This window comes from Rhipicephalus microplus, chromosome 3 (assembly GCF_043290135.1).
Source record: "Rhipicephalus microplus isolate Deutch F79 chromosome 3, USDA_Rmic, whole genome shotgun sequence".
NCBI lineage: Eukaryota > Metazoa > Arthropoda > Arachnida > Ixodida > Ixodidae > Rhipicephalus > Rhipicephalus microplus.
This window is the reverse complement of record NC_134702.1, coordinates 85,556,501-85,700,679: the sequence shown is the minus strand read 5'-3', so window position 1 is coordinate 85,700,679 and position 144,179 is coordinate 85,556,501. Positions and strand designations below refer to the sequence as shown.

General features: G+C 46.0%; 5 protein-coding genes across 6 annotated transcripts; 1 reads left to right on the top strand and 4 right to left on the bottom strand.

Annotated features, from left to right (window-relative positions):
- Nucleotides 1-28,999: 28,999 nt before the first annotated feature.
- Nucleotides 29,000-44,743, bottom strand: LOC119172736 (RUS family member 1). Of its 2 annotated transcripts, none has more exons than XM_075889931.1 (8): nt 44,480-44,743; nt 41,377-41,409; nt 41,087-41,201; nt 38,616-38,661; nt 38,287-38,319; nt 37,368-37,473; nt 36,483-36,655; nt 29,000-30,366 (listed from the first exon to the last, which is right to left on the bottom strand). In XM_075889931.1, exons 1-8 carry the CDS (start codon nt 44,615-44,617, stop codon nt 29,661-29,663), a joined length of 1,350 nt encoding a protein of 449 aa, XP_075746046.1. In that variant the 5' UTR covers nt 44,618-44,743; the 3' UTR covers nt 29,000-29,660. The 2 variants fall into 2 exon arrangements, with proteins under 2 accessions (XP_075746046.1, XP_037279783.2); XM_037423886.2 differs by having other exon boundaries at nt 41,332-41,409; nt 44,480-44,742.
- A 2,869-nt stretch (nt 44,744-47,612) lies between these two features.
- CCT6 (chaperonin containing TCP1 subunit 6) lies at nt 47,613-79,412 on the bottom strand. Its single transcript, XM_075889930.1, has 10 exons — nt 79,192-79,412; nt 75,974-76,037; nt 75,135-75,269; nt 74,095-74,486; nt 67,306-67,465; nt 66,803-66,885; nt 60,903-61,147; nt 50,176-50,412; nt 48,320-48,392; nt 47,613-47,775 (listed from the first exon to the last, which is right to left on the bottom strand). Exons 1-10 carry the CDS (start codon nt 79,326-79,328, stop codon nt 47,706-47,708), a joined length of 1,596 nt encoding a protein of 531 aa, XP_075746045.1. The 5' UTR covers nt 79,329-79,412; the 3' UTR covers nt 47,613-47,705.
- Nucleotides 52,404-54,662, bottom strand: LOC142803809 (uncharacterized). Its single transcript, XM_075889929.1, has one exon. It carries the CDS (start codon nt 54,534-54,536, stop codon nt 52,542-52,544), a length of 1,995 nt encoding a protein of 664 aa, XP_075746044.1. The 5' UTR covers nt 54,537-54,662; the 3' UTR covers nt 52,404-52,541.
- Nucleotides 79,413-79,585: 173 nt separating the features above from the next.
- Nucleotides 79,586-88,264, top strand: LOC119172766 (voltage-gated hydrogen channel 1). Its single transcript, XM_037423915.2, has 5 exons — nt 79,586-79,749; nt 79,977-80,148; nt 80,279-80,386; nt 84,237-84,468; nt 87,645-88,264. Exons 1-5 carry the CDS (start codon nt 79,736-79,738, stop codon nt 87,884-87,886), a joined length of 768 nt encoding a protein of 255 aa, XP_037279812.2. The 5' UTR covers nt 79,586-79,735; the 3' UTR covers nt 87,887-88,264.
- A 5,435-nt stretch (nt 88,265-93,699) lies between these two features.
- On the bottom strand, nt 93,700-128,119 carry LOC119172756 (ribosomal protein S6 kinase-like 1). Its single transcript, XM_037423905.2, has 15 exons — nt 127,872-128,119; nt 127,683-127,718; nt 127,484-127,601; nt 126,587-126,702; nt 118,179-118,282; nt 114,091-114,331; nt 107,555-107,738; nt 106,468-106,698; nt 105,226-105,530; nt 104,547-104,820; nt 99,335-100,054; nt 98,410-98,499; nt 95,540-95,622; nt 94,425-94,520; nt 93,700-94,053 (listed from the first exon to the last, which is right to left on the bottom strand). Exons 1-15 carry the CDS (start codon nt 127,971-127,973, stop codon nt 93,937-93,939), a joined length of 2,817 nt encoding a protein of 938 aa, XP_037279802.2. The 5' UTR covers nt 127,974-128,119; the 3' UTR covers nt 93,700-93,936.
- Between the last annotated feature and the right edge of the window lie 16,060 nt (nt 128,120-144,179).

Below are 144,179 nucleotides of genomic sequence, written 5' to 3'. Positions count from 1 at the left end.
TTGCGGCTTCGTTTATTGCCTGTGTTTCGGTTTTGTTCTGAAAGAAAGATTCAACCCTTTCGAACTTCATGACCCGATTTAAAAAGGTAAGTCTAAAAGAATAAGATGGTGAAGGGCAACCGCTGAACGTTTGCTAATATTTGTTTCGTAAGAAAACAGCTCTAAGCCACACGAACACACATAGAGCCAAAAGCAGGCCAGAAGTACGAATATTAGACAAATGTGTCTACTACCCATCATTTTCATGCTCGCTGAGCGCCATGCGTTGCAGCTCCCATCGACAGTAGCGCCAGAGTTCCCTCTAGTGTATATTAGGAAAACCTATGGTGGCGAAGTTAGGGAGCCTACATGAACGGCCGTTTTTAGGGTGGAGACATCTTAATAAGTGCCTTCAAGAAACTCAGCCAAAACCAGCGGGCAACGGGGCACGCTGTTGCCAGCTTCCACCAAATTCAGCATAGTTTACTGTGCGCTGCCATTTTGGAGCCAGCCGCCGCTCCCCCCAGCTACGCGAAGTACGGCGCAACAAAAAGGCCCTTGTAACAACACACAACACCTGGGCTTTTGACAACGGCGGTTCTCAGGGTCGTGTAAGCGACCCAGTTCTCAAAGTGAGCGCACGAAGAAATTCGCAGCCCACACACAAACACTTGCGACATAATACTGAGGTTACGCTGACACGAACGCAAGCGTGGCAACAGCTCAGACTAGCGAGCGCGTCTCCGTACGAACGCGCGGACGCGTCCCGTTTGTGGGCTTCCTACTCGCAATGCGTGGACGCAGCAACGACAACTTCGGTTATCTACTCATTCGCGAACACCGCGAAACACATATACGTGTGCCGCAGGAAAAAACAGTGAACGAAATACGCAGTACTCACAGAGCAAATACGAGACGCACTGGTGGGCTCCCAGCCGTCTCGCTTCACTTGAGCCAGCCATAGTTGTCGTCGGCCAGGGCTCGCTGGGAAGCGGAACATTCGCACCCCCTTTCTGTTGTAGTTAGTGCAGAGCGGTACGCAGCATACAGGCATTCTAAGGCTTCACCGGCAGCGTTTAACACGCTACCGCAACGTTCGACGCCGTATTATTGAGAACTAAACGCAACCGGGCATAGACGCAGTGCGGGCACCAAGATGGGGTGACAGCGCGGCGTTGCTGTCTGGCAACATTGTGTTTTGGCAGGCGGCGGTGCGTTGGCGGCATGTAGTGGGTCAAAGGCTGACATCACCCTAAAAACGGCCGTTCATGTAGGCTCCCTAGGCGAAGTGCGCTTATTGCGCCATCTTTCTGGTAATGCCAAAAACACGGCAGCGGTAAGTGGTAGATATGAAAAGCTTGCCGTTTGAGCGTGGAGGTACACTCTCCGGGGTGGCTCAGTGGTTAACGCCTCACTTTCACGACACAGAAATCCCACGGTCGATTCCACGCGCTGGAGTAGGATTTCCTGGATTTTTTTTCCTTTCTTGCATTTTCGCATATAGGTATACATAGATAGGTAAACGTATATGGTGCGTGACATCGACGCCAACGTCGACGATGGCGGCAAAATTCAGCCGAGAGTGTCCATATAATTGCTGTCGCAATAAAATAGCGCAAAGTATGACTGATGGCAGCTGCCCAAAAGTCCCGACATGGGTGTGGTACGAGTTAACCCAGGGTCGAGATTTCGAGACACAACAAAGCTTTCCCACCATATTATGCTGGGTACACTGCCAGAGGCCGAAATCTACGTGAAGCTAACAGTAAGACTGTCAAGGGTAGTGTGTCCATTTAGGTTCTTAATAGAATGCGTGTAAGTTTCCTGATACATTAGTTGAAAGTTTTCTTATGAAGTTTTTCATTCATTTTCATGAGCAACAGAACGCGATGGTGATATTCTCACGCCCTCTAACACACACACACACACACACATACACAGACTATCGCCTTCCTAATAGCTAGCGCGCCTTTGCACTCGGGCTGCTGTCCTTAATGCAAACACCTCAAATTTTCTCTCACGTACAACGCTGTTTTCTTTGTTCTGAACCGAAGATGCTGACGCTGACACCGCCTACACCAGAATTTCAACAAAACGAGATCTTTAGTGCTCTCGCGTCAAAATGAAACCGCTTTCCGCAGGCCAACGTTAGCTGGTCGCGGTGCATTTGTATCACAAAAACACTCTTAGCAAATAAGCTGCATATAAAATGAACAAATCGATTTCGTATCAGCAAAGTCACAATATATTCATCTATTGACATCCATGTACATCTGCATATTTAGCGTAATAAACCAGCGAGGCTCCTCAGCAATAACCTTCTACACCCGAATTGAGCCGCTCAGAAGTGAGTGCCTTGGATGGATGGATGGATTGATGTGGCTGTACCCTTTAGATCGGGCGGCGGCTAACGCCATCTAGCCGTAACAATTAGTGAACCACCAACTAGATTTATCTTTTTTTTCCTCCTTTAGATAATGAAGTATAGGACAGATACTTTCCAGTGAATGGTTTAATTTTCACTCGTGCCTTGGCTTAAGCCACCAATCAGATAACCTCCTTCTAGTTAATTCTACCCGCTTAAAGTCTATTTTGCCCTCTCTGTCTCTAAACTCCAGTGCTTTGAAAAACTGCGCCATCATCCTGCACTATAGGGGGAAGTTTTTTAAAGAACATTATCAAGTGTTCGGCAGTTTACTCCTCCTCTCCGTATGCACTGCATACCGTGTCTACACCTTTGTATTTGGCCCGATATGTCTTGGTTCGCAATACTCCTGTCCTGGCCTCAAACAGTAGAGAACTACCCCGAGTATTATCATATATCCTTTCCTTGGCTATTTCCTGCTTAAAAGTTCGATAGATCTCTAGTGCTGACTTCTTAATCATGCCAATTCTCCACACGTCAGTCTCCATTTCCTTCACCTTCTTTTTAACTGATAGTTCTTTTTGGTTTGGCCCCCTGCTGTTTTCAAAGTATTTACCCGTCAATTTTCTGGTTCGCTTCCTCCATTTTGTATCGACATTCTTCATGTACAAGTAGCTGAAAAGCTTCCTAGCCCAACGCCCCTCCCCCATTTCTCTCAATCGCTTCTCAAATTTTATCTTGCTGCTAGCTTCCCTGCCCTTAAATGATGTCCATCCCATATCACCTTGTAGTCCTTGATTTTGTGTAATCCCGTGAGCTCCTAAAGCAAGCCTACCTGTTCCGCGTTGCTTAATTTCTAATCTACTGCATTGCCGAACGTCAGACCCGGAAGCATGACCCCTTTCCATATTCCTCTCACAACATCATACATGGATGAATGGATGAATGGATGGATGGATGGATGGATGGATGGATGGATGGATGGATGGATGGATGGATGGATGGATGGATGGATGGATGGATGGATGGATGGATGGATGGATGGATGGATGGACGGACGGACGGACGAATGGATGGACGGACGGACGGACGGATGGATGGATGGATGGATGGATGGATGGATGGATGGATGGATGGATGGATGGATGGATGGATGGATGGATGGATGGATGGATATGGCTGTACCCTTTAGATCGGGCAGTGGCTAGCGCCACCAAGCCGTAATACGTAATGAACCAAAAACTAGAGTTATTTTTTTCCTTAAATAGTGAGGTTGAGGATTCGTACTTTGCAGCGAAGGGTTCAATTTTCACTCATGCCTTGACTTTAGCCACCAATCAGATAACCTCCTTCTAGTTAATTCTACCCGCTTAAAGTCTATTTTGCCCTCACTGTCCCTAAACCCCAGTGCTTTGAAAAACTCTGCGCCATCAATCTGAACTACAGGGTGAAGCCCTTTACAGAACATTATCAAGTGTTCGGCCGTTTCTTCTTCCTCTCCACACGGACTGCATACAGTGTCTACCCTTTCGTATTTGGCCCGATATGTATTTGTTCGCAATACTCCCGTCCTGGCCTCAAACAGTAGAGAACTACCCGAGTATTATCATATATCCTTTCCTTGGCTATTTCCTGCTTAAAAGTTCGATAGATCTCTAGTGCGGACTTCTTAATCATGCCAATTCGCCACATATCGGTCTCAGCTTCCTTCACCTTCTTCTTAATCGATAACTTCACCTTCTTCTTAACCATTACACAGGACAGGTGGTGCCATCTAGTGGGCCACAGTTGAAACAAAAAACGTCTGCGATCTCGAAGCCAATGGTGGGAAATTGATCAATGGCTGATGTTGCTGCTGTGGCTCCCGCTGCTTTCGATCTGCTGCTACTAGCGCAGTAAAGCCGGGCAACGTTGTGCACAGAAACAGTAACGTGAATCGGCCCGGGCGGTCCGCTTCTTGAGGCGGGTAACTTGAAGTGCGCCAACTCGATGCGGACCACTAAAACGAGATTTTATTTCAAAATAGGCCCTTCGTTGGCACAAAAGTAACACTACGAGGTTTCTGGACCGCTATTTCAACAGTCAACGTCGACTTAATAGTTGCCTTTAGTGTCCCTTTAAGGAGGATGACATTTAACTTCGCATTCTGTCATGTTTCTTGTCAGTTTTTGTTGATTTGTTTACAAAAGCTTTTCACTCGCATCTGTCATGTACGCGCGTTCGCCTGTCTCGACATGCTTCAAGGAGCACTTCACAAGGCTCAAATGGTCGTTATCAAACCTGCCACGGCGCATGAACCTTATCACCGTTTTTGTTCGCGCTTCAAAACACAGAGGTCCTTGAACGACTTCGAGCCAGCTCAAAAAGTAGCACGGCGTGCACGGTAGCTCGCAACAGTCCGACGCGGATATCCAAGCAGGTCAGGTTGGAGAAACGCACGGTGCTGAATGCCCTTAATCTTTCATTCGCTACATATCCACACAAATGAAAAGCACAGGAGTACCTCGAAAACGCAAAATTTGCTGTCTTCTTTCCAGACTTCAACGCAATAGTTTTAAAGAGCTTGTTTAGTAGAAAGCATGGTGTCGGCGTCGGTGTCAGTGTCAGTGGTTGTGAGCAAAAAAATTAGGGTTGTCCGTGAGTTAATAGTCGAGATACTATATGCAAATTCAATTATAACAATGTTTGGGTCAAGTGGAAACAGACATGGAAGTTTTTCGCAACAAGTAGGTTTATGATGTTAGCCCCGAAAACAAATACTGCCGTCGCTGCGATCACCCCGGTGTGACGTCACGACAAGGAAACTCCTCCGCCACCGCTTGTCTCCTTTTTCTACGCCCGACGAGTAACCCCACTTTAGCGATACGCTGGTGATTACTCCTCAATTGCGCGACGCGAATCTCTCAAAATACAAAGTGAAAGGTTTCATAACCAGTGAAAGTTATCAGGGCTCCAAATTTCCATAATTTAGCTTAGGATAGGTCACAAGCAGGAATGTTCTCTTCACATGGAAGCACAGCCGATAGCAACGATTCCAACAAAAACGCTAGAAATTCAAAATGAACTCTTTCGATGGCGCAGTGAGCGACATAACCCAAGTAATAATTAAACAAGCTTCGCCTCGATAAGGTGACGACTGGTCACTAACGTCATGTCCACGTACAGGTCATAAACTGCAATCAAAATTAATGGATGAGGTGGTTATCTAAACTGGCAGTTACGAGTGGGACAACACCGTTGCTATGGTTCTGCACGCAGATGGAATCTCACAGCAATGGAAATTTCCGCACGTAACCTCAATTAACCCTGTCAAATGAAGCTCCAAAATTACTGCCAGAGAAACATGAAGCTGAACAACGTGTTGAGTGAGCAAGTACACAAGAAAAACAGACACAACAATGGCGGTAGTACTCAAGCGCGAGAACGTCTGAGCTATTTTGAGAGACTCGATAATACACGTGAGCGCGGGGCTTAGCACACCAGCGAAAGCACCATCCGTAGATACGTGAATTTCTTCGATACAAATAAGCCTATAGGAGGGGAGACCATCATATCTAGTATAGGATTCACCCATGAGCAGCTCAACCTATAATAATGTATATATTGTGTCTTGCGTCTCAAAATCGAATGATTAGTTTGCTGCATTCAAGCAGAAGCGTGTTTTTCTTTTCACACCCGTCGGAATGCGGCTGTCGTGGCCAGGAATGGAATCCACCATCGGGGTTTGAAGCACGACACAGGCCTTTTCAACTTTTTCACATTGCCTACGACCGACCGTGCCACTGTGCAGAAGCCAAAGTAAACAATTATTGTTTTACTAGGAATATAACCGATTCTGTTTTCGTCACTCATCAGGAACTTGAGACGAGCAGAAAGCGAAGAGAAACACCAGAACAGCACGCGAAGTAAGCGCATCATTATGTAGGCGCACCGCGGCGGGCCTAAAAGAGTCCTTACCGTGACGTCACCCAGGCCTCCCACTAGGGGGCACCACTCCAACTTTTCGGGGATATACCAGTGGTTAAAACTGTTCCGGGAAAAAATATTGATACGAATGTCATAGAGTTCAAGGAACCTCATGCATTGTATGGCACAAGCGTAGAATCTCCCGAGGCGTCAAAGCACGTAAATTGCGCAACAATTAAGTGGTTGATTTTAAAGGCCCACCGTGGTGGGCCTTTAATAAGGCCCACCACGTAAGCATACTGCGTAAGCATACTTAATCATCATTATAAGCAACGACATGAACGAAGTGTGCAGCTGCGCAGGTGTGCATGCTGCCTTACCGACATGTGGTGGGTAATTCGCCTATTCGCAAAAGGAAAAATTATTCGCAAGTTTCGTCGCCTATTCGCACTTTCCGGATCAGCTGGCGCTACCGCGTGGTATTTTTCGGGAGGCGGAAGACGGTGATGGTAGGTTGCTACGGGCCATCGTATTCGTGCTGCACCATGACAAAAAAAACGGACGAGCGAAGAGGAATCGCATGTGTAGCGTTCCTGTCTCCTAACTCACCCCTGTGTCACTGCGTCTGTCACTTGACTACTTTGAACAATCATTTCGCAGCTAATCTGGCGCGGGAAACCATACATCTAGTCATAAACGCACGTGTGGCGCTTTGTTTGCACCCGCGCTACCGCTGTTGGCTCTAAACTCTCGCATATCGTACAGAGTTTGCAAAACGGGTGTCACACCTGTCCCGTTTATTAGGGAGGCGATCGCCGGGCTAATTCCAAGAGCCGAAGTATCGGCCCCCCGAACCGCACCACGAAAGCGTGGACAATATAGAAGTGGTCCTTTTTGGTGCGCCAGCGGACGCCGGCTGTGGCCCAAAGAACAAGTCAGAGCCGAGAGTTGATAAACAAACAAGTTATATTCTCAGTAATGGCAGATCGAAAACAATACATAAAAATGCACACTCCACAATAGTTGCATACAATATGTCACCAATCAAACCAATCAATCAACGTACTACACAATACAATCAGCCACACTTGAAACAACGGACACGGAAAACAATACGCACTACAATGCAGTCGCATGCATTGAACAACCAAGACACTTAAGGACTAAAGAGATAGAAAACCTATTCAGTCCAAAGTCCTTGGAACAAAAGTCTGAATGATACTCTTCCGAGAATCACTCACTCAAAGTCCAGCGTTGTTGTCGTTCCGTAGCTCTCGAAGTTTCTCTTCCAGGAAACCTCGCGTCCTCAATTGGCCACTCTTCAAACTTCAACTTCTTCGCCGGAAATCCGTCGGCTTCACACACGCAGCTGTTGCCCGCGTCTTCGCTCGATAGCGGTAAACCCACGCTCTTGCCTGTAGCTCGAGCCGTCCCTACGGACCAAAAACTTCGCCGACTACACGGCGGAATCTCTACGCACTCTGGCGCTCACTTCCGTCTCCTCCTGTACTGTCACTACGGGCAGAACCTTCGCCGACTACACGGCGGAATTCCTACGCGCTCCGGCGCTAACTTTCCGTCTTCTCCTGATTTCTCGTCTCGGCCGCTCGATTAAATACTTTCCGCGCCACCTTCCAGAACGTTCTCCTCATTTCGTCGGCGCGATGCGCAGCGAAGGCTGGGGAGAGGCACGAGACGGTTCGACTGCCCTCCCCTGATGATGATTCAACTCGGTCTGGCCCCGCCCCGTTCGTTCTAGAAAAATCGCGGTCTTGCTCGGCCGCCGCTGTGGGGTGAGGAGGTTCATCGCTTCGCCGCTTCCGAGAGGAGAGGCGTCGCTAGCCCGGGGAGCCCCGGACGTTTGCTTTTCTTTTTTTTTTTCTTTTGACCTTGCGGCGTTTCTCTCGCCCGTTGTCGCAAGAATTTGGCGGCGCGCTCATTTTTAGCGCTCGTTCTGTGACACTGCCCCCCACTTTAAGAATATTATCTCATAATATTCAAAACCCCACAGACGAGCGCGAACAGTCACCACACACTCTCACAGACTGTAACACCATCAGTCGCTCATGACACTTCACATTCACAATAGATCACTTAATACAATTGTACATTGTAATTCAATTACACAACACATGAAATATAACCACAAGCACATGAGTACAACACTGCACCACACATTCCCAATAATACAAATGTACAAAGTTCTCTCATTACAACAATGGTCCAATACTATACATCACATCACAGCACAACACTTCGACACTTGTGACACAGGATAACCAGAACATTAACACAACATATGTCACTCAGCACTGCCAAACACATTCTGATTTGACTTCAGCACTTATCCTGAGTACTTCGAGCAGCGCTTGCGCCCCTTTTTGCGGTGCTCGCTCGATCTCTTCTTGTGTTTCCACGTTCTTTTTCGGCGAGCCCTTTCCAACGACGATATCTGAGGCGTCGTCTCAGCCATCGTTGTCTCTTCCGACACCGTTAACGCGTCATTACATTCGACGGGTCCTGTCTGTTTATTTACCCGCTTGAGCATGCCTCTACATTTTGCCCGGCTGGCCAACACCGTCTCCTTTACACTGTCAGTCGGTTGAGGTCGTGCCGACGTAAGTCCGGTTGCTCGGCCCGTGAACTTATTCGACACGATCGTCTTCTCCTTCGCTGTCTCTTGCGCCGCAGCTTCACCTTGGGTTCTAGTGAGATCCGTCACGGGATGCTCCTCCACTGTATCTCGCGGCCGCTGTGTTGGCGAGGGCTCTATCTTCGGGTCTTCTCCCAAACATTCTGGATCACTTGGCCCTCGCGCCCCGTCGATGTTTCCGATGACAAGGTCATACAGGGGGGTCGTCATGCATAAAGCAGTAACCTTCCCGCTGAAGTACGGGGTTTCAACCTCAATTTCTGCTTCGGGAAGCATCCGAACCGTACGGTCAATTAGGCAAACCGGTTTTGTTCTGCCTGTCAACTGACTTTCCCGTACCAAATTTCTCCTCACGATAACAGTGGAGCTGCCGGTATCTCTTAACACCGTAATCTTTTTGTCCGCAACTTTTCCAGGCAGCGTTGGCATTCCTTTCGTAACACCGGTTGGCTGTTTTGACATTACAGCACCAACAATAGGAATTTTCTCCCCATTTTTCAATTCTACGAATCCGTCGGTGACGGCATTATTATCGGATTTCGGTGCTGCTTGCACACAGGATACCTGGTGAGTTTGACTCGCTCCGTTTCGACATGCATCTGCTTTGTGCCCAGTCTGACCACACTTAAAACATTTTACTGCCGTAGGGCTCGTAAAGATCGTTCGACAGTTTTTCGCGCGATGACCCACTCGGTTGCACAGAAAACATCGCGGAATGTTCTCTGGTGCACGCTTCTTTTCTTCGGGAGCCAATTTCTTCGAATCATCGGGACACTCCTTCTTTACTTTGGCCAAATTAGTGCCACCTTGCGCTTCCAAGAATTGATCAGCCAATTCAAGCATTCCTTCAAGTGAGTCAGCCTTCCTCTCTTTTAAGTACAGTGACAGGCTTGGGTGGCAACTAGTAAGAAATTGTTCTCTAATTAGCAGCTCTCTAAGCTCATCGTACTCCTGCGCTGTCCCTGAAAGTTCAATCCATCTGTCGAAATAATGGCAAAGTCGGGCGGCATACTGCGTAGCTGTCTCACCGTCAGCTGGCTTTCCTGTCCTAAATCTGTCCCGGAATCCTTCCACGGTAAATCTAAATCGCTTCAGCAAAGCAGCTTTCACCTTTGCGTAGTTGGCTGCATCGGTCGGCGTCAGCCTTCCGTACACACTGAGCGCTTCACCACTCAAGCAAGTACTCAAAGCAGTTGCCCATTGCTGTTCTGGCCAATTCTGGCTCCTCGCAATCGTCTCAAATCTGTGGAGGTACGCGTCTAGGTCGTCCTTCCTTTCATCAAACGCTACGAGCAGCTTGCTTGGGTTCAAGCGGAAGCCGTGATCTTCCCGTTCGCTGCTTTCAACTCTAGCTTGGACGGGAGTTTCACTTCGCTGTTGCAAACGGAGCCGCTCGAGTTCCATCTCGTGCTGCCGCTGCCGCTCCCTTTCAGCCATCTCCGCTTCTCTTTCTTCTTTCGCCCTTTCAGCTGCCAACCTCTCTCTCTCCAGCTCCAACTTCAATTGCTGCTCTCTTTCTTCTTTCAGCTGTCGCTCCCTTGCCTCTCTTTCTTCTCTCGCCCTTTCAGCTGCCAGCTTTTCTCTCTCCAACTCAGCTTCTTTTTCCGCTTTGGTTCTTTCGACCGCCAACCTCTCTTTTTCCAGCTCGGCTGCTTTTTCTTCTTTTTCCCTCTGGGTGACCCACTTCCGTAGTTCGGCGCCAGAAAGACCCATCTTTTCACCAAGAGCAACTAACTTTTCGAGATCCATGGTGTCTCGCGAATAAAACCTTGCCGCGTGCAAAAAGTATCTGCCTAGATCAGTCTATCGGAGCACTCCCCTGCACTCGTTAACGAGAACACTGAACAACACACAAAATCGTTCCGATAGCAGTATCACCAACTCGAGGCTCTTTCCTACTACTTTGGACACACTGTGCACCAAAAGGTCCTGTATCGCGGACGCCAGATTAATTGTCACACCTGTCCCGTTTATTAGGGAGGCGATCGCCGGGCTAATTCCAAGAGCCGAAGTATCGGCCCCCCGAACCGCACCACGAAAGCGTGGACAATATAGAAGTGGTCCTTTTTGGTGCGCCAGCGGACGCCGGCTGTGGCCCAAAGAACAAGTCAGAGCCGAGAGTTGATAAACAAACAAGTTATATTCTCAGTAATGGCAGATCGAAAACAATACATAAAAATGCACACTCCACAATAGTTGCATACAATATGTCACCAATCAAACCAATCAATCAACGTACTACACAATACAATCAGCCACACTTGAAACAACGGACACGGAAAACAATACGCACTACAATGCAGTCGCATGCATTGAACAACCAAGACACTTAAGGACTAAAGAGATAGAAAACCTATTCAGTCCAAAGTCCTTGGAACAAAAGTCTGAATGATACTCTTCCGAGAATCACTCACTCAAAGTCCAGCGTTGTTGTCGTTCCGTAGCTCTCGAAGTTTCTCTTCCAGGAAACCTCGCGTCCTCAATTGGCCACTCTTCAAACTTCAACTTCTTCGCCGGAAATCCGTCGGCTTCACACACGCAGCTGTTGCCCGCGTCTTCGCTCGATAGCGGTAAACCCACGCTCTTGCCTGTAGCTCGAGCCGTCCCTACGGACCAAAAACTTCGCCGACTACACGGCGGAATCTCTACGCACTCTGGCGCTCACTTCCGTCTCCTCCTGTTCTGTCACTACGGGCAGAACCTTCGCCGACTACACGGCGGAATTCCTACGCGCTCCGGCGCTAACTTTCCGTCTTCTCCTGATTTCTCGTCTCGGCCGCTCGATTAAATACTTTCCGCGCCACCTTCCAGAACGTTCTCCTCATTTCGTCGGCGCGATGCGCAGCGAAGGCTGGGGAGAGGCACGAGACGGTTCGACTGCCCTCCCCTGATGATGATTCAACTCGGTCTGGCCCCGCCCCGTTCGTTCTAGAAAAATCGCAGTCTTGCTCAACCGCCGCTGTGGGGTGAGGAGGTTCATCGCTTCGCCGCTTCCGAGAGGAGAGGCGTCGCGCGCCCGGGGAGCCCCGGACGTTTGCTTTTCTTTTTTTTTTTTTCTTTTGACCTTGCGGCGTTTCTCTCGCCCGTTGTCGCAAGAATTTGGCGGCGCGCTCATTTTTAGCGCTCGTTCTGTGACAACGGGACCAGCGATGAACGCTGCCTCTTCTTCGACAATACATCTCTGTTTAGTGCTTTTGTTTGCTTCTCTGTTTAGTGTTTGCTGTTTAGTGCATGCAAAATCCCGAAAACCGCCCGATTCTCGAGACGCGCACGCTTTGGGGTAGCCTCCGTCACCTCTCCACCCGCCATACTGAAACGCTCTCCGCGCCACCTACAGGTGTTTGAAAGTGCGAATATGGGGCGCACATGGTGGTTAAATATGGCGCCCACAGAGAGTATTGGTACAGATGAACGCGAATAAGCGTGTCAGTTGTTACTCCACTCTGTCTGAAAAGCACACCATTTTTTGCAAATGGAGACAGTGCAACGATTGCAGAGACCTTTGTGCGCCCGGTAACTACAACATAAACGTTCTTGTTAAAGCCCAATACCAGCCAAGACGTACATGCACATGCTATGAGCGCCGCTGCCCCACTGGTACTCCGATACTCTTTTAAAAAGTTGCGCTGGCGGCCGTTGGGAGGCGTGACAATCTACGGAACTTGCGAATAGCGTAGTGAACATTTTTTCACCTCACTTCAATACCTAAAATACGGCTTCTGATAGAACGCTACAGCTACTGCTATGCGGGTCTAAAACATTGCAGGTCTGTTCATCCTGTAATGTCACAGCTGTAGCAGTTCTTGTAACAAAAGCTAATATGTGCGCTCTCTAATGACGGCGTGTTCACGAAATGCCTTACCTCACATCTAAGCTTACATCAGCATTGAGGTCTCATCGGCTCAGGGTCAGGCACGTGGTGTGCGGGAAAAGGCTGCACGGGCTCCCTTAATCACTCTTGAGGCTTTCCCAGACAGGACAAGTTCATGTCTGCGGGGATGCAATTAAGTTAAATGCCGGCTGTATACATAGTACGCGGGGAAGCCAATAACTCACTTCTGACATCGCATGGCGGTACTTACACCACCGCATTCTCTATCGATGGCAGCGTTTGGCTATTACCCTTCGGTGGCCGTATGACCGAAGGAGGCGTGAGCTTTACTTACGAGACATTCCACAGCCGCTGTGCGTAGCCACACTGTATCGTGTGTGGTCGTCGGGCCATCCTGACAGTTCGAGCGTAACGGGAAGAATCTTCACAGGTGATTGGGCCATGCTTTATATATATGCAGGTGTGGAACGGGCGAGGGTAACCTAAAGATAACCAGACTGATTGCCACGTGTAGCAAATCCGTAGCGTTATCATACGATACATCCTCTTTCGTGTGAATAAACAAAATAGAACAATTGAATTTTTCTAACAAGGAGTTACAGGTTGAAACAGTGTACAGAAGAAACATCGTTCATTGCACTCCACTAGGAAGCTGATCACAACACTTGCACAAGGTTTCTGTCGTAGGCCAACCACTGCGGTTGCCCCCGCAGTCTTGTCGAACTTCTGGAAGTTGCGATGCTTGCCGCATTGGGTGCTTGGAGGGTTGCGGGCCCACTACTGCCATTTGCAGTTTGTTCGCCGAAGTCCTCACTGCTGCTAGAACACGCGCGCCTACGAGAGCTGTCGAAAGTATAGGGCTGGAGGTTGCAGCGGAGAACCCTTCCTTCCTCTGTGACGACATCGTATGACCTGGGAAGATCGCATCGCTCGAGGGCTCGTGCTTTCGTCGACCGGGACCCTCCTTTAACTAGAACGGTGTCGCCTGCTCCCAGCGGCGCTAGGGTCCTCCTGCAGGCGTTGCTCTGGCGATGCTTTCAGACTAGAACTTCTGGAACGGAACGAACATTCGGTAGCGTCGTTCGCAGTCGCCTTCCTTGTAGCACCTCGGCAAGTGAAGGCGTACCCTCCATTGGTGTTGTGTAAGCGAGTAATCCAAGCCAAAAGTCTTGTTTGGCATCAGTAGTTTTATTTAGTATTCTCTTAACGACCTGTACTCCTTTTTCCGCGAGGCCATTTGACTGTGGGTACCTCGGGCTCTAAGTGACGTGTTTGAAATCGTACAGCTGAGAAAATGCAGTGGAGTCATGGCTTGTGCAGTGCGGCCCATCATCGCTACAAAGCTCAACTGGTATGCCAAATCTGGCGAAGATGGCACTTGCTGCTTCTATGACCGCTCTCGAAGACGTTTCTTTGAGTACCTCCACATCAGGAAAGTTGGAGAGCACGTCATAAAAGCATAAGTATGTTCTACCGCCATATTCGAAAAGGTCCGTCCCTACACGGTACCAAGGCTGGGGGGTAACTGTGCATTTTAAGGGTCTCTGCCGGCCGTTTATATGCGTGTTTTCTGCATTATGCACATTTATCGCAGATTGATTTGATATCTAGATTTATTCCAGGTCAAAATACAAGCTGTCTTGCCCTTGATTTACACTTGTTGAAATACTAAGTGACCTTGGTGAATGCGATCTAGCATTTCACGTCGCATAGAATCCAGTATTATCACCTATAGCCTTTCAATACTACGCTTTTAACTTGAGATAGTTCTGCTTGAAAAGACTTTGGTCCTTGACATTGAAAAGACATTGGTCCTTGATATCCTCTTCAGACTCTAAGTTTTTCAGAACGTCTAAGCTCTTCGTTCTTCTCCGTTTCTGCTGCCCACCACTTCCATGCTTGGTCGCTCACTAATGAAGACATCCCCCTTACCGCGTGGACTTTTACATTGTCTGCCTTTCTGTAAACTTATCTCTCTCTACATTGTAGCTGTCACCCGATTACTTGCTTGTGGCTCTCAGGAGCGTGTCGACAAGGACGAGCTGCTTCCCTGGAATGAATTCCAAGGTCATAACGCAGCAAACGGAGGAAAAAATGCTATAGCCTTGGCGGCGTATCGCCTATTGGTTTCCGAGCAGTGGTAATCAAGGGTCTCTGCAATGACATTGTGGCCGTATATAAAGTGATGAAATCTTTCGCAGCCATACAACAATGCTAACGTTTCTTTTTCAATTTATGAATACCGTTGCTCAGTTTTTCCGAGTGTTCGTGACGCGTACGCGACCGGATTCCACGTGTTATTGTAGCAAAGCTGATCCAACCCCAACCCGTGACATGTCGCACGACACTGGATCAAAGATCGATAGCAAAGGTTCTTTGCTCAAACAGTCACATAGCTGCTTCCGTTTCCGATTGTGTTTATCTGTCTATTCTAAAATTTGTTCCTTTTATTTATCAGGCCCCTCAGTAGTGTGGTTCTTTCAGCGAGTGACGGCACGTATTTGCTGAAGTAGCGACGCCTAGCATTCGTTGCACCCCATGCTTGTCAACCAGTGTTGGAATTTGTAGCATGCAATTTATCAAGGATGGGCTTGGTTGATGCCCTTTTTGTCAATCACGTTCCCAAGAAATTCTATCCTTTCGATCGCAAACGTGCACTTTTTTGGGTTGAATGTTACGCTGGCGCGATAAGCTGCTCGTAGCACCGACTTAAGACGCTCATATTCTTCTGTGGATGCACACAATAGATAAGGACGTCATCCACGTACACTCCGACTCCGGGAAGTTTTTCAAAAATTTCATTCAGGGTCCTCTGGAAGACCTCTGAAGCGGATGCTATACCAAGGGGTAAGCGCAAACAACGGTAGCAGCCGAATGGGGTGGCGAAGGTGCAAATTCGAGAGGTTTCGTCATCTAAAAGAATCTGGCGAAATCCCGAGTCCAGTTGTGAGAAAACTGTCACGCCGGTGACGTCTGCTTCTATATCTCCTCTGCGAGGCATTATGAGATAATCTCTTTTTAAACATTCGTTTATGTTTTGTGGATCAATGCACACTCGTATTTTCCCGTCCTTTTTTGGAACAATAACGACAGGACTTACCTAGTCTGTAAGCTCGGTCACCTTCGTTATAATTCCGGCTCGTTGCATGCGGTTCAATTCCATCTTGAGGGGTTCTTATAGGGCCACTGGAACACGCCGTGCGGCTTGGACGACGGGCATGGCGCCATCATGTAACACCACCTTGTACACTAGTTGCACGCACCCGGTTCCAGTGAACATATGGCAAAATTCGTCATCTGAAGATGAATTCATGGCTGCTTTGCGATACGCTGCAAACACGCGGCACAAGTCTCATGAGTTGGCATGCTTGAAGTCCGAGGATCGCCTGACGCCCCTTCTCGACGATGAAAAAATTCAGTACTGAGGTCGAGTCATTCAGTGCGACTTCAGTACGTATGACCCCGAGGTGTTGAATCGCCCTTCCTCCACACGAACGCAACACCCCACTACTTCCATTAAGCGACGGTTGAGGGCGCATCTTGAGGTAGCAGCTCAAAGACAGCAAATTCGCTTGCACTCCAGTGTCTACTTTTAGGTTCACTTGTAGGTTCTTGATTTGAGCTTACACCGTCCAGTCGCGGGCACTTTTGCCTAAATTTGACACGTCCAGAACGTCAAAGTCGTCTTTGGAGCCTCGGAGCTCGTGAACTTCCGTAGATGTTTTGCAGCATATGGCGCAATGGTTACGCTTGGGACACTTCCGGCACTTTATCCCGAACGTTGGACAGCTTCGTGGTGAATGCTTGCGCCGACATCTCAGACACTCAGAAAAGGCGGATCCTGGCGAAAAAAGTTTTGACAATCGAAGGCCGACTACCGGATTTACTTCTTTTAGTATGCGTGCCCAGACTTCTTGGTATGCCACTGCTGCTTCTGAGGCTTTACAGGCCAGTTCGGCCTTTTGTAGGGTCAAATGATTGTCCCTTAACAGCTTGTCTCGAAGGTGGCTCTCAGTAGTCCTGTAAACAATCTGGTCTCCGCTCATCGACTTCTTAAGACTGCCAAAGTTGCACAATGCTACCTGCGTCTTAACACCCCGGCCTCATAAAGTGTTCGAAGGGTTCTCCCGGGTTCTGGATACTTGAGCAAAACACAGCGTTCGTGAATTTCGTTACTTTGTCCGGCAAAATATGCATCGAACTTTTGCACGACTGTTTTGTAATCGCTGCTATCCTTCTCTTGCTAGTATTCGAACATGTTAAAGATGTCAATGGCTTCCTCACCTGCGATACTTATAGGAGGGCAGTCTTTGTTGCTTCCTTTCGGCGTTTGCCACTAGTCTCCGACGCTGTCAAGAACAACTCGAAGCCCTGCCAGTTCTTGCTGATTTCCCCATTAGTACGTAGTGGGGGTGGTGGCTTCACAAACTTCATGTTGGAGGCGCTAGCTTCGGTCAACTTCTGACACTGTGTATCGTGTGTGGTAATTGGGCCATCCTGACAGTTGGAGCGTAACGGGAAGAATCCTCGTACTTTTATTGAGCCATGCTTTATACACATGCAGGTGTGGAAAGGGCGAGGGTAACCTAAAGATAACTAGACTGAACACTACGTGTAGCACATCTACAGCGTTATCATACGATACATGTACAGTGCATCCACTGAATCGCACGCGATCGTGTTTCAGCTATATATATATATAGAGAAAAAAATAAATAAAAGGAAGAGACAGGGAGGTTAACCTAGATGAACTGGTTTGCTACCCTGTACGGGTGTGGGGAAAAGGGTCGGAAAGAGGATAGATATAGAGAGATATAAAATAAATTAGAAAAAAACACAGTCCAAAATTCTTTCTTCCGAAAGGGGCTGGTTGTCCAGTTCATCTAGTGCATTGCAGAGTGACTGTCTGCGAGCAGTATTGTGGGTATTCACACAGAATGTGCCAAGTTGTTTCATGACTGCCACAATGGTCGCATGCAGCAGTGTCAGCCATTCCTATGCGGAACGCGTACGCATTGGTAAATGCGACGCCCAACCATAATCTGCACAGCATAGTAGCGTCTCGTCAGCGTAATTCCGGAGGAATTCGAAGACTGAGAGTTGGGTCTAAAGTACCTAACCGTGCATGGATGAAATGTGACTCGTTCCATTGTGACGTGGTGCACTTGCGAGCAAGCATGCGGAGTTCCCGTGCAGCGTCAGTTCTGGAAAGTGAAATTGATATTTCATCGCTTTCAGTATGGGCAGAACGGGCAGCTTGCATGATCGGTCCGTTCATTGCCAATTATTCCACAATGACTTGGAAGCCATTGAAAGGCTATTTCATGTCCTTTCTCAATGAAGTGGTGAGTCTTTTCTGCAATCTCAAATACCAGCTGTTCGTACGGGCTGTGGCGTAAAAGTGATAGGAGGGATTGCAGTGCCGCCTTTGAGTCACTGAAACTTGTCCATTTTTGTGACTGTTGATCGCTGATGAATTGCAATGCGGCACAAAGAGCTGTGAGCTCTGCTCCCGTTGATGTCGTAAGGTGGGAGATCTTGAATTTTCTTGTCGTGTCTTTTATTGGTATAACAAATGATGCCGTTGAACTCTTCTGTGAAACAGAGCTGTCGGTGTATACGTGTATACAGCCTTGATACGTCTCGTATAACAAGAGCAGAGCAAGCTGCCTAAGAGCAGGTGACGGCATATCTGCTTTTTTCTGGATGCCAGGTATAGTTAGCCTGATGTTAGCCTGAGTCAGGCACCACAAGGAAGAGTCGAAGGCCTGGCGGCGGGTGTGAAGCATGTTGGCAAAGAATCGCGATATGTCGTTACCGTTTGGCAAAATGACGAACGTGGTCTGTCTGCAGGTAAAGAGGCTAGGTGGTGGCAGGGTGTTCGAGCAATATGCCTTATGTGTGTCCTGAGTTCCTAAACGTCGATATGTGTCGTGATGAGGTGGTCACCAGCGATAGCTATAGTAGCCATTGTCGACGCACTACGAGGCAAGCCGAGGCAAATCCGGAGTGCCTGGGACTGAACACTCGGTAGCGTTCGAAGGCTTGTTTTGCTTGCATTGGTCAATGCCGGTAAACTGTACCACAGGAAACTGAGAAAAAGTACTCTGTACAGCTGTAGCATTGCACTGGGAGACACTCCCCAAGTCTTCCCTGCAAAGAACTTCAGTATATTACAGATGTCCATTAACCGTTTCTTCATGTACGAAACGTGATCGCTCCATGATAGATTCCTGTCAATTATGACGGCCAAAAACTTGTGCGATCGAACGTACGGTACAGTTTGACCATTGATGCTTGTAAAGTACTTATTCATAGGCTTTCGTGTAAAAGCTACGAGGGCACATTTCTCGGGAGAAATTTCCAAGCCTCGATTTCGGAGGTAGCGTAATGTTTCAGTGGCAGCTTTTTGATTTCTCCCTCGTAACTGCAGGCGTGTTACAGCCGATGCCCAAACGCAGATATCATCTGCGTACATTGATAGCCTGACAGTGCTTGGCAGATGCTCAGTGAGAGCCATTAACGTAAGTTTGAACAGCACAGGGCTGAGTAAGCCACCCTGAGGGACGCCACGGTGGCTGTAATGTGCAGAGGTTGGACGGTCTTCGGTGCTCACAAAGAAGGATCGCATTGACAAATAACTACGTATCCAGCGATACATCCGACCACCTACTTCTATATCTTCGAGGGCGGTGAGAACAGCTTCATGCGTAACGTTGTCATACGCCCCTTTGACGTCTAGGAACAAAGATGCGCAGAGACGCTTACGGCTTTTCTCGTGTTGGACATAAGTGACCAGGTCGACTACGCTGTCAATCGATACTCGACCACGCCGAAATCCTGCCATGGCATCTGGGTAGATGTTGTTACACTCCAAGAACCACTCCAGGCATCCCAGGATCATCCTCTCCATAACTTTGCCTACACAACTGGCCAATGCGATCGGACGATAAGATGAGAGCTCCAACGGTGACTTGCCTGGCTTCAGAAGTGGAACTAGGCGACTTGTCTTCCAGCTTGTCGGGAGAGTTCCATCTTGCCAGGATTTGTTGTACAACTCCAAAAGGAGGATTCTCACGCGTTCACCCAGATGACACAAGGCCCTATAAGAAATTCTATCGGGCCCTGATGCCGACGTGCGTCCACGTAAAGCTAGTGCTGCTCTGAGCTCCACGATGAAAAAAGACATATCCATGCGGGAATCCAGTGTTTGTGGACAGTTAGTCGAGGGCAATAGGCTATTGGGCACTGCGAGTGGCCCAGATACTCTGGCACAGAAGTCTTCTGCCACGTCAACGCCGCGTCTCTGTTCATAAAGCGCGAGAGCCCTGAATGGTGACCACTGAGTGGGTTTAGTGCGGAGACCTCGTACCGTCTTCCACAATTGGGATAAAGGTTTTCGTGGGTCAAGTGACTCACAAAGAGCAGTCCAACGTTGTGACTCGAGTTTATTTATCTGGCGCTGAATCTTCTTTTATAAACGTCGAGCAATACGTAAGTCTTCTATTGCCTCCGTGCGTCGGTATCTTCGTTCAGCACGCCGTCGGATTGCTTGAAGTCGTTCTAGCTCGATGTCAAATTCCGTTACTTTGGGAGAGCAGGTGAGGATACACGTAGTATCGTGCGTTGTGCTTTTAATTATCTCCTCTATGTCGAGGGATATGTTTGCTTCACATTGCACTTCCATGCGAGACTGGAATTTCAACCAGTCCACTCTCTGAACACTATCGCGTATCTTAGCATGGGACAATCCTTCGATTTTGACGTAAGTGGGAATGTGGTCACTTCCATGCGTTTCTATGTCTGGAAACCACTCAGCATGCTTGACGAGGCCTCGTGAGACAAAGGCCAAGTCAAGGCAGCTGCTATACCTTGAACCACGTAGGAACGTAGGACTGCCATCATTTAGCAAGAAAAGTTGGTTGTCGGAGGCGAAGGACACCAGCTTTCTCCCTTTAACATTGGTCTTCGAACTTCCACAGATTGTATGATGGGCGTTAAAATCGCCAATTATAATGCATGGGTGAGAAGTTGCTGACAGGATACCTTGTAGTCTTGTATGGTCGAAACGGCTTGACGGAGAGAGGTAGGCACCCACGACCGTGATGGTAAGTCTCCTTTTCACTGTTATACTTATATATTGATTGTCGTCGTGGGGTGACACCGGATGATGAATGTAAGTGAGGTCGCGGTGAATAAACATCAGAACTTTGCTATTGTCCGCAGTTGTAGACGACATGAATGACTCATAACCAGAAAGTCTGACTTCTTTCTGCAAATTTGGCTCGCAGATGACAATGATGGGGAACTTATTGATGTACACGAACCGACGGAAATCGGCGATGCGTGACCTCAGTTCCCTGGCATTCCGTTGAATAATCGCTGCCTTTCGACCTCTTCTCTGAAAAACAGTGGCTGGTGAGCCATTATTTACTCAAGCGCTGCGAGTACTGGACTCAAAGCACCCAGTAATTGCAATGCACTCCTTGCTGACGGTGTGTGCATGTTGCTTTACAACAAGCGGATGGCGTTAATAAAGGGTCGCAAAAGAGCTATCACTTGCTGATCTGTGTTCCGCAAGTCCTCCATTGCAGCAGCTTGCTCTGAAGAAGACGCGTAAGTGGAGGCCACTCTTCTGTAGAGACTGGTCTGCCCCTTTGCTCTTTTCCAACGTCTGTGTTTGCCGTGCTGTAAACTGCAGCTGGCGATCTTTCCTGGTGTGTCGACTTATCGCCTGAAGTTGGCGCTGTTCGATGTGAAGACCTTCGACGGCGGCGGCGTCCTCGCCGGATTTTCTCGGCAGCTTCTTTGTGGGTTGAGCTGTCTCGTACCATTTGCTTCAGAATAAAAAATTCTTTATTTATGTGCGGACATTCTTTCGAAGAAGCCTTATGAGCACCCTGACAGTTAGGACACTTCAGTGTGGTAGCGCTACAGTTGTTTTCCGCGTGTGGTTCGGCGCACTGGGGGCACGCTGCGGAGCTCCTGCAAACACCCTTTACATGGCCGATCTTCTGACAATTGAAGCATAGCACGGGTTTAGGAATAAACGGTCGAGCTTGTTGACGAAAGTGGCCAACCTTCACGTATGCAGGAAGGCAGTCACCTTTGAACGTTACTCTCACACAGCGTGTGTTACCAAGCCGTCCAACGCTGACAATGACGTTGTCTTGACTTGCTGGTTTTATAAGTATTGTAAGCTCTGCGTTTGGGATTTCCGTGTTAATGTCGTAAATGACCCTTGATGTGGTCGCACCATCGGCTGGCATGATGGACCTAACTGCAATGTTTCCCAGTTGTGTTACTTGTAGCAGCGTGCTCAGCACACTCGGGTGCAGCACATCGACAGCCAGGTTGTTTCTTCTTGTATTAAGCCGTATGTCTTTAATCTCGTTCGGCACAGTGTTCTCAAAATAGAGCGAAAGCGCTTGCCTGTTCAGAACACGCAGACTTTCGGTAGCGTTCTTTGGCACGAACAGGATGGAATGGGGCCATCGCTGGGGCGCCGTTTTTCACGGTGGCTGTACTTGACACCGGCGATGGATTGATGATCCGTCGCTTGGCCTTGCGGTGCAGGACAGGTTGAAAGCCGTCGTCTGAGGACTCGTCGCAAGATGCGGAGTACAGCTCAGTGTCATCGCTCTCACTGGATGTATTTCCTCGCTTCCTCGTGGTAGTGGCCGCGGTCGAACCGGAGTCGGGCGTCACCTCGTGAGGTTGTACATCCATTACCGCAACGTACGGGGCAATACACCCCACAACTGCAGCGAAAAGTCCAGAAAAGCCCTGAGACGAGCGAGATGTGTTCTACAAAGAATCACTTCGTTTTCCTTCTCCCTATGCTCGGCCATTCAGGTATATATAAGTGCATGTATCGCTGTTGGACACTTTCAGCGAAAGTACGCCCTATCCAGTCAAGTCACCACGCTGGTTCGCTGCATGTGCGCACGTACACATGGCGGTAAACAAAGGTTCGCTGACATGTGCAAGAGGTTTTGTCACTTGTACACTGAACCGCTTTGTTCGCAACCGTTGAAGGTGACAAACGGGAGATGAGATTGATATGTGAGGTTTAACATCCCAAAACCACCATATGATTATGAGAGACGCCGTAGTGGAGGGCTCCGGAAATTTTGACCACCTGGAGTTCTTCAACGTGCACTCATATCTGAGCACACGGGCCTACAACATTTCCCCCTCCAGCAGAAATGCTGCTGCCGCAGCCGGGATTCAATACCGCGCACCTGCGGGTCAGTAGCTGAGTACCTTAGCCACTAGACCACCGCGATGGGGCAACAGGAGATGTGGCAAGGCGTGCTTTATTCAAACGTCATCTTTATTCACTAAGGAAGGCTGAACGTGCTGATGAGAATAACCACCTTGTGACGCCATTTGCAACGCGGCTGTTGAGGATCATCACAACACTCGTGTAAGAAACGTGTATCGTTCGCACGATATGGGTTAGGTTCATTTCGGTTTCGCGCAAGTTCCAAAAATACCAGTTCGGCTTTCAGGTCGGGTTGTATTTGACACCTTCTTTAATTACGTTGAATTTCACAGTTAATTTTTTTAATGTCACTGGTGAAAATATGACCACAGTGCTCAGAAAACACCTGAACGGCATTTGTGCTTCAGCTTCTTAAGTAGAACGCCTATAGGATTTGGAGCACAGTTCCCGTCACCTTTTCAATCACTAGCCTAGGTTCGCCTCTCGGTTGACAGCTAAACCGTACCACTAGGGAACGAAGGTCTGCGCGCTTAAAATTGACCATTTCAAACTATCCAAGATGCCTACGGCAAATAGAGCTACGAAATCACGTTTTCATCATCTTTCGCGGACAACATAACTGCATATTGTTCGTCGTAAGGATCACTCTCGGTAACCCACATTTGCTAACCCACCCCTTATGTAATACCCCCAAACCGGGGGTCTTTACTCTTTCGTTATTACGCCTATTTAAATCGATCACTGGTGATCGGCGTTTTTGGTTCGTCGATGTTTGCATGTTTCAGTTGTTTCTCATACATTCAACACTTTCTAGTCGGTAGTCCAGCCACTCAACTTATATAATCAGTATAAATTTGCCTATTCTGGCAACATAGTGATTTTCGACAGACCGTTGCGCGAACCAATGTGTGTCTGTTGTTCAGAAAATGCTTTTCGCTGGTGAACTTGACAGAAATGCGCGTACCTTGTGTTTATACTACAGTAGCATCAGAGTTCTGTTATCAAAAGAGCCTTTGCAAGTCAAATATTATTTCAAGGTGTCAGCTTCGCAGGGTATTGTGTTGAACAGTAATAATTACCAAAATTTATGCCAGCTAATCAATAGTTAGAGCTGTTGCTAGGATTCTCGGAAATTTCCTTCTACAAAAAATATTTATTTTCAATGGTCTGCCGCATGTAGCACGTGTGAAGTGACCTTCTCTGACAGTTTCCAGAAGCTTTGCTTTCGCTTGTATCGTCATATGAGACGCAGGGCCACATCTAGTGTCACTAGTCGCTCTTATGACGTCGTCGTCATGCGACCTGCACCGCAAAAAACAAGCGCCGCTCAAAACTGTCTTGCAGCCGCACGTGCATTGAATGAGGACGAGCTTAGAGTCCGAGAGAGGATGACAAGACCTCAGCTTCAAGTTTTATGGCGACGATGTCTGGCGTCAGCCTAAGACATCCGCAGCCGTTTACGCGTTTGTTTTGTCAACGCCTCCTAGTGAGCCTAGAACGTCGCTCTTTTCAATCGGGAGCTTCCTGCCAGCACGCGATCTCGGAGGCCGTGCCTCCTGCCGCGTGAGGCGACCGTCCGCCACGTGCGAACGCTCGCCTCTGTACCACTCAGTCACGTGACATTACCGTACCACCAACGGTAGGGCAGCACGTTCGCGGCTCACGTTGTAGGCGTAGCACAGCCTCAAGCTGTCTCGTCCACCGGAAGTGCGTAGCTGCCAACCTTTGTTCACAGTCTTATAGCTACTTTGGTTACGTGTGAGGGCCTCACGTCGCTGGGGCGTCGTGTACTGGCGCCGGCTGCAGAGCTTCTCGTCACGACAGATCACCAGAGGACGTCTTGGCCATGACTATGGAGCAGTGCAAAGTATTTTCATTCGGACCATGCGCGATACTGCCTTCTTTTTTTAAATACGATGAGCAAAAATGCAAAGAAATATGCTTGGATGCATATACTGGAACGCCAACCTATGCGGAGTGAGGTGGCTCATGCTAAAAGGTGACACTAGATGAAACAGCGAAGCTCATTCGACATCTGATTTATAGAGGAATTATTCACATCACGAATATCCATGTATAGATGGTTTCGGTGTTTGTAAAGAAACTGGCTCGCACCGAACGGCTTACGCCAGAAGACTTCCGGTTCACCGCTTCTGGTAATGTTTCTTTCAATAGTCCCGGCGGCGTTTTCGTGGTGTGTTTGAGTTAGCTGCTCTATTATTTCTTGCACATTCAGATGAATTTAGATTGGAAGGTGTTCTTAAATTACAAGAACAACCGGGCCCTTCGTTACCGTTCAGGGAAACTTCATGATATTATAATGCACAGATGATTACATTTCATTCGTGTCTGCCACAAAGAGTGGTGGCAAGAACTCGCAGCTCCAGTCACACATCGATAATCGCGGATCATTCGCGGTCCATGTATGTGAAACGAAACCGCTATTAGCGGCGGTTGCGAACAAAGCGACTGGAGCGAGTGGAACGATTTTTTTCGCTGCAATCGTGGCATGTTAAACCACATTTAGGATGTGTTTAAAGCAACGTCTATAGCGGCTACACCAAGGGGCACGACGTAGCGTACGGGAGGTACAGGCGCGGCCACTGCTACAGGTAACACGGCTCGCATGGCCGACAGGCGCCGCGCGAAACACGTGTCGAGGCGTTCCAATCAGCGCGGCCCACAGCTGCGTGTTATCTCTAACAGTGGCTGACAGAAAATGCGCAAATTAAGTGCAGAAGAAGTTTCTCAGCCCACCTAATTAGGCCAGTTGGTTCTGCATGTCGACGATGTAGAGATGCTTTTTTGTAGACTCTGACAGAGAATCGACACCGTACACCTGTCTTTTACCTGTGAGCATCTTGAAAGCGCACCCAAATCGTCGATATGCAGGATAATAGTTGCTCGATCCACAGTGAAGTTGTACAATTTAGCTTTCCGACAGTAACTGAATACCTGCTTCATGTCGAACTACGAACACATATGTGTTTTCGTCAAAGCACACAACCTCGGGATCATGCTCATGATAAAACGCTTATTTCTGCGCCTGTGTCACACCCGGTACTTTTTATGAAGATCAGCGGCGATCGCAATCACACTCGCGATTCGTGTGACTGAGAAATAATAAAATCTACTGATTATGTAATGACGTCAACTGCGGCTATATTACACAAACTATTTAGGCTTACTCTAGAGTAAAGTATTCATGAATCAAACTTTCTACAGTCCATGTTCCCACCGAAAGATAAATGAGTTGAATGTGGCGATGCCCATTACCGGCAGAAAGACAGGCGATGAGTCATTTGCTCGCACAGATGAGAGACCACTGGCTGGCGTTGCTTCGAAAAAAAAATAGAATGCAACGACAACAATACCAGGACACCACGACGTACACTGCGCGGCGATTCATGCTGAGCGCGGCTACTTAGTGTCCTACGTTGTTTTGAACAGTGTACATCAATGAGTCCCTCAAACACCATTGCAATGGATTTTTAGGGTTAGCTTTTAGATTGTCTACCCACTCCAGGCTTCAGTACACACATATCTGCCAGAGGTGGAAGACGAGAGCGACCGATGTGTTCCCAGTAACTGGGGGGCCTTCGACTAGTCTGACGTCTGAGTATCACCTCTGTACCTTTAGTCGGGCGGAGTTTTACATTGTATTTAACGAAGCGGGCAGAAAAAAAAACTGCGCGCTCTTAGTGGGAATCTGGTTTTCTCGCGTGATCGCTGCAATGAAGGCGCTCTTTCAATCGTCATCGGTCGAAAAACAGGACGTTTTCACTAGCATCAAAAATTAGTTCAGGCTTGCAGACTGCCTCCTGGCTTGACACAGCTGTGCTCGAGTTGCGAGCGCTCCATCGGAATGATGTTATCCGCATAGAATATCAGAACACAAGCAGCCGCGGTCAGAAACGAAGGCTAAAATCACGCAAAAACAAGCTAAACCGGAAGTTTCCTGGGGTGTTTTTCAGTGAACGCGCAATGTTGCCAGAGGCCGGCAGGCCCTGGCGAACACGTATACAGGCTCTACTTAAAAAAAAAAGAAAACAGAAATTTGCTGAGGAAAGTGTACAAGTTCACTTCTGTCTCATGAAAAACCAACCAATGCTTTACCACATGGCACGAGCGAGGAGCAGGAGCTCGATTTCGATTTTTTGTTTATGTGAATCGAAACATTTTGCACAACATTTATTATTCCTATACTGTTACCGGTTCATTTATCCCCAAATGTATATTCTGAATTTTCTTTGTTTTGAGTATTTTTGCATATATAGAGTTTTTTATTGCACTGTTTACCAGCTCGCCCTCAAAAATTACACTGTCTTCACATTGTTATTCATTCCAAAGTAGTTTTGTTGCTCTACAACATATATATTATTTGGAAAGAGCATTTTATTGTGCAAAATTTGGTATTCTGTAATGCGTGATGAAGTACTTTTCAAAATTTCAAAGACTATTTTCCCGAGACATGTGAAAAGTAACGATATTCGTGCGCCAACGAAAAAGTTAATAAAGAGGTGGTGCCATCAAATTTCGAAGCTACAGAAGCCTGTTGTCGCTTTCCTTTGCACGCAAGGACACTGTACACTAATGGTCGGACACAGCTAAAGTTTAGAATAATTTCAGTTCACTTCCAAAGTGTACCTAAATGCTGCTTCTCCCAACCGAAACCTATCGCAAGCGTGTCCAGCGCTGACGTAGCTCTACAGGAAGGGCAACAAGAGTTGTAGTGACGTCACACCTTATCTGTAGTGAGCGTAAGCGTGTGAAGGTTTTACCTTTAGAGGGGAAGAAGGTCGCAGCGCCCCCTTCCTTGCATACGTGTCAATGTATGCAGCTGAATCAGTCCCCCCCCCCCCCCTGAGTGGCAGTGCCCCCTCATATCAATGAGTACGGCCCTCTTCTCTCAGGTGACTACTACGGGAGTGGTGCAAGGCTGGAGTTCACAGAAGCGCTTGTTATCAACCTTTCCTCCGGCTTTTCTAGGCTTAACTAAGTTATGCCAGGCTTGGACATTAAATTAGTCATGGGTTTGTTAGTTTTGCCTGAGTAAAGCTCAAATCATTTAGAACTAACTAGCATTGGCTTTACTGGTTAGGGCTGTCTTAATTCAAATTGGCTAACTAATATGGCATAATTACTCTTGACTTAATTGGAACAGTCTAATCAGTCATAGATTAACTTTGCCTACTCAGCTCCCTCACCACACGAGGAATGCAAGGGCGAGGGGAACGATAAGCTGAGAATAGTCAGTTGAGAAAAGGGATTGATGCCGTCCGGTTGTCTCCACCACGTGGCGAACGAGCTGAGTAGGCGAAGGGAGAATCGGTTAGAACTGCCACTCAGCACCCATCCCGTCGTCTCTTCCTTGTTCGTCCTCATACTCTTGCGCTGTTTTCAAGATGAATACTTTGAAGCTTGGCTTAAACAGCTTGGCTAATCTATGCCTCATGTCGCAGCAATACGAGGTGACTTTATAGGTGCAGTTTTTGTTTGCATTCCGTGGCCTAACCTGTGCATTAAACAACCACACTATTGGGGTACCTTTTCTTCTCTTCCTTTGTACATGTTCTTTCGCCCAGCTGTTTTACTGAATCACACGCCTGACAAATCGGCACATGTGGTGTGGGAGCGAATCGAAGTAGCAGATGAAAGGGATTAAGATAGCATGTGCCTGTCCTTAACAATAGATTTTTTTTTTTCGCACTACCCAGAGCAGCGGAAAGAAAATGCAGATGTCTTTGTGAAAGCACCAAAGTACATCTCCCATCACAAATGTCGCAAGATGTATACAATGCATTCTTGAAACGTATTTCTGCAAGCTCTGCACCTTTTCAGGAGTTATACTTTAAAAAGTTACGCAGAGTGGAATATGTTGAAGAAAGTGCATTCAATTGCAAATTGGAGAGATATTAACCATACAGCAGCAAAAGAATTTAGCCTTACTGCACGGGAAACCATGAACGGCAAACAGTATTCAGAAATTGTGCGTGAAACAATGTCTAGCTGGTGCCAAGAAAAGGGTAATCAAAATGCCACACCTTTTCAGACATTTTATTCTTGCCATTAAAACTTCCCAATTGTCCAAGTATGACACTTAGACAACTAAATTGAATGACAACTTTTGCAACAGTACCCAAAAATACTTACTTTAAATGTATTCCCAGTGCGCTAGTATCACACTAAAACTAGCCAAGGACTTATAGTGGTTACACATCTATAGCACAATGAATGTGGCCTGTCTGACTTGGACTAGGAAACGTGTGGCAAGTCATTAATCAGAAGAATGTGCTAAGCACAAGCTTCTGACAAGTACCCAAGATGATGATTGATGCCACACGAATGAGAGATGCCAAGGAAAAAAAGCTTGATAACCCAATATTTATCAAACCCAAGGTGAAAGAATCTTTTATGCTGCACCCTCTTCCCCCCAGTCACTTAATATAACAATTTCTCAGGGATCACAGATGTCTAGTGTCATTTCTGATGCATTTAACAAAATAGACAAATATTGCAATGTTCACATAAAATGGTCCTTAACATTAAGAAAAATGGTCACAGTATAAAAAGATTGTAGTTTTATCGCCACACATGGCATGTTGTCAATCACAGGAAAAGGAGAAAGCAAAGCCCACCTTTCCACCACCGGTACTCCACAAAAAAAAACAAAAACATTGGTGTGACATGCAGTCCCTCACAACTGCTTGGTATGTACAGTCTCTCCCGGTGAAACTGCCTCACCCTCACACCATGTCACCCTCCACTCTGTTGCCCCAAACAGAGCTCGGCTAGTCTCCCACTCCGAAGCTTCAAGAGCTTTCCAGAGCAGTGGAAAGCACTTGTTCACCATTGCCCTCGAAGACTGAAACAGCCTGTGGTCATCACCGGAAAGGTCTTCTGCAGCATTCTCCACATCTGCAATGTCTGACGCCCATGGATGTTCCATGTTGACCCTCAATTTCAGCAGGATAGCCTCGAGCAAAAAGGCGTGGAACATGGCCTCCATGTGATCTTTCACGGTGCTCTCACTTGACAGCACGACGTTGATGTTGTAGTGCCGGGACGAGTCTCGTACGACAGCAAGCAAGTACGTGGGCTCTGTTTTCCGATCACCGGCAGCAGATTCAAGTCTGCGCTCGAGTTCTCTGTTGGTCGATGCGATCGAGGACAGAGGCACACCAAAGTTGATGTTCACAAATGGTTTTCCACACTGAATCCACACCGACTCACGGGCGTTAACCCAGACAATGGGAGCAATGTCTCCAGCTGTTTCCAAGAAGTGTCTGACCACGATGGCATAACGAGATCGGTTGAAGGTCTCCATCACGACGCACGACACAGCACGGTAGTTTGCAAAGATGTGCAGAAGTGTGAAAGAAATGAAGATGCTGTAGAGTAACCTAGAAGACAAAGTGAAGCAGGAAAAGGTGTCAAACTGTTTTTACAAACGTTACAACCTGTGTGAAATTTCTTGGACTGCCTAAGAACCATAAATACATGTCAGCTATTCTGACAGCTTGAGAGAGAAAAAAGAATGCATACACAGAACGCTGTATAATCAGATGAGAAGGATAACAGGCAATGTAACAGTTCCTTAAAGGGGCCCTGAAACACTTTTTCAAGTAACCATGGAATGAATTCACTGGAAGAGTTTATTTCCTCACGAATTCAACACAGCAAAAATTTTAAGAATCCGTCCAGTGTGAGTGGAGTTACAAAGGTTTGTCGCATGCTGCAATTGCATTTTCTCTTCTCTCGTCCCAACTTTCGAAAGCGCTGAAAGCTAAGCAGAGAGGAATGGCAGGGCCACAGAAAAACATCACGCATACTTCGTGACCATGAGCACTTTTTTCTTTCTTTTTTTTTCTTCCAATGCGGGCTTTTTCAGTGTGAGCGCACGCACATGCGTGGACAAGTAGCGGCCTCTTGCGGCGATCTTTATAAGGAGCGAGTGCGGGATGTTCAAATCAGCCAATGGCTGATAGAAGGCTAATTGACGTGTCATTTTTGGGCATATTGCGTGATTTGTCGAGAGAAGAGAAAGCAAACTTTAGCTGACTTTGATCATTTATTGTGAATTCTAGGCCGCGTGCTGTGCTATAATATTTAGCTCGTGTGTTGTCGGGAGCCTCTACTACCGATCGGCAGCGATTTCTGACCATGCTCAAAAAGTGTTGCAGCGCCCCTTTAATGTGACTAAGAAATGCGCCACTCATTTAAAATAAGAAATAAGCCTTTCATTTGAAAATGACAGAGAGATATGTTGACAGCTTGTGCCGCTAAAGTAGCCAGCACAACGCTTGATTGAGGCATTTTAGGGACACTAAAGGCAACTATTAAGTCGGCGTCGATAGTTGAAGTAGCAGTCCAGAAACCTCGTAGCGTTACTTTTGTGCAAAAGAAAGGCCTACTTTGAAATAAAATCATGTTTTAGTGGTTCGCATAGGGTTGCGCACTTCAAATTTCCTGCCTCAAGAAGAGGACCGACCGGATCGACTCACGTCATTGTTTCCATGCACAACGTTGCCTGGCTTTACTGCGCTAGCAGCAGCAGGCCGAAAGCAGCGGGAGCCACAACAGCAACAACGGCCATTGATCAATTTCCCACCATTGACTACGAGATTGCAGACACTTTTATTCAACTGCACCCCACTAGATAGCACCACCTGTCCAGTGTAACTGCGCGAAAATTATTTTTGAACCACTCGGGCCATTCCCCATAGTAACGTCCGGCGGTTCTATTTTTCATAAATCAAACAGAAACGAACAGGCACAATTTTATTGCGTCTATTGATGCGCGAAAGGTTCCTTATTTAGTGCAGCTAAATGGATTATTAGTAATAAATTGTAGGCAGTGCGTCTGATGTCATCGGGATCATTTTGAGAACGTTCTACTGCGGCGCTTGTATTCTTGTGCATTTACCTTAATTTATTGGTAAGTGGGGCACTGTTATTGATAATATTGTTGTTTTAGATGTTGTCATACATTGAGCTTTCACTCTGACGTAAATTGTTATTTGACCTTAGTGTCTCTTTAAGCCTCATTTAGAACACTGTGCACTTCTGTCCTAGAGAGCAGAAATTAATCTGTTAGTTTTTGCACATTATTTTGTCGATATCAGCTGGAGCCACTTTAGTTTATGGCGGTGTTGCCAGGCCACACATCTATTCCCAAGTTCATTGACAGTTCAGGTTGTTTCATTTTCAATGTCCTCGAGTCATAAACTCAGCATTACTTGAGCTGTTTTCTTTGCTTTGTTTTATACCCAGAAAAGATCAAGCTCATTGTTAGCACTGGCAGAAGACAACATCCATGCATTTACTGTACCTTAGCAAAGCAGGGACATGCATTCCAACTAGTTGGTTCCCGACAAGAATTAGGCATATTCATGTTGTACAGCTACCATAAAATTCTGAACAATTGTCGTCTTAACTTTCACTGTTAATTTTAAATTTCAACGTTGTTTCCGGAAAAACGGACTATGTGGATGACGGGCTATACACAAACAGCACGCCACTGAACCAAGAGGCATTAACCAATTAGCACCCTGCACACTTTTTATAGCGAAAGCTATATACCCTCCTCAGTCTCAAGAATGCACCAATGAAAAAAGATATTGCAAAACTGTATTATTTGAGTCCCTGCCTTTAATAACAAGTGCAGAAAGATTAAGAATTCGGAAATTGAACTGGTGTCTCAAAATGTGATGGTGCCCATTTGCGTACTTCTGATCTCTTTTGAAGTCCCTCAGATTTAGTGCACACAAAAATATCAGAACGAAATGACTCTCAATGTGATCTATGAGATGTCCACAGTTAAAATAATGCACTATAGACAATCTTGTTCACGCTATAAATAAAAAAAACTTCCACTTATCACAAGGACGCAGGTAAGCGCTCGCGCAATACGGATCCGAACGCTCGTGCAATATTACCGTAATTACTCGAATCTAATGCGCACCTTTTTTTCGGTTAAGCGAGTTCATAAATCACATGCGTGTTAGAATCGAGTACAAAAAAAATGAATACGGTCATTCTATTGCCATCGGCATTTCCAAAATGGCCGCCCCCTACGTGCGTCCGCATGGCACGTCGGCCATTTCTGCCTATGTGTTTCCCATGTGCAGCACTTCGTACGTGTGCTGAGGAGTTCGTCATCTTGTAGTGCATTAGCATCGACAGCATGGAAGGGCCGACTCCAAAAACTTGACGAGTGCACCACGATGCCGCTTTTAAAAGAAAAGTCATCGCGTGTGCTGAAACGGACGGAAATCGGGCCGCATCGCGGTCGTTCGGAGTTCCCGGAACGTGCGTGCGGAACTGGCGGAAACAAAAGCACAATATTGTCGACAGCAAAGATTCACGCGAAGGCTTCAGTGGACCACAGCAGGGTCGGTTTCCGCAAATTGAAGAGCTGCTCGGCGAGTATGTGATTGAGCAGTGAGTGGCACAGCGGCCTGTGACGACAGAACTGCTCCAAGTGCGGGCTATGCAGTTAGCCTTAGAAAAAGGGCTAATGTGGAGCCAGTTTAAAGCGAGCATGTGCTGGCTAACTAACTTTATGAAGAGGAAAGGCGTTTCCCTCCGAAGGCGAACGGGCATATGCCAAAAAGTTGCCGGAGGAGTACAAGAAAAAGCTTCACAGTTTTCAGAGGTTCGTCCTAAACTTGCGGCACAACAAGGGCTACCTGCTTGGGCAAATCGGGAATGCCGATCAGACGCATCTTTACTTCGACATGCCTGGCACCACAACCGTCGAGAAGAAGGGGGCGAAGCAAGTTCGCGTGCTGACATCGGGCCACGGTAAAACTAGAGTGACGGCAATGCTCCATTGCACACTAGATAGGCACAAGCTTCTCCCACACCTCATATTTAAACGGAAGACGCTTCCGAAAGGAGTTGTTTTCCCGAGTGGTGTGATCGTGCGGGCCAACGAGACAAATGGGTGCGTGTTGCAATCGATGTCTTACTTTTTTTTTTTCGTCGTGGAAACCAGGTGCGCAATACAATCGAGGGCGCGGTAGAATCGAGTAAATACGGTAAAGTCAGTTTCGTTCACTCATTTTGAGGATATGACAAGACACACGGCGCCAATTCTAAGAGCTTAGTGAAAGCAACTCATCCTTATTGTGCCAAAACAAATTTGAACATGCGGATATCGAACTGTGATGATCTGTAGCCTTTAGAACAACGGTACCCAATTGGATACTCAGGGAGTGAGGAGGATTTGACTAGGAGAAACGAAAATTCGACCTGCTGCAGTGTCACGAGCGGTCTTCATTGGCTGTGTTATCAGTTATGTTGTCCGCAGCGTCGTACCAAAGCATGCATGCCATTGGCTGCGTTGTAACTGACGTCGTTCAACGCGTCGCATCCGTGGTGCCGAGCGCATTTTCCCTGAAACCTTCCACATGGGTATGCCATGGACAACTCTAGAAGAGCGCCGAAAGTGTAAACGTGAGAGAGCTCGCAATCGCCGGGCGGATGGCGCAGTTCAAGCACAAAAACAGGCGGACGGTTCCTACAAACCACGCCGCCAAGTTCGCTCGCGATGTCAATGTTTGAAACTTCGTTGTGGTGTCAACATGATGATTGCGGGAGCGCGATCGCCTGGACGAATGCCCGCATTCAGCGGGAGTTTGTCCAGTGGTACATTGGCTTTGGCTGCGACGTTTGTGACCGCCTGTGGTTCAAGAACAACCACTATAATTAAAACATTGCAAAACGCATTTAAGCACTCATTACACTGCCCCATGACCGTGATCATGTGAGGCACAATGTGCAGCATGTGAAATAAACACTGTGGTAAACCCAAGCCAAACCTGTCTGCCACCTCGTTAAAAAGCACGAAAGCGTAGCCAATATTTGTGAAAGGCTTCAGTGCCATGTCGGGTTAAATCCATAGATAAACACTGGGGCTGCACGTTTCAGCTTTCACTCGTTAATCATTTGTATGGAGTGCTTGGGCAGTCACTTCAAAGTAACTACATTTTTCGGGAATAGGAAATACACAATCCAATTTGTATTCAGATTTTCCTGATTAGCGTTTTTGAAGCTAGTTTGCAATAAGACACTTTGAATCTCACATATTGACAAAAGTCTTGTTAAACTTCCCGAAACAAGCGCAAATCGAATGCGCATTATGCGGACTATATTTCCTAAATCAATTTGAAGCTTTAGCACTTCATATATTGAAACAAACGAAATGATCGTGCTTCAGGAGAACAAAATAACTGCTGCAAAGCTAGATATCAGCTAAAGTGGATAGTTTTTCTCTAAAGAGTAATAAAATACTGGTGTACTTTTCATAGTGCACTGGGTCTTTCTGGGTGCTTCAACGAGCATTTTGTTGTAAATTGCGCCACAGATCGAAACAGGCATTTTCTTTGAAAGAACACTGTTTTGACGGTTGTGTGAGACTCTTGAGGCTGCAACAGATGTTGGCGTAGATATGTGAGAGCTTATTAGTGTTGTCATTGTGACTCTTGGTCCTAACATTGAAACTGCTGAGGAGGGGGGCTACTGCCTACATGATTGGATAGCCTCTTCCAGCGCAAAATACCACTTCTCACTGAAAAATTCGCAGGATACTGCTTCTGTTTTGATCTAGGAAACGAGGATCTTTTGGTAAAGAGCAAAGACAATAGTACAGTTGCTACGACAACAAGCTACAGCATACTCGAGCCACTATGCTTAGGAAATAGGGTCTTCTATTCAAAAGAAATACTTGATGCCACTGCCAAACCAGGTCAGCAGCTACAGCAATGGCACAAGAGGAATTCACCTCCGAGATCAAACTGTGTCTAACTGGAGAATTTTCATTCGTTGAAAGAAGCGGTCGTGGCCCCTATTTACAGAGATGATCAACACTGCTGCCCTCAGTGCATAGAGAATCTGCTAATCTACTAGAGGCGACTCGTCTTATTCCGTGTTTAATAGCGCAGTTATAAGCCTTTAAAATGAATGTAAACCAACTAGTGTGACTTAGCGCTTTACTTCAGCATTGCTTTTCCTTATTTCGCCCTTCTACCTTGACAAGAGTCCCTCACAGTAGGAATCGCATTTTGCTCTTTATATAGGCAGTTGTATACTTATACAGTCTTAAACTGGCACAGTACAACAAGCGAAAGGTAGAGACAGCCAAGCCAGCAAAGAGAAACAGAGTGCCCCTTTGGATCAACCCTCTGTTCCTTATGGCCAGCTTGGCTGTCAGTTCCTTTTTCCTTGATGTACTGTGCCAGCTTAGGAAAGACTAATCAACTTGCCCAGTCCTCAACACTATTAACAATATAGTCAATGTATCTGCTGTGTTGTTCAGGCACATAACGAGCACAGGTGACAGCTCAGCTGCCGTGCAAGACTAACTTAATCTCCCTCTTGGGATTCTACACAGGCCACCGCAAAAGTACTCTATTGCTTGCATAGTCTGGAGTCCCGTGTATTTATATCACTTTCTTCCTGTAGTGGTTCAGCCCCCAAAAAGCACCCATGGGAAGAGGTAGCTCCTTGCACGAACCATGGGTTCCCAGCAACGATCCTGAGCAGAAGCAGGCTGAAGAGGAAAGCGGCAAGGTTGACCAGGGTCTCCTGGCTGCCATCCTTGGCGCTTACGTCGGCCATGTTGTTATTGCGCGCCTGGTGTTGAGTGAGCGCAGCTCGAGTTGCTCCTCCAGCAACCCCCACAATAGACTAGCAAAAACAAAATGCATAACAAAAGGTTTGGAATTGCACCCTCTCTGTCATGCCACACAAGCACTCATACAGATGCACACGTTATTTAAATGATACTAGTATTCTAATGAATCAATGACCAATAGCCATACAATATGGCTTTTTACTATATGCCATTGTGCATTAAAGCAGCTGTGCAGATCAATCAACAAATGTGCCGTGCAAAGGGCAATGTACTAAATAAACGTGTCTTACGCTTTTGCACTGAAGCTGTTAATGAGAGTTCCATAGGCATTTTTATGTGGTGCTGGGCTCTGCACCACCTGCAAATCAACTAAAAACCACAGTCAAGTTTTTCTAGAACATAATTATAGAAGGTGCCTTTAGTATGCCTAGTACAAATAACAATGAATTATTAGGGAGTTTTAAAACAGTAGTTTGCAATGTTTTCCTTCTCGCACGGTACCTTACAACCTACACGTTGGATGCAAGCCAGAAATGTCTACGAGTGTGGCAGCGAAAGTCATTGGCATGGCAATGCAGTACAGCCTGTGGGAGTCACCACTACGAACAGTCAGCAAACAGACCTTAAGTACTTCCAAAGAGTGGCAACTCTACCAAAAACATTGCTTATCAATTGCTTAGATTAGCGAAAGTCAGATTAGAAATTCTTTTCCCGTCTACACACGGCGAAGTCATATTAGAGAGGGAGCAATCGCTTGAGACATACCTTGGCAACGCTCGACACACAAAGCACGGCCGTCACGTATCCCTTCATATACTGGCACATGAGCTCCAGGAATATGGCGACGTTGTTCAGTATGTCTGCAAAGAGCCTATAAAGAATGCAGCAGCAAAACAAAGCATTGTCAGTTTTCCAGAAAACAATAAGAACCAAACAATCAACTCACTTCCTCCCCCCATGTAAATAGCACTTATGATGGTACAGTGAAATCTCGTTGATAAGATCTTCTAGGCAATCAGACAATGAAAACATCTAAGAAAAACTGCACTATCCTAAGCAACCCCTGACAAGCAAGAAAATGACCATACTTGTCGCTGAAGTGAAAGTACACCGTGAACGCTTTACAAATTGTCTTTGATCAGCTCACGTTGCTCGCTAATGGCCAGTGTTGCCCGATTCTCACCATAAATGTCATGACGAACGGAACAATTCGAATTGACACAGTGGCAGTGGCTCTCCACACTCACCCGTTCGACATTTATTTACTGTTGCTGGAGAATCTGTGTGGCTGCAGCCATTAACACATTTTTCGTGGGAAGTTAGAATCATTTAAGCAAGTGCACTGAAATAGAAAGCTAGGAAAGCTTCAGAAACACCTGTAACAGCCCACTTTATTACTTAATTTTGGGCAAGAATGTGATCACATTAACCGCATGACAACTCGTTGCTCCTATTGAATGTTGCCTGGGAAAAGAAAAAGAACTCAATATTTTCAGAATCTTAAGATGCATATTTGTATCAATTAGATTCTATTGTATAGGAATCCTAAAAAAATGTTTACAACATTTATTATTTTGTAATAACAACGAAAATGGCTCAAAATAAGTTTTAAAGTAACAAAAAGAAATGATTATAGAACTTATTACAATAACAGCGTCTAAATATACTGCTAAAGTTCACTCACCTCCACTTCTTCGAGTCATAGTCAAGGTTTGAGCTGTGAAGAAAAAATAAAATTCTGACTTGAATGCAAGAAAAGGAGCAATTAAGCATAAATGCAAAGTTGCCCACGGAAGCTTGTGGGACCGAGAATTTGTAAAAAACTTATATTATTTCCATGAAGCCTTGGCCTATAGGCGCGAATTCCTAGGTTAAGTATCTCACAGTTGTTTATTGTGACTACAGCAAAAACAGGAGTTCCCCAACTTTTAACACAGCTGGATTTTATGTTTGTTGATTAACTCAAGTCCCATAAAGTTTTGTGGCCAACCAAATGCAACAGCAACATCATACCCTTGAAACCAGGCAAAGAGGATTCGTCCAGTCATGCCAGTGCCATCTAAAAAAATGCAAGAAGAAAACAAGTCATAAGTTTCACCAAACCACAGAAAGAGCAAGTGTAAAAACCGAACAAGAAAGCTAGATGCACATTGAGAATGCTTTGAGCAATTAAAGGGGTCAAGACATGGTCACCCGACAACTGACTGTTTTTGGCAAAAAACTAAGGTAGAGGGTCAAATATGGTTGTATACATGAGAAAACTGAACTGTAAAGATCATTTCAGTCCACAAGAAGCTGTAGAAGTTATCGGCTGTAAACTCCACCCACCCCCAGCGACTGCCATTTTGTACCGACACCACATGCGGTGACGACGTCGTGTACATTGCCCATTTTGATTTCGACTCCATCGCCACGAGCTCAAGCGTTGAAGAAAGCGTCGAAGACGGTGTGGACCAAGATGCCAACGACAGCTTTATTTCAAGCATGTCAGGTTGAAAAGCGAGCTTGACATACAGGGGCCCATCGATGCTGCATTCGCGAGCAAGTGCTACTTAATTAGCGCTGTGGAATTAGCAAAGCGTGCAGATTCTTGTTCGCTAGCATACATGCATGCAAGAATTCCTGTGCTGAACGTAATAAATAAGTGGTCGCAGCAATGCTGCGCATTGGGACCATTGTTTTTCTATCTGTTGTCGCATGTGGCATATGTAAACATAAGCCGAAGGGAACGGCATGTCAGTGAGGCACTAGGGTTACTTACGATATACATTTTCACCGAATCTTCGCTTGAACTCTGTGGATTGCATTCCGTTCCGGTAAAAAAATAGCAAGTGTGACGCTCTACCATGGCACTGCCTGTGAGAAGTTTCAATAAATATTTATCTGTAGTGGCAATCGGAGTATGAATTGCACATTGCACACAGGTCACTTTTTGACCTCCAAAATTGCTAGCTGCAAGTACCATGATGCGGTGGCATTGTTTCAACCCCTAGTAGTCATTGAGTTCCAGTGACAAGTTGAACAATGCAGAAAAGGTTCGATTGCAAGCGCAGCTGACCACAGAACATGATCATTCTTCAGAATGCAGACCGTGCAGCAGCTCGCCCAGCAAGTGGTTCGTGACGTCACAGCTAGCAAGCATGCCAGTGTTGCCCGACTCTCAGGCCGCTCGCTCGCTTATCAAAATATTCGATTACAAACTAACGGTCCAACCAAATTTGCTCAAATATTGCCAGCTTGTCAGTGAAAGTACAAGAATAAACCCACACAATACAGATTATCGTTGAAAATTGTGTGTCATGACCCTTCAAAGTGAAAACATTTTTCCCAGTGCAATCCGAACAGTGCAAACATTGACACCTCCTCACATTCACACAACCAGGGCCACGCAACCATCTCGGAAGATTTTACAAAGCACATCAACATCAACATCCTTATTTTTTACTTAAACAAAAATTTCATGATTGTGCCGTGTGTTTTAAATAAAAGAAAAAAAAAGGCAGCAATTTCATGTTTAGTAAATAGTGTGCCCTATTTTACCGCATCATTGTAAACTTTGCTGATCTTACTAAGCAGAGAACTTGCAATTTCAAAACTCTGTAAAAAGTTACGCCTGTAGCTGGCAGCAATTCATGCAAGAACTGCACTTCAAGCCGTTTCAACAGATGGCTTGCGTAGCATTCCAGATGGCTTGCATCACACTCCAGCGTGGCAGACAACTGCCTCGCTGCAGTGTCAGCATATTGTATGCAGATTCTTCAGTGATTCACGCACAGAGGCCAATAACATTCTGAATGCATCATTATCCCACTGAAGTACATTGTTCATAATGTGATTATGCTGCCTTGACATCGCCAAAGCTGTCATGTTAAACGTACCAGTACTTTAAAAAGTTGCGACCATGACATCATGAGCATGCTATCAATACAATTTCACAACGAGACTGCGCTGGTTTGTTCTTTTGCAGAACCGGTTGCTGTGCTATCACATTGCAGCATGCTACAAAAAAAGTGAATAACTTTTTATGACATTGTTTCTAACAAGCTCTGCAATATGTACTCGAGCCACAGTAGTGAATTAGTAAGGGGCAGTGCTGCAGTAGGAAATCCATGTGTTCACACAGATCCACAACAAGCAGATGCAATCAGCTAGTGGTGTTGAAAGAAACACAATTGATGTGCAATCCCATCTTTGACAGAAGTCAAAGCTGAACACCTACATGATGAGCGAACCAGTCAGACTCGATTCCTTCATGTGAATCACTCAGCAGAAGCACAGCATATCAGCTGTGTGAAAGTGAAGCAATTGAAGTCAGAAAAGCATATAAATTTGGAACTTTGCATACTAACACATCTAAGAAAAACAGTGAAAGGCACACAGCGCACCAAAAGTCATTGTTCTTTAAGTGCAACAAGTGCCACTTATACGACCGTTTCACTTGAACCCGTGGTAAAACTTGACTTGCTATATCAATGTGCCCTCACCTCTGAGAATCCAAGTAGTGGTCGCAGCTAATACTGATGCACCTTGGTCCCCGACTCCAACGCCCGACAACACAGATTGAGTGGCGAGTGTTCCCGTAATGCTGCTTGCAAACGCCTGTACACAAATAGAAGGCAACGTGACATAAAAAATAAGGAACATCACGACATGTAAACTGGCAATACTCATGCGAAATGATATGGATCCCACGCAGCTGTCATTAAAAGACTGTTTATGAGAAACTCACTTGTATGCTGTCCCATATTTGATATTCTGTGTAATCACGACTCACACTGTCCGGATAGCCAACAGGTAGAAAGATTTCCTGCGGGCAATGACAAGAATGACAAGGTGCAAGAGGTTGGTTGGTGCAAGACACCGCAAGGGCTCGGCCATGAAATGTGTGGTGCCTTCTTTTAGATATAAAACTGTTTAATAATCTAAATATGTATAGAAAATAGATAGTTTATGAAGAGTGGTTACTGACAATTGCCTTGTTTATTTGTTTTTCCTTCAAAACAATAGCACATACCCACTGAGGGGCATCGATCAAGAATGAGTTGTTGAAATATTGAAAGGTGATTCGGAAATGTTCAGAGGTTCAAATAGAAAAAAAATGGTAATGTTACGTATTACAATGAATTAAGACTACAAGTAATGTCCTTTTGGGCTCGTATATTAGACTGCCATAAAAACCTGATCAGAACAATTTAGATGAGATTAGCTACGTTTTACTGCATTTTAGCAACAAAAATTTCTGAAGGCAACACTAAAATGGTACTCGTATAATAGCCTGAATGAAATTACACACGACATCAAGAGCATCCCTGTGGCAGTATCCCAAACCTGAAGGCGCCGAAGCTTAATACAATTTATTCAGTTAAGGATAAGCCTATTTTTGCAAGGGGACTAATGAGAAGTCGTGTTCTAATATTGAAATATTGGTGATATGACAGAAAGTAGTGTGCAATATTTTCTAATTCTCTACGAAATCAGCAGAAGGGTGATGCCGTCAGGCAGCGCTGTGCAGATATAAGTTTAACGAGGAAACACGGCACTGAAATCTGGTTGTCATCACTTCTGATAGTCGAAACTGGCTTCACTGAGCTTCCATGGAAAGTTTAGGTGCTTGTACTTCGCCCATGTTGTTATTTATTCCATCCTATCTGTGTGAATTGCTAATTTTTTATATCTGATTGCAGTGACATATTCTACCACTGAAACAACCTCAAGTATTGGGAGATCTAATGATGTGCAGGTTAAAGCATCGGCCATTTTATTTCATTTTAACCCACAGTGACCTGGGACCCACACTAATTTTAGGTGCTTCAGGTGAAGTGGAACTAAAGACCGTAATGTTTTGAGGGCGCGCGAGTTCTGGGAAGCTGAAAGGGATTTGCAAACTGGAAGTCAATCTGTTATTATTATCCCCTGGCGCTCATTCGTCGGAAGTTTTCGCGGTGCCATGGTGACAGCCATGAGCTCAGCTTCAAAAACCAGAGGTAAATCGGGTAGCTTCACCACGAATGACCAGCCAAGAGACTTTCAGACAATTCCCACACCTGCTCTATTCTCATTGACGGAAGAATCTGTAGCTATTATGTTTAGTGTTTGTGCATGTACCGAGAAATCTTCTATCCTGTTCTCTATGAATTTGTGGGATTGAAATTTAGATTTTGGAGGTATAATCGCATCGTAATCCATCATGAGATACTAATAGTAGCCATTAGTTACTATTATCTCCCTGATGTCGGCACTTTTACCTTCCAGTTTCATCTGAGGTGTATGAAAATGTGGCCAATGGGTGAAAAAGGAGGAGTCTGAGTCACTGATAAAAACGTATTCACCTCTTCTTACAGGGAAGCTATGAAATTTTGGAAATGTTTGTACCATTAATAAACCGAATCGACAGAGCAATGAAGGCAGATGTGCTTCCTGTACACAACATTAATTGCTGCCAATCGTGGGAGCGCCAGACACAAGCGTAGAAGTTCCTGCTCCAAGGCAATCAATGACTTAGATTTAAAAGCAGTACCGCCAAAGAACAACACACATCCAAATTCTAATATTGGGCGCATATCTTAATTGTACAACATTAACATGGCATCCCTACATACACCAAATTTGCGACTGCTCATTCGGCACAATAAGCCCAAAGCTCGTTGAGCCTTAGCCGCTATGTATTCAATATGAGGACTCCAGTTAAGTTTTTCATTGCATGAAACACCAAATATTCGAGAGAGTTTACTTGCGCAATTGTGTCTTGTTTATATGCAACAGAGAGGAAAATTGAACTTCCTAAAGGAAATTCCAGGAGAACACTATTGTTTACATCTAATGCCATTGAAATCGACTGCAGCCATTCATCCAGCATAATTATGTAAATTAGCAATTTTTGTTGTAGAGCGTAAATATCAGTCAGCTACAAAGAATACTGTCATCTGCATATAGGTATATAAGAATATCCTGACAGGCTGGTAAGGAGCTCATTAGCATGTTAAATAGAAGTGGAGACAGAACCGCTTCTTGGGGAGCTCCACGACTCTGTTTGTATTTAGATGACAAGCACCCGTCCTTAACACAATAAAGTTTTCTTGATTCTAAAAATTCTGCTAACCACACAGTCAGACACTGCGGAAAATTTAAAATCTGTAGTCTGTCAAGTAAAATGGCATGTTCAATTCTGTTATACGCTTTAGCAATGTCAAGGGTCACAAGCACAGTGTATTGTCTTCTTTTCCTAGCAAGCTGTACACGGCTCTCAAAGTCTGCATGTGCACACCATATTGAACATTTTGATCTAAAGCCAATCTGTTGTGGTTTCCGTCCCGACTTATGTGCCATCCAATTGATTTTTCTGCCATGCAAAACCCTCTCTACGAGTTTGACCACGTCAGAAGTCAAGAATATAGGTCTAATATTTTCTACGTTGAACCTTGCTCCATGTTTCTTAGGTATCGGAATTACCTTCCCTATTTCCCAATCGTAAGGAATCCAAGCATAATTTAAAGAATAATTTATAACATCAAAGATTTCACAGGAAGAAAACTTGAATAAAGTTTCAATGATAGGCACTAATTCCATCGGGGCCGGGAGCTGACGGGGTGACTGCCTAATCACACAGGATAGTTCAGCCATTGTAACATTGTCAAAGTCACTGTAGTGTGTACATTTTTTTGCCATTTATTTGGGACATTCGACGTAAATCTACTCGCAAACCCTTTAGCGATTAACTCTTCGTCTTCTTTCAACGCTCCGTAGTTTCCATTTATTCAGCGCTCCTTCAACGTCAGCGATAAGGCGAGATCAACCGTCAAGATTTCGCGGCGATATGGTTGGAACGATAACGGTGGTCGCACGCGCAGATAACAACAAAAAAGAGAAAACCTACTCACGCTGAAACACGCCTTCAGTGACGACGACTTGCGAGGCCACCGCTTGACGACGTACAGCTTATCGCTGTTCTCGAACTTGACGTACGAGTGCTGCATGTCAGGCCCGCACGTTTCGCGCGCTAACAGCCTTCCAGTCATTTTGCCGCCAGTAGAAGCTTGATGGATCCCGTTTAACTAGCGATAAATGCCACGTTTGAATGCGCGGAGTGTAAACAAACGTAGCATTGGTCGGTGCATCGATGGCTTCCTCTGTGTGGCTAGATTATAGACGGCTTCGATAGAACAGTACTGGCTAGTCGTTTTCATCGGTTTGTATCGAAAACATGAGTAGTTCTTCAAACGTGGTACATCTGAACGTGTCACCCGGAATATTGTGAATTAGGTAGACCGAAGCAAGAAACTGGTATCTCGGCATGTATCTCGACGAATTGTTTCGCTGAACATGTCAAAGCCAACGCGAGCGACAGCAACACATACAATCGAAAGCGAAAGTTCGTCCTCCATCCTCTCCGTGTAAGTGAAACCTAAATGGCCTCCGAAACCAAAGCGACAAACTTTTGCGATACGATCTCGAAAGCCCTGCGCGCAAGTTTTGTGTGGAACGATGGCGTACGTGCCATTTGGCTCAGGCATGACAGGCCGAGTCGCAAAACACATCGCCCGGGAAAACGTTTCCCTAGAGCTTCCTAAAAATATTCAGGAAACTCTATGGACATATCAACACGTGGCGCGCGGAGAGAAATCCTCGAATTTCAAAGGCGAACTAAATATCCCCCTCATCCTAACCTAAACAAGAGACAAGCATAGTAGACTTGCGTCGCCTGCAAACTTTTTCCCACATTTACACAGGTTACACAGAATGTACCCTCACAGATACAGCAACAAATACTCCTAGTGCAAAGCAACACCCACATTGGAGCTCATCAGAGAACAGCTACCACCTAATCACTAAAAAGATTGCATATCAGTGCACAGAACGTCGGGAGGCTACAATCTCGCCTCTGTTAGACAACAGTCCCTTGAATGGGTCGTGGCAAGCATGGCTCCCGGAAATGTAAATGGGAAGCCAACTGGCTACCCTTGACCAAGCCCACAGAACCGATAGTGTACTAGAGAACCGATGTAGCCTTTCCTTCCGCCATGGCTGTAGCCACTGGGGCCCTTGGAAGAGGGGCACCACCATGCACAGCTAGCACAGCCCTGATGTGAATGTTCCTTCTCTCTCTCTCTTAGTACACTACTTATGTTCAACGTAGCGTGAATTGCTTCGAATTTGGTCCGACACCAAGTCTGACGATAACTCTATTTTATGACTCATTCAAACGAAAACAAAACGAGTCTTTCTAATGATAAGACATTTCTTCTGTTCAAGAAAATTAATCTGCAAATCTCAGTTAGTCCAAGTGCCGATCACCGCATGGAAACAAACCAGACTCGACCAAACTATAAACTTTGCATTGACGCGCGGCCCACTTACTTTTAAGCAATCCGCGCACAGTCTTTGACGTTCTCTGGCAAAAGTGACGGCATGTTGCCTGTTGCTCATTTTTATCATCAAATCAACGAGATCTTAGACAATATTTGCCAGGTGTGCTGCTGGCAGATTGATTGATTGATTTGTGGGGTTTAACGTCCCAAAACCACCATATGATTATGAGAGACGCCGTAGTGGAGGGCTCCGGAAATTTTGACCACCTGGGGTTCTTTAACGTGCACCCAAATCTGAGCACACGGGCCTCGACATTTCCGCCTCCATCGGAAATGCAGCCGCCGCAGCCGGGATTTGAACCCGCGACCTGCGGATCAGCAGCCGAGTACCTTAGCCACTAGACCACCGCGGCGGGGCGTGCTGCTGGCAGAGAGGAAAACTTTTTTTTTTTTTTTCAGTCAATGCAGTGAAAACTTACAATGATGCAGACCACAGCATGCACTCTAAATGTCGAGAGAAAAGGCAATGCCAACATTTTAGTTGGAACTTGCAATAAAACCGCAAATTAGCTATTGAATTGACGCATGTTGAACTAGTTGGTTAATGAATTTTGAATACATATTTAAACAGCTTGAATACTACACGTTAGAAACATAGAATCATCACCCAGTTTTTTTTTTTTTTTTTACGAACAGGTTGCCAAAGTTGTGCTTGTGGCAGGCACTGTTTTTCTACGACACCTGCATGGGAAACTAAAACATCAGAACACCTGTATGCAGGGCGTAGCCAGACACGATAATTCAGGGGTGGTCTAATCCCCGCACCCCAAAGCCCCCGTTTGGCGGTGCAATGTGTGGATCGTTAAACATATGTGCACCAAACAATTTTTTTTCTCATTCACCTTGCACGTTTTCTCCCAAATAAACTAACACTCGTCAAAGTTGAAAATTTGGTGGGTGATAGTTTATTTCCAAGAAATCTGTCCCTTGCCAGGCAGTGTTCGGTCAAACCCTGGAATACGTTATGCACTTGCAGCTATAAAACGTGCAAAATGTGTTGCCAAGTTCTCAAAAAGTATGCATCACGTGGTTTAGGATTACTTCAGAACGCATTTTTTTGCCACTATTTTTAGACATGTCATAGGAAGCACTACCCTAAATGTTTCACTATAGTTGACTGTCAATCTCACAATTCAACAAGTGACTCAAGATCAATAAGAAAAGCTAATATCTTTCATTACTTTCTAGAAAACTGCAATTTAATGTATAAATAGCATACCTAATTACAGTATGTACTCGATGAAATTTTCTGAAGATTCATTACATGTTTCAAAAAAAAATTGCACAAACCGTACAAATACTAATGCTCAGATAGTAAGACCGCAAAAGTACACGTATCAGAGAATTGTCAGCAGAATTGTTTAGGGCATAAACAGTGGACTGGTTTTATGCAATGGTGCACATGAGTACCACTCTTTAATAGTATGCTGAAAGTAGGCCCTCCTTAAAGAAGCTGAAACCTTAGAAAAAACACAATTTCTGTATTAGTATTGCACCAGCACAGAAAGCCAACACTTATGATTACACTGGCTATACTAGCGGCCTCATTTACTTGGGCACCCACCAGCTTGGTTGCAGAAAGCCGTTCAAAAACTTCAAGTGAGTGCACTTGATGATACTAAGAGCAAAAAAAAAAGAACAAAGCTACAAACAATAATTTATTCTTGGACAGCAGAAGAACAAACGGACACTCTTGAGACGACAGTGGGTGCTTCCCCTGAGGTGAAAATGCAAATGTTTATTTCGCTCCCTTGACTCCTCCAAACATGATTTCGTCCACCAACAGCAGGTTGCTTGCAATAACAGTGCTGAAAAACAGAACAAAAAAAGAGCATGAACAGATAACACACCACACCAGAGATTTGAGCAGATCGCAACATAGAGCACTCGACAGTCAATAAAGACTGCAAGCGAGAACAGCATAAAAGCATAAAACTTTGTTCTATGCATAACATTTTAAACACAGTAATTATTTTACTGGTCCCTGTGGATGTTTTACACGGCATGGGTATGCAAAAGGCAAATATCTTACGACCAACTCCCATGCCACAGAACATTACAACAGCAATAATCAACAGCTTATTCAACGAGTAGGTGCCTTAAACACAAGACGGCCACCCCCATTGTTCTATGCATAACATTTTAAACACAGTAATTATTTTACTGGTCCCTGTGGATGTTCTACACGGCATGGGTATGTAAAAGGCAAATATCTTACGACCAACTCCCATGCCACAGAACATTACAACAGCAATAATCAACAGCTTATTCAACGAGTAGGTGCAGACGGCCACCCCCATAAACATTGTCAGATAGAACAATTGCAGGTTTTTCACAACAGGATGCACCTACCAAGAGTTCAAAAGCTGTCTCTTCACGCAGTAGTTGTCAAATATGCCCTCGTGGACAGGAACCAAAGCTTCCCCTGGAACAAAGAACATACTTATTTGCAGGCGTATGTAAATAACTGTAAAGGCATGTATGCTGTCTGGACATTCACTTAGTAATCTTTTGACCCCCGAGAAACTTTTGAGCATGAGTGGCATTATTTTCTTTATTTTTAATTGTAAAGTACTTTGAAACATCCCCGTTCATAATACAGCTTTAACGCATTTCCACACAATCGACTTCATGTTTTGCCCATAGAGACCTGCTCTAACGTCTTCCCTAAGCTAAGCAGTACCATAGAACATGGACGCAATATGAAGGGGATCAAATATTCTGACATACTGGTAATTCAATATATGCGACACAAGCCATAGATCAACGTTATTAGATTACCTCAGTTTGCAAACTCCGCCGGGATGCGGCGGCGAAACGCGGCCCCCTTCGTTTCGCGCTCTCTAGGTGGCGCTTCCGACGCCATTTGACCGGTCGCCGCATCGTAACGGAGCCTTCGCACAATGTTAAACGGAATTTACGCGGTTGATTTTGTGTAATGGGAGTTATTTCCCAAGAGGGTGAGCGAAGGTTATTACGAGTGTGCAAGTAAATCACCAGTTGAGCCGCTAAGGCGATGCCACACGGCAGAGACGTGAGCGCGTTGCCCGAATCTTGCGGGACTTCTGTTCATACAGCTCTTTTGCGTTCCTGTTCTTTAAAATTCGATTGCCTATGTAAAAAAAAAACCATTGACAGTGGGCCACAGCATTAAGTCTAAATGCTAGAGGGCTATGCACTTCGATTCAGGTGCACGTTAGAGAAACCCCAGGTGGTTAAAATTTCCAAAGCCATCCTGCTCTTCAGGTTCTCTGGACGTTTCACAAGTGATCTTTAGCAGCTTTTCCTCTATGAATTTTCAGCGGGAGGCTTGAAAAAAATGTCTCTTTTCGGCCGCGTATTTCGTCGAATTGTACCCACTTCGGCAACCAGTCACAAAGCAGCGAGGCATGTTTTCTCACATTCAAGAACCGTCACATGACACATGTGAGCTGTGTAGCTCACAGGGAAAGCGATGACTGAGTTGAAGACATTAAAAAACACCCGGCACCATGCAGATCACGCCAACGCTGACAGCGTCGGTGCCACGCCGGGCACCACGTTGATCGCTACCGTAGTAAGTTGCAGCCAGAGCACACACTACGCGAGTTACGTCGAAATAAATCTTGCTGGGACTCAGTGACAACGATGACTACGAAGCACACTTGAAAGCAACAAAGCAGCACCCGCCATAAGAACACAACTGCAGTAACTCCGCCGTTGTCAGACGGCACCGCCGAGAGGGGGCGCGCTTGCGGCTTTTTGACCGGTACAGGGAAGGGTGACACTCGCGGCGCCGCAGTTTGCAAACTGAAAAAAGTATCTAGTAACGTTGCCATAGATGGTGTGCATCACTGCATAGCGGTTCTCGTTATTAGTATTCTTCAACACATTACAAGGCTGTATCAGATTCAAGCTTACTAAAGCAAATATGGCTTCTGCTGCACAAGCCATTGATTAATTATTACATGCATGCTCCCGACTCATTTGCCTCCCATAGTCGATCTGCCTCTCAGATCAACACCTTGTTTGACAGCACCTAAGCTTTCACACTGGCGGTGGCTAAAACTTGACCATGGAGTCTGCTTCTAGTGAGCCAAAGACGCTGGCTTGGCAAGTCCACATTCAGTGTCTGCCATTTCCATGGCAGCCACGTTCCATCTCGCAATTTCAGCAGCAAATCCTGTGTTTGAAATACCAGAACAGCACCCAGTGAGCCACGCACACACCTGTGCGGAGGTTGAGGCCGATGGGCTGCTGTGCCTGCTGCTGTTCCTTCTGGAGCCGCACCAGCACATCCTGCGGATCCAGGCCGCTGTTGGATGCCAGCGTTTTGATGATGATGAGAAGCGCATCCGCAAACGCCTGCACCCCAAGCTGCGCCTTGCCTTCAATTGTGGGACGCATCGCAGTCAGGGCTGCGTGCGCCGCCAGCTCGAAGGCACCTGCTCCCGGCACCACACAGCCTGCACATGCACAGCCAGTACATGCTTTCAGAGATGGTCAGGGAAAGGACAACACCCAATACAGAGTGCATCAATTATTTCTCAGGAAGGTAGCAAAAAAACAATGTGAGGTCTCGTTTCTATAAATATGACAGCTTCAATGTCCTTCTGCACTGCCTTGTTTGATCTGCAATTGTTCTGTTCCTTTCACTATGTTATACCATTACCAGGCCCAGCAAAAAAAAAAACAATGTGAGGTCTCGTTTCTATAAATATGACAGCTTCAATGTCCTTCTGCACTGCCTTGTTTGATCTGCAATCGTTCTGTTCCTTTCACTATGTTATACCATTACCAGGCCCAGCAGAACCCCTTTACAGGAGACACTGATGTGCAAGAGAGACGAGTGTGCTTACATCGAAATGGGGGTTGATAGAAATATGTATACCCTATTCACTTGCACAAAAGGCACTTGTACAATAGGTGCACTTGAATGATAACCTGTAAAATATGTCATATTTAGGAAATTATTATACTTAGCGCATATGCGCCTGCATAACAAGCTTTAGAGCTTGTGAATCTATTTGTCTCACTTTTTGCCCCAACCTAAGTGCTGGAAGCTAAGCAGGGACAGATGGCAGGAAAAAAGAAAACTTGACATGCGTGCCTCGTGACCTAGAGCACGTTCTCTCTCTCTCTTTTCTTTTTTCCTTTGAATGCCGGCTTTTCAGTGTGATCACACACATAAGTGTGGACCAGTCGCGGCCTCCTGTGGCGACCCCAGTAACGATTGAGTGCACCATGCTCAAATCAGCCAATGGCTGCTACAATGGCTGTGATGAGTGATTTTTGAGCTTGTAGCATCAGAGAGAAGAGAGCAATTTTAACCGTATTTACTCGCATAATGCTCGCACTTTTTTTTGCCAGAAAACCGATGCAAAGTTGGGGGGTGCGAGAATCACACGGGGAAAACGTTCCACGAAAACGCAGAGAGCGAAAAAGAAAACGAAGTGGCCGCAAATCGGGATTCTCTTACCAGCAACTCACACCAAGCTTTGAGAAGTACTAATTACAACTTACCTCAACAATAAAAGCAGAGGTTCAACACAAGGCAAGATTTATTTGAGACACAAAAAGTGCAAGCAAATAGTCGAGAATTAGAATACCATACGCAAAGCTTGTGGGCGTAACGGTAGCGTTCGTCGCTGAACAGGAGCCCTCAAAAGGTAAGCGTAGGACGTCAGTATTAGGCTGATGGCTATTTAACAGAATCGTCCGCAGTTTCCTTTTGAAGAAATAAAGTTTACCATCAATCCCAGTTTTAGGCACACGGCAGGCCCAACGCGTCTAGGTGGCTTTCAGCTGCCGTCACCAGTAACGAACACAAAACTTGTAGGCTCCGAAGGGCCTACCGGCAGTCCTGTTGCCGTTGTTTCGCGTATGATCTATTACTTGCAACTTGAAGCAGCCGTGAGGCTTCAGTATCGCCCCATAACGTGCCAAGATTACCGACACAACATACAAAACATGCCGCAACGCACACTGGCCACTTCGGCTTGGCTTGGATTGAATCTCCGTGCAATAGTACGCTTGATGCTTAAGGAGGGAGGCTACCATCGGATACCAACTTTTTTGTTTATTGAGATATCTTAATGAAATTTTCAGGATAGACTTATAGCAAAAGCATTAGAAGAACTACAAAATTTCATCAAGTTATGTTCACTGGTTTTCAAGTTACAGCAGAATATCAGGGTAGTGCACATGGTTCTCTTATTCCAGGCCTGGAGAACTTTCAAAAGGTGCTGGAACTGTGAAATTAACTATGATGATTCCCAGATTGATACTCCAGGGGGTAACAGAGCCCTTTTTTTTTAATTTCCTTGCTGAAAAGTTTTAGCAGACCACCAAACTTTGTGTTCGTGATTAGGATATTATCAATCAAATTTTGATTAAATATAATAAATAACACACACAATATATTGAAAAAATGGGCTTGTCACCCCCTCAGAAATTTATTCATGTACATAATAAAAAAGGACTTATGGAAATCCAATGAGTGGTTCCAGAGATATGGCTGGAATAAGCAGCCTCACTAGCCAAAAAAGTCATTTTGAGAAAACGACGTTTGAAAGTTTTGAGCACATAGGCAGTTCTAAAATGAACCTGCAGCGTAACTAGAGGTGTCCTTTGGCACTCTCTTTCTTTGCCGCCTTTCCATCTTCTCTAGGGATCGCTTCTTAGCCTTTTTCAAGCGCAGAGAATCTTTCTCGGCTGCCCGTTGAAGGGCCAGGTGGCCAGGTGTTAGCCCCACTGATGAAGCTAGCTCTTGGGTGGCCCTGTAGCAGCCAGCATTGTATCTTAGCACTGCATCATGCAGTGCTGTCTCCACAGCAATCAGTGACGCATGCTGCTCTTTGGGCATGAGGGACCACAGCACAGAGTGAAAGGACTCTGATGCATTCTGCGTCTTTGCTCCCAGGCAGCGTTGCAGAAGAGAAGCCTGTGAGAGCCTCTCATAAATGGGTAGAAGTGCATCTGCAACATAGCGTGGCAGCTTGTACGAATGCTTCGGAGGTGGAACACCGGTAATCTTGCTGGCATTGTGACGACACCAGGAGTCTGCACCCTCTGGGCACAAGTCGTGGTGCAGCTCTTCATCCGTCGACGTCACATGGTGGTACGATGCCATCACTGCCCGCCGCATTGCAGCCACATCATCGGAATTGTTCCGTAGGGCCCAGCCATAATAATCTGTCAACTTGTCGATGAGGGCCTTTGTCAGCCTGCCCTTCCCTCCCAAAGCCTTGTCACTTTTCTGCACAAGGTTGCGAAGTGCAGTCCCCATCCTCTTCTGAACGTGGTTCAGGCATTCCTCTTTTGAAATGGGGACCAGTCCATAAACATTTTCTTGTACAAGGGCAGAGAAGGTGGCACTATCTCCATCAGACACGAGCGTTGTGTAACGGAGGTTGTGCTTCGACAGTGAGCGTGAAAAGAGAATGATAGCTGCCTCAACCTCCATTCTCCCTGATTTAGAGTCGGTGTTTTTCTGGCACACATGATTCTCCAGCCAGCATGCATAGTCTGCGTCTCCAGGCTTTGGCCCTACTTGGCAACCAAGGCACTGATTAGACAGAACAACGGCGTCCAAGATAAGGCCCGTATGGTATTCGATAATTGCCCCGACTCCAATATGGGATGTGTGCCCACGCTTGTGCCATGTTCCATCATAACAAACTGTTATATCCCTGGTGAAATATTGATCCATTTCTTTGTAAGTGGCTTTTACAGCAGAAGCAGATTCTGCATAGAAATTTTCTATGCATTGTGTCTGCGGTTCCCTGAATTTCTTCAGGTGCTCCTGAAAGGTCTTGTGATGGAGGCCACGATGGGACACGTTCATCGCTGCCCTAAAGTCGTTGAGAGCTGTTTGTCCCTTGCCTATTTGTTTTGTTGCCATAATGGCTCTTACATTCACATCAAAGGCCTTTGTGTCATCCTGACGAGATGAACTCCATGAGCTTGAAACTACTCCACAATACAAGCATACTAGCTCAAGCTTTGCAGCAAGTCCAAGTTGGGTGCCTCCTCGTACCTTCATCCCAATCGCGGTGCACCGGTGGCACGGGGTCCGAGATAGCAGGTCATCTAGGGCATCCATTTGCACAAGGAAAAATTTTTCGCCTTCATTTGTAGCGGTGGCAGCTTCATGATCGCGCTCCATTGCCTGAAATTTCCGCTCTGTCGCTGGCATAGCGCCAAGTTCTCTTTGCACAACAGCGCGTTGTTGATCCGCCGCCTCTTTCTCCTCGCACGTCAGGAAACTTGTTCGCAAATGCACAGTTGACGACGCGATCGCACTCGAGGCCGATGAAAGAGAAGATGCGGAAGCCACTGTCGATGAGCACGAGACACCAGGCGCACTTGTAACGACAAATTCTTGCCCCGGCGGAGCAGGAGTCCCGTTGCTAGGCGCGTCGATGCGACCACTCTCTTGCGTAGATGAAGCAGAAGCTGCCCCACAGGTACCGTCGGCGCGATCACCGTCGGCGCACGTGCGAGCGGAGACCCTCGCCGCGCGGACAAGCTTCATAGCTCGCTTCCTTGCACCGAACGATTGTAGCGTCTTCTTTTTCGTTGGGCGCATCGTGAGCGAACACAACGGTCTCGTATAGACGGTTGAAAATCGTTTCGAAGACAGTTGAAACGTGGAGAGTATGCGAACGGCTGCAACGATACACGGAAGCGAGCGGAACACAAAGACGCCGGACGGAGGAGCAGCAGCGGCCGCATCGGCGGCATTATGCGCAAGAGCGCTACGTCATCGCGCGCAGCAGCCAATGGCAGTCGCGGGCTCCCCCGCGTCCTTGGGGAGCGCGCGCTTCGCTCAATCCCAGCTGCGCGCCTCAGCCGCGGGAAACTTGAAAGCTCTCGCGAGCCCTCCAATCATGAGCGGCTTGCTCCTCTCCTGCGCTGCCGCCGGCGACGCAGGTGGCGGGGAGAGAAAGAGCAAGAATTCACAAACAAAACAACACCAAAATGGCGGCGCTCCGTCGAGCGGTCGAGAAACTGCGATCACGCCGAGTTGGGGTATTTTGAGCGCTCGCGCGCCGCTCGAGGGCCGCCGCGGCATGTTCTAAACTTTATTTCAAATGGTTTCGCGACGAATTAGACGATATTTACAGAAAAGGTAGTTTATGACACATATTGTTCGAATATGTGGTTTGCCAAAAAACGACTTTTTCGCGATTTTTCGGTTTTCAAAGGCCGCGTTCCCCCCTTAAGAGATGGCGCCAGATGGCACGCGCTATCCTTATCAGTGGCTGGAACGAGCAGACGACATTAGTGCGGCAGTTTTTGGGGGTGCCATAATTACTCGAGGAAAAAAAAATCGTATTTTTCTTAGGTGATGTGGGGGTGCGAGAATTATGCGAGTGCGAGGATTACGCGAGTAAATACGGCATTTGACTTTAAGAATTTATTGCAGGCCGTGTGCTGCGCTATAATATTTGGCTCGCATCTTTTCGGTAGGCTCGACTACCGATTGGCGGTGTCTTCAGACCATGTTCAAAAAATGTTGCGGAGCCCCTGTTAAACTTGAAATGGGGCTTCGCAGCAGAATTAATAATTTCCCTTGGGTAGATGCTTTCATGGCTTAGCACCACTACACTGCAGTGAAACCACATTTACAGGGGTTACATGTAGATTAATTTACATTTTTTTGTTCATTGCGAATACTCTACTATTCATTCAAATATTTGCACATTTGAATATTCGCACAAGCCTATTAGTGACCGCTTTGCTGACAGCCCCGAGTTCATCATCCTCGTTCTCCAGAGCCACTGCGGTGTTCTTTCCTAGAGTTCACGGCAGCGATCGCCACACCGCCTTCACAAATTTGTGTGGTGCCGAACTTCTTGATTGCAGCATGCAGTCGATCGCATCACAACGAAATGGCGCACCCCGTGCTAGTTTTGATGGTGAAGCAGACACCGGAAACGCCACTTGGCCAATTAGATGCCTAGGTTTTGTGACGCACCCCAAGCAGCCAATAGAATTGCGCGCCGGTACTTCTTGATGACTCATATTTGCTGAAAAACCAATGAGCAAGGAAAGCCAGCGGTAGTGGGAAATTGAAAATAAAGAATGACCCTTCCAAACAAGACCAAGATGGCCACGATAGCTTGTGTGTAACAGCAACGATACGGCACCAAGAAAAAAATAATAATAAAGCGCAATTTTAACGCCAATTTGCGCTCGCATTCCTCTAACAGGAATGTTATAAATCGATTTTGCACAAAAAATAATGATACCGAGATGCTAGAAACTTCGCAGGTAGATGCAAAAATAGGTAAAGATTCACAAAATGTCAGCTTTAAAGCCGGTTCTTTTACGATTTTGGGCCTTTTAAGACCTGTATCCCTCCTTGAGGCTCAAGGGGGGACGTGGCAACAGGAATTGTAAATTTGGTGAAAATGTTCAGTTTCTCAATTGATTTTTTTCTGTAATCCTGAGACCCTGGTTTTACATCTTAGTGTGATTTCAGACCAAGATAAGTAGTAGAAGTTGAGAAACAAGCATTTTACTGGTGGACTGTCGTCAAAAGTTATGTGAAAATTGGGCATAGCAAAATGCAAATTTACAGCTTTCCCTTGACACAGGGCCAGCATATTGGCATCATCATAAAGAGGACATATTGGAGCTCAACATAGCCACAAAGATGCATTTCTCCAATCAAAAATAAAGCTGGCTTCCCTCAGAGTTGCGTTTCATCAGCTTCTAGCACCAATTTCCTTGAGTTCCATTTTCTCAGGTTTCTATTTTTCTTTTTTTTTGAGCAGTTGCTATCAGTCATCTGTGTACCATTCACAACAACTCCGTTTCCTGCTCTTAGAGTCTGAGACATTGGTGAGTGCCGTAAAGCTGTCCATATTTGTGTGCATATCATACAGACTTTTGTACTTGGCTTTTTGTAAAAGTTGTTGGTAAGACAATATGTCCATGATATTTCAGAACAAAATTTTGTGTGCTTAGATAAATATTAAAAATAAAGTAATAGCATTACGGCACAAAATATTCCCTCGTGAATATGTTTATGCAAAAAATTGACGAACTTGTATCTAATTATCTAATTATTTTGGGATGACAATGAGAGTCTGCCAAGTGTTGCAACTCAAAAGTCATATTAGATTAGATAACTCAAAACCGATTTCAGTTATGATATCAGCACAACAAATTACATCTGCATGCTGAATTTCATCCCTTTAGTTTCGTAATTAACAAAGATAATTGTCATTGCCACGTCCCCCTTTAAATTAACACTAAAGAGCAAAACTATTTTTTACATATGAAAAGTACGATTTCAATATCCCAATAACACCGCTCTTTAAGGGGGGAAGAGGGTTTTAAATTTTTTTTTTATATTTCTTGACCAAATTCAATGAAAATTGTAACCCAGACAGAGTTTTTCAAGCTGATTTCAAAAATATAATTGCTTTTGAAATTGGTTGGCCAGTTGCAGAGATAATTAAAATTAATCCTATATTGTTTATCAGAACAATGGAAAGGCAATTATTGGCCAGAATATTAATATTGACATATGGCTAGATACTATGAAGTGTAATTAACACAAATGTAGGATTACTTTTTTAATATTACAAGTATTACCAATTTTATAGCAATTTGAAGTTTAATCTCCAGATATCTCTATCAAGCGATTAAATTAGTACCAAGAATAAAAATTTAGAAAGACTAGATTGAAAAATCTGTTCCTACATTTGTGTAGGAGACATATGTAGCTACATGCCACCACAAGAATTGTGGCTCTATGTGACCTCAAGACCAAGATATCGCTTTGGCAAGTTTCAAAAACATCGAAAATGACATTCTGAGAAAACGTCAAAAAACAAAATAGGCTCATATTTAATACAGAAAATCACAAACTATTTACAATGTTCACAAATGGCCTAGCATCAGTACCCTCCAGGAACATAGTCTGTCTGTTTAGAGTCATTTCGGTGTTGTTTTCGTAGCACACGCTGCAAGTTTTCTGCAGAAGCATGCTTGCGTGCGCATGCTTCAGCACGGTGGCGATCTTTTTCACTCATGCGCTTGGTCAACTGTTGGCCAGGGTTTAGCTGAAGTTCTTGAAGTATGGCTGTAGAAGCTTTTTCATACCCAGAATTGAACTTCATTACAGCCTCTGCCACAGCAGCTTGCACAGCAAACAATGATGCATGTTTCTCCTTCGGCGCCAGTGCCCAAATAATTGAGTGGAGACACTCGTTGTTATTTTGGGTCTTCCCTCTTAGGCATCGCCGAAGAAGCGATTCATCAGACAAACGTCTGTAAACTGGAAGAAGCGCCTCACATACATGGGGTGGCAGATTGTGGCGGTGTTTTGGAGCAGGCTCACCTTTGGCCTTTGCTGCGTTTTGGCGGCACCATGAATCTGGGCCCTCTGGACAGAGAGTGTGGTTAGAAGTGACATCGTTTGAGGTGATGTGGTAGTATGTGGCCATGACTGCTTTATGCATGGCCTTGACATCACCTTTGTGCGATTTCAAGGCCCAGCCATAGTAGCTGCTGAGCTTGGTGATAAGCTCACCAGTCAGCTTTCCTTTCCCACCGAGACTCTCTGTACCAGAGGACTTCTGCTTGGAAACTAGATTTCGCAGTGCTGTGCCCATTCTCTTGTGAATGTGGTTAACACAATCTTCCTTGTCCACGGGTATGTATCCATAGACTTTCGCATCTTGAAGAGCAAGGTAAGCGCGGCTGTCACCATCCGACAACAAGGTCGTGTACCGCAGCTTATGCTTCTGCAGCGATCTTTGGAAGAGGATCAGTGCCGCTTCCACCTCCATCTCCCCAGCTTTTTTGTCCGTGTTTTTCTGGCATGCGTGTGCCTCCTTCCAAGCCTGGTAGGCAGGGTCAACTTCTTTTGGTGCCCGTGCGCACCCAGCACAGAAATTGCTGAGCACTACATAATCGAGCACAAATCCTGTGTAGAGCTCAATTACGGTGCCGACGCCGATATGAGACGAGTGGCCGCGCGTCATCCATGTGCCATCGAACGATATAGCGATGTTGTCCGGGCTGTTTATATTTAGGTCACGGTACAAATCGCGCACTAATTGTGCACATGTCCCCATCAACTTTTCTGCCCCATCGGTTGCCGCGGGGACGAGTTTCGTTTTCAAGTGTCCCTGCCATGTTTTATTGTGCATTCCTCTCTCCGAAATGTTCATCGCCGCAAAAATGTCGTTCATTGCGGTTTGCCCGTTTCCGGTGCTCTGCATTGCACGCTCCGCAAGGATGTTTATGACAAAAGGCCTGAGCTTTGCTTTGCCGCTCACGCGCGGCGAGCTCCATCCCTGCACATTATCGCCGCAGATCGCACATTCGGCAACAAACTTCACAGCAAGGCCAAAATCCCGCTCACCTTTTCGCACCGTGAGGTTACCACCACAAATTGTACACTTGCAACTGGTAGACGCCAGCAGCGCGTTCATCGAGTCGTAACTAGCGATGAAAAAACTTGTAGCGAGATCGTTGCTAGCTTGTGTGGCAGCGTCATCACGATCCAAAAAGTCAGATTTTCGGGCAGTAGCAGGAGTTGAAGCAAGTACATTAAGTTTTTCTTGAGCTTCACTCTCTATACGCCGCAAATCTTCTGGCTGCAACATTGCAGTGTCGTGCCGAAACGACGACGAAGACCCGCGGCGGTTGTCAAGAGCGCTTTGGGGGACTAGGCCTAACACGCCCGCATCGGCGCCGCTCGACTCGGGAAGCACGCCGTTCTCCGCATGGTCAGGAACTGGTGGTGGCACAGCAGCGCATTTCTGGAAGTTGTACGGAGTCTTCCTCTTCCTTTTTGTTCCGAATTTGTACTTCGTAGCGAACTTCGGCGACGGCGTCGACATCGTTGCTCACGTGCGAAAACCAGTTGACGCGTACGGTGTGCGCACAGTCGCCGCGGAGTGATGCAGACGATGCCTGTCAGGCCAATGGCGTGACCCGCTGCGGGTCACGTGCCGTAACTGGCCAATTACTGCGCGTGTTGGGACTTCTTTTTGAATCGGGATATCTTCACAGCCAACGCGCGCTCGGAGCCGAAAATGGCGCGAAAATCAAGACGAGAGGCTGCGCTTTCAAACGATATATGATTCGCGGCTGTCGGACAAATATGACGGCCGTCGCGTGTCACGGAAAAGGCGCTTTATTTACCAAATTCTTGGCTCATATTTAGCTGGCACTGGTGCTAAAATTGATATTACGGCTAAGATATCGTTTCAAACTGCATAAAACTTGGCGAAATGGTAGAATATTGGATGGAAATAGCAAAACTGCCATTTCCAAAAAATCAACTTTTTGACGATTTTTCGGCTTTTAAAACCCGTGTCCCCCCTTAACAAGACATGACGCTTGGTAAATGAGAAAACGCACGAAAGCAAAATACGGGTGCAGATGCCACCTTGAGATTCCCACACCAAACATTGCGACGTCAGATTTTAAAGGAGTCTACTGGGTGCTACGTAACTTCTATTATAAAAATGAAGCACAATGTCATCTTTGGGCCATAACCTTCACGTACAAAATTTCAGAAAATTTCATCAAGCCAATGTCGCAAAAATACGAAAGGTACATATGGAAATTTCTGATGTCGCACGCAGAGATTTTGGCACAAAATTTAAAAAGATACTTCAACCCTGATCTTTTCCACTAATAATGAACTTATGATAGTGAAACATATGACATTAGAGTTCTCAGACTGCAGGCTGTCAATCTAAACCAAGTCATTGGTTCTTTTTGTGTCCCTTAAAACCACAAATCAATTGAAAAAAAAAAAAAAAAGGTTTGAGACTCCACTGAACCACAATCACAAGCTTTTTACAAAGGGAACCTCCGCCGCAGTGATTCCTCTCCCATAAACTGCAAAAAAGCTTTGGGACTCCACTGAACCACAATCACAAGCTAGGAAACCTCCGCCACAGTGGTTCCTCCAGCTTACCATCCTCGATTGCATTCTTGACGGCACGCAATCCATCGTACACCGCGTCCTTGATCTGGGTGATTGTGTGCTTGTTGGGTCCCTTGATGAGTACCGTCACAGAGCGTGGGTCCTTGAGTTCCTCCACAAAGGTGAACCTGTTCTCACCCAACACGTGCTCGTACACGAGTCCCGCGTGGCCAAGCACATCGGGGGTCAGCTCTTCAAAGGAGTTCATGGCCTTGCAGCCGCACGCCAGCGCCAGCCTGCAACAGAGTCAAAACAAAACAGCAATCACTATCGACGCAATCATTGGTGTCGGCCACGCAGTTTCAAAGGCATGCAGTCAACATAGTCATACACAGTGTCATGAGCCAGACATTCATTGCTCAGCCCATTTTTCGGGTAGATTGAATTCACGCAGCATGGCCAGATACATCCATCTTAATGAGTCTGGTTCTGTTAAGGGGGGAAGCGGGTCTTTAAGACCGAAAATCGCGAAAAAAATCGATTTTTTGAAAATGTTATTTTTGGATTCTGCCGCTACTGATGCATAACCTCGCCAATTTTCATGCGTCCCAGATCAGTATTTTAGCCGTGACAGCGTTTTATGTGACATCAGCGAGCTAAATTTTTAGCGAAGGACGCGTGAAAAACGGGCTTTTTCAACGCCGCGCAGTTGCCGTTCTACGTTCCGTACGGCAGCCATCTTGGTGTCATTCGAACGAGCCGCGCTTTTTCTTGAATATCCCGCCGCGCTTGTTTCCATCCACTCGGAATTCGTGCAGAAAATCCGCGCCGAAAAAAGGTCCCACCACGTGAGCCTATTGGCGCAGTGAGCGCATGTGACCAACTCGCGCCTTCTGATTCGCCGCGCCTCTCGCGCTGTCTGCTGCGCGCAGCACACTCGAAGCGGCAAGTTCACCTCGCTGTCGTATCTGTGTTGTTCTCGTCGGTTTACCCAACCTGCGCAAGCTGGCAAGAAATTAGAGCAAGCGTTTTTGATCTTCCTCGACAAAAACTGCACGTTGCGGCGGCGTACTGGCACGGTGCCAAGCGAGCTAGCCGAAGTACGTCGCAGCCACCGAGAGTGAGTTAGGCCTACGCTCTCGGACACGTTTTGAACCTTTGATCATGGCGAAGCCATATCAAAAGTTCCGCACTGCTCATAAATTCGGAAAGAAGCGCAAAAAGACTAGGGCAAAGCGAGATTATGGCGCGGGTGCACCAGAAGCGCAACCAGCGCAGGACGGCGTGGCGACTTCATCGGTCGAAATCTCGATTTCTCCACCTGTCTCGGTGACCGCCTCGGACGACATCAGTGATAGACAGCGTGGCACAAGGCTCGACACGACGTTCTTGACGAGCGCCGATCGTGCGCGACAGCAGAAGCAGACCGAAGATAAGATCTCCAGCTTATCTGCAACTTCCGCGAGCGAGCGCAAGCTGCAAACGCTCGCGACAGCGCGCGAGGACTCTGACCCGTCGGCGGCTACCTACGGGATCGTCGATTTCTCCGCAATAAACAAGCTGCTTGAAAGGACTACTAAGTGCCGGACGTGCAATGGGACCGTTTCGATTGAAAAAGGTGCGTGTGACTATGGACTTGCGATGAAACTGACTTTAGAGTGCACCAACTGTGGACCTACTGGCAGTGAGTGGAGCTCTCGGCGGGCACCCAGTCAGGCTAAATGCCCCCCATTTGAAGTGAATCTCCTGGTGTCTCGTGCCATGCAAAGCACAGGGAATGGCCAGGCAGCCCTCAACGACGTCTTCTCTGTTATGGGAATTTCCCACAGGGGACTTCATCACAAAAGCTACCAGAGCCATCTGAAAAACAAACTGAATCCTGCTGCAACAAGAGCTGCAGAGAAGGTCCTCTCTGACTGTGCCACGACCGTGAAAAACTTGTACCAAGAGCTGCACTTTGACAATCCAGGAAATGTGGCCATCTGTTATGATGGCACATGGATGACCAGAGGCCACCTGTCGCACATTGGTGTGGGTGTAGTTATAGAGCTGTTTACAGGCTATGTATTGGACTATGTTGTCCTCTCAAACTTTTGTGCCGGCTGCCAGCGCGCACCACCAAAAGAGGACCCAAATTACTTGGCTTGGGAGTCGACGCACACCTGCCAAAAGAACACACAGTGCAAATCGGGCCATATGGAGGTAGAGGCAGCAGTGACCCTCTTTGAGCGTTCAATTTCCCGTCACGGCTTGCGATACACAGTGATGCTGTGTGATGGGGACAGTAGATCCTTTCGTGCTGTGGAAGACGCAAAAGTTTATGGTTTTATACAGGTCCAAAAAGAGGACTGTATAAACCATGTCCAGAAACGAATGGGTACCGCACTACGCAACCTTGTGCAAAAGCATAAAGGTTCTGGGGATACACTAAGTGGAAGAGGCCGCTTGACAGGTGATGTCATAGAGAAATTGTCTAGATATTATGGTTGGGCGTTAAAGTCCAATGTCGGTGATGTGAATGCGATGCACCGGGCAGCCATGGCCACATATCATATCACATCAACTGATGAACAATTGAACCACACCTTGTGCCCAAGTGGGAGTGAGTCGTGGTGCAAGCAGAATGCTGCTGCTGCAAAAGGAGAGCCGCTGCCAAAACACACCAACTTTCCTCAAAATGTCCGTGATGCACTGCTTCCAGTCTACGAGCGACTTTCTGACATGGAGCTGCTGAAACGCTGCCAGAGAGGAAAGACGCAAAATGCAAACGAGGCACTCCATTCGGTTATATGGTCTCTAATGCGGAAGGACAAGCATGCTTCACTGATAGCTGTTGAGACCGCAGTTGCTGAGGCAGTGATGCGCTTCAATTACGGTGTGAAGGAAGCGTCCGCTCGTATCCTTGGAGAACTTCAGCTGGAACCAAACTCCATGAGTAAGAAACGGGCAGAAGAAAAAGATTCTCTTCGAATAATGAGTGCTGAGCGGAAGCGTTCAGCATCGGCCAGGTTCTTGCAACAAGCAAAGCGGCGGCAACGACAAAAATGTGATAAGGACTACTCTCCTGGGGCCTTCCGAGGCATTTGTTTGCAAATTAAAGAGTTTTTATTTGTGTGGCACTACTTAAATACACGGAGTTTTGTTTTTTGCGATTTTCTCAGTTTCAATTTTTTGGCCACCTTTCGTTCTTCCGTCAAGCGTTTCTCAGCTTTGGTACATTCGATTTTGATAATTTTTGTCTTGCTGAAAAGCTGGATGTCTAGTGAGTGCAATAAAGTGCCATATGTTACTGTAGGAAGCTATAAATTTTTAGAAAAGATAAAATAAGAAAAATATGTGTTCACGGTAATTGAATGGTGAACTTTGAAGCTTCATAACTTTTGTTGTAGGAAGGCTAGAACCATAAAATTATGCTTCTTGCACTCTTTGATATCTATAGAATGCAACGACATTTCATTCAGCATAATCCGTGTAGCCAGTTCATTAAAAAAGTGACCAAATGAAATTTTAATTATTGACTCATTAAAAAATTAATGGTAAGGGGTACATAAAAATTGAGTTCATATTTGATATATGCACATGTAACTACATAATCACCTAAGTTTTCATCGTCCTAACTTAAATAAAAAGATGCTTTATGTCAAAGCGCCTCTTCCCCCCTTAAATAATTCATGTGCACGGTAAAACCTGGAGAGTCAGATTACAAAGAAAGAACAGTGCCTTCATTGTTTAAAATGTTTTCAAAAAGCAGAATCAGACTTGAAACCCCAGGTGACACACCACATTGTTTGCTTTATAAAATAGTTTTTTTTTTTTTTTCCAACAGCAGAGCATTGCTTTGGGGTCAGTACGAAAGGACATTTCCCGATCACAGCGGCACTTCGAATGACACTGCTGATGTTGTTGTACTGCTTTTCCAGAAGCTTTTCTGAACAAACTTTCTCAAATTGTTTCTCTGACTTCCACTGAGTGCAAAAAGCCTTATTACAGTACAATCGCAGAAAAACAACCAAAACTCGATTAGGACTTTGTTTCAGTAATGCGGTGGAACTTCAGCCATTCATCCCTACACGCTAAAATTTTTCCAATTGTGTTTACTGTGTACACATTTAAGGGGAACGTGGCAATGGGAGTGTAGTCGAGCCCGCTTTTAACGAACCTGAGCCTGACGCGGCTTCCGTTTGCTGTACCCAAAGTTCGTACTGAATGAAACACAGCTTTTAAAAAAGTTGCGAGTGAACGCACAAAATTTATTGCCCAAAAAGTCCGCGCTGCACGTGTTTCGAAGAGCAGAAGCAATAAGGGCGGTGTCGAGTTTATTTCTAACAGCAGCGTGCTCTTTGCCGAGGCCTGTGGCATAAGCTGCATGAGGCACTGGCTCCAAAGTATCGCCGTTCTCGCAATCCGATTCCTCCAAATCGCTCTTGCGGCGTACTTAATTCACAATGCCCAAATCCGTGCACGGTTCCACTGTGTCGGCATCATCATCGCCCGTAAATAAACCATCGCAACTGATGTCCCGCCCGCTCTACCAGGTCCGAGTCGACGATGCGCTGCCACAAATCGCCGCCGGAGTGGTCCTGTTCGAAAGCTTCAGGCTCAGCATCGGGCCTGACGTCGACGAAGATGGCTTCGCGAAAACAGTTTCGCGCGCATGCATGTAGCCGTCATCGCTGCCCTTGAAATATTCACCATCTTCACAGCTAAGCACTGAAACACCCGAAGCAGCAAGTTGGCTGCCAGGTGGTCAACAGCTATGAGCAAGTGCTCCGCGACGCGGCACCTAACGTGCGGATCAGGCCCAAGCCAAGCGGTCACACTTTTGACGTTTCGTTGAGCGACAGCAAAAAGCGTGCAGGGCCTCCCTCTGCCATCCTGACCACACACGCACATTGAGAGCGAGCAAGACGCGCACACGCAACACACATGCTAGAACACGTGGTAGAGCTCTGGGCCTGTTCCTAGTCCGAAAACAAAACTTGTGAATTCGAGTCAGCGTGGCTGGTGTCACAGAGCAGTAGAGACAGGCGAAGGAGTTGTGTCAAGAGAGGAGAGCCAATTTGTGAGAGAAGGGCAAGGAGTTGCAATAGAGTGAAAAGAGAGGAGCATATGGCGAGAAGACGACATGTGGGAAGGAGGCAGGTCAAGCAGCCTGCTCAAAAGGTCCGCGAAATGCGCAACTCGTGCGTAGAATGCGCGCACAGAGGTCCAAGCACGGCCGCCTGGATCGGCACGCACGGCGGTGTTCAAAGAATCGGCAGCCGTGGTCAAAAAATCGTTTTGTTGCGCCGGCAGGTTTGCGTGGCCTCACCGACTTCGATATTCTGCGATTTGCTCCGTGCAAGTTGAATGCTGTTTTTACGCTTCCGCATGCGTGCGGAGGGCATGCTGAGCCGAGTGCGAAGTGAGCGAGAGCAGGTCCTAAACACGAAAAAAATCGCAAATTATCTAAGTGGGTGGGGTAGCGAACGCGCATGCACTAGAACGATACGATAAGACAAGACGCAGACGATTTTGGCAAATGGTCTGGTCACTCAAGGCCGGCGATGTCAACTACAGTACCAGCAATTGAAAACAGGTGAGATGGCCGACCAGTCTTTGAAAGATGGACGGCAGTGTGAAAACACGGGCCGCTCTGGTGATGCGGGGTGCTCCAAGTAACGGGGGGACAAAGGACGGAAAGGTGTGTAACAAAGAGCCGTTGGGGAGAGCAGCAACTGGAGGAGCGCGAAGGCAGGGTCGGCGTTTAACAATAACAATATATGGGCCGTGGTCGAAAGTGGTTTCCCGGGAAGTCGGCGGAGCGCCGACTCTGTTCGCTGAAACTAACTTGGGCAAAATCCAACATGTAAAAGTCCATTAAACCTTTTGAAATGGAAAGATCCCTTATTAACAGATGAACAGAAAAGTGACGTGCCATGCTTAAATGTAAAAACTTATAAAAAACACACCGCTCCATGTTCCTTCGCTTGGCACGCCTAAGGGCCACAATGCCTTCCTTAGCCAAAAGGTCCAAAGACATGGGGTCGATACCCTGAAAAAATAATTTAAAAATTGGTCATAAAGGAACAGCTTAAAATGTTTGACAATCAAAAAGGCCAAATTTCACAGCAAAGTTAGGCTAAAGCAAAACTCACACCGTGATGACAATCTCAAATTAACGAGTGACTTCCAACAAACATAAATCTGTCAACAGAGTATGCTGTCAATAGCAAAGTGTTAAGTTCACGATAGCTGTGGTCTAACTGGCACAAGTCAATATACACGCCACACAGCCAATAAGTTCGCACTAAAGAAAAAAGTTAATTTCACACAGCAATACCGGCATCCAGGGACAAAATTTTGGCCACAAAATAATGCAATTTGTCATGCGTCCAGTCACACCAAGAGACAAGACAAGCAAAATGAAGCAAAAAAGCTTTCTAAAACAAGAGCAGACAAAAAAGCTCCTCACCTGCTGATTGATGACAACAAAGTTTTTTTCCGGGGTGTCACAGACCTTACGCTTGAGCTCGATAATCTTATGCACTCTCTTCTCGATGAACTGCCGCTCTGCATGGGCCAGCTTCTCACGCTCTTCGGCAGACTTGTAAAAAAAGCCTGCGTTCACTTCCCTGCAGACAGAACGTGGCAGTGTAACTAACAGAAGCTGAACGGTTGCATCTACATTACTAGACTCCCAAGTTTTAAAAACGATAGTCTTTCTTGGGGACCTTTGACGCAGAAACTTTGGTCTGTCTGTCTGTACATTTGTCTGTTTGTCCACCGTTACCGCGAACCGGTTACTTTAAACAGCACCAACCGATACCCCGAACGGCCGACCCCATCTGCAGCGCCTATCAATGCTGCTCAAGGATCAGCGTTCTTACGTGTGCGATTGCCAATTAAAAAGCAATCATTGCGCATATCTGAGGTACCATAAAAACACATCGATGTTTTGTATGTGTGCCTTAAACTAGAGAACGCCCACACAAGTAATTCTAAGGACCGTAGCGTTAAACACGCTGCGCTGACAGTGCGACACTAGGCTCAAAAAGGCAAGTTTTACCAACGCTTTGCTAAAACGACACGGTGGTGGCACCTGCCCGTCGCTTTGCGTTCTACACCTTATCGCCTCCGAGAATGCACGCATCTTTTTCCGCAGGCATGCAGGCCTTCCTTTGTTTTCGGAAATAACTGCCAGATGACGCTCGTGGCTAACGTGCCTCAATGCGCTCGTTAGCCTCCGCTGCACGCTCGAGGCACTCTAACACAGCGCCTCTGGAATACCATTCACCGATTTTCTTGCGCAGAATATTAAATAAATGTTTTGTTCACTCTCCATACTCAGGACTATCGTCTTTTGACGACATTTGCAGATTACATGCAGATACGGGGCCAATTTTATTTCTCATTTTGTTAACGTCTTGCTTGACTTAATTCACTCTGATTATTCTGGACAATTTTGAAGCATCGCAACGTACATGAACACAAACTCTACACCCTCTTAAGGGGGGAAGAGGGTTTTAAATTTTTTTTTTATATTTCTTGACCAAATTCAATGAAAATTGTAACCCAGACAGAGTTTTTCAAGCTGATTTCAAAAATATAATTGCTTTTGAAATTGGTTGGCCAGTTGCAGAGATAATTAAAATTAATCCTATATTGTTTATCAGAACAATGGAAAGGCAATTATTGGCCAGAATATTAATATTGACATATGGCTAGATACTATGAAGTGTAATTAACACAAATGTAGGATTACTTTTTTAATATTACAAGTATTACCAATTTTATAGCAATTTGAAGTTTAATCTCCAGATATCTCTATCAAGCGATTAAATTAGTACCAAGAATAAAAATTTAGAAAGACTAGATTGAAAAATCTGTTCCTACATTTGTGTAGGAGACATATGTAGCTACATGCCACCACAAGAATTGTGGCTCTATGTGACCTCAAGACCAAGATATCGCTTTGGCAAGTTTCAAAAACATCGAAAATGACATTCTGAGAAAACGTCAAAAAACAAAATAGGCTCATATTTAATACAGAAAATCACAAACTATTTACAATGTTCACAAATGGCCTAGCATCAGTACCCTCCAGGAACATAGTCTGTCTGTTTAGAGTCATTTCGGTGTTGTTTTCGTAGCACACGCTGCAAGTTTTCTGCAGAAGCATGCTTGCGTGCGCATGCTTCAGCACGGTGGCGATCTTTTTCACTCATGCGCTTGGTCAACTGTTGGCCAGGGTTTAGCTGAAGTTCTTGAAGTATGGCTGTAGAAGCTTTTTCATACCCAGAATTGAACTTCATTACAGCCTCTGCCACAGCAGCTTGCACAGCAAACAATGATGCATGTTTCTCCTTCGGCGCCAGTGCCCAAATAATTGAGTGGAGACACTCGTTGTTATTTTGGGTCTTCCCTCTTAGGCATCGCCGAAGAAGCGATTCATCAGACAAACGTCTGTAAACTGGAAGAAGCGCCTCACATACATGGGGTGGCAGATTGTGGCGGTGTTTTGGAGCAGGCTCACCTTTGGCCTTTGCTGCGTTTTGGCGGCACCATGAATCTGGGCCCTCTGGACAGAGAGTGTGGTTAGAAGTGACATCGTTTGAGGTGATGTGGTAGTATGTGGCCATGACTGCTTTATGCATGGCCTTGACATCACCTTTGTGCGATTTCAAGGCCCAGCCATAGTAGCTGCTGAGCTTGGTGATAAGCTCACCAGTCAGCTTTCCTTTCCCACCGAGACTCTCTGTACCAGAGGACTTCTGCTTGGAAACTAGATTTCGCAGTGCTGTGCCCATTCTCTTGTGAATGTGGTTAACACAATCTTCCTTGTCCACGGGTATGTATCCATAGACTTTCGCATCTTGAAGAGCAAGGTAAGCGCGGCTGTCACCATCCGACAACAAGGTCGTGTACCGCAGCTTATGCTTCTGCAGCGATCTTTGGAAGAGGATCAGTGCCGCTTCCACCTCCATCTCCCCAGCTTTTTTGTCCGTGTTTTTCTGGCATGCGTGTGCCTCCTTCCAAGCCTGGTAGGCAGGGTCAACTTCTTTTGGTGCCCGTGCGCACCCAGCACAGAAATTGCTGAGCACTACATAATCGAGCACAAATCCTGTGTAGAGCTCAATTACGGTGCCGACGCCGATATGAGACGAGTGGCCGCGCGTCATCCATGTGCCATCGAACGATATAGCGATGTTGTCCGGGCTGTTTATATTTAGGTCACGGTACAAATCGCGCACTAATTGTGCACATGTCCCCATCAACTTTTCTGCCCCATCGGTTGCCGCGGGGACGAGTTTCGTTTTCAAGTGTCCCTGCCATGTTTTATTGTGCATTCCTCTCTCCGAAATGTTCATCGCCGCAAAAATGTCGTTCATTGCGGTTTGCCCGTTTCCGGTGCTCTGCATTGCACGCTCCGCAAGGATGTTTATGACAAAAGGCCTGAGCTTTGCTTTGCCGCTCACGCGCGGCGAGCTCCATCCCTGCACATTATCGCCGCAGATCGCACATTCGGCAACAAACTTCACAGCAAGGCCAAAATCCCGCTCACCTTTTCGCACCGTGAGGTTACCACCACAAATTGTACACTTGCAACTGGTAGACGCCAGCAGCGCGTTCATCGAGTCGTAACTAGCGATGAAAAAACTTGTAGCGAGATCGTTGCTAGCTTGTGTGGCAGCGTCATCACGATCCAAAAAGTCAGATTTTCGGGCAGTAGCAGGAGTTGAAGCAAGTACATTAAGTTTTTCTTGAGCTTCACTCTCTATACGCCGCAAATCTTCTGGCTGCAACATTGCAGTGTCGTGCCGAAACGACGACGAAGACCCGCGGCGGTTGTCAAGAGCGCTTTGGGGGACTAGGCCTAACACGCCCGCATCGGCGCCGCTCGACTCGGGAAGCACGCCGTTCTCCGCATGGTCAGGAACTGGTGGTGGCACAGCAGCGCATTTCTGGAAGTTGTACGGAGTCTTCCTCTTCCTTTTTGTTCCGAATTTGTACTTCGTAGCGAACTTCGGCGACGGCGTCGACATCGTTGCTCACGTGCGAAAACCAGTTGACGCGTACGGTGTGCGCACAGTCGCCGCGGAGTGATGCAGACGATGCCTGTCAGGCCAATGGCGTGACCCGCTGCGGGTCACGTGCCGTAACTGGCCAATTACTGCGCGTGTTGGGACTTCTTTTTGAATCGGGATATCTTCACAGCCAACGCGCGCTCGGAGCCGAAAATGGCGCGAAAATCAAGACGAGAGGCTGCGCTTTCAAACGATATATGATTCGCGGCTGTCGGACAAATATGACGGCCGTCGCGTGTCACGGAAAAGGCGCTTTATTTACCAAATTCTTGGCTCATATTTAGCTGGCACTGGTGCTAAAATTGATATTACGGCTAAGATATCGTTTCAAACTGCATAAAACTTGGCGAAATGGTAGAATATTGGATGGAAATAGCAAAACTGCCATTTCCAAAAAATCAACTTTTTGACGATTTTTCGGCTTTTAAAACCCGTGTCCCCCCTTAAAACATGATTTCAATCAAGTGTTTCCAATGCTTTTTTTCCCCCACAACCTTGCTAACCACGAAAATCATGCCTCTCTGGAGCACAGGTTGCTTCGAACGAAAATAATCTAAAACTTTATACCCATTTGCAGCCGTAAACAGTGTCTTCAAGCCTTTGAGCAGTGCCGGAAAACTGCAAGATTATGTCGTTTTCACAAGTTCTGCCACCTTCTACGTCATCAGGCTGATATCAAACCCTTGCATTGTTCTTCACCCCGTCACAGCAAACCAAAAGCAATTTATCTGCCCGCAGTCCGCACTACCGTTCACAAGGAATCGTTCTTCGTTGAAACTGCAAAAGACTAGACTAGTCTTCCTGCTGACGTGGTGCACCACTCCAGCCATACATCTTTCAAGGCATCAATCGAAACTATCAAGGACAAGTATGCCCGCCTCTCCCGTATTACCACCTTTCATGGAGCATTTGAGGTACTAATAAATAAATTGTTAATAATTCAATGCTAGTGACAGTAAAGTATAGATGCAATTTTTTTTAGTTCCTTCATAACTACCCATGCCAAGTAGTCGTAAAAAAGTAGCTAAAAGCTGTCTACCACCTAAAGTCTTGCTGTATACCTTATACCTGTGTCACACGGGCGCACAAAAAGTCTTTTAAGTAAGCGGTCTTTTACGAAGTTGAAAGACTTAACAAAGAGGTGTTTGCGGCGCAGACACACAGCAGCAACGATCTCCTTTTTAGTGTTTTCGTTCGAAGACGCTAGCGAAAGCGTGGCGCTAGCAGTTAAAAGAGAAGCAATGAAAATTAAACGATGTATCACGATGTACAAATTAAAGATTTGTTGCACTGCTCGTTTCTTCAAATAAATTTAAGAATAAGAGATGAAGAAACACCAATGTGAAAGTTTGTTGCACTAGTTAAGGAAGCATTCCCATAACTAGCGACGTGCACAAGTCCGTCTGGCACCACTGGGCTTTTATTTACCGTATTTGTTTTTCGCTGCTCTTCGCTGCTCTCGACACGTTATGGGCGACCGTACGGGAGAAAAAGCGAGGATCGCAAGCCTCGCGGCCTGCCTTCTCGCTCTGGAAAGCGAGGCAGACGCTGCAAAAGCCGCCAAGGAGAGGATAACATGTCTGCTTCCGACCATTGCAGACGCTGCCTTTTCCGTGGGGCGCCGGCTGCTTGATCTGCCGAGGTGGCCATAGACGCTTGGACTCGGACCACATGAATGACGGGCAAACACACGACTGCCACGCTTTCCTCGCTTGTGCAAAATGGCGCGGCGCGAGACCGAGCGTCACCACGTGATATTGCCGACGCGTTGTAGCTGCTTACGAGAGTAGAAAAGGAAATAACCATTAAAAGAGTTCATTACACCATCTGCAGGATATGAAATTTGTTTTTACAAAGAGTTTTGGTGACAGAAAAATAAGTGTTCGCTCTTTTTTTCCCACCACTCGAAAATTGCTGGCACCCACTGGTTTCGAGGCTACTCATTCAGAGCCGTAAAAGAGATCGACGAACTCCGCTTACGAAAAAGACCACTTCTGAAATGGAGTTCGCTCTGTGCCGTGTGTCTGCAGTCAGGAACTCCTTTTCGGAAAAAGACCGCTTACTTAATAGACATTTAAGTGCCCGTGTGACAGGGGTATTAGTTTTTCCATATCACCATCACTGTGCACTGAAGCTTCCTTCTTTCTAGTGGCGTAACCAGGGGGTGGCATGGCATATAGAGCACAAAATAGCACATGACCATATTTGCCTGTCTGGCTCTCCCACTCTAAAGGTGCCCCCCCCCCCTCACTTGAAAATAAGTACTGCCTATGCTCCTGCTTTTTTCCTAGTTGATTATTTTCATCTCTACATCTCTATGATGGAGTTTGCAATGTGATAGTATTTAATGAGTAATATGACATCATTAGCAAAATGAACACAGTTAACAATTAGCTCCACCCATTACAGCACAGCAGAAGCTGAAGATTATCTTCACCGAGTGTTGGCAACACACAATAACTAGACAAAAAAAGCATTAAGTTCTGTGTACACGCACAGAGGTTGCAATTACAAAAATTTGAAACTCACACACTATTCCCACAGATTGTAAGAGTAGATGTCCTGTTTCTTTCTTTTGAGGGTGTCATTAGCGTGTAACTAAGTTAGTTACATCTCCAAAAAAACATGGTATGCAATCGAACACCACCATAAAACAATCCTTCAAGCCAGTCAACATAAAGATCTAAAATCAACTATGCATAAGGAAACCCTATATGTATGGAAACAGTAACATCCCCCATACAGAATAATTTATGTTTCCTTACGTTCGCCATCTCTTATTGTGACCTACTGCTGTGAGAAGCTAATGGAGGCAACAGTGACACAGTCAAAGTAGAGCCGATTGAAATGAAACCGTGAACCTTACATACGTACACACAGTTTCAGGACACAGATCTGCTGACACTGAACTCTCTCCTAGGGGGATGTTATGCAAATAAAGAAAAAAAAAACGGGATAGTTGATATATGGACTCATCATTACTAAAGAGTACGCAGCACTCAGGACGGAGAACAGCAAATGACAAAACACAGGCACTCTTTTATTATGTTCTTCTCAAAGTGTCTGCCTCGAGTGCGAACTCTCTTGTAATGATGAATACACAGATCAGGACAAAAAAGCAAATAAAATGATGGATCACGTGTCACCAAAATAAATCGAAGATGGGTCACACGTACGTCTTCTCATACTCCAGAGACACATTGCAGGCAAGCACAAAGGCGTCCCGTACGAGCTTCTTCATATCCGGGTGTCTTGCCCCGTGGTCCAGCACGAGTCCACGCACCAGCTGGGTGTCCATGTCCGTCTTGTGCTGCATCTCCATAATCTCCACCATATGCAGGTTCAGGTCCTCTCCGGGCCGCTGTATCGCCAGCACGGCGTCCACGCACACCTCCGTTAGGTGCTGGGCCAGCTCGGGGCTCACTTTTGTCGCGAGTGCCGTGTGGGCCACCCTGACCAGCATTTCCCGGTTCATGTCGCCTGGGGTGAGCTTGAGGGACTCCAGCACCTCCAATGACTTGGTCAGTGCCTTCTCAAAGCCATCTGCCAGAATGCGCGGGTGCAGGCCCTGGGAGGGTGCAGATTAGCTCTTTGTAATGCCCAATAATCATTAGAAGGTTTGGCATCAAAGAATTGCATTGGAAAAGAGCCTGTGAGACTTGTCGGCCCCCAGTGGCAGCTATTCCTAACAAAAAAAAAGTAAACCAACAAAAATTAAATTTTAGAAACTCAGAACATATATCAAAATCGAGGACTCTGCAGGTGTCAAAGCCAGGACATACAGCATCAAAGCCGTTGCGTCATTAACAAAAACATTGGCTCAATCAATATTTCATTTTAAAAAATCCTTAACATTACGAAAGTGCATTGAGATGCCCGAGGCACTTTCATTTTGCTGCAGGTGTGTGAGACCTGCCAGCATGGCACCATGTTTGCATTTGGTACTGTCACAATTCATGCAACAATTTCGCTGTCGATAGTGCAGAAAACAGACAAAGCACTGTAGTGATTCACCGTCATGTTCACGCATCCTAAGTCACTGTAGTGAACAACCTCTATGCTTTCTTCACGACAGCAGATCACAATCACTGTGAGGATCACTAAAAGCAAAACTCTGATGAGAGTACTAAGGTGCAAGGGCGCACTGCAATAAGTAGCGCACAGTAGGGTTTGCCTCAAACATCTCTATGGTCGTGCAATATTAAAAGCTACAAACCTCAGAAACGTAGATGTCTGCCTGTTTGAGAAGTTCTCCAATGATAAGAACAGTTGACGTTGTTCCGTCACCGGTGATGTCATTTTGCGCTGTTGAAGCCCTGGCGATAAGGTTCGCAGTGGGCAGTTGAATTTGCTGAAAGTATGATCATGTGCATATTTAGCTTGACTGTTTCACACCAAAACATACAACAGTGCTTACAGACAAGTCTAGCAGCCCTCATAGCTATATATTATCATAGCCCGATGTGGTGCCACGCCCATATAGAAAAAAAGTGATGACTTCAGGCATTGTCAAAGACTTTCAAAGGAATACACAACTGACCTTGTAACAACCATGTGCAAATTATGAATAATAATAATAATAATAACACTAATGCATGGCTCATTTCAATCCAATCACCGAAGGTACTGGGACTGTTACCCAGACATTCCACCACCTGTAAAGAATTACTTTAATCCTAGCAGAGCCCAAATTAACATGATGAGATTTGCATTGGCGATATACATTGATGAAAAAGGTGGAACTAAAATAGTGCACTCGCTCTGTTAATAATCATAAAAATAAAACAGTCAGTGCTATTATCATCAGAATACTCCACTACACCACTAAGGAATCCATACAGGTAATGCCTAATTTACTGTCCTATGTTCAACTTAATCCTGGCATGATCTGAAGCCTTTGTAACACCTGCAAGTTTCCCAATCATATCACTCTGGTCTTCAATCGTGTCATGCCTGCCCATGTTTATAACCTTAAGGTCTTGCCCACTGGAAATATGCCTGCGTCATCACACAACTTAATCCCTGATGCGTAAACACGTCTATGCCAGATCTTACCATTTCATGCAGCAAAACATTGCCATCCTTTGTTATCTTTATATCGCCGGCTCCCGATACAAGCCTGGAAAAAACAAAAACATAAAGTGACGGGATTTAGTAACACAGGCTGTAACACAGCTCTAACATACATTTGTAAACTAAAACAGGCCCAGTTGAGTTCACCATACAGGCTCTCAAACAGCAACAGCTGTGTTTATATACTGTCCTCTGGATTATAAATGGCAAAAACTTGTAATTAGCAATAAGCGAAAATTTGGTTGATAGTGCTATGATTCGAGAACTTGCTCTCCAGCTTTTTTTTATAAATATTAACATTCTGTCACCACCAATACATGGACACTCGGTGCTAAATACGGCTAACCCTTTTCGTGAATAGCCATGTTTCAACATGAATGATTATTGTGGCTTTTGCTGTTCTCTAGATAAACATACTTTATTATTCAACAAATAGATATGCTACACGAAGCATTATGACATAGCGAGGGCAGTTTCTAGGCAAGGCTGCTGAGCAATCAATCTCATCGGAGTAGCCTAGCAAACATTCTTGGAGTACACCTCATACATTTTGCTGCATGCTGAAAACTATGCTTTTGTTGGTGAAATGCAGTTCAGTCTCAGTGTTAACATAATGCACAGTGGTTTTAAAAACCACTATGAATGCAGCTTCCCTGAGGATAATACTCATCTCATACTAAGCAGGCACTGCTACAGAAGCTTTAGTCAGATACAACTTAAGAAGTCGGGGGAGGCCCCGCCCAGATGACCTAAGCGTGGCAGCCAATCACCTCAGTGACAAAAAAACCCCAGGCCTGCGTGGAAGGCACAGTACAGTAAGAGCGAAAGCTAGAAGAGCGGCCTTTCGGAGCCTTTTCAAACCACTCATTGAGTAACTACTGCAAACACACTTGCTTGATACCCACTAGGGCATTAATAATAAACTTTTGGGTAGTAGGCCAGCATTTACTATGCTATTTTTCGTCGCCCTACTGAGAAGCGTGGTATTCGCTAAACATTTGCAAGGAATTTCATGCCAATTGTTCATGCAGTGGCTGACGCCAATGAGGAATAATGGCTGAAGTGGGTACACACCACAGTTAATATAGGAACAAGAAGAAGCTTTTGTAATGGGTTGGAGCATTGGATGGTCCACTCATTACGCTATTCGCATTGTGCGACGACTGTTTGTTCTTTCGCTGTTTTAAAACGCTTTATAAGTCATATTACGCAACTGCTTTCCCGACATCATGCCTGCCCAAGGCAAGTTTGCCAACAAGTCAAAAGCACCAGCGTAGCTCAGTGGTAGAATACTGGGCTGGCACCCAGCAAGCAGACCTCGATTTCGAGCCCCATTGTGTCTTCGGTGCTAGGTTTTTTTTTCTTCTAATTTCACGCGATGTGGTTACGGACAACGGCGGCGGACAACTGCACGTGACCCAAGTGTGATCTCATAACAGCTTTCGCTGTAATAGTCCCGCACTTGCTGTCAGCAACGTTCTCTGCAGGCGGGGGTCAACAGTCGTCTAGCCCATGACGTCACTCTAGAGTGCATGCATTGGTGCTAGCTTGTGTGCATCTACCTTTGAGAAGGAAATACCGCTGACTTCTAAAGTTGTAACCGACTATACACCTTTTCACTGGAGGAAAAAAACACCGCCATGATGGGCTGCGCGCGGGAGTACAAAGGCCAAGGGCGCAGCCTTGTCAGTGCATTCTTGAGGGGTCACGCCAATTTGCGCAGCTTAAAGAGGACTATGGCGGCGCCCTGGGAAACATTTTTGAAAAGGTCTATAGTCCAAGAACGTTCGCTTTGCCGCAGTGATTTTGAATCAAGATACAACATTACTACACCTGTCATGCATATCACTCGGGAACATAAGGTTAAACCAAATCATGCTTGGTTCATCGACATGTGTGCTTCCAGCAAGCAACACACGTTTTTAAAATGTGGCACAAACTAAATCTTTTGGATAGTAGACAAAAAAATGTGGCAGTCACGATAAGTATGGTAAAGCTGAAGTTTCTCTTTATATTTATTACTTAGCAGCATAATATCCAGAGTTTTCTTTTTTAAATGACAGATCCACAGTTATGGGAACACTGAACACTGGGCTCAGGAAATCTCGAGCATCTGGTGTTAACTTGCATCGACACCATACATTACACGGGCCTCTAAAATTTCCCCTCCATCAAATAAAAATACAATTGCTGTGACCGGGTCCCATACTCGTTCGATTCTATGCTCTTCACGTCTTGAAACGACACGCAAAAGACTGCGGGTGCTGCCAAGCTTAACACGACCCTGATAGGTTAATACACACTGCCTTATACTCTTTTTCTTTTCATATTTTTCTTCTCCCTCTATTGAAACCTTTCAGTACCCTTCAGAGTAGCATGCCAACGATATATAGACGACCGGAAAAATCAGTTTTTTTTTTTAACAAAGAGTCTGTTTCATCAAAACTTTCTTCGTTTAATGCGGAAAGGTAACATACACTCGACGTGAAACCTGTGTCTCCGACACATCAATACTTTGTAAAACACTAAGCTTCACTTGTATTCTCATCATTTCTTCTTGTTTGTTTCGAATTAGACCTTTCTGTTTCTGATTGAATAAATGCACCTCATAGAAAAGTACACTTCGCTGCGTTTACGCTGCACGCTTTGTTCGGGGTAGGCCACCACGTAATCGCCGTGCGTATGCAATATAAACACTTTCCGTACATAGAAAAAGAATAAAAACAGCACAAGGGAACGCAATCCACTGCTTCTCGAATATGTCGCGGTGTTCTGTCATCACTGCAGCACACCACTTAACTTGTCCATATAAGGAATCAATGGGCCGTCACTAGTGGATATTGAACAGAAGTAGTTCGTTCAAACACTGATGAGCCAAAATCATTCTCTTTTGGCTAGAGACCGCAACCTAACTGACTGTAAACATATTCGTTAAGATACAACGCCTTTCGCGAACTTTCCAGACTTGCCTCATCGCAAGCCGGCATTTTGTGCCTCGCCGGACCACCTGACCAAAACATGCTCGACCACTTCCACAGCAAACCCAAACATACAATGAATCCTATTTGGAGCTACTTGGTGGACCGTAATTCAAATGACAGCCACGGAATTCTAGAAAAATTCTGGCCAAAGCAGGCCAATACACGAAATTAAAATGCTCCGACTATGCTTAGGCCTAGAACGGCACAATGCCTACTCACATTTTCATCGTACCAGTGGGGCCCAAATTCGTACGAAGAACATTTTGCAGGCCCTTTGCAGCGTTGATGTTGACCGCGAGGGCCTGGGCGTGGCGGGCAACCTCAGCCTTGGGGTTTAAAGTAAGCACTGCAGCCATATTTTTCTACGAACTTGCTTACCAACTTCGCTCACGGATTCACGTGCTCATTCACTCAAACGCCGCCCGTGAAATCACGCACACATGGTTGCCCGCAGGGCCTACGCGAGCCCGCCACATCAAGCGCGCAATTCCTAGCGCTTCAGAATCGGCTGCTAACAATGAAGAGAAGAAAATAGTTTTTGTTTGTTTTTCGACAGCGCGCTGAAGTTGGTCAGATGGGTCGGGGGGGCGTAGTGCGAAAGTTCGTTGATCGCACCTTTTGTGGCTGTGTATCTGCGTGACAATGATAAACGCTTGGAGCGACAGTAGACACCGAGAAAGTTTCAGTCACGGTTAGCTCGTTTGTGAGGCTAGCTTTTGCATCCACAGTTGGGACGTCCCGTTGGCGTCAGCTGCCTGCGAGCATGGAGCGAGTCGTGTAAGTAAAGTTTTGGGCATGCTGCGAGACTCGCAATCGGCACACCGCTTGTTGTGCTAACAGAAGCCACGGGAACTAAGTTTGATATACCGATTTTCGGCGTTGACTAAAGTAAATATGCGAAAGTTGTCACGTATTCTTTCCAGTGCAGCAAACAACTTTGAATTTGACTGTGGTTTGCACAGCGTAGATCTTCAAAACCTTATTGAATTATTGTCCGGTCGCAGGGAACAAAATGATTCTTCCCTCCAAAAGGACGCTGCGACTATACAAACACGAGACAAGCCCAGTGCCAGTTTCGTGTCTATAGACGTTGACATGGAGTCTGACGTCGACATCAGACCCTTTGTCACATTCCGCGAGAAATTGTCAGCCCTGTTGCATTCTACCAAGTTTCAGGTGTGTAGCAAACAAAATTTTATTTTCTTGATTCCCATTTTGGAAAAATCACACCGCACAATTCAAAACCTGGAGTTGGTTGCAGAGTGGTAAGCGACATTGCGACATTAAATTTTCTTGTGTTACACAGATTGCCATCGTGGCTTTGGTTGTTCTCGACTGCCTTCTAGTCATCACTGAACTGCTTGTCGAGTTGGAGATCCTGAAGCTGCATGAACACAGCTACATCGCACCAAAGGCAAGCGTACTAATAATTGCTGTGTATCATGAATGACACGTTCAGAAACAGTGCAAGGATGTCTTGGTTGTTTCCACAACATCGCAAAGGGAGCTGGCAATTTTCGTCTATTTGCTCCCAGCACCATGTGGTTCTCACACACACAAGGAATCGACACCACTGCATACGAACTTTTCATTAAATAAACCATGCTACAAAAACACTCAAGAAAGAGTGCGAAGAGCAGTATAATTTTTTTTCGTTTTCTTTATGTTTACCGTTTTTCAATATTAGCAACGTACCTCTTACTACTTGTTGGGCACAAATTCACTTTGCCTAAATCAAACAGATCTCTCGTTCCTCGAGCAAATGAAATTGGCAAAATTCGACCATACATAATTTTTTTCAAATTTGATCTTAATAATGCAAATATGGTTAGATCAAGTTAATAATCTTGGTTGCTACTTGGTGTATATTTATTGTGGGTACGGCTAGTTGTAACAACAGCAGTGGCAAGAGACAATGTTTGAGTAATTGCTACAACCAAGATGCATGTTATTTATCTCTAGCAGCAATTTTTCTTCCGTTTCTCATAATTCGAACAGTTTGCGTTCACTGATGCTTCTTCCCTTGCAACGATGTCAAGCCTTCTTGTAACGATATCATTAACAAATCAGCCTTTCAATTTGCATGAGAAGCTAAAGAAGGCAGTCCCACTCTTCAATCACAACTAAATCATTCCCTTATGATAACAATGAGTCCATTCAACTTTAAAAACAATATAAAAATGATTACATGACATATCTGAATTGAATGTAAGGTTGGATGTCTGGAGAAATGCATGACAGTGATTTAGTTATACTTGTTCATGGCAGCCTTGGAAAAATTGGCTTCCATTTAGCTTACATTGTAAGTGTCTGTTGAACCACAAAACATTTTTTGTAAACTGCACTTTTTTTTCACTTGAAATGCTACAGTGACATGTTCAAAACAAAAAAATACTTGCAAGAACATCTGATAATAATGCTTCAATCATCATTTCTTGCATTGTAATTACACACCTGGGGATTTCGAGATGTATTCTGAGGTCAATTTCAAACATTATGCAAATAATCAGAAGCGACACCGACCTCCTCATTACTTGCACTTTTATTATCTGAAGGAGAAAGATTTACAAGACGAGAATGCCAAGCGGATGCAGTCGAGATCGTTCATAGCGCACGAGAAACACAGTTGCGTGCATTCCACCATTTAGTGTGCACTCACATACAATGAAAGCACCAATCACAGAACCCACGCTTCCGTATACGATTTAAACAGCAAAACACAATTTGATGAGCTGGACTCGTAAAAATAATTTGCTGAAAAGCCATACGAGTGCAGGTGAAATGGCGACGACTCATGACAAGCTCGGGTCGTCTTTTAACGAGTTAAGGTAGAGTCTCGTCGTGGTCTACAAAAAGAAACGGTCAGGCACGTTTGAAAAACCATGATACATGAAAATTCTAAATATGGCATTGACGTGTTAACCTGCCCCATATATGCTAACCTCTGCAACTCTGTTGATGCCAACAACAAAATCAGCTTTGTGCAATATACCAAACAAGAAAAGAGGTTCACTTAGTCTGTGTACTTGTAGTAGTGCTTCTGACATGTAACTGGTATATTGTAACAATATATTGAATTTTTTTATGTTTGTGACACACCGGTCTGTAATGCAAGCAAAGACCTGAAAAGCGATTGTGCCCCTAAGCTGCCTTTTGGTAGCAATCCATATATGGTGTTTTATAGTCTAACCAAGGACCAGTCTAGCCCCTTTATAAGAGACAAATGGGTATAAGAGACGTCAGTGTGCCTACAGTAAAATACGGGTGGACAAGAAAATGCATATGAGGTGCCCTGCTTATAAGAGACATCTCATAAAAAAGACAAGTATTGCTGCCCGCAGCGTGCCTTTTATAAAAATAGTTTGACTGTATATTCCATTTCACACACCAGGTGCAATGTTGTGGAAGTTATGCAAGAAGTTTGATTGACAGAATTTATAGCTCCATGCGTCTCGTGGTCCACTTTCATCATTTTAAATGCTCGAGGGGACCGAGCGTGTGTCTCTGAGTGACACATCACGACGGGCTGCAAATTAAATACCGAAAAACGAAAGCTAGTAGACTCTAAGCAATCAGCTGCATAATAACAGACATAAAAGCGTATACTTATTTGTAAGACGTAAAACGTCTTCGATTACTACTCGCAGCAAGAACGAAATAGAAAATTTGATTCTGGGTGGTAGAAACATTGAACTACTTTCTAACGTGAGCGCAACTACTGAAAGAAGTCTCGCTAGCCTCCGCAGCATTGCACCTGTTACTAGAAATGGAATATAAATAGAAGCAAGAAAGCTACTCTTAGTCTTGGGAGCGTGCTGTAATTATGTTTCACTAAAATAGGTCATTTTGAACAATAGAAAGAGCACAAAAGATAAGAAGCAAAACATGAAGGAAGAAGTAAATAAATAAGCAATAACAGTTTCAACTTTATCACCACCACTTCTCTACATTTCTCATCCTTCTATTACGTGAAAGTGGTTAGGCTACAAATATCGGTCAGGGGAAAAATCCTCGGAGCAAGATTGGAGCTACTCTTTTAACAGGCCTAATTTTCTTCAAGACTACAACTCCTGAAGAAGACAAGTCCAGTTGTGAAAACGTTCGTTCCAGTGACACTCTGTGTCACAAGGACTTTTAATCTCTTTGAGACTCCATCTTTCCCTGAAAATCTAATGAGAAATTAAGAACATCATGAAATGTCTTTCTTTTTTTACTGAAATACATTCCACTTCTAAATTACATATTAAAGTAAGTCAGTCTTACTATGATTGTCTGCTTAATGAAGGATGATATAGAAATATAAGCCAGCTGTTGATTTCATACTGTTCCACACAGAATACCCTTTGGCATCATAAATCATAATACAGTTTGCCCAGGACCATGAATCATTTAACAATGGAAGATAATTATTTCGCACTGAAAAATAAGCACAGCGACAATGTAACCTCCCGAAATTTCACACTGTAACAAAACTCATGACATTATTTTGTTACCATAAACCTAGCATCTCTTGAGCAAAACTTAGGAATCAAGTTTTTAATGCACTATGTTAGTCTAGTAAATTAACATTTTATTTTGGAATCTTTGCAACATTTTTTACTCAGTGTAGCTGGTTCAAGAACCGAGACTCTTCATTATAAAAATGTTAATTCCCCGTTTTTTTTTAATGTTAATTACTGTATTTAATCAAATATAATATGCTGTTTTTCCCAAATTTTCCCAATTTTCACTACGTGGAGTCGACCCTCGTGTTACAATCAAATACCTGAATTCAAGTTGTCTAAAAAGTTCAATAATACAATATTATTTTTTTTTCTTCTGGATGTCACCCCTTGTGCTACAATTGTGGTCATATTGCAATAAAGCAAACTTGGTAAATAATTTTATAAATGCTTCAAGCTTTTATTATTATATTCGAATTTGCTCCCTTGTTTTCTGTGTTGGTTGCGCTTTCTTTGTAAAAGTGGTTGAGCTTCCGAATGTGGTGAGAATAGAAAATGGGTTTGCATTCAGCTAACAAACATTTTTAAATGTCAGTGGCAATTTAATGGTAAATGTAAGATCAACATTACTTTTAATAGGTTCTAACTACCCTCAATTACCTTGATATCTAAAAATGGTAGAGTTATAAAAGTAAATACAGTAGGCTTCACAACCATTCGCCTACCTTTTCAAGAACCTTATGCTGAATGCTCAAGCATCAAAAGGCTGTGCACCGTCACTATGCTTTCTTACTAAATAAGCACCATGCGGGGCCTTTGCAGATCATCCATTCACTGAGCATTTTCATCCTGAGCTTGTTTTTGGTGGAAATCGCCGCCAAGTTGTACGCTTATCGTCTGAGCTTCTTCCAACACAAGATGGAGGTGTTTGACGCGGGGATCGTCATCGTCTCCTTCGCCCTGGATGTAGCATTTAGGGACCCAGAGTCGGCTGCAAATGGTGCCGGCCTCATCATTGTTCTACGGCTCTGGCGAGTTGCACGTCTCTTAAACGGTACGGTGCCTTTCTACTCCCTTATTTTCCCGGTATGGCAGTTGCACAATGCTTAGTAGAGTCAGTTTTCGCTAGTTGTTTGGATCAGCCGGGAAAGGGGCTCGTTGGTTTTACACATTTATATTTGAAGAACATTACCAAGGGGCACAAAGAAAAAATAATTCAGTAAGAGGCACAAGCAGATAACGGCAATGTCGAATTTGACACAATTTTTATCTGTAATGTGCTTCACACACGTCCTGTGCACTTGTGATTCCTCCTGCATTGTTTTCTGTGCGTGTATTAGTAGCACAGCACAACTTTCAGCTAGTTGGTTCCATGCGGATTCAAGGTAAGCACTGTAGGCCAGATGAAAAGGCAATAAAATGCTTGCACATGTTGCAAAAATGCAACATGTGAAATGGTAACGAGGGTTTTAAGGCCATTCCCTGCCACACCCTTAGTTGCACATCCCTGTTTGAACAGAGCAAAGCAATCTAAAAACATCATGATCAGTGCACATGGTAAAAAAACTGAAGCTGCTCAGATGGTGTATGGAGGTACAACACCAAATGCTAGAAAACCACACACCAGTTTATCAAAGAACTTTCATTTCTGATACGTGCGATGATAATAGTGAGCCGTGCTTCATCAATGTTTGCCAAATCTCATCCTATCTTGTTGTGCAACATGTACACATTCCTTATGTGCATCGGCATTCTCAAGCCGGTCATTGCTTGTCCTATCAAGGTTCATTCATTCTTTTGTACTTGTTCAAAAAGTTATGTTGTTTACCTTGAATTTGAATGATGAAGCACGGTGTGTACATTTCTCTACTTTGCTTTACTATACATAATAAGTGCCAGTTACCATTAGAGTTTACTTTGAAGCAGGCCCCGCCGCGGTGGTCTAGTGGCTAAGGTACTCGGCTGCTGACCCGCACGTCGCGAGTTCAAATCCCGGCTGCGGTGGCTGCATTTCCGATGGAGGCGGAAATGTTGTAGGCCCGTGTACTCAGATCCCGGCTGCGGTGGCTGCATTTCCGATGGAGGCGGAAATGTTGTAGGCCCGTGTACTCAGATTTGGGTGCACGTTAAAGAACCCCAGGTGATCGAAATTTCCGGAACCCTCCACTACGGCGTCTCTCATAATCATATGGTGGTTTTGGGACGTTAAACCCCACATATTAATTAATTACTTTGAAGCAGTGTTTTCTATTTGAAACTATATACATTATGCACGTTCAGAGCAACGCACATTAGCATATCACCATTTGTGCTCATATCTCTGAAAATTGTGGAACGAATTACAAGAGACACATACCATGTGTAGCAACACTGGGCTGGCCCAACATTTGTCTCCCCCTCAAAGAAGCTGTTTTTTCCAAAAAGGGTACATTTATAGAATACATGAAGATAGAGCGCTTAAAACGTGAGACAATTTTGACCTGTAGTGTATCTTTACAGGATTCCTGACACAAAATTCCGAAGATAAGTTGCGAGGTTGATTAGTGTTGATGTGCACACATCACCTACAAAATATCAGGGGAAAATATATCCTTGAATGCAAGTGCACATGAAATGGAGCAGTGCCATAGGTTGGCGAAACCTGCGGAGCTCACTCAGACTCGGTCATGAAATACATTTGGCGCTTTAAACTCACTCGGACTCAGACTCGCCAAAATTTTATTCAACAGAACTCACTCAGACTCAAAATCACAAAAGTATTACTTGGCCGGACTCACTCGCACTCATAACGCGATCAGAGTCTGAGTGAGTTGGCTCATGAGTCCATAAGCCTAGAATTAGCTTTCTCGACCAAGATGCCAATTCTCTTTCTTAACAACAATATGCCACGTAATCGGTGCTCTTCTTCGCGTTGTGTGATACTATAGGTACCTTAGAATATGCGTAATGAGTGCTCACAAACTAGTTGGGTCATTTTTCTTGGAAGAGATAACTACATAATACATATTTATCAAGAATTTCTCCGGAAGAGTCTGAGGTGAGGGTCAACGCACTTCCCCTATGTAATTCACGCCTTTGATTAATAAATAATGAAATGGTGTACGAACAAAACTGCTTTGAAATACTTGTGAACAAACATCAGTGAAAACATTAATCTAGGTAAGGCTGATAGTAATGCTGAAGATTAGTACATAGCATCATGTCACTCACTCAAGAAATGTATTTTGCATTTTGGACTCACCTGCACTCAGACATACAATTTTCTAGGGCCAAACTCACTCGGACTCACACTCGTGAGAATTTCCTTCAACTGGACTCGGGTCTCGGGCTCACCAAAATATTACTCAGCCGGACTTACTCAGACTCACGGCTTGATCAGAGTCTGAGTGAGTCAACTCATGAGTGAGTTCGCCGACTTATGTACAGCACGTCTCGAAATAGACAACAACTTGCATTCATGTAAACAACCGTCAAACACCCACGCGACAAGTTTGTGTTGGTTGCTGTGCTCCCTGCAAGCGCTTTCTCCTAGCAGACATTTTTAATGGAGAAAGGCAGCATCTCCTCTATAGACTTGTATGGGAGTACAAAAGTTGGTGCCTCAGCAGTGAATTGCTGAGCGTTCACTCCTATTTAGAACTGCCTTGGCAGTACCAAGGAAGCCTTCGTTAAAAAAGAGTTATCAATGCAGTGCTCATCATTTTCACTGCTGATGTAGCTAGTTGTGTTGACAGGAAAACCCTGCTGAATCTTGCTCAGCTCGATGTTCACTAAAAGGGCACTTTCTCTAGGGACAACAGAACAATCTCCAAATAATTAATCATTGCACACTCAAGCAAACAAGACCTCCAGTCGAAATAACTGGGTCAAGAGGCAAGTTGGACAAGGAGGAGAAAGTTTATTTTTGACCAAATAGCACATATGTACTCGTCCTTCGTTCAATAATGTGCAGCTTATAAAAGATAGTTCATTGGCTACTTATTACAACAGATCAAACAACGTATGAAAATTTTAGGTCAGTATTCCTTTAAGAGGCTGCTTTGGAGGAGTATTGTTCTGTACCCATGGGCATGGCAGTGTTCAATAAAACTGTGTGTACCCAGCCAAACTGATTTCTCCATTCCTCAAAGAAACTTGCTTCGTTCTTTTTTTCTCACATTGCTGGGAACTTGTACACTCCGTCATGTATTGTGAAGAAGAGTTTGCTTACCTGCGCCTCTCACCCCACAGGCATAGTGCTCACGGTAAAGACTCAAGCGGAACGTCAGTTGATGCGGGAATGCAAGCTGCGTGAGAAGCTGATGCAGGACCTGCTCAGAAACCGCGACTACTGCAACGCCCTGGAGCAAGAGATATCTTCCCTCAGGGAACTGTTGCAAAGCCACGGCATCACCGAGCTTCCACCGACAGTGGTCGTTCAAGAGTCACCCACGAACATAGAAGAGAACCAAGCGTCCGATGTACAGGAATGAAATTCCCGCAACATTGCCGCACGCAACTCAGCACTTCCTACGAGGAAACTGAGTTCGTGTGCTCGGATGTGCTCGAGTCGCACTACAGGGGAAGCAATGTATGTTTGTATGTCTTGTCGCGATTGTTATGAGAAATGTCGGGACTGCGTTACTAGCAGGACGTCTTTGTCAAATTTGTGCAGCACCTGAACACACTGTACTCTTTGCCAGTGCCTTAGGGCTTATCGGAAAGAACACTGCAAATGAACATACTTGTATCCTGCACCTGAGTGCGTTAAACTTTATCACTTGGGAAAAACCTGAATGCATATAAGCAGTGTTGCACTTGAGCATAACCAGTGTGTTCCTTTTGCATTATTCTGACACACGTACAGGTCAGTGAGATTGGTAACACTGCGGTACTGTGAATAGACGAGGTTACTATACTTAACAGCAGTGTAACACGAGGTTTGTGTATCCCCCGACTGTACAAGCTGCACACTAGAGAAAATGCTTGAGGGGAAGGGTGCGTAGAATGACTTGGTTATATGTAAAATGTTGCTTCGTGCATGTAGTCCTAGCGTAGTAAAGTGTTGATGCTTCCCTTTGTAAGCTTTTATTTAATCGCTGTCAGTAGCTAAACTTACCACTTGAGTGACATGTCGCAAGTGGTCAGTCTGTAATAGAGACGGGGTGAAGTGAGAACTGTTTACAGTGCCAAACCACACGATGAGAAAGCTTACAAGTTCTCACTTTTCTTTTTTCAAATGAGCTTGAGCACAGACCACAATGGTATCTCAACTACAATGCGACATCTCCACGAGAGGGCAACTTTCTGAGCCCAGTGAAACATGTCACAAGTAGCCTGTTCATGTAGCAGCAATTTTGCGGAGAGAAAATTATGTCTTTGAATTTTCTTCTGCGTCCGTGACATTACTTGATGTTTTCTGCCTAGTCAGCTGCCAAGAGCTGCTCCCAGTACTGTTGTTTTTGATTACCTCCGAATCGTTTAAGGGTGTAGAAAAAAAAGACATGTGGTGTTTAAAGCATAGAAAGACCTCGTGTGAAACTTTGTGGACAAGCTCCCGATCACGTCTCAATGAATATGTTGCACAATTGGGCATGCCTTTGGTTCAATCGATGTTGTCTAGACCTCAGCTCCCATTGTTGTGGGTGGGAATGAATCTGTATCTTTCCTAGCCGAATGCAGACCGTGGCAATGCTCACAGAACACTTTCTTGGGAAGCAGTAGCGTTGGCTTTGTACTTTTGTACTGCCATTATGAACAGTTATATAGAGTTTTTTTTTTTTTTTTGTAAATGTTCAGTGCATGATGTTTTGTCTCTTCCTAGCTATAAAAACATCCTTGGAGTAAATTTTGGGTGTTTATGTGGCAGCTTTTCGTTGGTGATGTGCTTATGTACAAGAATACGCAACTGGTCGCAAACAAAGGCTTTTTTTATGACTTACCTCTTTTATCGAAGTCAATAATTGTGCGATGTATGCAATTATTGTCCAGCCCAACCACATTTCTCATAAGAGTGTTTTGGCTGCAAGAACTTGTAGTGATAAATACGGTATACTATATATTTTTTACTGTTGTTACCTACTTTCGAAATGTACTCATGTGTATAAGTGTTGTGCCTTATATACTCGACACACAGGAACGAACTTATGCAATACTCGGCTGAAAGTTGTGATTGTACGTTTGTCGCTGTATTTACTTGTGAATATTTTTCATGTCTTTATTGTATTCCATTCCAGCATAATATACATGTTGTTTTGAAAGAGTATTGTTTCATCTTTTTCGTGGATAGTTGTGCTGCAGGTAGAAGTGCACTACCGAGCCGTTTTACTGCTTCTAACAGGCACTCAAAAGCAAGGAATAAGACATATGGCACAACAACCTAACGAAAATGACATATTACGGTAGCTTAGTCAAAATTACAAATTAAGAATACCAGTAACATGAAATTTCATGCTACCTTATAGCAAGGGTGCCAGAAAACTAATCCGGCATCATGCCACTTTCCCCAACTTGGCAGGACATGAGAAAAACTGAGATGGAAGAAAGGACACATCAAGGAACACAATTTCAGTGATGCTAACGTGATATTTTAATTAAATGCAGAGTCAACTATCACTCGCTTCACAACAGTAGCGGCAACAGAACTTCCAATGGGAAGTCTCCAAATCAAATTTTACGTAGCAACATAGATCAAGAGGGGAAGAAAGCAGAGGCAGTGATTACAGAGTCAGCACTTTAAAGGGTGACTGAAACAGGAATGCACAAATTTGGCACATGCGACATATTGTTCACCATGACACATAAATCCATGCACACAACCGTACACTCTATTAGCTACAGTAGACTTGTTTTAGACAAACTTGGATAGAACAAATTTATTCTCTGACGACTTGAGTAAGTTTAAAAGAGCACTGACATCGATGTCGCAGAAATAGTTCGCTTAATGTTTGACTTGCAATTCAAGACTGTATTCTGGTGTTGACAAGATTATGAGGCCCACCACATTGAAAGATTCTGGATTAATTTTGATTATCTGGTTTTCTGCAACGTGCACACAAGTCAAAGCAGTACACGGATGTTTCCGCATTTCCTCCCCGCCATGACTAGAAATCAAATCATACCTGCACACTCATGCTTAACATCAATGAAAGAGACTAAACATAGCAAGTACGAAGGCTGGCAACACTGTTTAATTCACCGCCAATTCGGTCTCAAAATAGAACATTCGGCTTCTTAAACATAATCATGATGTCCTGACAGTGAGCTACTCATAAAAGGATTAATAAATGTACTGCTCACATTTATTCCCACTAAGTTCACATGTTGCAGCCTCTGCTACACCAGAAACTGAGCAGGCCAGTGCATCTTGACATCAGAATCAATTTCCATTCCAATCATTTTAGTTTACTCGTAGAAATGGGTGTTGCGAAGAAGTGTGGAGAAAAACTGCGCCGCCCATGAAATTCAAGATGCTGTGACCATTTAAAGTTCAGTGCAAGAATATTACAAGCTGTAAATTGTAGCCTTATTGTAGGTAGTCTTCTGGAGAATGTGTGGGATTGCTCTAGAGCTCAGTTCGCAATCAGGTTATTGTGATTTTCGTTTACGTTCACCATAAGGAAGTCTACTGCATTGGATTTCTCTCACTGTGCACACTGGATGATGATGGACGGTCGAAAGGTGAATGGACAAAGCTAATGGCTTGTTCTCTCTCTTTTTTTTTTTTTTTCATTCTACTCGTACTTCACAAAAGATAAAATACAGGCAAAAGTTTACTGTGACCCAAGAAGCACTATCACGAAACAAAGCCTGAGGACCTCATTCCTAAAATTGCTCTAAAAAAATAACTTTTGACGTCTTCATTAAAGCCTGGGTTTACCGGAGTAAGCTGCAGTTCCTCAAGAGCCGCGACTTATGAGTGAAAACTCGCCATTGGTAAACACACAACAGCAACACTTCAGCGATCAGCTTCGAGTTAAACTCGTTACATGATGTAAAGAGCTAAAAGTGAGGAGTGACAGTGGCCAAAGTGAACACATGCTTTGCGATGATGCTGAGAACCACACTTTGCTGCACTTCGTCGACACAGGCACCACCACGTTACATTGCATATATTTCTCCACCAAGTCAGTTTCATATATTTTGCTCTCCTCAACTAATTTTCACACAATAAGCATGAAAAACGAAATTGCCTTAAAACTACCAGAGCAGCCCTTGAGCGCCGCTATTATTATTTCTTTGGCAGAAAAAGGAAGGGTTGATTACGGGTGAAAATAACGGAAGCCAGTCATTTCTTTACAGAATTTCAAACGAAAATCCCAGCACTAGTATCGCGTATTTCGAGGTACTTTCTAATATTTGAGCCATCACAGTCAATAAAATGTTCTCTGCCCTTATTGTGTTCATTCCTCGGTCCTTTTAGAATGCAACATCATCCCTTTTCACCGATAATCTTCAACAGATGTCGTCTAAACCAATCGCATAAGAGTTGGTGAGGGAACATTAGGCACACATCTCGTTTTTATTTGTTTCCTATAGGTTACGAATACTCCACCTGCAAGAAGAATGGTTATTCTTTTCGTACTACAGAAGCGTGATGTAGTGACACAGCGAAAATGCTGCTTTTAGTCTGTGTCTGTCTTTCATATCTGTTTTTATTTTTCCTTCTGTGCTTCCAACTGTTCTCATCACGGAATACCCACAAGCGTGCTCCACAAACTGTTTAGTGTCCTCTTGACTGCGTGCTTTGTCTTTGTTCTACGTATCGTCTACAATGGAAAAAAGATCTGTGTGTTCATAACGATAATGAAAGATAAGCAAGAAATTATTGAGAGTAACGATGAAGCAAACTATAAGCCAGAACAGCTTTGACACGCAGCGCACCCGCACTTACACAATTCATTGACAAATATACAAGCTTCACATATGAATATGCGTATGCCGCCGCACCACACTGTTGCAACATTTAGCATTCAGGATTGCAGTACCTATATTACATGTGATTCAACACAAAAGAGTGCTCTCTTTTTTTCTACAACATTCAAGTTCTTTGTTGTTAAAAACCAAAGCATAAAATGAGGCCTTGAACGGTACATTTTTATTGTTCCACTAAACTTGACTAAATCACCGAAACACCAGGTGAACTTGAATGCAACGATGTCACCGTGATGTGTTCATGGCACCTCTCTCATTACATCATGGCATGCTAGATTGTAAGCTATCATGCAAAAGTGAATATGAAAGCTAAAAATAGAAATGAAACAATCATACAACTGAAAGAACGAAAAGTCAGATCAAGGGCGTTTTTAATCATTTCGTTTCACACCATTTAAACGTTAGGCTGCTTAACTCGTCCTTTTATGTAGTTTTCATAAAGTAAGCTGCAAAAGTAAGAGGCACGAATCTTCGAATTATTTTTATGTAGTTTTCATAAAAATAATTCGAAGATTCGTGCCTCTCGTTAAGTTATAGTAGATTCGGGAATCTTTTAATAGAACTGCTGCTCAAATAGAACAGCTAGCTCTAATATGATTGGTTTCGTGCTTGAATTCTGCTCCCCTGTTCACCTCCCAGTAAAGAAAACTGCTGTTAAACAGAAAACATTTTCCTCGCCCCTTCAGTTTCCATTTAACGATACTCTACTATATATCCGAAAGGCTTACAATAAAAGCATTTAGTTGCAGAATGAGCCAAGAAGTAGTTATAATTGGAGCCTATCATTCCCCATCAGCCATGATTTAGTGATAAACCCATTAATGACATGAAGACACTGCAGTGCTGAGGGCACTGGCTGACTCGAGCTTGGTTGTAGCCAGAAAAGACGTTCCACTTTGTCGTCCACTCCCCGTCATACGGGATGCAATTCGAGGAATGTATTAGCAGAAACCAGGCACAACTACGCCATTTGTCTACTAGTATCTGCAGAAGTTTCATTTTATTACCTTAATCTTCCTATGCGGCAGAAGTAAAATTTGATCACCTCAAGACTGCGGATTGATGCATTTCATGATATTAAGGTGATAAATATGTGCCATTCTACGAAGGCAAAGTTGTAAAAGGTTACCTATTTCGTTACATCAAGAAATTTATTACATTAAAGTTTGCCTTATTGACATTTAACTGGCAACTACCTCAGATGTTCGCAAGAGCATCAGACAAGATCAATCACAGACACATTTGTTTCCGACACAGCCACTGGCGGTCAGCTGCCAAGGCACTGACAGTGAGACAATGAGCGGGAATTCAAGCCAGCGACGAGTTTCAGATGAGCACAACAAATAAACAACCCATTAGCAAACTCAACATATGTGACACGTAGTGTAATGACGATGGCGATTCTGCTTGCAAGTATCATCAATGGTGAGAAGAGAATGGTTTCAGCGAAGCAGTCCAGTGTTGACATTCAAAATGCATCTCTGGCGAGTGCTGGATGGAAACGACTATGACCTTCACACATCAGTCCCAAATGAGAACAGTTTTTAGTGACGTGAATGTGGGGATGAAAACTGTGGAAATCATGAGCAAGACTTCGAGGTTACACGGTTCACTTTGGGAGACTCATTCTTTTCCAGTCTATCGCTGCAAAGAAGGGGTGACGCTTGACGTCTTCGGTGCCCGTGGGGCCGTGGCCAAGACGCTGATGAGCATGGTATTCCAAGAGCTTTGACAGGAAAGAAAAGACAAAAGAGAGAGAACTTGCTTTTTTTTAATGATACCAATTCAAAGGTCAATGCATTGTTGCCACTTCTAGAGGCCTAACCAGCAGCCCAAGCAGCCGAGTACATGCTTTTTTTTTTTTGTAGCTGAGGAATATCCCCATATCTCAACTCTTTAGGATGCACACAGCCTCATTGCAAAATGTAAGAGGCAGAAAGGGCTGTCGACTGAAGCAGCGATACTGCAACTTGCAGCGCTTCTGTCTACAATCGTCGAAAACTGGAATGTACGTCAAGGTGTTCTACGATTATCATCCACACTCTAAGCGTGACAAATATCTATTGCGGTGAAATGTAAGTGATCCAGACTCCTTACCTTTTCCAACAAGTCTGCAGCTTCGGCAGAAACATGGGCGGGAATATAAAGGCGAGTGCTTGGTGTAACACCACCGGGATGGCATAATATCAATGGCTGAAATGACAAAAGAAAAAAAAAATAAAGTAAGCCACGCGGCATACACATGAGCACACACAGAGATCATCAAGTGCATCAGCCAGTATAAGTAGCATTTAGCTCACAGCTGTAGTAAGTGTGCCCATAATTACAACAGCATAGCGAAGAGAATTTCAACACATGGCCTCTGTGTTTATGATAATGAGAAAATTAAGCACAACATAAGCGTGCATAATAACCAGCCGGATAGCCCCCCTAATTAAATGCTAGTAGACGTATGCCACATTGAGCGAAGGCAATTTTTAGCAATGACAACATTCCTACCAATAATTTAAAAATTGTTCCACAGCTTACGGATTCTAGTACGAAAACCGTCCCTTCACAAATCCGTAAACTATATCCACGAAAATATGCACACATTTACAAATTCTGTGTTTTTTTTAATTCCCTTTCGTTTTGTAATAGCTTTGAATAGATTATTAACTGAATATTGAGCAATATAACTGAATTATTGAGCAATCTGCACAAATATAAGGGCAGAGGAATCGTAAGTACCGCTGACTCGAATCAGCACCTCACACACTTTCAGTTTTCACATTCCTGGAAAACACAAACTTTGGATAAGAGTTAAAATCTTTACACAATGTATGCTCACACCACAACTACTTCACTTCACCAAACACATGCCCACGTCGTTTACCTAACATGTTTACCTGACATTGTAACAAGCATGATTTGTATAGGAACTGAAATGTATTTTTTTATTATTATTATTTCCTCAGCTTGGTCGATGTCTGTTTTGTTTTCACAACGGTTCTTCCAGACCAGGTGACATCTCAACAAAATCTCGACCTCGCCAACCCACACAACTTACGTGAGCAAACACACATCTGCACCAACACCCACACTATGTTGCAGATGTTCACCACGTAAATACCCATACATCTCGACAGCTCCGCACGGAGCAGTCTCGGCAAGGAGACAGCATTTCTCTGGTGACAAAGCGCGCCATAATAAGGAAGGACCACTACACTCACAGCTTCAGCGAACAACTCGTACAACAGCGCTCCAAAACTCCACCAATCACATGCTGGCGTCACAGGGCCCAAGTTGTCGATTTCTGAGGAATTTAGAAAGAGACAATGTCAGAGTTATAGTACCAACAAAATTAGGCTTGAGCGAATAGTGAATTTTAGGTTCTAAGCTGATTCAAAGTGAATAGTGATTTTGGTCGAATATTTACGAATCGAACACAAATAGAATATATGGTGTATAAAAAGAAAAGGGCATATTTATCATGACCCAACTAACCTGCACAATATTTTTTTTAATTGAAATAAGGCTGCTGTGCAGATGCTTCTTTTTTTTTCCCATTCAAAGGAAGTCGAAACAACTTTGAAAAGTAGCAGGATTTAACTTTCTGTAGAATGCAAGTGATAATATGTAAAATACGTAACATTATTCATTACAGTTAGAGTGTATAAGTCGGTAAAACAAGCTTTTAAGCTTTAAAAAAAAGGATCGATCGACTTGAAGATCATATTTTCATTTAAAGGCTTTTTCAACAGCTTTTCAAGTAGCCTTGGAATGGATTCACTAAAGAAGCTTATTGTCTCACGAATTAACCACCGCAAAACCTTTTTGAATCTGTCCAGTATGAGCGGAGTTTTGCGATTTGCCACATGCTGCAATTTCATTTTCTCTCCTTGTCCCGATGAAAGCGTTTGAGGCAAACCCGGGAGAGATGGCATGGGGAAAGAAAGTACGTCACTTGCGCGTCGTTACCTCGAGCATGCTTTGTCTTTTTTTTTCTTTGAATATGCAGCTTTCCAGTGCAATCGCGCATGTACGCGTGGACAAGTTGCGGCCACCCGCGGCGACCCTAGTAACGTCCGAGCGCCCAATGCTCCAATCAGCCAATGGCTAGTACAACGGCTGACGAGCGATTTTTGACATTGTGGCGTCATTTGCCGAGAAAAGAAAGCAATTTTCATCTGACTTTGAGAATTTATTGCGAATTCCAGGTCGCGTGCTGCGCTATAATATTTAGCTCATGCGTTATCTCTAGCCTCGACTACTAATGGGCAGCCTTTGCTGACCATGCTCAAAAAGTGTTGAAGCGCCCCTTTAAATTTGAAATGGGGCTTTGCGGCAGAGCCAATTTCCCCTAGATGGATGCTTTCATGGTTTAGCACTTCTATACTGCAGTGAAACCACCCTTACAAGCAGTTACCTGGGGATTAATATAGACCTATTCGTTCATATCGAATACTACGATATATTCGATAAATTAAACTCGAATTGAACCCTATTTGAATACTCTACTATTCGTTCGAATATTCGAAGCGTTCGGATATTCGCACAAGCATAAATAAAATAAAAGTAGCTCTGTGCTGGCACAGATAGTGATTACAAATAAGGATGCCAGACAGGCCGATGTCACGTAAGGAGACTCCATTTGATACATTCCTAACACTTATATTATCTATTGCTTGCAATCAATTTGTGCCAATGATGCCAAGAAGTGTGTGGTACTATGAAATAAGTGACCAGTACTTCATATATCTCTATCACCACTGATGAACAACGTAAAGGACTATATCAACTGCAGCATTCTGGTTATTATTATTGTGATAGCAATTATATGGACACTCTCGGCTGGATTTTGCCGTCGGCGTCGGCCTCATGCACCATATATGTGTGTATATATATATATATATATATATATATATATATATATATATATATATATATATATATATATATATATATATATATATATATATATATATATATATATATATATATAAAAAACACGGAAAAACGAGCCCTTAGGTATACACTTCTTTCCCCCTTATATATATATATATATATATATATATATATATGAAAACGCAAGAAAGAAAAAAAATCCAGAAAAAAGACTACGGCGCGCGGAATCAAAGGTGGACCTCCACGGTGTATCAGTGGTGATGCGAGGCATTACCACTGAGCCACCGTGGGGTACCTTCTTGGACGTTCAAACGGCAAGCTATTTATACCTACACTTTCACTTACCGCTGTTGGCAGGAGTCTCGGGGGGGGTGAACTATCGCGTTTTCAGCATTATCACCAAGATGGCACAGTGAGCGTGGGGTCGCTCTTATCTCTCACGCGGACTTTGGCCCGCAGAGAGAATAAGAGGGTGTACGCTCCATCGCGTGCTCTTATCTTGCAGTGGGGGGGTTTGTACGTCTCGTACGTATTCTGTTGTAGTTACCGGGAGCACAAAGGTCACTGCAATCATTGCACATCCTTCGTTTGCGAAAAGGGGCATGCTTTTCAGACAGGGTGAAGTAGCAACTGAGATGCTTATTCACATTCATCTGTACCTGTGAGTACCTTTCGTGCATCATTTGTGCATGAGAAACGCGGGGCACATTTCGATCTGCTTGCCATTCTGTGCGTGACCTTCCAATTTGTTGGTATCGCATTTATTGCTTCGCCTTTGCAGCGCAAAGCTGTGACTTATCTTTTTCTAATCATCAAATCTATGCAAATGGCAGTATATAACCAATTACCAGTTTTTTTTAATAGCACATGTAGCTACAGTGACTTGCAAAACAAAAATCACACACAATAGCTTGAATTTGAGACAGCAAAACAAAATTTTCTATTCCACTCATTACAGAATCACAGCTACAAAATAACTAGTTTATTGTTCGGAATGAGACATTAAAAAATAGCTATCCCAGAAATCTGCAAAACCGAAGGCAAGTGCCTACAAAAGTCATAATCAGGAAGCTTTCTTTCCATGCTTTGAGATATTCTTTAAGAGCGGCAAAGGTCTTGGAATACAAGACTTTTCTGTGAGTTCCAACGAACCACAACACCATACAAGGGCTACGCAAGGCGTTGTTTGACTTACCTGGAGCACAATACTGATTCTCCCGAGCAAACTGACTGGGTGACCGATCAACACAATTGAAGTAGCAGCAGTACGTGAGGACCACATGACCTGTCGAGAAACAGCAAGTTGTAACACCATATGTGAGACAACGCGAATAAAAGCAGTTACGACACTTTATTAGAAGGCATCTGAGTGGTGCTAACAGGCCAAACATATTTACAGACCGAACATGCTTTACAGTGTTTTCCGCTTTATCTGAAAGATCTCTGCAAGAGGTTGCAAGATAAAGGTAGTGAACTTACCAAGAAAACTTGCATCAGCACCCTCAATATTAGTGGGTTGATAAAAACATTTTAATCACATTTTATACTTTGCTTCAGCCATAGGGCGAATAGGAATTTTTCCCCTGTCTCTCATCACAAACGAAAATTTTAGTTTCTAAGCCAATAGTGTACAAGATATATTATGCAGCTGTCTTCTGCTAAGTGAACATCTAGTTTGATGTACTAACAAAGCAAAACTGTACACTACAAGCTTAGTGATCAGTTTGAAATGTGCTCACATTTGTACAGAGTCAGCCCACACAAATAAAGACTGGCATTTGGATCGAATGTGCTTCTCGCCACAGAGTGCCGCCACGCAGTGGCATTAGGCTCTGTAGCATGCCAAAATTACACGGCAGCAGCTCTAGCATTCACTGGAACCACAGAAACTGTTTTCATCAGGTGGAGCTTAACGTGAATGACGAATTCCTGTAACTCCACTCCTACTTGACTAATACAAAGTTTCTCTCCAAAAAGAACAGTAAGACTTTGTTGTACATCATACACTATCGCTGTCATAGACTGATACACATTCATACACTGATAGCGCACACAAATATTGGCGATTTCAGGACGTTAAAACATGCACCCCGGTCTGCACATGCTTGTTAATCACTCACCCCCTTCTCCCAAAAGGACGTCATGAGGACAGAGGTCCTGCCTAATGACACCCAGCCGATGAAGGTGCCCGAGCGCCATCACAATTTCTGCAGCCCAGAGCCGGATACAGGCTTCTGGAAGGTGGCTCGGCTTGGCTAGTTGTTTGGAGAGGCTGTCGAGCTCACGGAACGCCTCGGCAGCTTGAGAGGAAAGCGACCGCTTTTCTGGCTTTCTGGGGCTGCCCGCACTCTTTGGAGCATCTTTTCCGGCCTCCTGGTTAGTTGGACATTCACCAGAGTAACTGTGACTCTCTGCCTTGGAGATCTGCACGTTGAGGGCATTGTTCCTGCCAACAATGTTCTCTAGAGACCTGCCCACCACCTGACTCCTGTTTTTGTTACAACTCAAATGGTTTTTGTTCGGCTTGTCAATGGTCAGAATGTTGATGGGCTTTTCCAAGCCTGGCACATCACAATTATTTGGGCCCTTGGAAATCTCTACACTGTCTTGAGAAGGTGCCGTGGTAACGGATGGCAAATGTAACGAATTTTCATTGGTATCCGTTTGTACTCTAGACGCATCGGTTGTGCTGACCAATGCTTGATCACTTGGAACAACTCCTTCGATTGGAGATGTCCTAGCAAGGGTGGACACAACTGATGCCCCAGTAATTGTGGCCTGAGATTCTGAGCAAGCAATAGCGAAATCACATTCCGAGGGAGGCAGAGGTACAGGTTCACCTGGAAAGAAAGAAAAAAAAACATTTTTTTCTCAGATAAAAGGAGTACAATAAATGTTGTGGGGGTGCTAGCACCCCCTGTAAAGTCCTTTGCACCTCATGGCGCACAAATGTTTCGTGCATAGGCCGCATTTGAGGTTTACAACCATCGAGCGAAAGTGGCCTTGTGCTCGAGAGTGTTTATCATAATGATTATCATCATGGTTAGCACAGCAGTGCAAGCAGTGACGCCTAGCGGCGAGGACGGCTGGCGGCACACGAGATATGAGCGGAGCTTTTTGGCACGTGGCGGCTGGCGTGGATGGTCGCTTCCTGTCAGGGTCCGCAAGATGTGGCAACTGCGAGCCATCTCCCGTGGGTCCCTGACGGTGAGTCGAACATTGGCATCGCCTTTGCGCTACCTTGTATTTGTTCTTATGTTTGATTGAGTGTACACCAATATTGCAGAAGGTCGTGTTAGCGTGTTGATCACTAGTGATGTATTTTATTTGGCTAACAATATTATCGATGCAAAATTAATTGAATAAATGTAGCACTTGATGTTTGGTTTAGTCCGACCATGTCCACTGCTTCCGTTCGTTCCCAGAGCATGGTGCTTCATTTAGAGGTCACAAAATATACTTAGAACACCAGTTACATGAATGTTGTGAAATATATAAAAACAATACCCCCTCTTAGTCCACTACAGCAAGTGTAAAAAAAAAGCTACGTTAATTAAAGAGGTAGCAGCACATTCAAATTTTTTTATATGTGAGTTTATTGAGTTCAATGTACAAGCAATCTAGATTACAACTTCTTAGCTGTGTATTAATTAAATATTTGGGCATTGTCATGGTAGCCAACATAATTCACTACGTAGCCTGTTTCTGTGCATTATAACATCGTTCTACACACAGGCTCTCCCGCTCCAGTCACTGAAGCACAGCAAAAAGTAATGCGTGCCGTACTTCTTGCTTACTTGTTTGTGCGCAATCAAACCTTGCTACATTTATAAGTGGTACGAGACGATTTCACTCTGTTTCAAGGCATTGCAAAAGTGAGAATGAAACAAAGGCCGAGATTTGGTTTGGGCAACCAACTTCACAAAAACCATCAACTTTGCTACGTGTGAGGAGCATGTGGCGGAGCTTCAACAACTGTTCAACTGCATGTCAGCACTTTTACATCGGCAATACCAGCTTCACGCACGCGATGTTAAGGGGGGGCGCGGCAAGTAAAGTGCCGATTTTGGTCAAAATATGCGATTTTCTGATTTATTTTTTTTCGTAATCTTCAGACCTTCAACTTCCTTGTTCTAAAATATTACAGCGAAACGTGCGCTACAAATCCCGCAAATAGTGTTTTTGTCGAGGCTAGTCGCCAAAAAGTGCGAAAAAAAAGCCCCTGAAACGGTGTTGTTCACGCCGCACAAACGCGCCAAGTTGTTGACTGTGGGCCGCCATTTTGGTAGCTTTGGAAAGAGGAGAAAGCCGGCTTCCCGATGGTCGCGGTCTCGTATTTCGCCGAGTGAAAATAAAAGCGCGAGGAGCAAATAAAAAAACGAAAACGAAGAACGGCAATTGGCTGCGCGGGTCACGTGGTAGCAGGCGCGACCTCTTACTGGTCAAAGCTGCGCCGCGCACCTTGGCAACCTTGGAAGCGCGAGCGCATCTGCGGCCGCCGTGTCGAGAATCATCCGGCGTGCGCTTCGTTTTTTGCCAGTTTGCTGTTTTTGTGATAGTTCGCGTGCTTTTTTTACCAAGCTTTGTTACATCGGTGGTCTCTTCTGAGTGCTTGCTCATACTGCGGTGCTATGTTGCCGCAAAAAAAGTTCCGGAGCGTCCACAAGTACGGCAAGCGTCGGAAAGCTTGGAACAAAGGGCAGACGACTGCGGCTGCCGTCCCAGTCGCAGTTCCGGACGGAGCATGCTCTTCGAGCGTCACGGAGCCTCTACTCAGACCCTTCGCTGATTGTTGTGAGGCCGAGAGTGTGGAAGGTGCCACATCGTCGTATGTCAGACCGCCGGATGCCGTCGACCGTGATGGACGCTCTCGCGAACCCGATTGCGGTGGCACCGCGTCGGCAGCCGTTGCAACTCCGGGCGTGCGCGCGTCGAACATTCTATCGCGAGTTTCGGCCCAGATTCCGAGCAGTGAAGAAATCGCGCAGCGGGCGCAGACAAGGCGGGATGTTTTGGATGCCGTAGCATCGAAGTCCGCTTCAAAGCGGAAGCTCGAGCTTCTGAACGAAGGCTGCGACGAAAATGACGGCGGTAAGGACTCCACATTCTTCATTGTAAATAAGAAGATGCTGAACGGTCTGCTTTCGTCAGTAAAGTGCAACAAGTGCGACGAAGGGTCGATACGCCTCGAGACTACGCACTGCCTTGGACTCGCGGCGAGGATGGAACTTTTTTGTGACAATTGTGGCAGAGTGAACAGTGCGTGGTCGTCCCCGAGGTGCTCCGGGCAACAAAAAACGAACCCCTTTGAGGTAAACGTGCGTGCTTTTGAGGGCTGTGCAGTCAGTTGGCAGAAAACAATCTGCCATAAATGACATTTTTTCTGCGATGGACATTTCGCATCGAGCACTGCACCACAAGTCCTACCAGAGACTGCAAAGGAAGTACAGCCACCCTGCCACCACATCAGCTGCCACCCGCATTGAAGCAGAAAGTGCACAGAAGGTGCATGACATTTACAAGGACCTAGGAGGAGTGCCAGGCAACATTGACGTCATTTACGACGGCACGTGGATGACGAGGGGGCACAGAAGTCATATTGGCGTGGGCTGTGTAATCGAGCTGTACACAGGCTTGGTCTTGGACCACTGTGTCCTGTCCAACTACTGCCAAGGCTGTGCTGTTGGCCCCAAGCCTGGTGACGACAACTATGAGGAGTGGCTTGAGAAACACAAGCCACAGTGCCAAAAGAACACCGATGCTAATGCAGGCCAAATGGAAGTAGAAGCAGCTAGGATCATGTTTGAAAGATCGTTTACCAAGTACAAGCTTCGATACATCAATGTGCTCTGCGACGGTGACAGCCGTACGTACCTTGCCCTCGCGCAAGACAAGGTGTATGGCTACATGGTGATTAAGAAACAGGAGTGTGTGAACCATGTGAAAAAAAGAATGGGCACTTCCTTGCGCAACCTTCTTGATGAGCACAAATCCAAAGGCCGAGGACTGAGCATGGGTGGCAAAGGCCGGCTGACGCAGGGCCTGATAAAGAAGTTGACGAATTATTATGGCTGGGCCATTAAGAGCCACCCCAACGATGTTCCTGGCATGGAGAGGGCCATCATGGCCACTTATTACCATGTAACATCCACAGACCAGGATCCACACCACAACCTGTGCCCAAGTGGGACTGACTCCTGGTGCCCGCACAATCAGGCATTGGCCAAGGGAGAGCCGCTGCCGCCTCACAAACATAAACTGCCCCCTCACGTGCGAGTGGCACTGCTGCCAATCTACAAGCGCCTCTCGAACAAAGAGCTCCTTGAAAGGTGTGCGCAGGGAAAAACCCAGAACGCTGTGGAGAGTATGAACAGCCTCATTTGGTCACTCCAGTCCAAGAGCCAGTTCGCCTCCCTTCGAAGTGTGGAAAGTGCAGTTGCAGATGCAGTCTGCCGTTTCAATGGTGGCTGCAAGAGTGCGCTGCAAGAGATCACTGCTCAACTGGGCTTCAATCCAGGAGACTGCTCTTTGCGGCGAGCAGCCGAAAAAGATGCCAAAAGGGTAAAGAGGGCTCAAAAAGCGCATTGTTCCACGACAAAGAAGCGCAAAACTGGGTTGCGCTCTACAGAGGCCAAGGCCACAGCATCTCAGGATTACTGCCCAGGAGGATTCTGAGTGTTTTAGCCATGTTGTGAACTTCCAAACAAGAGTGAACTTTCAAAGTCAGTTTTCTCAACTCTTGATTTTCGCCTATGTGCCTTCGCTAGAACATCCGTCATTTTCTAACAAAGACTGATAGAGTCGTTCCGTTTTTTGCACTAGGCTCAGGAGGCCTTTAGCAGTGCAATAAAGCTTTATCTCTCTTCTTACTCATCATTTAAAATTTTTAGAACACATTTTATAATTACTACGATGTGTGCGCAAAACAACATCCATGTTTTGGAAATTTTATTTATGGTTACAAGAACTAGAAAAATCAACTAATAGCTTCTTTGCACAAGTTGATGCTTTGGGAACATAATAATATGAAAAAATAATTTCATTTAGCAATAATTATCTCTAAGTGTGAAGAGCATTAATTAGTATAATTATGCTTGTAACTCAAAAACTACAAGAGGTATTTGAAACCGGTTTTCATATTTGGAATCCTCACAATCATCCACATACACACACCAAATTTCATCACAAACAGTACATTAATAAAAAAATTAGTTTTACTTGCCACGTCCCCCCTTAAAGCATCCACTCAGTTTCTGAAGATAAGAAGCATTTTCCGCAGTCATTCCGGCCACGAGAGATGGGAAACAAGAGTCACTTTGTTGGCCCACTCACCACTCGGCAAGCATGGAGATGCCGGCGACACATTCGAGGGGGGTGAAGGGGATCCCGTGTAGGACACCTCGCGAGCACGGTTGGGAAAAGGCAGCTGGTTGGTGAAGTATGGCGCCAGGCAGTCCCAGAGTCGGCCGCCCGGGGCATACTCCAGCACGAGGAAGTACGAGCAGTCTGTCTCGTAGAGGCACAGCAGCTGGGCCATGTGGGGCACACCCTGAGGCACCACACTGGGGCGACCAGCTGACGAGCCACCGGGACTCTTGTGTAGCACCTGTGACCGTCAGGAGGCAGTGGTTTGAAGCCGCACAATGTTTCAACTTGGCACATTCTTTGAGATATGCTAGTTCAAGCAATTCAGATAATAATACTGTACTCCTTACATTGTGACACTTTATTGAAAAATGATTTCTATTTCCTTTTCTCAGAAACGTACTTCACATAAACTTCATGTCCAACATTGCTTCAGAAAAAAAATAATACCATATTTGACATATTTAGTAAATTTCACCATTCAAACATCGCTAGCATCAACGATTCAGCATGTATTTTTTTGCCATTGCTTTTATACCATAATTTAGTTGCATTATAATTCACACGTGGCGACACAAACTAAACCTAGCTTATTCTCAAAACGCACACACAGAAGCACAGATCCCTATTCAGTGACCAAGCCCACCTTAATGACAACAGTCTGACTTCGCCGCATATCCAGGACAAGAAGCACAGTGCCGACAACACCGATGACCTTGTAGTGTTTCAGGTCTTGAACGGGCCCCCTCAGACCAGGACCCCACGCAGGCACTGAAAAGCTGCCAGAAATAGGAGCACAGGACTCCAAAACCTCGGGACCTTGACTTAGAGACCACCGCCGTTCACCTTCCATGCGTCTTGCCAGTCGATGCTCGTATATTTGTTCCGCACGCGCCAGGTACTGCGCAGTCTTTCGTCGAACTGCATCTCTCCGCGAGGCACTGTTGTCCTCTGAACGAAGCCATGTAAAGAACCGCACAACGTTGTGGTGAGAGAGCTGGGTATACACAACTATTTCAACTACGTTTCTGTAACTCCTGGAATTCAAGCATGAAAGGAAGATGGAAGACGACAGGGAAGACATAAATGACCAATTGTCATGTGGTGTCTGTCGAATCTGTTTGCTTTATCTTCGTGGGTTACAGAATGTGAACCAACCCCCTCTCAAAGCCTCGCTATGTGCCTGGCTTGTTCATGCACAAACCTTGCAGTAAGATGTCACTTCAAAGCAGCTGTTGCTTAATATTATCTTTGTTTTTCGAGCATTATATTTGAAAGTACCATACGAAATAAAATGGGAGCCTGAGCAGTCCACTTCAAATGTCAATCAGAAGTCTTTATCTTTTCTTTATGGCATCTGCTTTGAATAACTACTAATTTCAAGCAGAACATGTCAATGCAATTCACTCTAAATGAAAACTGTCAGTTTTATCTCTGGAGGAAGAGATATTGTGTTTCACTAAATCGAAAGCATTTACACATGACTACTATGGTAAGTAATAGCCACACTTGCGATTGTAAGAATGAGGGAAGAGAGAAAGATTGATTGATTTGTGGGGTTTAACGTCCCAAAACCACGATATGATTATGAGAGACGCTGTAGTGGAGCGCTTCGGAAATTTCGACAACCTGGGGTTCTTTAACGTGCACCCAAACTTGAGCACACGGGCCTACAACATTTCCGCCTCTATCGGAAATGCAGCCGCCACAGCTGGGATTCGATCTTGCGACCTGAGGGTCAGCAGCTGAATACCTTAACCACTAAACCACCGTGGCGGGGCGGGAGAAAGAAAGCCACACAGAAAAAGTCACTTCTGCTTGAAGAGAGGCATTCGAGCAACCTACTTGAATAACAAACTCCTTTTTATGCAGCAAAGACTGCACTCACTCTGCACTCCTTCGAGCAGGCAGCTGACGGCCACCTTGTAGAGAGAGAAGGCCCCCACAAAGTCGCCTTGGGCTTCGCAGGCATACGCTTTGGCAGCAGAGCTGGTTGCCTCGTGGAGGTAAGCGACACCCTCAGTGTCCAGTGGTGACACCGGCGTGCCGGGTGTGAAACTTGTGGCTGACTCGTGCCATGTTCGCTCCGTCTCCCTGACTCCACAGCTCTTGTCTGCATCTGCGGGCGTTATCATACTCTAAAGAGCAGCTGGTTGTGCATATCAGTATACAAGCTGTAATTTCATCTGCATCATAATCAGACTGACAACACCCACCGCAGGGTAATGTTTCGTCGATCATTACGGTCCTGTGCTTGCTGCAGCCACGCAATATGTACTTTCATGCACAGTAAACTAAGGCCGCAATGTCAGGCAGAGTGTGATGTGGCTTTATAACTACACGTGCTTTTTGTGCCACTGTTACAAATGTAATACTATACCATCAGAGGTCTTCAGTGAGAGTGAATATGTTTCGAGAGACCTGTCTGGATCTCAAAACAAAAATTATATATTTGAAATAATTTCCCTTTTTTTTTCTAGCAATTGCACAAGGTATGCTGTCAATTATAAGATAGGATAATGTAGTTAATAAAGCCTTCTGCCAAAGAAAAAAAAAAGGATAACTGTGTTAAATACCAGACTTGTTGAAGGCTGATATACCTGCAATTGCCAACACAATTTTGCATTAAAAATAAAAGCAGTACAAAAAAAAGTGTACACTGAATAAGTGACTGTGACCACCAAAGTTTAACAAAGTCAGCACAAGAATTTTTTTCACGAACGAAAGAAAATTTTCCAGCAATCTTGCTCAAAAAACTTGGTCTACTTTCTGTTCTTCCTTTGAAGACAAATGCAGCTCTCTCAATAACAAATAGAATAGACTCTCATTATATGGAAACTGAAGGGACCAGGAAGACATATTCTATTTAACAGATTGCCGTTTACTGAAAGTCTACAGTGCATGTCTGTTATGCACAGCAATACTTGCTGAAAGTCACACTAAGCAATTAAAATCTCGTTCATGGGGCACAGTACCTTTCAGATCCCATGCTGTCCAGTCATCAGCCTCTTCCTCCACCGTTTCCTGGCCAGGATTTGGAAAAACAAACGCGGGACCACTGGGTGTGGGCGTAGATTCGTCTCCGAGAGAAGCACAGGCATCAGCAGCCGACAGGATCCACGCATTGCTCAACGAAGTCGAGTCATCGTCATCATCCTTCTGCAATGGCACGAGGAAAACAGACATGCACACTATAAGTGTTCAACTAAGGTCGTACTGTTCAGTGGGTACATTGGTTCACTCTTGATGTGGTAAGTGCAGTGAGTAAATAACTAGGCCGGTCTGCCTCGCTTTTTCTTCCTAATTATTTTTGTTATGTACTTGCCACACTAACTATGCTCTTTGAGTCATATCCTTGCAGGGATCACAAGTACATAAACGGTGTAAAAACGTGTTTTACAAATGCATCCACAGTGTGTCCAATGGTATCACTGACGAACAGCACACACTGTGACTGCTGGCCCCTCACCTTCTTCACACTGCTAGGTACCCCACTACTGCATTTTTGGCTCTTTTATTCAGTAATGCCTTGTACATAACATAATTCTCGTATCTTTCATTCTTCCGCCATCCATAAACGTCTGCGCCTGACCTTTCTAGATCCTCTGTAATGTTGCAATAACCGTGTGCCTTCTTAGAATGTGCAATGTTAACTAGCTCTAAATATCCCTTTGAAAGCTCTGCCTTCACGCTTGCCAACGAAAAAAGAAAGAAAGGTTCATGATGATACGGGGCGCGAAAAAACGACACACAACAGAGAAGAAGTACACAGACGACGCGCCCCGTTGTGTGTCGTTTTTTCGCGCCCCGTATCATCATGAACCAGCACCAACTCGCCCAACTTTTCACTTTACTGAAGAAAGAAAGGTACTGCAGCGAATGAAAAGTAGGCTTCCTGCCATCATTGCCAAACATTAAGCACCCAAACCTCAATATAACGAACCCGGATACAGTTCAACCCACTTATAACGATCCCAGATATAATGATCTATAGGTTATAATGACCGTATTTTGGTGCACCCAAGATAATCCTATGCTACCCTTTCAAACTTGTGGGAATTGAGGCTGGCCCGCTGCCTTTAAGCGGGCTTTCCCGCCTTTTCTGCCGTTCTCATGTCCCGACATGTCTGCCCTCCTTGCTGTCTGCCGCGCTGGGAAGGGCGGAGTGACGTATAACTCCCTCACCCGGTAGCGGATGTTGACTGTGGCGCCGCACGCGGGGACCCCTGGGAGGTTTTCGCGCGCTGCGTCGGGAGCGGTCGGATACTCTCCGGGACAGCAAACGGTGAGCCACGCTATCTTTTCGTCCGTCGACTCCCGTCAGTCGGGGGCTCGTCGGACTTCGCTGACGGCGCCTCGCGCCCAAGGCGAACGCTCACCCGCTGTTTGCCCCGCTGCGTACGCACGGCCGAAGGGCGGTACGGTGTCCTAGTGCGTGGCCTCGCTACGCCGACCCGTCTCCCTTCGAAGCCAACGCGAGCGCCTTTGCCCTCGCTCGAGCAACCGGACCTTTGCTCCGGTGTCTCCGTGGATCAGCTTTACCGCGGAGACGTGCTCGTGGCACCCCTGTGTAGTACTTTGTGCCCGTGGCGTGGATAAGCCTACTTGCTTTCCCGCCGCGCCTATTTGCAACGGGCTGTACTGCGTTTGGTGTTGCCACAATAAAGTGTTGCGACTTGAGCAGTATCGTGTTTCCCGCCACGGCGACGGTTAACGCGTGCCCTGCGGCTCGCTAAGACCGGACCCACGCTGGTGGCCGTACTCCTTCGGGATACGTGTACACCACACTGGCGCCCAACGCGGTATCAAAAGCTCTAGCTTTTGATTGCTCTTAGCGAGTCAGTTCGCCTGCGCGATTCGGGCTCGTCGCAACATGGCTGCTTCGCGGGACTTTTGTCCGCTGTCCCTTTTTAGCGGATGCCGCGTTGCACACGGAGGCCATTGCGTCTATTGACGGGAACCCTTCTGCACCCGTCTGTGTCGGCACCCCCTATTGCGGTGACGACACGAGGCGCCTAGCCGCTCCCTTTGGAGATGGCGCGTCGCTTCGGAATGGGCCTCTTGCCCTACCCGAACGTTACGCACAAGCACCTCCGACGCCCGTCCGTGTCGGCACCCCCTATTGCGGTGACGACACGAGGCGCCTAGCCGCTCCCTTTGGAGATGGCGCGTCGCTTCGGAATGGGCCTCTTGCCCTACCCGAACGTTGTCTGCTTCGTGGCATGCCGCGTTGCACCAAGAGGCCACCGCCTCTATCGACGGGCGCCCTTCGGCGCTCGCCTGTGTCGTCACCCCTTTTTGTGGTGAATACACTCCTACGTGGTAGCTGACGCGCTATCTCGTGCCCCTTGTTGTCTGCCGAGAACCTGCATTTCGGTGCGACGGCCGCTCGCGGTGCCTTAGCACATGCAAGCGTCGGGGGCGAAACAGCAGCTTCGCCGCCATTCGGCGAGAAGGGTGAGTCCCCATGCGGACAAACCTTGGCTGCTAACCAGGTAAGCGGCGCACCGCGAAGCGGCCGAGCGGGGGAGCTTTCCGAAGGCCACGAGGCTGAGAGTGAACCCGTAACGCCGACTCACGCGGCGGTTGCTGCGGTCCTGAGTGGGCGCGATACCAGACTCCCCCATTTGGGAGAATGGGAATTGCTTTCGGCAGCGAAGAGCTACTGAAGGCTCAGCAGAGTGATCCGTTTCGAGTCTCGGAGGGACGGAGCGCCGTATACGCTGCTTGCTTTGCGGCGGGCGCCGTTAAACCGTCTTGACGAGGCGCGGAGCGCCGTTACGCTGCTTGTTCTGCGGCGGGCGCGATTAGGGGGCTGAAACAGCGTGTGTCGCTGAGTCCCCGGCGGATTCATTTTGCTGGACCATGACGGGCTCCTGCTGAAATATATAGCCACTGACGACGAGTCCATAGACCCGTTTAAGGTGGTTATGCCCAAAAATCTGAGAGCCGCACTGTTGCGATCCTCTCACGACGAACCCATGGCCGGTCACCTGAGTGGCTCGAAAGTTTTTGCAAACTGAGCAATGTTGTGACCTGGCCCGGCACGAAGCGTGGCTTTTATCGCTATTCCGTGCCTGCCACGTCTGACAAACGGTTGAGCCAAGGGTTGGAAAGCCGCCCGGTCTTATGAACCGATTGTCAGTGAGCGTCCGTGGCGCGTACTAGCTGACAGATCCCCTTTGGGAAAACTCAGCCGTGCTCACATCGCAGACCTGAAGCCCTTTGTCATGGTCTGACGAGCTTGCGCCAGTGCCCTGCGGCACTTCGCGCAAGCAACGGGCACACCCGGAGCGGCGGACCGCATTCGGACCCCGCACCGGTATAATCTGAGGAAGCGGTCACCTTTGTGATTTCGCGCCGGACGGCGGACTTCTCCGCAACCGAAGGCCCTCAGTTTACTGTCTAGCCTCAGTATACGTTAGCTTCTTTACGGCCTTTTCTCGTAAAGAAGTTGACCCCGCTCTGTCTGCTGCCAGTGTTTTTTTTTTTTTTTTGAAGTGTTCATGTGTATTTTGTTTCTTTTGTCTAATATTAAGTGATATTTGTGTTTTATGTTTTTCGCCAGATGTTGAGTGTCGTTTTGCTCTGTTTTTACTTTTTTTTCCGTATTCGTTTCGTCTACCGCGAAGGGAGCTGTGTGTGACCTTGAGTGTCGGTGCTTGCCGGGGGAGAGAGACGAAGGACGCTTTGCGCCTACGCTCGCGCAGCCATCGGCGGTGTGTGTGCGTGTGTAAGTGCGTGACGCTTCAGTGCGAGCCCGCAAAGAGTGCGTGATGGCTTCCCCCATCAATGCGGACGCTGGAGGTGCTGGGGGGTCATTGACCCACTGACGTCAGACCATCTGGCTGTGCTCTGCTCTCGGCCGTCGTCGAAGAAGCCCCGCTGCCTTTACCACCATGGCTCCTGCGCGAGGCCAGCTGAAAGCAGCTATATGCTGCCGGCCAACGCCATTCGCAGCCAATTTGGGTCGGCCTCCCTGAGCACTGGAGAGGCCCGGCTTCGCGCAACGTTCCAGCTTCATCATCGAGCCAGAAATGCGGGGCCTCCGAAGCACAGCCGAGGCAGCGTTCGTCGGACTCGCTGCTTATCAAGACCAGCAACGAGCCATCAGTGAGCCCCCTCCCGTACCTCTGACCTCGCAATCGGGCATCGCACCCAGCGGACACTGTTACGCCCTTTTCCGCCCCTCCGCGCACTGGACGCTATCCCCCTTCAGCACCACGAACACTAGTGCCACGTTGCTGTGCTCCCTTCCGCAGTTATTTGTATAGTGTCATGTGTTTATTTTGTTATTTATGTTTTGTTTCTCCTTGTAATCATTTTTTAGCAGCAGTAGCAGGGCTGGACTGAGGTTAGCTGTCGCTCATAGCAGTGTCATTTTAACTGCATGGGTGACGCCCGGCTGCCTTTTGCAGACCGGTAAAGGGCAAATTTAGGAGAGGGGGATGTGGGAATTGAGGCTGGCCCGCTGCCTTTAAGCGGGCTTTCCCGCCTTTTCTGCCGTTCTCATGTCCCGACATGTCTGCCCTCCTTGCTGTCTGCCGCGCTGGGAAGGGCGGAGTGACGTATAACTCCCTCACCCGGTAGCGGATGTTGACTGTGGCGCCGCACGCGGGGACCCCTGGGAGGTTTTTGCGCGCTGCGTCGGGAGCGGTCGGATACTCTCCGGGACAGCAAACGGTGAGCCACGCTATCTTTTCGTCCGTCGACTCCCGTCAGTCGGGGGCTCGTCGGACTTCGCTGACGGCGCCTCGCGCCCAAGGCGAACGCTCACCCGCTGTTTGCCCCGCTGCGTACGCACGGCCGAAGGGCGGTACGGTGTCCTAGTGCGTGGCCTCGCTACGCCGACCCGTCTCCCTTCGAAGCCAACGCGAGCGCCTTTGCCCTCGCTCGAGCAACCGGACCTTTGCTCCGGTGTCTCCGTGGATCAGCTTTACCGCGGAGACGTGCTCGTGGCACCCCTGTGTAGTACTTTGTGCCCGTGGCGTGGATAAGCCTACTTGCTTTCCCGCCGCGCCTATTTGCAACGGGCTGTACTGCGTTTGGTGTTGCCACAATAAAGTGTTGCGACTTGAGCAGTATCGTGTTTCCCGCCACGGCGACGGTTAACGCGTGCCCTGCGGCTCGCTAAGACCGGACCCACGCTGGTGGCCGTACTCCTTCGGGATACGTGTACACCACAAACTGAGTCCACATACAGCGAACATTTTTTAAAGCCTTATAGTTTTGCAACGAACACTTCTAACACGGTCGCAGTTATGGCGCATATGAAGTGAAAAATATGTTAGAACACGCATTCTAAAGCATGTAATAGGAGCGCGCTCGCGTGTGCCCCACTGCAGTTTACTTGCGACGAAGATGTCGTAGACCGCGGCGAGCCCCGCACGCAGATTTCGAACGCTGCGAGTGAGGTCGCTCACTTTCCAGACGTTTCTTTGCTGGCAGAATGGAAGTGAGAAAAAAACGCAAATAATAGGAGGCTGCATGAAGAAGGTTGGCTTTCGCATGGCAAACTTTTCGGCATCCATGACCGTTGACGATTAACCAATTAACCAACAATGCCTTTCAACGCAAGAAGTCACAAATGCGAGAAGCGATAACTTTTGTCGTATAAATGCTTACTGCGACATTCAACACTCCGGTACAAAAAGTTTTCCATCTTTCAGTAAAAGCAGAGACCGGTCGATTAGTGATATTTACTTCCGCACAGTTGCGGCAGTGCCTTAAGGGATAAGCATCAGAAAAGAGGGGTGGTGAGGTGGCCGGAGGCAACGAACATGCCATTTTGACTCATCGCCGGCAGTCTTTATCACAATCATCTGCATATAGCTGCACGGTGGTATGACAGTGGTACAGGCTGGTCATGCTGCTGTTAGCAAGTTTGACGCTGCTGCGTTGTGCAAGGCTGCTTGCCCGCGTCGCTCACAAAAATTTTCATTGGGTTAAACGAACAGGCTCTTCGCCACACACGAGCATAACACAAGTGAAGCACGTGCGAAGAAAGCACAAACGCGTGCATAGATTGGACTGGAAGTGAACTGGCATGCGATGGTGAGAGCAGAGTAAGTGACGTGCTGCACACAACTAGCCAGGGATGATTGGTTCGCATGGCAGTACCGCACTTCAGTAAAACGCACGAGTTCATTACAAGCATGCTTGAATTCACTGGTGAGCAAATGGGCGTCGTGTAACACGCGAAAAGGCCTAACTTGTCAGCGGTCGCGCTCTTGAATAAACATACACAGGAAAAAAAGAGGAAAAAAAAAGGTTCGGCCACTAAGTAGATGTTTTTATTGGCAGGTACAACAGCATACAACGAACTATTGATATAATGAGCATTTATCATGGCACTTTATTAGCGTTATAAAAGGGTTAGACTGTATAACCAATTATCGCCTATAATGATAAATGAAAAATAGTCTTGCAATAGGTATAGTGTTAGAAATAAACCTCTTTACGAAATTTTCAGACATAACGAACTTTGTTATAATGAGGTTTGAGTGTATACCTGTAGGACGGGGTCAAATTCGGCTATGTCAGGACGGAGGAATCCTGCGGGCGACGTTTGCTGTGAAGTTGAATGCCGGTCGTCTTCCTCTCCTTCCGTGGCCGTGGAACGAGCAGACCGGTCCGCTTCTTCCTCCGTGGTCGTGCGAGAGTCCAGGCTGACGCTGTCGGCAGTCAAAGATGGACCCCACGACACTTCAGAACAGCAGTCGCCACCCGCAACATCTGTAGCGTGGTTGACACTAGGAAGGAAGAATGTAAATCACACATCACATCACACTGGGATGGGCAGGTTTAATCTCTGCATTTTTGAACACGTGTTTAACACAGCAGCAGTGCAGTGTGACTCAGAGAGTCAAGTGTGAAGTGGGTATCCTGTACGATTCACTAATTGAAGTAACAATATTTAATAATGAGCATGGTGCCTCATGTTACATGTGTCTAAAGCACCTCTGAAGTAGAATGCACCATACAAACCATATGGTACAATTCCCATGTGTCAGCATGGGGCATACAGCAGAATTTCCCATTTAGAGCGTTGCCTAAGTGATGCATAAGCAGTGAGCTTTATTATAAGTGGTGTATGTCCCTAAAATGCTGCTTTCAGTCAGCATATGAATAGTATCCTTTAAACATCTCCATAGTTGCAGTGTCTAGTTCACTGTACTGTAGCATTCGTCAGCATATCAAGTGGCCCAGTGGCATACGCATCCTTCAACAACCAAAATGTTCTATTAGTGTCGAGATTTTGTGAAGTCTGAATTTTCCTGAAGTGTCTAATTCTCCCAGTCACCTTTGCTTCTTGTCCTACATGGTGCTTTTATTCTACTTCAAAGAAATTCAGTGCAGCCTTCGTAGAATGTGTTCTCTTGCTACTTGTTTTTCACCATGGACACAACGCATGCACATAGGTTGCACATATTCCTACATTACAAGCATGGGTGATGGCCTAGCGACTGAAACTTTTGCCTTTGAAGCTATGGGCTCAACAACTCGACCGCAGAAGCAAAAATTCACTTTTATCTATTTTATTTCTTCATAACAGCATTCGCCATGCAGGGCAAACAGACGGACAGATAGACAGACAGTTTTCTTCTTTAGTCAGCACAGAAATGCTGGCATATTTAGGAAGCGTTTCTCATTATTTTTTGTAAGTACTGAGAAGTGCTGTGCTTCTGACTGTAATTGTCACTGTGTTATATATGATATTCCTCGGTAGTCCAGGAAAATTTTGTTTTTCTGAACCTTTCAGCGTAAACTTGAAAAAAAAAAAAAATGTAGCCCAATGAATTTCTAGCAGATCACTTGAGCTATCGAAACAGCATTCCAAATTATGTTCAGTAGAAGAGTGTGAAAAGAATGGGGTCATTTACGTCGCTTTAGCCGAAATGTTTGTCTGCTGTATACACGTGCACACCCTCAGAAAATATACTTTGCGAAGTTTCAGCCAGAATACTTACTAACGCTGAGAAGTTATACCTGGGGCTGCACTGGCCGTAGATTGAGAAATACGCCTTTGAAAGGTATACACAACAAATGTAAAGTAAATGTATTTACACTCCTTGATCGAGGCCATCTGGGCGTAGCTATACCTGACCTTATAACGATAAAGTAGGATACAGTAAGCATAAATAATATTCATGAAGTTGCTATTCTTACATTATAAAAAGAGTGTAAGTGCAAAACAAGCACTCATAACAAAAAATATAAGCTACTAGTACTTGATTAATCTGATGTAGCTTGATCCCACACTTACATGTCTCACAAATCGTTCAGTAGAAGCACTATCACTTCTGAGACCACTCTTGAATGTTACTCAATTACCTCACTTAAATTTAAAATAAGTACGGATCGCCAGAAATGAGACACAGTAAGATCATTACAAATGACAATGAACACCACAGAAGTTTGCATTCCCATTAAAATACACAATACCATGCCAATTAGAATTTCATCAAAATATCACAACACTGGTATCTTCACAAATAAGGAAGCTGCTGGCTGATGGGTTGTACGAGGCAAGTTCTTCAAATGTGTCCATATTTTTGCGCGGAACCCTGTTTAGGTGCTACGCTGCCGAAAACCGTTCCCACAAAGGAGGTTAAACTCCAAGAGCTTCATCGACAAACTGCACTCTGCAATGGCTATGGCATCAGTAGTGTTAGGTTGCACTAACAGTAGGAAACAAAATGCAAAGCAAACAGAAAATGACAATAGGTGGACAGCACAATCAAGGTTCAAGCAAAGGATTGTGCGCTATGGCCCTCGTCTGCATTCACTTCCGATTCCAGATATTGTGCCGTCTAACGGACATTCTTACCAGTGCCGTTTTACCTAGACCTCATGGAGGCCTTTTCTAAAAAACTACTACATAATGCACTGGAGTGTTACACAGCTTAAACCAATAACAAATGCAGTAACTAGAAGATACAGTAGACTCTCAGTAAATGGAAATCGTTTTAAATGGAACTACTGCTTAAACGGAACTATTGCCTCCGCAATGCTTGGTTTTGGGCTTGTATTCTGCACCCCTGTTCACCTCTCAGTAAACGGAACTCCTGTTAAATGAAACATACTTTACCAGTCCCTTCAGGTTCCGTTTACTGAGAGTCTACTGTAGTGATGATGGTACACCTTTGAACACATGCACATTGTTTTGCAGCAAAGGGTGTTTTCATGCATATTTGCTTACATACAAATGTTTCCACCCCAAAAACAATACAGTTGTTTCCATCCATCCATTACTTCATAGTGTCACGAAATATCCATCCATTTCTTTTCATGCTGCTCACTCGTAGAATTATTTATTTTGTGTTACAAACGTGCCATCTCTGGTTCAAAATAGTGAATGGCAACAGTATACTGTTTCTTACTCTAAAAATCAAATGTGCTTGCAGTTTTGTGGCCTTCTTTCTGCCTCCTAATCTCTCATTACCTGAGATTTTATTCCCTCACACATCCGAACATTGTGTTTCAATGCATGCTAAACATACATTTTGTGAAGGATAGCTTTTAAAGATATGAATCGGAGTACAACACAGCCTATCGGAACCTCACGCTTGTAAGTCTGACACAATGGAGACGTTGCACCACGCAACCTGTTGCTTTGAAATAGACTCCGATCGTTTTACATCCTCTGATACCTTTAGCTGAGTGGTCATTTTGTTCCACGGGCCTTTTACGTGCTCAGCTGTTTCTATAAATATGACACACGGTAGGAGACGTAAAATATGCTGTGCAAATATATTGTATCAGTATACTTGATCGAGCCGAGTAGGCGTACTTGCGTTGCTAACGCACGTTGACATTTGGCAGCATGCGTTCATATATATGCGAGTAATTTTAAAGTGGCCACCATTTGTGGTTGAAAATACTAAATCGAGACAATTCTGCGAAAAATTACTGCGTGTTTCAAAGCATAAACATGCTTGAAACTCCCCTCTCATCGTTCCTCGTGTTCACCCATTTTCCCTGCTCGCTTCGTTTTGTTAAAGCGCTAAACACTGTGTATTCAATCGCCACAAAATATTTCAAGAATACAAACACTGGACAAGCGGCAACGAACGCATTGCAGAACTGCATGTGTTTCCTTCCCGATGCGATATGCCTCTAACCGAAAGTACGATAGCAGACAACGCGCCGCTTTGCTATCCACCTATTACAGCAAATCTGCTCAATAGTGCCATGTGTACAAGGCAATGGCTGCTTACGCCGTGCACAAGAAGCACTAGCCGACACCAGCCAACAGCTAGCCAACATTATTGTTTGCTAGCACTAGGCATCAAGAGGCCTCTCACTGATCGCTCATCGAAGCCTGTAAAAGCTTCTTTATGAAGCTTTCTTTCTAAATTATTTAGCCTTCTTGTTTATACTTTGCCTCGGTTATAGTGATGTATAAAATCTTTTCGTTTACTTTTCACGGCATGTAAACAAAGCACCAACAAATATTATTCCCCCTTTTTTTGCGTCAGCTGGAACTTTGGACTACGAAATGTACGACAGTCACATGGACACTCATTTATGCGAATGTGTCTAGAAGCTAGAACAAGGGTAAGCTGGAACAAGCAGTTCTCCAATTTCTATGCTCACCGTTGATTGGACGAGGAATCGTTGGATTTGGACGGCGGTGCGAGCAAGGGTGGACTCAGCCCCGACATCTCCCCTTCAGCTTCATCGTGGCATTCTTGGCTGTTCTGTTTGAAGGGAACCCCATGCATGACATCCACACAGTGTTACCAGATCTCAAGTGTCAGAAAAAATTTACACTTACATGAACATGAAATTATGAAGACACAGGTGTCGAAACATGGACAATGCACAGCGTTCAACGGTCACATTACAAAAACATAGCTGAAGGCATAATCACACGAGAAATTCATGATAATGTTACGGGTAACGTATTTAATAAATTAAATACGATGCACTGTGCTCGGCGAACAAGATGGCGACAGTTCATCAACAACCAGCCACCAACGTCGTCTTTCTCTTTCTTCCAGACAGGCTGTGCCGGCGGTTGCGTATCATAACCCCCCGGCGGTAGAAGCACCGTCTCGGTGCTTGAGCAACTCGGATGCGGTAGAAGGAGGGTTATAGGGCTTGAGTCGGGCTATGTGCACGATGTCACTTGAAGGTGACGATGATGACGTTGAATCGGCTGGAACGATCTCGTATGTAACGTCAGTCACCTGGCGAACGACGCGGTATGGTCCAGTGTAGCGTGACAGCAGTTTTTCAGAAAGCCCTACACGCCGAGTGGGGGACCAGAGGAGGACAAGGGAACCCGGTGAAAAGTGCACGTTTCGATGATGGGAATCGTAGAGCCGTCTTTGGTGCTCCTGTGAAGCCTGCAGGCGGCTGCGGGCGAGTTGGCGTGCGTGGTCGGCTCGCGCGATGGCTTCGCCGGCATACTCCGTGACCGAGGGCAGCAAGGTGTCAAATGGTAGGGCGGGTTCTCGGCCGTATAGAAGATAGAATGGTGAATAGCCGGCAGTGTCGTGACGTGACGAATTATATGCGAACGTCACAAATGGCAAATGAACGTCCCAGTCCTGGTGGTCGGCCGCTACGTATTTAGAAAGCATGTCGGTTATGGTGCGGTTGAGGCGCTCCGTAAGACCGTTCGTTTGCGGATGGTACGAAGTGGCAAACTTGTGCTTGGCAGAGCAAGAGCGCAGGATTTCTTCAACGACAGCTGATAGGAAGGTGCGGCCCCGGTCAGTGAGAAGTTGGCGTGGAGCTCCGTGTACTAAAATAATATCATATACCAGAAAGTCCGCCACATCGGTTGCGCAACTCGTCGGAAGTGCTCGTGTGATAGCGTACCGTGTCGCATAGTCAGTGGCGACAGCGATCCATTTGTTGCCCGAGCTGGAGATTGGGAATGGGCCAAGCAGGTCGAGGCCAACTCGAAAAAAAGGTTCAAAGGGAATGTCGATCGGCTGAAGGAATCCAGCTGGTAGCGAAGATGGCTTTTTGCGGCGCTGGCAGGGTTCACAAGCGGCGACGTAGCGTCGAACAGAGCGGGCAAGACCAGGCCAAAAGAAACGACGACGTACACGGTCGTATGTACGAGAGACGCCCAAGTGGCCCGCCAAAGGAGCGTCATGAAGTTGGTTGAGAACAGTCGCACGAAGATGTGCTGGTATGACGGGGAGCAAGTCGTGGCCATATGGATCGAGGTTACGGCGATACAGGATGCCGTCTTTTACCAGGAACATTTGCAGAGATGCGTCGCGAGGCCTTGACTCAAGCTTGCCAATGATGGTTCGCAGGGAAGCATCCAGGCGTTGTTCGTGGCCAAGGTTGAGTAGCTGCATCACAGACAGAAGGTCTGGAAAGGTGTCAGTATGGGCAGCCTCTTCCACAGGGTAGCGTGATAAGCAATCATCATCTTGGTGTGACCGCCCTGTTTTGTACGTTACGGTGAACGTGTATTCTTGTAATCGTAGGGACCAACGAGCGAGGCGTCCTGTGGGATCCTTGAGTGAGGCCAGCCAGCAGAGCGCGTGATGGTCGGTAACTACCCGGAATGGACGCCCGTATAAGTATGGGCAAAACTTGGCGACTGCCCACACGAGAGCGAGACACTCACGTTCCGTGATTGAATAGTTGCGCTCGGCTGTAGATAGCAGGCGGCTTGCATATGCTATAACACGGTCATGTCCGCGTTGATGTTGCATTAGCATTGCTCCGATGCCATGCCCACTAGCGTCAGTGCGAACCTCGGTTGGAGCTGATGGATCGAAATGGGCTAAAATCGGCGGTGTTGTAAGGAGCGTCGTGAGCTGGGAAAAAGATGAGGCTTGATCAGCGCCCCAGAAAAACGGGGTGTCCTTCTTCAGGAGGTTTGTGAGTGGGCGTGCAATGATGGCGAAGTCCTTAACAAACCGTCGAAAGTAGGAGCACAAGCCCACAAAACTGCGAACGTCCTTTGTTGACTTCGGAACAGGAAAGTCCGTGACGGCGCGAATTTTCTCGGGATCCGGGCGGACTCCTGCGGCATCGACGATGTGGCCAAGTACGGTTATTTGACGACGAGCAAAGTGGCATTTCGACGAGTTCAGTTGAAGTCCGGCTCGACGAAAAACTTCAAGAATCGCCGATAAACGCTTGAGATGGGAGTCGAATGTGGGCGAGAAAACGATAACGTCGTCTAAATAACATAAGCAGGTTGACCATTTAAACCCTTGGAGCAACGAGTCCATCATTCTTTCAAATGTGGCCGGCGCATTACAGAGACCAAAGGGCATAACTTTGAAGTGATAAAGTCCGTCAGGAGTGACGAATGCGGTCTTCTCACGGTCCATCTTATCCACAGCGATCTGCCAATAGCCAGATCGAAGGTCGATAGTGGAAAAATACGTAGCACCGTAAAGGCAGTCTAAGGCATCGTCGATTCTAGGCAACGGATAAACATCTTTCTTTGTAATTTTGTTGAGATGCCTATAATCTACACAAAAGCGCCATGTTCCATCCTTCTTTCTGATCAGGACGACAGGAGAAGCCCAGGGGCTACAAGAGGGTTCGATTATGTCTTTTGCAAGCATCTTTTCGACTTCCCGTTGTATGACGGTGCGCTCGGACGCGGAAACACGGTATGGACGTCGGTGAATGGGACTCGCGTCACCAGTATTGATGCGATGAGTAACAACACTCGTTCGGCTTAAAGCCGTGCTGGCGAAGTCGAAAATGTCACTATAGGACTCCAGGACGTGACGAAGGGCTTCCGCTTGATCAGGAGCGAGATCTGATGGTACCATGTGGTCAACGTCGACGCCCGATGAACATGATAGAGTTGGTTCATTGTCTGAGGTGCAGCAATCATCCACTCTGAAGGGTTCAACCGTATGGTCTTGTAGAGCAGTAATTTCGGCCAGGGAGATACCTTGTGGAAGAATTTGGGCTGTGAGGGCGAAATTGACAATAGGAAGGCATGTGCGGTTTTGAACGATTGTCAAAATGGTGTGCGGAACAGCGACGCCATGCGTAAGCATCACGGCATGAATTGGTGCCACCATGTATTCACCGTCAGGTACAGGTGGTGTAGAGAAGAGGTCGATATGTGTGACACAGTTAGGCGGAAGGCGTGCGAAATCAATGCAGCAAAGGCGACTTTGGGGTGGGTTGGTCAGATCAGAAAGTAGAGGCATTTCAAGGTCAAGACAGCCGGCTGAACAATCTATAAGGGCCGAGTGAGCGGTGAGAAAATCCATGCCTAGAATTACTTCATGAGGACAGTTTTCTATAACGGTGAAAAGAACAACAGTGCTTCTACCGGCGATAGTCACACGGGCAGAGCACATGCCGATAATTGCGGCAGTTCCCCCGTCGGCGACTCGAACGGCTCGGTTCAAGGCGGGTGTGACAACTTTCTTTAGGCGGCGACGAAGAGCAGCACTCATTATGGACACATGCGCGCCAGTATCGATCAATGCGCGCACAGGTACATTGTCTAAAGTAACGTTCAACAGATTCCGGGTGGTCGGTAATGTCACACGAGGATTTCTTGCAGAGGTCGTCGTCAATGCAGCTTCACCTCCAAAAGCTGCACTGCCTAGTTTTCCGGTCGGGGGCGCTGCGAATAGGTCGGAGAGGCAGGACGGCGTTGTGGGGGCGAACGAGATTGACGGCGAGCAGGGGATGGCGAGCGGGCGTAGCGAGGTCTCGTCAGAGGTGCGGCAGGATCAGAGGATGTGGTCAGCATAGGGGAACCAAAATCAAATGTTGAGGACGACTGGTGGTCAGAAGTGGCTTGGGTAGGAGGCCCATAGCGTGCCGGCGGAGCCCAGTGATTGCGGCAGTGGCGAGCAATATGACCGACACGTCGGCAGTTAAAGCATATGGGCTTGTCGTCCAGTGTACGCCATTCGGACAAATTGCGCTGTCGAGAGTAGTTGGAACCATATCGAGGAGCGGATGGACGACGATAAAAAGGCTCGGCAGAGTAGACTGGTTGAATGGGGTGTAGGCCGACGTTCGATAATTCTTGACGAACGACGGCTTGTATCAGTGAGATAGTGGTCGGTGAAGGATCAGGCGCTGGAAACGGAGTAGCTACTGGTTGGGCTGCCTCGACCTCACGACGAATGATGCGGGTGAGGTTGTCACATCGGGGAACTGGGCGGACGGAGTCATCGCACGAGGAAGTAGCAGCTGTGTTCGGCAGGCGCGTGATGCCGTGGGTGACGCGGCGGGCTTTAGCCTGTTCTAGACGGTGGCATTCTGTCAGGATCGTGTCGATGGTCGTGACATTATTAAAAACCAGCAGGTTGAAGGCATCGTCAGCAATCCCTTTGAGGACATGGTTAACTTTTTCTTCTTCTGACATGCGCTGATCGACCTTGCTACAAAGCGCCAAGACGTCAAGAATGTAGGACACGTACGATTCAGTAGACGTCTGGGCGCGAGTGGCGAGAGTCTTCTTGGCAGCGAGCTGACGACCAGATGAATCGCCGAAAAGATCACGGATCTTCGATTTGAAAAGATCCCAACTTGTGATTTCGGCTTCGTTGGTTTCGAACCATGTCCGCGGCGTGCCGTCGAGGTAGAACACAACATTGGCCAGCATGAGCGTCGGATCCCAGCGGTGGGTAGCACTGACTCGCTCGTACCGGTGCAGCCAGGAGTCAACGTCGATGGTGCCGTCAGCGGAGAAAGTTCCAGGATCCCGCAGGGGTGGCAGGGTGACGTAGGTTGTTGACTCGGATCGAGAGACCGGTGGGGATGAGGCACTGGCAGTGGAAGTAGCCGAAGAGTCCCCGGTGTTGCGACCGCTGCGCGTCTCCATCGAGGTACGGGAGTCGTCCACCTCCACCAATAATGTTACGGGTAACGTATTTAATAAATTAAATACGATGCACTGTGCTCGGCGAACAAGATGGCGACAGTTCATCAACAACCAGCCACCAACGTCGTCTTTCTCTTTCTTCCAGACAGGCTGTGCCGGCGGTTGCGTATCAATATGAAAGAAAAAGAGGAAGTGCCCTGGTGCTTGAGAACCAAGCTTTAGAGTTCCGCAGTGTGAATGGATTTCTGTAGAATGTGTTTGCCGAGCATTATTCATTACTTGTATTTCCCCTCAATGTGCAAGTCATGATGGACTGCTCGTGTATTTGTCGAATTTGCACATTATTTCAAGGCACTTGATATTCTAAAGAAAGAAAAATAAGTCTGTATTTAATTTGTGAATTTTTTCTGTAATTATACTTAATTAGTATCTAATCAAATATCTATTTTGTGTGTGATCAGTCACGTTCCACTTTTGAACAAAAATTTCCTACCAAGCCAACAAACACTTAAGCTTTCTCTGTAGCTACTAGAACCGAACAGCTTGCTGAACATGGTAGTGTAATCAACACATCAATCCTTTGCAGCAGGAGTCTGAAATCGGCAGAGCACGGGCTGCATGCCTGTTACTTTGCGGCCCACAGCCCTCATGAGACTTTCTTTGTTCCACATTTTTTTTAAATTCTCTTAATAAGTATGTATGTGAGCTACATAAGCACGACTGGTCCAAAACGTTGTTTTCGTGGGGCACCTCATGTGATTGCCATGCGTTGAAAGAATAACCGCGAAACAAAATCTACCCTTCCAAATCAGCCTTCAAACGTCGGTGCTTCAGGCGACCGCTACTGACATGTTTTTGGAGCCTTGGTGCAATATCTCCATTAAAAATAACCCGTGTATAATATATAAAAAATGTTTTTTTTTGTTTTTGAAATGGTAACATTAGCTGCCAATCTGTACTAACTGGCCAAAAAGCACAATGGCAAAAAAAAGCATCAATGCGAGCTTCCTCTACATAGGCACTTCCAGGTTATTTCATTGGGGCAGCCTTCCGACATCATGGGCGAGTGAAATGTGGTCAAATGACCCCGCAAAATGGAGTTGAGAGCTGATATTTTTTTTTGTATTTTGCATTTTCAAAGTTGAATAGCTTGAGACTGCGTGCCATTATCCCTGCCGTTTTTGCTGCATTAGCCTGTCTGTACTTCACTCTACATAACCCATGAATAAAACATGGGGGGAGCGGTTGAATAGTGTTGAATAGTGTTGTTATAAACACTTAAAAAATTCGATAATCTGATAAAATCAATGCCTAATCATAATGTATGGTGTCACCTCACGCACACTCACATATCTGAGAACTTCTGATAATTCAAACAAAATTCAGAGATCCCTTCAAGTTTGAATTACCGAGTGTGGACTGTAGACAAAACTGGATTATATCTGCCGTCTATACTGAATAGTTATGCTCTTACTGATTACAATTTGTTCACCTGTACTCGCACAGAAGTATTTAAACAACATTGTTTCGGTTTACGTTTGCTTATATGTACATAGTGTTGATTTGCGTATTCTCTGGTGATTCTTGTATATGTGTTTTATTCTTATGTTTTGAATTGTACAATTTCTACAACTGCCTCCACCCTGTTTTTTAAGTTTGAAGACTCGTCAAGCAGCTTTTACCTACAACCCCTCCATCTGTGTTTGTAAGGTGGGAAATTAATTTAATTCAATTAATGATATCTACATGCAGATATATATTGCTCTTTCTTTCTATTAGTGTAAATTTATTTTATGTAATGCCCCTCCTTACTCATCAATTTTTTTGCCCGTAATATGCAGTGTAACTTTATACCCCTTTGATTTTGATTCTCTTCTTACCCTTAATCATGATAAACAAGCAGCTTATGTGGTACAGACCTTTCTAGTGGTTGTTTTCAATATGCATGCAATAACTAATATTTGCAAGCCTCACTGAACTTTTTTTTACATCACAGAGCCCCTAGCTCTCTCACAGCACTTAACTATGTGTTAAAATCATATCACATAGCTTTGAACACTTGATTGCATATGACATGCATTTAATTAAACTATATGCTCTCTTTCAAAATGAAAATATCAAAGAAAAGTAAAATTACCCATTCATCAACAAGACACATAAAACAGTGAGTGTATTCTATGATACCCGAGTAGAATAATGCGCAACAATGCTAACTCTTACCAAGCATATTTATATACCCTTTGTTGATAACATTCCTAAATATCATAAAAGATGTTTTCTGTGTTGCTGACAGTTGCTCTATTCATTGCCAAACAGCTGTGGCATTACGAAAAATTGCCTGCCACCAGACATCACAGAAGCACATTTTTACAGTATAGGAGGTGTTACAACTGGATTGCCAACTAGCTCACAACCATGCTAAGGCAATGAAATGGTTCAACAGTGTATAGAAAAAAGCACAAATTTAATAATAACAATTTATTTACAATACAGGTCGTAGTGTATTTAGAGGAACACCTTGCTTAGGCTTTTCAATTTTATGGTGATATATTATTTATTTTTTTACCTAAATACGAAATGGTGGTAATATTCCACACATGGGTGCAAAGCTTTCCATAAGACAAATGGAATTTGAGCAGCTAGAATATCACACATGCAGATAAAAAAAAACACAGCCATTGTTCAAGACCATGTCAGAGCAGCAACACAAGCTTATCAGATAACTGAGTAGGCCAGTGTCACGCAAATACTTCCGGCTATCGCTTGCCTGTAGTCTTGTCATCTACAACAGCAATGCTTGAAGCACTTTATAAATTAAACTTAAGGTTGACAATTTCCTTGAAACTTTTCATTAAAGAATTCAAGGCTTCCTTATTGCTCATACGTGGGGTATGAAACAAAGACAAAACAGGACGTTTAAGAAGAGCGCAACTTTAGTTAAGTCAGGCCACGTCGTTGAGTGTAACAGCTGCTATTCTAAGAAAACCAACAAACGTGATGGTTCAGAACCTCGTTAATGAGCTTAGTGCATGGAGAACTGAAGCGAGGCTTCAGAGGCATGAAGAAAATACTGATGAAAAAGGTCATAGCAATTGTGAACAACATACATTGAGAAAAACAAGTAACACGCAACAACATACAGAAGTGAAATAACAAGAGAGGCACAGGGGGAGAAGTCAACCAACACCACGGGCTGTATGCGCACACTTACCTCAAAAAACTTCACAAACACTTGGCTGTTGAAAAGGACGGGATACTGAGCGGCAAAATCCAAAAGGCAGAGAGCAGCCTTGCGACGTTCCTCCACCGTTTCTTCGTCGAAACGACCTTGGAAGTGAGAATAAATACAGCTGATGACAAGGTCATAAGACGGATGAGGCTGGTATGACAAATGGCCCACTACGCTTCCAAACAAAGGTGTTATTTTTATGCGCTATTATAAAAATGAAAATATACTCTACAGTAGCCGGGAGCAAAGATTTGCCAGGTGCGCTTAAATTTAGAAACTGAGTTTGTGCATGCTACTTGTAAATTATGAGCGTAAGTGTTACAAAAAGAGTGGAATTAAGAAGTAAACCGTTGCAACTTAATAAAATATATTAGCAATTTTTAATTACAATTTCCATATACTACGTGAACAAAGTAAAGATGCAATGTAAATTTAGGACATTACTAACACCTGTAAACATTCGTATAACAAGTTTTCAAAAGCATTGATCGTGAAACTTTACATATGTAAGATTCGTCACATTGGGAACAAATCACTTTGCATATTCCGCAAACAGCTACGACAAAATGCAGTGGAGAAAAGCTAGAAAAAAAAGAAAGCTTTTGAAACGAAGGGTCCCAAAAATTAGACCACTCGCGCAATAAACTAGATTATGCATTACACGCGCGCGCGCACGTAATGCCTACTGTGACAACGACTTCTGCAGTCGTCACCAATTACGTAACACGCTCCTGAGCAGTAAACAGTCCTCCGCAATCACCAAAGCTACTTGCGAATTCAAATCACGTTTCAAGCCATCAAGTTGCTTCGCTACTTTGATGGTCAACAGCGGCACACGAAAAGAGGTCACGATCGCCGGAAACTACGCGCTGTACTCACCAAAATAGCTAGCCTTGGCGAACTTCGGGAAGTTTCCTTTCAGATGAAGGCCCTGGTAAAGGTGAAGGAGCGCCTTGTACAGCTTGCGGAAGTCGCTGTACCTTTTCCATACAACGACCTAGCGGAGCAAGACGTAACCGGCCGTGAATGACGCGATTAGACGTGAAGGAGCGCCCGAAATACGAGCGCGCCAGCTCACCTGAGATGCCGCTTCCACAGAGTTCTTGGGAAACACCTGCGAACGTCATAGAGCGCATCATTCGTCACAAATGTTCTCCTAGTAAATGCTATCCAAACAGGCTTTGCATAAGGAAATACGCGAACCTAATAACGATTACAGTTGAGCATTCGATTAAGTGGTATGGTGATTAGCGGTCAATCCACTTACCTTAGAGACAACCTTGTAGATTGTGTATCCCTTCTTGTGCCGAGTGGGATTCGTTACGTAGAAGCTCCTGACCCAATCGTTGTGGTCCGGTAGCTTTGACATGATCGAAACCAATCATAAACCGAGCGAACGAGGCACCAACACGGGGCGAACCATGACCGAAGACGATCGGCGGTGAACGTAGCTTGTGTCACGTCACAGGCGGCAACGACGCGGCAACTTTCGGCGATGCGCGCGGCGTTGCACGATCTGCTTCATCGGGGGCGTGTAATCCTTCAAAACGAAGAGGAGCGAGAGCAAACTTCACGGCGGCACCAGACACACGGCGCACACCACCACAACACCGGATGAACGGAAAAAAAACTAAACAAATCGCGCAAAAATGCAAAGTTGGCTTGGCTTATGTCAACTCGCTGAAATCCACCAAGCGTTTAATTAAAAATGATCTAAAGCAGGCCAATAAAACTTGATAAAACTGATAAAACCTAAATAAGTTTGAAGTTTTTAAAAATTGTGATTCTTACTTTAGTTTTTTTAGTATATTTCAAAATAAATGTATTCTTAATTGTTGAAAACATCCTTCAGTTTCGTATACCAGCGCGGTATTCAATTTGAAATTTATTACGAACGAAATTTGTCGTGTGACGCAGCGCTCTGCTCTCACTTAAACCAGTATTATGTTTGTATGTATATCCGCCCCTCAATGGACACAGCTTATACAAGTTCTACAGCACTGTTTACTGGCAAAAAACCGCCAAAATGCTACGTGGTATTGTAGACACCTTCAAAGCGATACCGCCACTCTAGCTCGGATTTTTCTTTGGGATGTCGTGCCGACCGGTTGTGCCCCCGCGATTTCCGACGACAGCGCAGCTCTGGCCGACTGGCTCGCCCTACGCCATCACCTGATGCCGACAAGAGCTCTTGCTGAGTGGTGCCCCGTCCTCGAACTTCTGCGACCGTGTCCATCTTTCCTATCTTCTTCTTACTTCTGTGTGTGGCTGACCCTGCGCCCCTCTCTCCTCTTGCTCCTCTATCTATTTCTATAATTACTATCCTTTTTAATCGCTCCTTGTCCCCATCCCTCGTGAGCTACTGGTGAGGTGTCCTCCCCCTGAGAGACAGCTACGGGGCTCACTTCTATCTTCTTTTCATTTAAGAATCACCTATCCCCCCCCCCCCCCCTTTTCTTTGCAACAAATCCAATATCACTTCGCGAAACAGCCTATGCTTCCGCAAAAAAAAAATTAGAATGACAAAATTATGATTTAACGTGGAACGCAGCCACTTCCAGAAGAATTAGGCACTGTAGCAATAAAAGAATGAGAGGTTGATGTCGCCCCCCCCCCCTCAACCAGCCTAACTGGCCTAACATCATATGTTGTCTCATCTAAACTATAACCAGAGGTGTGCTCATTGCTCACTGGGTTCTCAGCACAAATACGCTTTAAAACGGCAGCCGCAGACGAATATAGCTATATCCAGATTTCTTTAGAACGCTAAAGCAACCAGTTCAGACTAATAAATTATTCTGGAAAAACTCTACTTTCACTAATTTTACTACCACAACTTTGTCAGTAGCAAAGAAAACAAAAGCTACAATGTCGTTTTTTTTTCTTTAATTTGGCACCGATATTCTTGCCAAAGGGCTTGTGCAATCGATGACTTCCTTCCGGAAGCTTTTTTTTTTTTAAGTGGTCAGGAGTGGTGGTCGCCTTTCACTTTTTTTTTTTCAAAAACCTTTACAACATTTGCAGCTGGGCACTTTGTTAATTTGCAGGATGCTCAATATGTGGCTGTGGTCCTTAGTTCATATTTGGTTTTCCATTCTTCTGTGCTATTCATCCAAATTGTTCAGTCTTTCAGGTGGTTCGTCAAGGTAGCGCGTGCGAACCAGCGCCAAAGTCTAACTTAGGCATTAAAACTAGATGAGCTCTTCGTGGTGGCTATAATACCAGCTTTTTTAAAATTTTGAGCTGACATGTATCGTTAATTATTTGTGTTTGCTATATAAATGAGACAGCTTACTGTTCTTCAATGGCAAGGCCGATCGCCCTCGTATATATTTAATGCATTTTGTGTGCTCACTTTTCTTGTGTGCACTCTTATATAGAAGATTTATAGCACATGTGTTTGCTTTAATAGGCTAAATAAAACATTTATTTTTCATTTATACACTTGCCTAATTTCTAATTGTGAAAGAAATGGTATTCCTGTATTCCTAGATACGCACTCATAAATATTATTCCTCAGATTAAAGTAATTGCTTACTATGTTTTTTTGTGAAAAAATACAATCCAATTTACCTAATCTTCATGGTGCATCTTTGATGTTAAAGCACTTGCATTTTTCAATTCAATTCAATTAAAAAAAAAACAAGTGCTTCAACATCAAAGATGTGGTTTACATGTGGTTATCGACATCTTGCGTTGGAGACCCCTCGGAAGAATGAGTGGTGGTCTGGAGAGCACATTGCTTTAACGGAACCCTTAGGTGCACGTGTTGACTTCCTTATCACCAGCCTTAATACGCCCACTGCATGCAGCAGGGCGAATGTGAAGAGTTTACCGAACTAACTTTTCATTATAAGCTACTTAGCAACTGCACAAATTTACTGCAAGTCACCACATCTTCAGTTCCAACGTACAGAGTACATCATTATAGGAGGTAGTTGAACAAGGAATTTCGCTGGAGAACGTTCGCTCCAGCGAAATTCCTTGTTTGACAGCAACTTCTCCGCACCTCGAGCTCCCGTCGTCTTCTGGATCCTCGTCATCATCTTTGTAGGCCCATAGCCAGATTTTTTTTTTTTTCTGAGGGCAGGAGGTGGGGTGGTGGTGAAAATTTTGTAGTATTACTGGATTCTGTTCAAAAGAACGCTGACAGAGACTGCTCGAGAACAAGAAAAACATTTATCAGTTTAAACAAACTTCAGCGATTAAGAATGCTTTCCAACCCTAACCTAGGCCTTCGCGGGGCGCACGCCGCACACACAAACACTTCCTGCAACATTCTGTCAGCCACTCCCATGGCTACCAACGATTCTTTCTTACATGTTCTTTTGACACGTAAAACATGCGCAGTGCCTTTCAGAGCTTATGCCTAATCTCGTGGCTAGTGGGGCAAGGAGGTTTATCGGCGGCGATTCCAACAAAGCACAGAGATAAACGAGGAGATATACGCAATTTCTTATTTTTATTAAATAATAACGATACCCAAAATGAGGCATGTCAGCAACCATTAGTGCCGCAATGAAGCAAGTAATCGAGAAAAGGATAGATGTAGATTTTCTTTCATGAACAGTATTTGTTCGGGCTACTATTTGGTTGGCTATTTTCCATAATGTGATCAGTTTTTTTTTTCTTTTTCTCACCATATGATGCTAAAAGAAACGAGAGCATCGCACGCGTAATACGAGAGACCGGCCCACGCTAGTGCTAAGTTCGTTTTCTTTAGCTTGATCGTCACCCTTTTTAAAACCTCATTGCTACATTTCATTTTTGTTTATTTATCTCTCTCTCTCTCTCTCTCTCTCTCTCTCTATATATATATATATATATATATATATATATATATATATATATATATATATATATATATATATATATATATATTGAAAAAGGGTTTATTGGCGAGACTGTTGCGACGGTGGTCCTACGATAAAACACGATCGGGGATGAGCAACGGTCAAGCAGATGCCGGCGATGATCAGCACGAGCCGAGCGAGCGAAGCCCAGGACCCAGGACCCAAGCGGAGGCGATGTTGCTTGCCAACGCTGCGTTTTCTTCTTCACAATTTTCCCCCGCCGAAAAAGAGCCATCCTGGTGACCTAAGAGTCTGGAGGCAGAGGGCTATAATATGGCTTAAGGCGGGCGACGTGGACGATGTCACGTCCACGCCGGCGCACGTCGTCAGAAGGGGAAAGTGGCTCAATGAGAAAATTCACCGGTGAGGTTTGCTCCGCAACGCGGTAAGGACCCTCGTACTTCGGGACTAGTTTTGAGGAAAGGCCGGGGCTTTGGTAAGGAACAGCCAGCCATACAAATGATCCCGGGGAATAGCTGTGGCTTCGTGAAGAGCCGGCGTTGTTTTCTTTCTGGCGCTGCTGTTCTTGTGACGTAAAGGTGCGTGCGAGTTCACGGCACTCTTCCGCTTTTCGGGCAGCTTCGGACACAGATGGGCATTCGGATGCGTCAGGACGGTATGGAAGGAGAGTGTCGATGGTGTGGGATGGTTCGCGTCCATAAAGGAGAAAGAAAGGTGAAAATCCAGTGGTGGACTGTGCCGCGGTGTTGTATGCGAACGTGATGAATGGAAGAATGCGATCCCAGTTAGTATGATCAGATGTCACATACATCGCGAGCATATCGCCAAGTGTGCGGTTAAATCTCTCCGTGAGCCCGTTAGTCTGCGGATGGTATGCCGTGGTCTTGCGATGAACAACATCGCATCCAGAAAGCAGAGCCGTGACGACTTCTGATAGGAAGGCTCGTCCTCGGTCACTTAGTAGTTCTCGAGGAGCACCATGTCGTAGTATGAATCAATGGAGGACGAAGGACGCTACGTCCCGCGCAGTGGCACTTGGAAGGGCGGCGGTCTCAGCGTAGCGTGTTAAATAATACACAGCGACTATGATCCATCGATTTTCATCTGATGTTGTTGGCAGAGGGCCATAGAGATCAATTCCGATTCGATCGAAAGGTTTGGCAGGGCACGGAAGCGGTTGAAGTGCACCGGACGAGTGAAAAGGCGGTGATTTGCGGCGTTGACATTCAGGGCAGCCCATAAGGAATTTTCGAACAAAATTATACATTCCGCGCCAGTAGAAGCGACGGCGAATGCGTTCGTAAGTTTTGAAAACTCCAGCATGGCCACACTGGGGATCGTCGTGAAAGGTGGTGCATATTTGTGATCGCAAGCTGCGGGGGACAACCAAGAGCCACTTACGACCTTCAGGGGCATAGTTGCGTCGGTGTATCAGCCGATCACGAATGGCGAAATGAGCAGCTTGACGTCGGAGAGATCGTGATACCGCAGTGGTTGACGATCCAGAGAGACAGTCAAAAAGGGAAGCGATCCATGGGTCCTTGTGTTGTTCACTGGCAAACGAGTCGAGGTCGAGAGATGCGATGGAGTTGGTACCAGTGGTTCCGCAGGCCGAGTCGGGAGGTAAAGGCGAACGGACAGGGCGTTGGCGTCAGAATGCTTGCGTCCGCTGCGATAGATCACGCGAATGTCGTACTCCTGGATTTGCAGTGCCCACCGAGCTAGGCGGCCAGAAGGATCTTTCAATGTGGCGAGCCAACAAAGTGCATGGTGGTCCGTTACCAGGTCGAATGGGCGACCGTACAAATAAGGGCGGAACTTGCGAAGCGCCCACACTAGCGCTAAGCACTCTTTTTCAGTGACGCTGTAATTGGCCTCAGCTTTAGTGAGCGTGCGACTCGCATAAGCGACGACATATTCGGAGTAGCCCGGCTTGCGCTGGGCGAGGACAGCGCCAAGACCAACCCCGCTAGCGTCTGTGTGAACTTCCGTTGCAGCTGCTGGGTCGAAATGCCGTAGAATGGGAGGAGATGTTAGCAGATTACGGAGCGTGGCGAACGCGACGTCGCCGTCAGGAGACCAGGATGAAAGGTCTGCGTCACCGCGTAGGAGGTTGGTCAGTGGTGACATGATCGACGCAAAATTTCGAACGAAGCGCCGGAAGTACGAGCATAGTCCGATGAAACTGCGTAATTCTTTCAGTGTAGTAGGTTTCGGGAACTCGGTGACTGCTCGCAGTTTTGCAGGGTCGGGTAGAACACCATGCTTGGACACGATGTGCCCTAAGATGGACAGCTCTCGCGCAGCGAAGCGGCACTTTTTGAGGTTCAGTTGGAGCCCAGCGTTGGTTAAACACGTCAGAACCAGTTGGAGCCGAAGCAGATGTGTAGGAAAATCGGGAGAGAAAACGACAATGTTGTCGAGGTAGCATAGACACACAGACCACTTCAGTCCACGCAGTGTGTTGTCCATAAGTCGTTAAAACGTGGCAGGGGCATTACAAAGCCCAAAAGGCATTACATTAAATTCATACAGGCCATCTGGTGTAATGAACGCAGTTTTCTGGCGATCAGCTTCTGCCATAGGGACCTGCCAGTATCCAGATCGTAAGTCTAAGGAGGAGAAGAATTCGGCTCCTTGGAGGCTGTCAAGGGCGTCGTCAATGCGCGGTAATGGATAGACGTCTTTCCGCGTCACCTTGTTTAATCGCCGGTAGTCGACGCAAAATCTAATTGATCCATCCTTCTTTCGAACTAGAACGACAGGAGATGCCCAAGGACTGTGCGATGGTTGAATAACGCGACGACGTAGCATCTCTTCGACCTGGTCGTTGATGACGTGACGTTCTGCAGCAGAGACACGGTACGGTCTTTGACGAAATGGCTGGTGCGAACCGGTGTCAATGTAGTGGTGCACTGCCGAAGTACGACCCAATTGCGGCTGAGAAACGTCGAACGAATTCGCGAAGTGCTGGAGGAGATTAAGAAGCTCGGCGCGTTCTTGAGTAGTTAAGGTGTCGGCGATGGAACTCGAGAAGGTGTCACTCGACGAGCATTCCAGTGGGGAAAGGGCATGAAGTTCGGTAGAGGCGTTACTGCACGATTCGTCTGGCATGTTAAGGAGTAAAGAAGAATCAAGGTAATCCAATCGACCGAGACATTCGCCGGCAAGTAGCGTAAGCGGTGCAGAAAGGGGGTTGTGGATGAAAATATTGCTTCGGCCAGCATTGACGTCAAGCGTAGCGAAAGGCAAAGAAACGGCTCGGCGGCTCATGAAAATGTGGGAAGGTGTAAACATTACCGTAGCATCGTTATAGTCATCGCAGCATACCGGGACAACGGCAAGAGAGGCTGGCGGAATTTCAGTGTCCTCACGCACGACAAGTTTTGGCGACCACTCAAGGGTTTCGTGCAAAGGTTCGTCACACAGGTGCGAAAATTGAACTTCAGCGCGTGCGCAGTCGATGATGGCATGATGATTTGACAGAAAGTCCCACCCGAGGATAATGTCATGCGAGCACACCGAAAGGACGATGAACTCGACAACGTACATAGAGCCTTGTATGAATATGCGGGCCGTACAGGTGCCGAGAGGTCGAACTTGTTGTGCGCTAGCTGTACGAAGCGATAGTCCAGAGAGCGGCGTGGTCACTTTGCGTAGGGAGCGGCAGAGCTGGGCGGCTATAACAGAAACGACAGCACCTGTGTCGACGAGGGCAAAGGTAGAAACACCATCGACAGATATGGCGACGACGTTAGCTGGTGAAGTGCGAGGGCTTGAGCATTTCGACGACGGCGCAGTTCTTGCCTCTGGAACTGCGGCGTTCAGTTTTCCCGGTTGGAGGAAGCGGGTCTAGGACGCATTTGGGGCAGTGATCGCCTGCGAGGAGATGGGGAGCGGGGAGAGTGAGTCTGAGGTGAGGGCTGGGGTGACCGAGACTCAGGAAGGTTAGTGTATCCATACTGCGGTGATGGATAAGGAGCAGGTATGTGCATGGGCTGTGGGTCATACGGTAACGGCCGAGTAGCGTCGTGGAGTGGTTGGAAGCGACGGCGACAATATCGTGCCACGTGTCCTGGAGTACCGCAGGCGTAGCAGATCGGTCGATTGTCAGGAGTGCGCCAGGAATTGCTGACTCGTGGTGCGGCCCAAGGTGTCGAAAAAGGGGCGGAGTGGGGAGCAACTGAAGACATGGGTGGCAAATGCTGCTGGCGGGGTCTGCTGCGTACCACCTGGGCATACGTTAGAGGCGCGGCCACGGGCTGCATAACCGGCGCATGGGCAACAGGCATGGCCACAGGCTGCTGGTGGGCAGCGGCGGGAACAGCCTGAGCTACCTCTTCGGCAATAACGTCGCGGAGTGGTGAGGGCAGACGAGAGGACGGTGGCTGCTGCGTGAAGGGAATCAACGACAGTTGCCGAGCTACTTCTTCACGCACGAAGTCTTTAATCTCTTGCAGGGTTGGTGAGTGGTCGGGAACGGAAGTGAGACTGGAGAGCGAGTCGGCGTGTGAGGAAAATGGCCGAGTCAGGGCGCGCTGCTTGCTCAATTCGTCGAAACTTTGACACAAAGTGACAAGTTCCGCAACGGTGGCAGGATTACGGGCCAGGAGCAGCTGATATGCACCGTCATTTATCCCTTTGAGAATGTGTTGAATCTTCTCCGACTCGGGCATGGTGGCGTTCACACGGTTGCAAAGAGCAATAATGTCTTCGATATAGCTGGTGAAAGATTCCGTTGGCTTTTGTGCGCGAGTCCGCAAGCGTTGTTCGGCTCTGGACTTGCGGACAGCGGGTCGGCCAAAAACGTCCGCAAACAACGTTTTAAAGATGGACCACGTCGTAATGTCGTTTTTGTGGTTGTTATACCACATTTCGGCCACGTCAGTGAGGTAAAAGATGACGTTAGTCAATTTGTCCGTGTCATCCCACTTGTTGTGCCGATGGAGACCGATGAGGAGGGTTACCCTCTCCTCCGATATAAGGAAATTCTTTATTATTATCGGGAAAGTCATCGCCGCTACCCTCCCCCCGCACGGGGGTTGAAGAAAGCAGAGGAGCGCATTTTGCTTCGCCTCCAGACGAATACATTGCTATGTCCTGCCATAGTCAAACATTTCGACCCTACGGTCACAGGACAGTGCCAGCACTGTGGGGAGGTGGCAGACACCTACCACATGGTGTGGGCCTGCCAAGCTAACGCAGCCATTACTCCTAACCCAAACCCTAGGCGAGAGGACTGGGAGGCGGCCCTGCTCGGCTGCTCAGACCTTCAGGCCCAGCAGGCCTTGGTCCAGAGAGCCAAGACGGCGGCTTTAACCAATGGGGTCCCGGAATAGAGACTCCACCTAGTCTGTAGGGGCCTCTACAGAGGTCCTACACCTCTCTTTTGTAAATAAATGTTTTTCACCACCACCATCATCTGTTCATAGGTTGATGAGCAAATAAAGGAAGCAAATATACGGTGAAATATCTGCATGTAAACCCTCGAACAACAAATTATTTGCAGAACGTAAAACATTTTTGTTGCCAGAAACAGGTGGCATGCTTTAGCTCTGCCAAAGATAGAGAGGTTATGGGGAATAAATGTCTGGGCATAGCGCTTCAGGGTTGGTACACGTTCTTTCCAATAATGTGCACTTGATCGATATGCATTTAATCGAACGCCTATGTATTTTGGCGGAACACAAGACCATTCTGTGCCCTGAAAATGGGTTGGTTTATATGTCCATGGGCCAAACCACAGTCTCAAGCTTTTAGCAAAGTTTATTCGTGCCCCTGAAAATTTTCCGAATTCTCCCATTGTTGACACCACCATTATTATACTAGAAAGATCTGTGCAAAAGAACCCTAGGTCATCCGCATACGCCAATACATTTATCTCATTTCCATAAGCACTGAAACCGCGGATGTTACTAGATCGAATTACATTTAAGCACAGTGGCTCCAAGTAAAGAGCGAAAAGCATTGGCAACGACGGACAGCCCTGTTTCACAGACGAGTTAAGAAAGACGGGTTTCGAAAGATAGCCATTAACAATTAAACGAATGGAACATTCATTGTAGCATAGTTTCACACCTTTAGATATAGTGACATGTTCGAGAAGAGAAAATAGAAAATAATGACGAACCTGATCAAAGGCTTTCGCTAAAACTACTTGTTGTATAGCCAGTTGTTCATATAAGTGTGAACAATGTTCCAATACTGTACGAGCGATGTGTATATTTGTATTGAGCAACCTTTTATACCGCACGTCTTATGGGCACCGATAAGCATTGACATTGCAAATTGAAGTCTGTTTGAAAGTACCTTTGCAAAAATTTTGTTGTCAACACGCCGGCTTGTGAATACAGTGAAAAGAACTTCATCTGCTTGGAAATGGAGTGAAAGTGGCTTTCATGCATTACAAACACATGCGTCCTGTATACATGCTTCGCAATGCAACATGAAATATTGCAGTAATAATGCGTAGGCAAGAAGGGGGGTGTCGTAAAGCCAACCCCATACATTGACACACGACCGGTTTTCAGCGAGCGAGCGCCTACAGACCTACCGTGTTGACAATACAGAGAGCAGGCGCTGCCACAAACCCTCGCCAACGGCGCACGCTTATGGTGCGGTCCACGCACTTTAACGAGGATGCCCTCTTTCGTGCACGTGCGGTCAGGTGGTCACCCGATGTCTCACGCGGCGCTAGTTGCGTGATTTTGTAGGCATTGCTTGTTTTCATCGATAATCAAAGTGCATGCGCTTAATGACGACGAGGCCTGTTAATCGTTTTCGTAGACCATGGCATGCTTATTTTAGTGCGTTTTTTATCAGTCATTACTCACCACATTCCTTGGTGTGCTATCAATCATCTCATGCCACACTCAAACGCAGTATCAAACACGCACACGTACACTTACGTGAAGTGGGGGCTTGCCCGGCCCCCACTTCAGATCACGGAGGTGCAACCCACCCCCTTCCCCGAAGAAGTTTCTGGCTATACGCCCCTGGGCATCATTATCTGCAGTGATGACCCACTGAGCGTGGTGTTCCAATGCTGAGAACGAGGTCACGGTGTCGATGTGACCTTCCTCAATATCAGAGAGGGCGGTTTGACAGCGCCGTTCTATTGTGCGAAGTACGATCACATTCCACTTGCGATAAACATACGTCAGCAAACATATGCATACAAGATGATAAGTTGTCAGACAATTGATGTAGATAAGCAAGGTGCATATTACGCTGCCTCGCGGTATACACTAGAGGAAACGAAACAAATTAAGCGATGAAAAATAATATTTTTTGCTGCAGTAAATTGCAAGCAACTTGTTTGACTAATACTGATGACTTGAAGGTCGCAGGATCGAATACAGTTCGCGGAGACCGCAATTCGGTGAAGGCGAAATGACAGAGGCCCGTGTATACTCGGCGACAGCTTTTCTTGACAGCACTGTGGAAGCTATAGAGCCGAACCGCCTGCATGAGCGCGCGCCAGGATATAGTACCTATTTTATTTTCTGATTCTAATAGCTACTTGGCCCGAATAAACAAAACTTTCTTCATTATAAGGATAGAACAAGTATGGGACGCTGTTCATGGAAAAGAAGTTATCGTGCGCCCTATTTTCTTTTCTTTTTTATTTCTTGGACGTTTTCCGCACGCCGGCTGCGTCTGCTGTTCGCTCTTGCAGCGGCGAGCACAGCATCGGCCGTGGAAAAGCTGCTCATCGTTGGGACGTGCCGTCATTTATACATCACGTATCGAACTTTCCAGCCTTATCACTGGTGGCCGCGCAAGCTCTGAAATAAGCTTCACTGTTCGCGTCTTGCGCGCAATCTTAACAACGATCTACAACAATTGTGAGTCTTCTCGAACACTGAGGCGCAGTCTGCGCCGATCATTGCTGGCAGCCTTCGAGGGCGTAAACCGAATACAGCAAAACTGAAACAAGACAGGCCCGTGGTCGGATCATGCCGCAACCGGCCTTCCATTTCGCCTGTACCAGGGCTCAATACCGTAAACGTTAACATTCGATCACGTGTGTCGCGTACCCGTATATACTGGGCTGAACACGGAACCTAAACTTCACTGTTATAAAGGCTGAATAATGCTGGGAAAACGTTCTGAACAACGGAAAATTGTATATGTACCAGTATATAAACAGCACAGTAAATAGCTGCATGTATGCACTCTCATCAAAGTTTAACTCTGACGTTCCCATTTTGCATGCATACATTTTGCTAAACACACTAGCGCAGCGAGCAAGCGAAAGCCGAAACTGGAACCGAAATCGGCTGCAAGGTGCCGGACTACTTGCGTAGTAACACAAATGTGCGGAGGCCCCACCTCCGTAGCCTTCGCTCCAATGTCAAAAAAAGCTGTCGCCGAGTATAGTTACGTTCATAGGTGAACCTTTAAGGACACTGGGCGGTCGAAATTTCTGGAACCCTCCACTACAGAATTTCTCATAATCACATCATGGTTTGCGGACAGTTACATAAATATGTTTGAAAAATTATGAAGTCATGATGTTACGGGGAATAAAGTATACACTGATGAACAAATGTGTACTGGCGAATATACTGGCGAGCTAATGCGTACGACGCTGCTGCAGTCCGAGCACGTTCCCGTTCAGCACTTCGTCGTCGTCATCCTCAGGCATCTACTTAGCCCGTGACATTACCCGCCGGCGGCAGAAGCACCGTCCCGGTGCGATCAATTCTCGGGGCGTGAGAAGTATGGCTTAAGCTGTGAGACGTGCACTATATCGGTCGGGACTGAAGCTGGTACTGACGTGGTATGGAGTGGAGCTATCTCATAGGTCACGCTGGTGACCTTGCGTATGACGCGGTAGGGGCCAACGTAACGGGACATCAGTTTTTCGCTGAGACCAACACGACGTGATGGTAACCACAGCAAGACGAGTGACCCCGGAGAGTACTGTACGTCGCGGTGCCGGCGATCGTAAGCACTCTTTTGGTTAAGCTGCGAGGCACATAAACGATTCCGGGCGACTTGGCGGGCGATGTCAGCTCGGGCCAAGGCATCACGAGCATAAGCAGTCGAGGAGGCGGCGTCAGATTGGAGCATTGTGTCCATGGGCAAAGGCGGGTCATAACCGAACAGTAGGTAAAAAGGGGAAAATCCAGCTGTATCATGACGTGAACTGTTGTATGCGAAGGTAACGAAAGGTAAGTGGATGTCCCAATCTTTGTGATCCTTGGAAACGTACATCGCTAACATATTCGTCAAGGTACGATTGAGGCGTTCCGTGAGGCCATTGGTTTGCGGATGGTACGCTGTAGTGAACTTGTGGTGGGTAGAGCAGGATCGCAGGAGCTCGTCGACTACTTTAGATAGAAAACAGCTGCCGCGGTCGGTGATCAACTGACGAGGAGCACCATGACGCAGAATGATGTCATGAAGAAGGAAATCGGCTACATCAGTAGCGCAGCTGGTGGGGAGGGCGCGTGTAACGGCATACCGCGTTGCGTAGTCGGTAGCAATAGCAATCCACTTATTACCGGTGGCCGACACGGGAAAGGGTCCTAGAAGATCGAGGCCGACTCGGAAAAATGGCTCATCTGGTACTTCAATGGGCTGGAGGGTACCAGCAGGTCTCAGAGCAGGTGTCTTGCGGCGCTGGCAGAGGTCGCATGCCGCAACGTACTGTCGCACAGAACGGTAGAGGCCAGGCCAAAAGAATCGGCGGCGAATGCGGTCATACGTGCGTGACACCCCTAGGTGTCCAGCGGAGGGGGCATCATGCAGCTGGGCCAAAACGTCTGAGCGAAGATGCACAGGAACAACGAGTAAAAGCTCAGCACCATCAGGGCGGGTGTTGTAGCGGTGCAAAATGTCGTTGTGAAGAACGAACAGTTGTAAGGAGTGGTCAGGGTGGGGAGAGTGCAGACCATTGATAATAGCACGCAAAGAGGGGTCGCGGCGTTGTTCAGCAGCTATGTCGGTGAAGCCGGTAATTGAAAGTACGAGGGCCGCTTGCTCATCTTCCCTCGTGTCAGGGGGATCGACTGGGTAACGGGACAAGCAGTCGGCATCCTTGTGAAGTTGTCCGGATTTATAGGATACGGAAAAAGTGTACTCTTGTAAGCGCAGCGCCCAGCGACCAAGGCGTCCCGTAGGGTCCTTGAGTGAGGAGAGCCAGCAAAGCGCATGGTGGTCCGTAATAACTGAGAATGGTCGGCCATACAGGTACGGTCGGAATTTCGCAATGACCCAGACGAGAGCTAAGCACTCGCGTTCTGTGATGGAATAATTTTGTTCCGAGCGCGACAACAGACGGCTTGCATACGCGACGACGCGGTGCATTCCTTGTTGCCGCTGCGCGAGCACTGCGCCTATGCCGTGGCCACTGGCGTCAGTACGAAGCTCCGTAGCAGCGGATGGGTCGAAGTGTGCTAGGACTGGTGGATTGGTGAGAATGTCGACGAGCGACGAGAAGGCGTTTGCTTGCTGTTGGCCCCAGGTGAATGCGACATCCGTTTTGAGGAGGCAGGTTAGAGGACGGGCTACTTCAGCGAAATTCTCGACAAAACGACGGAAATAGGAGCACAGTCCCAGAAAACTTCGGACGTCCTTGACTGAGCGGGGTGTGGGGAAGTCGCGAACTGCTCGGACTTTCGCAGGGTCTGGTTGAACGCCCGCAGCGTTAACAAGATGGCCGAGTACGCAAATTTGGCGTTGCCCAAAGCGGCATTTGGACGAGTTAAGTTGCAAGTTGGCACGTCGAAAAACATCAAGCACTGCGGACAGACGGGTAAGATGGTCGTCAAAAGTAGTCGAAAAAACAATAACGTCGTCAAGATAGCAGAGGCAGATGGTCCACTTCATGCCTCGAAGGAGAGAGTCCATCATGCGCTCAAATGTCGCGGGGGCATTGCATAATCCAAAAGGCATCATCTTGAACTGATAAAGACCATCAGGAGTCACGAAGGCCGTCTTCTCTCTGTCTTTGTCGTCCACAGCGATCTGCCAGTAGCCTGTGCGAAGGTCTATTGAAGAGAAATATTTGGCACCGTGCAAGCAATCGAGTGCATCATCTATGCGCGGTAGGGGATAGACATCTTTCTTGGTAATATGGTTGAGATGGCGGTAATCAACACAGAATCTCCAGCTATTGTCCTTCTTTTTAACAAGTACAACGGGTGAGGACCAGGGACTAGATGAGGGTTCGATGATGCCCTTATCAAGCATTTTATCGACTTCTCGCTGTATAATAGCACGCTCCGGGGCTGACACACGGTAGGGTCGTCGGCGAATGGGTCGAGCGTCACCGGTGTCGATGCGATGGGTTACTACAGATGTCTGGCCCAAATTACGGTCACCGAAGTCAAAGATGTCCTGATAAGGAGCAAGCACACGGCAGAAAGCAGAGACTTGTTCAGAGGTGAGCTTGTCAGATAGCATTGGCTTGAAAAGGTCGGAACAGGAACGTGACGAGAACGACGTTGATGAAAAATCGGGTGGCGAATTGGTGGTTAGAGCGGAAACTGTGTGGTCGACCAGTGGTGTAAGATGCGCAAGTGACATGCCGCGAGGAATAACTTGCGCTGAGAGGCCGAAATTGAGGACGGGAAACGAAGTTCGGTTGTCCTTAACGGTAACCACCGTGTTGGGGAGTGCAACATTGCGTGTCATGGCGACGTCAGAAATCGGGGCAGCAACATAATCACCATCGGGTACTGCAGGATATGGCGAGAGTTGGACTTGGACTGCGGCTTGCGGCGGAAGTCTAAGGAAATCGACAGAGCGTAGACGAGGTGGGCTGGTAGAGACGGTCTCCGAAAAGGATGGTAGTTCGAGCTGAAGAAGACCTTTGGAACAGTCAATGAGCGCAGCGTGTGAAGTCAGAAAGTCGAGTCCAAGGATTAGGTCATGAGGGCAATTTTCCAGTACAGCGAACAGAACTGAAGTTTGATGCTTAGAAATTGTTAATCGCGCAGTGCACATTCCAAGCACAGCAGGAATACTCCCATCCGCGGTACGAACGGTAGGTGCAATCGCAGGCGTCAGAACTTTTTTGAGGCGGCAGCGGAGGTCTGAGCTCATCACAGATATTTGTGCACCGGTATCAATAAGAGCCGTTATAGGTAAATCATCAACGAGAATTGTAAGGAGGTTGCACCGCTGGTCGGGAGTAATCAGAGGATTTGCAGTCCAAGTCGTGTATGCAGCGTCGCCTCCGGGGGCTGCACCGGCTAGTTTTCCGAGCGACGGTCGTAAGGAGACCGAGAACGGCGGGGTTGGGGCGAGCGGGACTGACGACGCACGGGCGATGGCGAGCGGCTGGTCCGACGTTCTGGATTATACTCTGCACCTGTCTCAGCACGGTAGGACGGGGCATAAGGTGCACGTTCAGAGCGAGGCTGCCAATCATAGAAGCTCGGTCGAGGTGATGAGGTCCACCGGCTGCGGCAATGGCGAGCGATGTGTCCTATCCGATGGCACGTAAAACATATGGGCCGATCATCATGAGTGCGCCATTCAGCTGGGTTTCGTCGTGGCGCGAACGTGCGGTTCGGAGTGGCAGCCGCAACGACTGGAGCCGAGCTGGAAGTAGCAGAGGCATTTTGATGAGGTGGCGAAATGCCCATATTCGCGATCTCTTGGCGAACCACGGCCTGTATCATTGAAACAGCACCGAGGTTGTGTCCTGGCGCGCTGACGCTAGACATAGCGGGAGCCATGGCCTCGAGTTCCCGACGGACTATTCTGGTGACGTTTTCTGGCGCTGGTGGTTAGTGTAGTGTGGG

What these genes read in the sequence shown, in the direction of transcription:
- LOC119172736 (XM_037423886.2), bottom strand. Translation starts at nt 44,617, where the DNA reads ATGACTGGAAGGCTGTTAGCGCGCGAAACGTGCGGGCCTGACATGCAG. An exon ending in CACTGAAGGCGTGTTTCAGC is followed by an intron (nt 41,410 to 44,479) that starts GTGAGTAGGTTT and finishes CATTGCCCGCAG; the next exon opens with GAAATCTTTCTACCTGTTGG. An exon ending in AAATATGGGACAGCATACAA is followed by an intron (nt 41,202 to 41,331) that starts GTGAGTTTCTCA and finishes ATTTGTGTACAG; the next exon opens with GCGTTTGCAAGCAGCATTAC.
- LOC142803809 (XM_075889929.1), bottom strand. Translation starts at nt 54,536, where the DNA reads ATGCGCCCAACGAAAAAGAAGACGCTACAATCGTTCGGTGCAAGGAAG.
- CCT6 (XM_075889930.1), bottom strand. Translation starts at nt 79,328, where the DNA reads ATGGCTGCAGTGCTTACTTTAAACCCCAAGGCTGAGGTTGCCCGCCAC. An exon ending in CAAGAATGCAATCGAGGATG is followed by an intron (nt 50,413 to 60,902) that starts GTAAGCTGGAGG and finishes GTGCATGTGCAG; the next exon opens with GCTGTGTGGTGCCGGGAGCA. An exon ending in AGACAGCTTTTGAACTCTTG is followed by an intron (nt 47,776 to 48,319) that starts GTAGGTGCATCC and finishes TCTGTTTTTCAG; the next exon opens with CACTGTTATTGCAAGCAACC.
- LOC119172766 (XM_037423915.2), top strand. An exon ending in TGCATTCTACCAAGTTTCAG is followed by an intron (nt 80,149 to 80,278) that starts GTGTGTAGCAAA and finishes TGTGTTACACAG; the next exon opens with ATTGCCATCGTGGCTTTGGT. An exon ending in AGTTGCACGTCTCTTAAACG is followed by an intron (nt 84,469 to 87,644) that starts GTACGGTGCCTT and finishes CTCACCCCACAG; the next exon opens with GCATAGTGCTCACGGTAAAG.
- LOC119172756 (XM_037423905.2), bottom strand. Translation starts at nt 127,973, where the DNA reads ATGTCAAAGCTACCGGACCACAACGATTGGGTCAGGAGCTTCTACGTA. An exon ending in TCTACAAGGTTGTCTCTAAG is followed by an intron (nt 127,719 to 127,871) that starts GTAAGTGGATTG and finishes TGACGTTCGCAG; the next exon opens with GTGTTTCCCAAGAACTCTGT. An exon ending in CCTGCTCGAAGGAGTGCAGA is followed by an intron (nt 105,531 to 106,467) that starts GTGAGTGCAGTC and finishes GGCTTCGTTCAG; the next exon opens with AGGACAACAGTGCCTCGCGG.